This window comes from Silurus meridionalis, chromosome 12, assembly GCF_014805685.1.
Source record: "Silurus meridionalis isolate SWU-2019-XX chromosome 12, ASM1480568v1, whole genome shotgun sequence".
Taxonomy (NCBI): domain Eukaryota; kingdom Metazoa; phylum Chordata; class Actinopteri; order Siluriformes; family Siluridae; genus Silurus; species Silurus meridionalis.
This window is the reverse complement of record NC_060895.1, coordinates 6,651,000-6,766,997: the sequence shown is the minus strand read 5'-3', so window position 1 is coordinate 6,766,997 and position 115,998 is coordinate 6,651,000. Positions and strand designations below refer to the sequence as shown.

The 115,998-nt window shown below is 39.0% G+C and overlaps 6 protein-coding genes across 11 annotated transcripts in view; 2 read left to right on the top strand and 4 right to left on the bottom strand.

Moving 5' to 3' along the window:
• Positions 1–2,039: 2,039 nt before the first annotated feature.
• Positions 2,040–7,870, top strand: tubd1 (tubulin, delta 1). The gene is made up of 8 exons (XM_046863025.1): positions 2,040–2,320; positions 3,555–3,702; positions 3,976–4,192; positions 4,275–4,506; positions 6,976–7,140; positions 7,232–7,360; positions 7,444–7,627; positions 7,718–7,870. Exons 1-8 carry the CDS (start codon positions 2,170–2,172, stop codon positions 7,818–7,820), a joined length of 1,329 nt encoding a protein of 442 aa, XP_046718981.1. The 5' UTR covers positions 2,040–2,169; the 3' UTR covers positions 7,821–7,870.
• Positions 7,871–8,976: 1,106 nt separating this feature from the next.
• vmp1 (vacuole membrane protein 1) lies at positions 8,977–33,932 on the bottom strand. 2 transcript variants are annotated; one of them, XM_046863026.1, is made up of 12 exons: positions 33,802–33,932; positions 32,989–33,079; positions 31,631–31,763; positions 27,741–27,831; positions 25,618–25,728; positions 21,546–21,713; positions 18,911–19,042; positions 17,768–17,848; positions 13,589–13,705; positions 13,022–13,083; positions 10,243–10,345; positions 8,977–9,887 (listed from the first exon to the last, which is right to left on the bottom strand). In XM_046863026.1, the coding sequence occupies exons 2-12, from the start codon at positions 33,065–33,067 to the stop codon at positions 9,744–9,746; spliced, it is 1,221 nt and encodes a 406-aa protein (XP_046718982.1). In that variant the 5' UTR covers positions 33,068–33,079; positions 33,802–33,932; the 3' UTR covers positions 8,977–9,743. The 2 variants fall into 2 exon arrangements, with proteins under 2 accessions (XP_046718982.1, XP_046718983.1); XM_046863027.1 differs by lacking the exon at positions 33,802–33,932 and adding an exon at positions 33,178–33,653.
• Positions 33,933–34,120: 188 nt separating this feature from the next.
• cltcb (clathrin, heavy chain b (Hc)) lies at positions 34,121–56,365 on the bottom strand. The gene is given in 34 exon segments (XM_046862610.1): positions 34,121–35,382; positions 37,164–37,239; positions 39,557–39,778; positions 40,618–40,788; positions 40,899–41,009; positions 41,136–41,267; positions 41,361–41,510; positions 41,638–41,805; positions 41,920–42,027; positions 42,200–42,364; positions 42,476–42,633; positions 43,052–43,201; positions 43,204–43,243; positions 43,354–43,537; positions 43,628–43,773; positions 43,877–43,999; positions 44,112–44,346; positions 44,448–44,590; positions 44,696–44,821; positions 44,919–45,082; positions 45,182–45,362; positions 46,432–46,596; positions 46,723–46,860; positions 46,983–47,105; positions 47,293–47,445; positions 47,545–47,745; positions 47,844–48,041; positions 52,095–52,268; positions 52,523–52,636; positions 52,736–52,897; positions 53,109–53,377; positions 54,295–54,297; positions 54,773–54,980; positions 55,816–56,365. Coding segments are annotated over 34 exon segments (5,034 nt in total). The 5' UTR covers positions 55,858–56,365; the 3' UTR covers positions 34,121–35,251.
• A 1,442-nt stretch (positions 56,366–57,807) lies between these two features.
• Positions 57,808–86,087, bottom strand: dhx40 (DEAH (Asp-Glu-Ala-His) box polypeptide 40). Its single transcript, XM_046863291.1, is given in 18 exon segments — positions 57,808–58,007; positions 58,520–58,748; positions 58,832–58,979; positions 58,981–58,994; positions 62,732–62,840; positions 62,930–63,044; positions 63,149–63,306; positions 64,010–64,090; positions 64,183–64,365; positions 64,466–64,552; positions 64,708–64,807; positions 65,693–65,824; positions 69,771–69,837; positions 69,933–70,160; positions 70,309–70,428; positions 70,529–70,674; positions 79,411–79,592; positions 85,946–86,087. Coding segments are annotated over 18 exon segments (2,241 nt in total). The 5' UTR covers positions 85,969–86,087; the 3' UTR covers positions 57,808–57,888.
• Positions 86,088–90,059: 3,972 nt separating this feature from the next.
• On the bottom strand, positions 90,060–101,057 carry LOC124395039. Of its 4 annotated transcripts, XM_046863594.1 has the most exons (12): positions 97,432–98,156; positions 95,957–96,048; positions 95,624–95,774; positions 95,146–95,478; positions 94,467–94,556; positions 93,307–93,354; positions 92,934–93,200; positions 92,413–92,439; positions 92,115–92,162; positions 91,972–92,034; positions 91,129–91,185; positions 90,060–90,331 (listed from the first exon to the last, which is right to left on the bottom strand). In XM_046863594.1, exons 3-12 carry the CDS (start codon positions 95,679–95,681, stop codon positions 90,276–90,278), a joined length of 1,047 nt encoding a protein of 348 aa, XP_046719550.1. In that variant the 5' UTR covers positions 95,682–95,774; positions 95,957–96,048; positions 97,432–98,156; the 3' UTR covers positions 90,060–90,275. The 4 variants fall into 4 exon arrangements, with proteins under 4 accessions (XP_046719550.1, XP_046719549.1, XP_046719552.1 ...); XM_046863593.1 differs by lacking the exon at positions 97,432–98,156 and adding an exon at positions 101,009–101,057 and having other exon boundaries at positions 95,624–96,340; XM_046863596.1 differs by lacking the exon at positions 97,432–98,156 and having other exon boundaries at positions 91,972–92,031; positions 95,624–96,666.
• Positions 101,058–110,131: 9,074 nt separating this feature from the next.
• The window catches only part of LOC124394079 (integrin alpha-E-like), an 11,416-nt gene continuing 5,549 nt past the window's right edge, over positions 110,132–115,998 (top strand). For both annotated transcript variants that reach the window (XR_006927425.1, XM_046862127.1), the window contains exons 1-8: positions 110,132–110,193; positions 110,324–110,426; positions 110,544–110,613; positions 112,453–112,531; positions 112,655–112,711; positions 112,844–112,959; positions 115,115–115,266; positions 115,348–115,501. Coding sequence is in view for 1 of the 2 variants with exons in the window: in XM_046862127.1 (XP_046718083.1) it covers positions 110,166–110,193; positions 110,324–110,426; positions 110,544–110,613; positions 112,453–112,531; positions 112,655–112,711; positions 112,844–112,959; positions 115,115–115,266; positions 115,348–115,501 (759 nt within the window). In the remaining variant the exon portion in view is untranslated. The remainder of the gene's footprint in view (positions 110,194–110,323; positions 110,427–110,543; positions 110,614–112,452; positions 112,532–112,654; positions 112,712–112,843; positions 112,960–115,114; positions 115,267–115,347; positions 115,502–115,998) is intronic.

The window sequence follows — 115,998 nt, the reverse complement described above, 5'->3', positions numbered from 1 at the left end:
CTGATTGGCATTCCCAAATTGTTTCATCACTGCACATCTTTATGCCTGATATTATGTTCTTTTGACTTTTTGGGAAATCCCCAAAGCCTGATTCAAAATCGAGTATAAAACCTTTTAAAAAAAAAGTGGAAGTATTTATAACCACAAAAGCAGAAATTAATCTGGATAGGGATGTTCAAAAAGCACATATGACCATGATGGTCAGGCGATGATGGACTGTGCTTTTCATACCTGGGCCTTCAGTGGTGTCCTACCTGAATCAGTCCACCTGTTAATACCATGACAATTGAAACCATCGATATTGTTGAGAGACGCAGTATAACAGAGTGTTGCATCACAGACAGGTAGTGTAGTGAGAATGAATACAAAACAAGAAATCCAAAAATCATAATTCAGCAAGTCGCCTTTCACTGCAGCCACAGCTGAGCTGCCCGCATACATCATCTCTAGCAGAAGCAACATTAAATTAATACAATTTCCCCAGCTTGCATTTTTACCATGCATTACTGAATTTTTGGTTGGTCTTTCCTCACGATATCCAGCGTTTCTTGAAAAGTCTGTCTTGTTAATGTCCTGGTAAGTGAATCTGCAGCCATTTCTTGAAATAAGAAGAAACAACTATTAAATCCACACAAATATATTTGAGCTTGTGCAGTTTGCTACAGATGCAGTTTGCTAGTTATTATAACGTTATTGTACCCCTGCAAGATGGCCCAAGTGCTGTACACTCAAATTTTGTTTGGTGAAAACAATAGCTACAAGCATTGCTTACTCTGAAACCTCGATACAGATTCTTTGACCCCAGCAACACATGATGTGACGACTGAAATCTGATTGGATTAAAACTCCAACATATACAGACACTCAGCTGCACAAGTAGAGAAAAGCTATGAAATGAAGTGTATAAAATATTGGGAATAATTTAATATATAATCATGGATAAAATGTGTTAAAAAAAAAAAACTGGCCCTGACAGCACACCACTGCATTATAATTACAAAGGAAAATAATTTTGTTTACACCAGGAACATATGAATGATTATTAGGGCTAGGTGATTTGCCAAAACATTTTTGTATCATGAAAGTTGTTTCGAAAATTTGTAGATATTATATGTATTTCTCAATGATTTTGTATTTGCTCTAGAATAATTAAACCAAAAACTTGGTTTTAGCTTGCCGGTTTGGCTTGTTCACATGTCAGAAAGTAACCATGAAGTGAATTATCAGCTAATGCAAATTATGTCTGGGTCATTAGCAGCTACTTAAACTCAGGGGTTTTCCAAAATACTGAGAGGTAACATTTTTGGTTATTTTTGGAAATGCAACCCTAATGTAAATTTTCACCTCCTTTTGTTCTTATACTGTTCTCACATTGCAACAGAATGATTCATTAAAATATGTTTGTTCAGGGATGATAGGCCGAGCAGATTTTGAGCAGATGAATAAGAGGCTCGTGGTCCACAGACTTCAATGAATTGCTGCTTGAGATGGGGAAAGAGCAGTGCAGCGGAATAAAGTGCAAACCCGAAACGATATGAAATGAATTATACTGGGAATAATTTAATATATATTCATGAACAGAAATAGATTAAAATGTAAATCAGTAATTCTAATAAAGCTTAGACCAGCATAGAAGGCCTTGCTGGGCCCACTACTGACTTTTGGAAATTTAATGTATGTATGTACAGTCAGGTGTTTTCTGGTTCTATTAAAAACAGTTTAGTAATTAAATTAAAAGACTAACTCAGACATATCTCAGGTTTTTCCGACGGAGTCAGATGATTTGGCTTAGCTAACCGACTCTTTCAGCTCTCAAACGGTTCTCTGCCATTTTGTTTCAACCCGGACAAATTTGGCGACAATTTGTTTAAAGATTTCCCTCCGAATATATAATAATAACATAGATATGATCATGTATTTTAGTGCGACGGTAATTACGTTGTTCGCATCCATAAAAAACAACAACAAATAGAATAATAATGAAACGACTCATATATGTCTTTACACAACGTTCGTGTAAAGGAGTCGACTCAATGAGCCGAATCTTTCGCGACGCCACGTGATTAGTTGCTAACAATGTCATGTCCTCTGTCTGGGGGTAGTTTGTAGTCAAGCAATAAGATGTAGCTGGTTTTCTGGAGTGGTCGAGGTCGTTCTCTAGCTCCTAACATGTCGGTTGTGACAGTGCAGTTAGGTCAGTGCGGAAATCAGATCGGACCGGAAGTGCTCAGTACTGTGTATGAGGACTCCACTGGAGCACATGCAAGAACCTACAAAGAGTGCAGCTATGAGAGGTTCTTCAGGGAGGATGCAGAAGGAGGTAAATTGAACTGCTAATGTGTCAGATGAACTTATTTTAGAGGTTTAACACGTCTGAACGCGTGTGACCGAAATTATTCGGACACCCCCTCATCATACCTCTATGTACCTTTCTTTATAAAACTAGAATCACAGAATGCTATAATCTGTTAGTATGCTGTAGCATTGTAGATGTTCCCTTTACTTGGAGGACCAAACCTGTTCCAGCCAAACAATATCCATGTCCATGAAGCAGGTCTGGTCAAGAGGAAGATCTCGGGCCTCAAGCATGCAAAAAAAACGTTTGGGATGAAATGACTGCATGCCAGACCTCCTCACCTTTCTTCATTACATCCCATTTTTATATGTATAGCACTTGTAACATTGGGAATTGTCCCAAAGCAGCTTTACAGAATGAAACAATTGACAAATATATCTTTTACATTTATAAATCAGTCCATATAAGTTTATTCCTCAAGTTTATATAAACCCATTCCGAGGTTGCACCAGCTCCAGTCGTGTCCCACCTCATGAAGATGATAGACCTTCAAAGAAGAAAATGCCGACCCGGCAAACATCACGAGAAGTACCAGCGCCATTTGGATCCCACTTCATGTAGAGTTTGGACATTGGTCCTCTTTGAAGGTTTAAAGGCTCTGGAATGGAGGAGCCAGTGTTGGATCTATGATGATCTCAAATGTTGAGCTATTTTATCAGTTGCTCAGTAGCTCCTGGTTCCAGAACATCAAATGACTGTATAAGAATGTGAAAATGTATGTAAATGAAAATGACTGTCAAATGAATATAAGGTTTTCTTTTGAGTCCGGTTCCTTTTAAGGTTTCTTCCTAAAACCAAGGGAGTTTTTCCTTGCCACAGTCACCCCCATGCTGCTCATCAGGGATAAACACACACCATTCACCTTAATTCTTAAATTCTGTTTTGAGACAATGTTCATTGTGAAAATCGCTACAGAAATAAACTTGGAAGTTTAGCCCTAATAAGCAAGAGTTGACCGTGGCAAGAAAATCTCCCTCAGATGGTAAGAGGAAGGAACCTTGAGAGGAACCAGACTCCAAAGGGATCCCATCCTCCTGAGTGACACTGAATGTCCATTGTCTATATCTTTCCCACTACTGCAATCATGTGCTTTCGGGGCAGAAATGTGTAGCTGCAACCCTCCTATATCTGTTGAATTACATTTGAGGATTGGAGGTTATTATAACATTCTGGTGTGTGTTGTGCTTTTTTTTTGTAGCGCTGGTGGCACGCGCAGTTCTTATTGACATGGAGCCCAAAGTAATTGCCCAAACCATAGCAAAGGCATCAGGTTCAGGAAAATGGAGATATGGGGAAAAAAGTCACTTCTGCCAGAAACAGGGCTCTGGAAACAACTGGGCAAATGGGTAAGAGGATTGTAGTGTGTAATATTTTAATTTGTGTATAGTGTCTTACTGTATACTATTCTGTTTATGACAATTCACTGATTTGCATTGGCACATTGCCATTAAAGTTAACGATCTGATCGATTATAAAAAAGTGTGCATCAGATACAAGTTGGCATAAAAAAATAAACATTTTTATTGGTAAAAACAAATTCATTTATATATAATAAATAGATATGCTAATTATTTGTACCATATTGAAATGCATCACATCACGTCATTACTGTTCGGTAGGTACTATGTTCATGGCCCTCAACACAAGGATGTCGTGGAAGATCTGGTGAGGCGGGAGGTAGAACGCTGTGATCGGCTTGCAGGAATATTCGCCATGATGAGTGTGGCAGGAGGTACTGGTTCTGGAGTGGGCACCTATGTCACCCAGTGTCTACGAGACACTTATCCACATTCGTTTATTCTTAATCACCTGACATGGCCCTATGGAACAGGAGAGGTAACCCTGGTCACACGTTCTTATTAAATTGTCTACATTTTTTTGTTTCATTAGTTCTCAGAATGTTCTCGTTTTCCGACAGGTGATCGTGCAGAACTACAATTCGGTTCTCACCCTGTCCCGACTCTACACGCTCTCCGACGCTCTCGTGGTGCACGAGAATGACACGGTTCACAAAATCTGCAGCCAGCTGATGAACATCAAGCACATCTCTGTGTCCGACCTTAACAAGGTGATCGCTCATCAACTGGGTAGCATGCTGCAGCCTGCATACACCACTGACTCGCCTGCTCACTACAGCAGAAACCCAATAGGTAATACAGTTCAACATGCTGGTCTGTGTTTTATATATGGGCGTTCAAGTTAAACCGGGACTTGCAATTGTAAAGGTTTAAAAATGAATCTTAGTGTGGCGGTACTACACGCAGTAGTGAGAGGCTAGTGTGTCTTATTACCGATAGGTGGCGCACACCGTTAATCAAGATGGCAGAAAACAGTGTTACTGTACGCATGAAACAGCGTGTGGTGGTGAATTTAGTTGTGAACGAAGACGTAAAACCCGTGAATATCTATAGATACTCACAGAAAAAGGCTGTATGTCCATTGGTGATGTTTCCTGATGACCAAGTGAAGAAGGTTGTCCTAGGATGGGTCAGGCGCACTGACAAATCTGTCCATGCTGAATCTTTCCAGGCATCAGTTAAACACTAGGATTAGTGTATAAATGTAGCAGGGGAGTAAGTTGACAAATTAACGCAGTTTTCATTTAAAATTTGTCCTTTTACTTTATAAACACAAAAGTCCCGGTCTGACGTAAACGCCCTGTGTAAGTGTGTAAATATATATACATATATATCTATTAGGGCTGTTAATTTAAACACGTTACCCCAAATAAATTTTAACGGCATTCGTTTTATTAGAGCGTGCCATGTGCATTTCCGTTTGAAATGTTTTATTGGAAATTAAAAAAAAATATAAAAGATTTGAAATTAAAACTTTCAATGCGACACATTTATTTACGACGTCCTCTCTTTACTCGGACATTCAAAATTATTCTTCAGTGGCGTTTATTTATTTATTTTGATCACCAAACATTTGCAGCAAGTTTTAAATCCTGCACCAAAAACCAGCCATAATGCGCACATCCGGCAATCAAAGCAGTCCGTGTGGAAACATAGCACGTTATAATAATTAATAGTAATAATAAACATACATTTGCATAAAGGATCAATATTTGTCCATGTTGATTTAGAGTATTAAAAACTTGAAACGTATTAATTTCTGATACATTTAGAGCAGATAAAAATGTCAAAATGCGATTAATCATGATTAAATATTTTATCAATTGACAGCCCTAAAATATATCATTTATTTACTTACTAGATGGTAATTTGTTGTTTTCTGTACAAACCGCATTTTTTAAGTCACTGTTCCGTACAATTTCAGTACAGTTTGGGGGAATGCAAAACCTAAAATAACCTGTAGTTTTTAATTTGTTATTAATGCAATTTTCTACTATTAACATTCGTGAACATCAACAGTTTACATTTATAAAACTTTTAAATCAAATGCCTGCTTTGTTAAATAATGTATAAAATATTTGTTCATTAAAAAAAATAATACAAGAAAAAAATCATATTTAATAATTTATTTTATTAATAATTTATTTATAAAAATAAAATATATAAAAAATAAATAAAATAAATCAAATGAATGCAATACACTGATTGAATGGATTGAATTAAGTAATTACATAAATTGGCACACATTAAATAAATGAAATAATTAAATTAAATATTTACATTTGTTAGAGCCCATTTTTGGTGTGTGTGTGTGTGTGTGTTCTACTTAACTGTTTTACTTCATTCAGCACACTTTAACAACATGCTTAAAACATTCCTTCATTTATTCACTCCCTCGATATGTGGAATTTTAACGGTGTTCTCCTTTTACGAGAAACTCTTGAAGCTGTACATAAAAAGATATGCTACAGATCGTATTTCCGGTACGGCGTGACTGGTTACAGTCACACTGCGCTAACTTGATTTTCTTTTATACCCCTGGCATTGTTGTGTATCTTTTCAAGTTTAACAATATTACAACGTTACATGTCTTGACCCTACTGAAAGCCCTGTACTGCAACTGTGTAAAATATATATAAAATGGAAAAAAAAAATTCCACCATAAAGAAATAGCACAATAAAAAACCTTTAAAATGTATTTCCTGCATTAACAGGATTAACATAATACAGGGTCAAATACGCAGGAAATGTTATTAACACGGTATACTGAGATTTTCCTCTGTGTGCCCTTTTTACACCGAAGTACTTATTTGGACTTGCTTTTATTTGCAGCATGTTTGAAATTATATTTGATGAATTATTTATTTCAATTTAAATATTGCTAGAAGCCATATTTAGGGGAAATATTAGGGGGAAAAAAATTTATGGAATTCAACTAGTTTTTCCTTGGAAAGAGTTTCTTAGAGTTCTTTCGAAATATTTTGTACATGAAACCTGGGTTAGTTGTGTAAAAAAAAAAAAAAAAAAAACACCTCTCAAACAACTAATACTCAATGTCCTGTTTCTCAAGAATCTCTTTTGCGATTGCACAATTTTCTACACCCTCTGCTGTTACTCGCCCAGTGAAAACAGCCTTGTGACTTACACAGACAAAGGCATAGCCAAAAGAAACGTGTCCATATACAACACAACAGAACAATACAAGCAACAGACTGCAGCTCGTAGGTGTGGTGTCATGTGATGTGTTCGTGTTTGTTCCAGGTGAAATGCTGAGCTCCCTGGTGTGTCATCCTGAATACAAACTGCTCAGCATGTTGAACATACCTCACATGGCTCAGACATCTCTGGAGTACAGTGCCTACACCTGGCCCGGACTGCTCAAGCATTTAAGACAAATGCTTATCGCCAATGCCAGGATGGAGGAAGGTGAACACTCGCAATGTACACACACACACACACACACGGTCACTGGAAAAGGTTTTTTAACGACGATCAGATAAAATGACTATACGTTTAGGTATCGATTGGAAAGTGTGTGTGCCGTCGAATAGAGCAGAGGGCGGAAGAAACCCGCACGTGGGCTTCAACAGATCCCTCTCTAACCTTCTAATACTCAGGGGGAAAGAGGTTTCCTCTGCGGATGGAGGCAAGTACGCGAGATATATAAGGTTGTAAGAAAAGACTAATTATGGTGCTTTTAATTATGGGATTTCTTTTTTTAACGATCAGGAGCTTTTAAAGAGTCTGGACTGTACGTGCCGTGGCTTCCAGCAGATGGCACTTTCCATACATGGCACTCCCCTGTGCCATTCAGTGGCTATGAGAAATTGGCCACTTTAATCAGCAATAACCAGTCACTTTTAAATCCTCTGGATAATATAGTTCAGAAGGCCTGGAACATGTTCGCATCGAGGTACCAAGAACCCAAATGATCATATAATAGAGGTCATTTTATTTTACTTTTCTTTGGAAACTTATTTTTATATATTTTTTTCCTGAACAGGGCGTATATTCATCAATACACCAAATTCGGGATTTCAGAAGATGATTTTCTTGAAAGTTTTACCATGTTGGAACAGATTCTTTCCAGCTACACCCACCTCTGAAACGACCTCAGGACTTTGAATAACTTTTACATAAAAATGTTTGTTTTCTACAAGACGTATCAAGATTTAAATAAAAATCACCAGGAAGAAAATATGAAGCACAAAGACTTTTATTCAGCATGTTGCCCTATTTCTTTTAATCACATTTAATCATCAACATTTAAATGGAATATTCGTTTTCATTGGTTCAAGGTGCGTCAGTTACCACAAACCAATCCCCCCCCCAACCCACAAGTAAAAATGCAAATGAGCTTTATTTTACATATATGCAAATTCAATTACTCATTTGTTTAAGGGCTTCAATTTGTGCTACACTCATTGCAAAAAAAAAAAAGCATGAATCGAATTTCAGGGGTGTAGAAAAACCGGACTATAAAACAGCAAATCTGAAACTCTCACTTCTCTAAAATTGAAAGATCATTTCACAAACCCGAGTTGAAAAAAATCTCACTTCAGTTTCCTGGTTACAATTTTTTTTTCTCTCCCATTTTCTTGGGAAATCCAAACTCCAACCGTCTTTTTTTTTTTTGTATTAAAAGGCAGAAGTGAACAGAAGTTGGTATTGCAAAACAGAAGCTCTTTCATTTCCTCTGAGGTGACAAACCCAAAATTTCAGTCAGCCTACAGACTGTTGTCGCCTTACAGACTTCAGAGCCAACACCAGTCTGATAAGCTATCTGACATGACGGGACTGTGAGAACACGCTGCTCCTGATAAGATTTATAAAAAAGAAAGAAAAAAAAAAAAGGAACCTCGACGTTTCGACTTCCCCACAAGCCTACTGGCAAATTCAAACCCGTCCCACGTCATTTTATTGTTCGGTTTAAAAAAAAAAAAAAAAAAAAGACCTCCCCTTCTGGAGATTTCTTCTCACTCCAATTGGCTGAACACTTGGGTCAAATTACATTGAAGAACCTACAAAAGATACAACAATTTCTGAAATGTTAAACATTAAACCTCAATCAGGAATCACTTTATAAATGACACTTACCTCTGTGGATGGAAATTTAAAAAATCCTCTCCGATTTGGAAGTGGCAAAAAGAACTAATAGCTCCATGAATTCATTTTAGAACATGTATAAAGGGGAAAGGATTCATTTTTGGATTTTGGTCTCCAACAGAATTAAACCAGGGTGTAAAAAAAAAAAAAAAGAGGTTTTAGCTTCACAGAGAATTTATTAAGACAGAAAAACAAAAAACCCCCATAATCGAGGCAGTTCAAGTTAAATGCCTATATGGATGGTACATGAGGTTAGGTCAGTTATGTTGATCAGATTTAAATAACATGTTTTGTCACATTATGGCAGAAAGTCTATTCTGACTTCCATAAACTATGTTAAAACATTATTTACACGATGTGCAGGCATTTAAGAAATCATACAGCTTTTTCTTTTTTTTTTTTTTAATCCTGTTCAGTATTGCTGTCCTTGGAAAGGAAACTGAAAAATGCCTTCAGAAAATAAAGACAGACAACTGCCTCTGAAAACACACTCATTGCATCACCAGTCTCACCCAAAAAAAAGAACCCCCACGCATACTGTTAAAGAAAAAAAATAATTCTACGTGATCAGAACTGGATTCAGTTCGATGGAAGCATGACCCTGCGATGTTGCGTAAGGTTTTACCGTCCACAGTCTGTGTTAATCTCCTGGATCGCTGTAGAGGTTAAAAAAACCACCAAGTTCTAACAGCTGATGTTAATAGGCAAACGCTACAGACAAATTGGGGATTGAGAACAGGGGGGAGGGGAGGGAGGGGACTGGTTGAGGGGAGGGGGTACAACATAATGGTACACAGAGAAGCACATGTCAAATTAGTGCTCGTTCCATCTTTTTTTTTTTTTTTTTTTTCCCTCCAGGTTAAATATCCCCCCCAAAAAATAATAAAATAAATGGGAGCCTGAGATGATTTACTGTGAGTCTATCACTTGGTTTTCTCTTCAGAGTGCCTCTTCTGCTGCTGCCGCTTGGCATAGCTCTGTGCCATGGAATTTATGATGGACAAAATGAAGTAGCAGACCATGACGAGTACCAGTTTCTCAAAGACCCAGGAGAGCCAGTTCTCACCCTGCACACACACACATGAAACCAAACACACATTTACTAATGAGAATGCTGTTTAAAAAAAAAAAAATCCACTATCAACACAAAGCTGTAAATGTACATTAAGCTCGGATTTCCTCAAGTTTTATATAAAACTAAATTTTATTTTATATATATATAATATATTTTTCCTATTTATTTCCCAATCCAAATCCACAGGCTTGTTTGAGAAACAGGCTAAAACTCAAGCAGGTTTCCCAACAGAAGTTAAATATTGAATGCTGAATGAACTGGAATCAAAATACAATGTGGAACCTGCATTAAAAAAAAAAAAAAAAATCTTCCCGAAACAACAAAAGAGAAACACGTGTGCTTCTTACCGCAGGTGTTCCATCCCCAGCTGGGTGATGAAGCTTAGCTCGCTGCACTTCCAGATATTCACGGAAAGGCTTCTGTAAGGAAACACCGAACCCGGGTATGGCCCTGTGAACACAAGCACACATTAGGCCAATTTCTGACTTACCATCTTCCAGGATCCACTACAGCTGCTGAAGCAAGTCCACTAAACATCTCCGACTGTTCTCTGTGTGCTCCCTGTGAGGTGGCAGAGCACACTGAAGGGAAAGATCTCTGAACACATGCTTATATTACCGAGGTTCCTGTTAGAACTGGTCTGGGGCTATTAATCAGGAAGTGAGTCGACATTGTGTCATCAGTGACATGCAGGAAGAACCGCCCAGGTTCGAAGTAGTGACTGTCAGTGACACGTATCTAATACGCTACACAGCTCAAACACTCGCAAAACAAAAAGGATCATTTTGTATCTTCATTGTTTAGATTTGAGGCTGGATTAATAAACATATCCATATAAATACTTAGTCTAATCCACACTGAACAATAAGTTTCCATGTAATGAATTCAATCCCAAATCTGATCGAAGTGGGCTGTGATTTTTCTATGATAAATATTTAATCACAATTGTGAATGGCAGAACAACACAGGATGCTTCTGAGTCACAGGAAGTGCTGGGGGGGAAAAACAAAAAAAAAAAGCTTAACGGCCATTCTAATTTTGACTGGTGTGGTTGATGCTACAACCTACTTCTTGCTTTCTTGCTTATCTTTCTCTTTAAATTGCACGTAGGTCTCAGAATTGCACTGTTTCACATTAACTCATCAGAATAACTGCTCTATAGGAGGTGTTACGTGCTCGGCAGGTGATGATTCAGACTACAGCTCAGAATGTAACCAAAACCACGACAGAACTAGATTGCATGCAAAAAAAAAAAACTTTAGACACGGAAGAGTTTGGTAATGAACTCCCTTTTTTTTTTTTTTTTGCAGAAACTTGTCCTCAGAAATTGTATAAATGAAGACCCGATTATTCGAAGGACAAACGAGCTACTCTTTAATCATCAGTCGGACCAACCCTAGAGTACAGATTAAACTAAATTAGGTGAAATCAGCTAAATGACTCAGCAGGGCTTTTTACTAACCGTTACGACATTGTGTACTTTATTTAGACAAGAATCCGACTAATTAGGGATAGCTGCGAAGCTCTGAGAGAAGATATTACACACATATGTACAACTTTGTTCCAAGTAATTCACCACTTTATGAAAAAAGCAGCTCTTCTGTTATGATAAGGGTTCGTCGTTCATGTGTTGGCCGGCTGCTCCTCGCCCGAGCGCCACGAGGACGAGTCACTAAGCGATCGCGCCACCCTACGCGTTTATGGGGCTTTTTTCCCCCCTACCCAACTGACCACTTGTTCGAAACAAAACGACAAAGATAAATGAGTCGAACATTTTTTTCCTCCGGATCAACACAGAATTATTCGCCACGAAATTGTGGATTTGAAGCCTAAACATGTGACCTTGATTAAAGAGGGAAGTCGAAGTCAGCAAAACAAAAAAGGAAGAATTTGGGTGAATTGTGAATTTTTTTTGGTGTCATTTCAGTTAAATTGTTTATGTAGTTTATTTTTTTACAGCTTTTATTCAGGTACTGGGAGCATAGAACACATCCAGGAATATTTTCTGTTCGTTTTGGGGAATTTACGAGATCTGAAGGAAATTGAACTGAAGTTAAGCTGTGAGAAAATATCTTGGTGTAGAAATTACATATGGAATGTGGAAGGACATTTGAGACCATACAAAGAAATTGCATGTAATCAAGCACAAGCAATACAACTCAGAACACACACACACACACACACACAATTGTGAAAATGTAAACTTTTTAAACCCAATACCTTACATTTGGAAGAACACACACTGCTACACTCAATTTACAGAGACACATGAATATGTAGAAAATGTATATTAAAACATATAAGGAAAATATAGTTAAGGTTTTGATCTACTTTTTCTGGTTCTAGGTCTCTCTCTCTCACACACACACACACACACACACACACACACACACACACACACACACACACACACAATAATGTATAAGGTGTGTGTGGTGGGGGGACTTTTCATTTCAGATGTGGTGTGAAATATTCATTCAGGATTTTTGCCTGTTTTCCCCCCACTTTCAATAATTAATAACCAACACAATAATTCAATAATATAGGTTTACAGTAATACAGTGTAATGTGTAGTGTATTTATATTGCGTAGCCCCAACTACAGCTACAGACAAAGAGACCTGACTTTGAGATCAACTGAAAAATATTTGACGTCTTTGTAAATTGTGTAGAACTTTTTCACAACTAAGTCAAGCTGAACTGTTAAAATTGTTTTTTTTTTCATTTATTTTTATTTCGCATGGTCACATGTTCTGACTGGAAGATTGTACCAAGATGCCTCCAAGTTATTCCTTCCATTTCCCACTTTACAGCAATAGATTATTTTCTTTTTCTTATTCATTCATTTTTATGCTCATTCTGGAAGGACTTCATATTAAACAGTATTGTGGACTATTACACCAGTTATAATAAATAACACTTTATTCTTTTCATTTTGATTAATCTTGTTCCCCTACTTCATTAAAGGATTGAATTAAACCTTTTTAACCATTTGCAAGTGGTTTTCTGCTTTTGTTTGAATTTTTTTTAAAAGCCTAATTTTGGGAACTCCGACATGATTCAAATGCACGGATTCCCATGATTTAATGGTTTTTTCCAACAGAAACATGAATGCGTTATTACTCACCCGATCAGGGAGACCATCTGCTCCACTATGTGCTTGCTGAACGTTATGATTACAAAGAGTTTCTATGGAGAGACGAGATGTACAGAGCATTTCAGACAGTGAATCAAGAGCATGAGTGATAATGCTTTGGGGGTCAAACTAGCATGAGGAGGAAAGGAAACGGTTCAAGCTCTCTTTGTCTTCAGGAGATGCTGAAACACACTCCCAGAAGGAGAAATGAGATCACTGCCTGACACAAGCTCACTGCTGCTTTGATGACTCGCTCGGCACTTCCAGGGAGCGGCCATTTTCTCGCCCCTTCTCATGGTTTAACTCCAGTGTTTTCGGTGATTAAGCAGAAATCTGACATTCTGCTTTAACAACCACACTTGAGTCACAAAATGGAAATGAGAAAAGTCCAACCTTTTATGGCCAGCTGTGACTTCAGTCATTATTAATGCTTAAATGAATGCTGTTGTTCTAAAAACAATGAGCCAACTACATGTACAGTCATATCTGCGATGAGGCAACAAGTCCAGATCTCTAAAAAGAAAAAAATCTGAAAAACAAAGTATTGATTCATTATACCTGAATGTGCATCTTGATAACCGCTTTTCCGATTAGCGTCGCTCCAAAAAAGGTCCAAAACGGGATCAGAAAATGGCCGCATGTAATCCCAGCAAGGTCAAACAAAGGGTTTGGGATCTAAATGGTAAAAGAAAAAAGAAAGAGATTTAGAGATGCTACCATTCAGTTTATCAGGATCAGTATTTTTGGCCAAAAGCAGAAATAAATGGTGGCTATCAAAAAAAAAATAAAAAAAAAAAAAATAAAAATAAAAAGGGAAAAATTATCTTGCAAAATAGACACAAAAAAATATAGATTTAAATCTATCGAACTGATTTGTATTTTATACACACACACAGACACACAGACACAGACACACACACACACACACACACACACAGTATTTTATGTATTATATTCGCAATGTAAATGATTTCAGTGTGAAAGCCATTTGGTCAGTCATGTTTTAATCTATTTTTCAATTCTTTTTTTTTTTTTAATTATATTCTTACAAATTTTCTAAGCTTTAAAATAATAATAATAAAAAAAAAAAATTTTTAACAGAAACAAATGAAAAATGGGAATGGATAAATCAAATCTGCCAAAATCAGAATAAAAAAAAATAAAAATTGTGGCATCTCAAATCTGATTATTTTTGTACATTTTTATTTAATAAATGTTTCAATAAACTGTACATTTTACATTGTCATTTACTAACCAACCAAAGGCACTACAAGATGACACACAGTATTTACCGGCTTCACCGACTCTACACGACTTGGAAAAACACCATAAACTGTTGTTAAACTCTAAAGCATCAGTGTATTCAGAATGTAGTTTAGTGTAAAAAATTGAATTAAATAAAATCAGGCAAAAACAAATTAAATGCAAAAAAGCATGAATTAAATGGAGATAAACAGCTTTACTGCATTTCTTTTTATTTCTATAGTCACCCCTGAGCAATAATCTTTTACATGCTGATCCTGAATAGAAAAAAAAAAGCATATAATATATAACTAAAATATTATGTATATATTTATTTATGGATTCTGGGTATTTTTATGTGTATCTTCTCAATCATATTTTTGGAAATCTGCACCTGGTGATTTCTGTGGTTTTTTTTTCCTCCCAACAATCATTTACCTCTTATTGCCATAAACCAGAGATTAAAAATATTTTTTCGATTTTTCTTCAATTAATTTAGATCTAATAATTAAATCAAATCATTTTTGAACGTTTCTCAGTTCACTGAACATTTACAATAAATGTTTTCCCCCCACAATACACTCATTCCCTGATAGTTTGATTTTCTAAATTACCTATATTTCATAAAGTGTGTATGAAAATGCTCTGACTGGCAGGATATAAAGATGTACAACAATAATTTGTACAATATAAATACAAATAAAACGAAAGAATGGGAAAGCAGTCGTCTAAATTTAGCTTCGGTCACCAATTTTACAACCGTCTGCGTTTCAATGTAAATGTAAAAATCCCCAGAAATTATAACATACACAATAAATTATCTCTATTTATACACCACTATACTTATTTAAATTATTTTGTTCCATACATGAAAATTATACTCACATTCCCAACACACACACACACACACACACACACTCTTACACTTTTCCTGTAGTGTGTTCCTAAGAGGGAAAAGCACATCTAAGAATGTGTTGCGATTTAAATATAATAACGATACGAATTTATTTCGTTAGAAATAATTACAAATAATTATAAATTAGAAAGATTTGTACTTTTATAAAAAAATAAAATATGAATAAATAAAATATGAATAAATACAAGCATACTGCAGTTTTCTAAATCCCCTATTACTACAAAAAATAAATTTAAAAAGAATATAAAATAAATATGTATTATGATTAAAATTATTATTAGTATTATCAATATTATTAATTTATTAAATTTACAGACTAAGCAGACACTGGTGTCTTTTAGCTTTTAGCTACTATTAAAAAGCTTTTGCTATTTAAAAATGTATTAAACACAAATATCCTGCTACATTCAAGCTTTTAAAATTTTTTATTATCAGATCTACGGTTTCTTAAGGAACTACTGCATATTTTTTCCTAATGTAATTTGTGAAATGATTTTAAATTACTAATTTTACAGAGAAATCACACCATCTTATCTCCTCTGTACCTGTGTCTTTGCATTGCGTTATTTTGTGACGTCACTGTGAAGCGCTACGTTGCCGATGACGGAGAGGGAAAGACGCTGCGTGATGCATTGTGGGATTTAGAGTAAATCGGTGCATTACGCTGATACGGCTCTAACGTGAACATTACAGGCAATCTGGCTCTTCTCTTCGTTCTTTCTGGGAAAATAATGCAGCAGGCTACAGTTTGGTATCTGTGTCTTCTACAATATTTCGATCATTTTATCTGTAGCATCTAATAATCCTTTTAAGACCAAAAACATTTATTCTAAGAGACAATGTTCTAGAGAAACAAGGCTTTTCTGAAAAAGCTGCTGTGCAAGGAAGTATTTTGCTTACACAGCTGATAAAGTATATTCATCCAGAACATCCGCATTCTCTGGAAACCATGTGCACATATACAGTACACACTCGCTGGCCAGTTTAATAAGAACACCTGCAACCCTGCTTATTCAGCCAAGTCATTAGGCTTCACTCGCCTAATCTTTCACAAATCTTCACCTGTCTGCCTCTGTGAGCTTTTGCCCACTGTTCGCTCTGTTCTCGGTCGACAGAAGCGGAAGTTGGTGTGGTTTGCTGAAAGTGTAGCACATCCGCCTCAAGGACTGACATTCTGAAATGCTTTTTTCGCTCACCACGGTTGTAAAGAGTGGTTTTTTCAGAGTTCCCCGTCACCTCAGAATCTTTCTGTTCTTTCATCTTTTTCTGCTTGCAGAACTGCTGCTCAATGGAGGTTTTTTTCTTTGCACCATTCTGGGGTAGTCCAGAAACTTGATTAAAAAAAATGCTCATACCAGCACCAACATGCTATGCCATGTTAAAATCGAAGAAAACAGAAATCCCCTAATTTTTACATCTACTCAATGCAATGTTTGCTATGTGTATATAGCCCCCTTCAAAAGTATTGGAACGACACATTTTTTGTTGTTTTGAGATAAAAAGACGTTTGTAGGATATATAAATATATATATATAAATATATATATATATATATATATATATATATATATATATATATATATATATATAGAGAGAGAGAGAGAGAGAGAGAGAGAGAGAGAGAGAGAGAGAGAGAGAGAGAGAGAGAGATTATGAATATTTAGATAGATGGAACAATGGAAACTAACATAACAGCTTTGCATAAATATATAATTTCAGGATTGTGTCAAAAAAAAAAAAAAGTGTGGCAAAAACCCTCATCTTTGTGATTAGAATATGTTTTTAAAAATTATTTCTATTACATAAAAAAATTTACCTCTAGAGTTGTTTTAACAAAATAGCTGACTTGCTTTTTGGGTGAGCAAAAGTACTGGAACAGAACAACTCAATCATTAACCCTTAATATTTGGTTGCATGTCTTTGCTTATAAATGCATCAAGCTGGCAACCAACGGACACTAAACCAAACTGTTTCTCCCTTCAGTTTCCTCTCCAGGTGGTAAAATACTATTCAATTGGGTTATGGTTTGGGTTAAGGATTGACTTGGTCTATTAATCTAAAACATTCCACTTCCTTCCCCTAATGAAGTCCTTTCTTGGGTCATTGTCTTGATGTAATGTGAAATTCCTTGATACTGTAAATTGCCCTGTGAACTTCTGAATGAAAACTTTGTCGCATATTAGTGAGCTCATTCAAGAAGCAACCGTGCAAGCCCAAGCCATGACAATAGTCGATGTTAATCTTGGTACCAGAACATTTCTGGCTCATCTCTGAGGCAACCTGTGGAGGTTGTCCATAAGGAAGACTGTCTTTTGGGGAGTTTCACAGCTTTTACAATCTTTCTGTCAACTGCTGTTGTTTTTCTTAGCCAAACTGTTCGTCGTCTGGTTGTTACACCAGTCGTTTCCTTCCTACTCAGGACATTCCACGTTGCTGTATCATTCATGTATCTTTTGATCGCCAACCCTCCAGTGTATCGCAAAAACAAAACAATTGGCCTTATTGTTTTAATACTGTGAGAGGGTACTGCACTGTATTTATACACACACACAAAGTTTACAGGTTAAAGAAAGCACTTACTGAGGCACAGGCCAGGATACCGAAGAAGCCTACTTTCTGAACCATGTTTTGTACAGCAAGTTTTGCTCTTGATGCAAAGTCCTAAAAAAAACAAAGAAATATATAGAATATAAAAAAACCAACATACTTTGCATTATTGTTACAGTGCATTAAATACTGAAAAAGCTAATTTCCTCCTAGTTTGTGAGACTGAAATATGGCTTGCTAAAAGCTATATATTCAGTAGTCATTTGGACCTGACAAGCTTTATATCATTAGTATGAAAGCTATATAAAGTAGATTCCGGAGAGAAAATATGATGCCAGAGTGTTGAGCAATGAGATCACTTCAGGCAAGACTGCAAAAAAAAAAAAAAAAAAAAAAAAAGGCGCATTCAGAGTACAGTGTGTTGAAACAGATGACTGAATGAAACTGTTTATTTTAGACTCTCATAGCCGGCTCAGTGGAAGAAAAAAGAAAAAAAAAAAAGGGGAGAAATATTTTTGCTGAAGCAGCATCTGCTGAAAGGTACCAAACTGAATCCTGCTTTAAACATTTAACCAATTAAAATACTGCCGGTGAAAGAAACAGTCCACGTGAGGTCCACTCAGACACTAACGGCATGTAATTAAAAGGAAGCTCTCATTATGAGTCACCCGCAGCTCAAAGGGTTTACTGGAAGTCAAGGGAGGGGTTTTCAAAGAAGTGGTCACATGACCAGGAGCAGTAAACCACAACACTGAGGTAGTCACCGAGATCTATCAGAAACCTGACAGGATCCAATAACCTGGTGTCTAGAGGGGGGATTAGCACCTTCAAATCCAGGAACAAAATACAAAAATACAAAGAACACAGGGTGCTGTGGAATGCCGTATGAACACCTTAATTCCATGCTTGAAGGTGGACAAGGTGTTCCTGAGTTCATTGCCGTTTGCTGTACACTGCATTACAATCGAAAAAGTTAATCTGACTCATATAGAGACTTGTTTGATGATGCAAAAAATAAAAAAAAAAAAAATAAAAATCATACACCTATAGCAGTTGAACTGCTTGAAGAAATGTAAAATATGTCACTACTAACAAAGTTCATGATCGTGCAATACATTGTAGAGTATGTCTGTTTCTGTGGCAATGTGTGTGTGTCATCCTGAACACATTCCTCACCTGTGCGCTCTCTGCTTGTTCCAGCATCTCTTCAAATTCCTCATAGTCCTCATCATCCGGTTCAGCCCCAGAAAGACGGGCCGCTCGTGCCATGAAATACGGAGGAAGTTCTCCAATAGCAGTACCGGCTCCCTGTGTATTACAATACAATACATATAAAACAATATGTTTAGAAAAAGAAAAAACTTTTTTGTGCCATGTTCCAAAGCAATGACTCATTCGAAACAGGTCTGAAAATAAAAATAAAAAACCCAACAACTAAAAAAACAAATTCTGACATGAACACTCACTCATTGTTTAACTATTTAGTATAAGGCTAGTTAAGTCTGCAAAAAAATACTAAAAAAAAAAAAAAATGCTAAAAGAAAAAAAATTCTACAATTATTTTAACAATTCAGAACGTGATGCAGTTTGGCTTCATCAATTTCCAAAGTGTGCAGTTATTTAAAAAAATAAAATAAAAATAATATATAAAATTATCCAAAATACCCATCTTAAAAACATTTAACATCACAATATCAACACAATATTTATTGAGCACAAAATATTATATTGCTAATTTATATAATGTATTAAGGTGTAATAATACACGTATTCCTGCCGAAATGTTTCGGTACAGGGCTTTCGGTTCGGTGCACACGTGTACCGAATGCAATCCTTTTCATGTGTGGAACATAGATACAATTTCCCTCAGGAGCGTATTAAGTGGCGGACCACAAGTTTGGTAAGTGTCTGGCTTGCACTTTTAGTGCATATTTTTTTATTATTATAATTAAACTTGAAAACATACACAATGCCAAAAAATAAAAAATAAAAATACATAAAGAAAAAAAACTAGAGTTAGCACTGTGGCTACTCGCTATGTGCCGGAAATGAGATTTGTTTCGCGAATGCATAAAAATGATAAAGAATCAGTAGTGTTAGCATTAGCCGCTAACCTAGCACTTCAGATTCTTTAGCTTTTTATGCCCAGCTTCAAGAATTTCTCTTGAAAGTGAGATGTATCGAGAAAGTGAATGAATGAAGGATGAAAGGAGGTGCTAAAATAAGTAGAACAGTTAAGTTGATCATATATTTATATAAATTTTTTTAATATTAAAATGTGAATCCCACACACATTTGTATTACCCAAATGTCGACTAACAAATGCAAACTATTTAAACTCTCCCCCTTTTTTTTTTATTTTACTAAATCAATTTAAATTCTGCTAATTTAATTAACTACTCAGTTTATTCAATACAACAAAATGTGTAGTTAGCTAATTGTATTTATTGTGTTTCATTTTTTTTAATAACATATTTTATCTATTATTTAACCAAGTAGGCATTATATTTAAAATTGTTTTAAAAATGTCAACTGTTGTTCACGAATGTTAACAATAATAAACTGTGTTAATTAAAAAAACGACCAGCAATTTTATGCTTTGCATTTTTTTCCCCTCAAACCGTACCAAAATTGTACCGAACCATGATAAAAAAAATCATGTACATACACACACACACACACACACACACACACACACACACACACACGTTTATTATATTTTATACATTTTTATATTTATATATTAAAGTTATACTTTATAGTCAAAATTGAAATATAGAACATAACACAAAAACAACCCACATGGCAGTGTACAGGTTTTACACCTTATTAAAGACTCATTGATGCAGAAGTTGTAACTTTACTTTACAAAAAAATTATTTTTAAATGTCACTATTTTGAACAAACTCTAAAGCACCTTCCAGACGCCATAAAACTCTGAAGCCCCCTCCCTCGATACATGCACACATTTCTCAAGAGCCAGTCTTCATGTTGAGTTTTTCATCCTTTTTCTAAGGGAGGGGAAACTAACATTCTTCATCTGGGTGAATCCAACATATGGCAAATCAATCAACTAGCTTGTAATAGACAGTTCTACCAATTACCCTTCTCTGTTTGAGAGAGAGAACATTTGTCTCGCTCAATATACACAGTTTAGAGCTGAGTGGCATTGAGGAATAGGCAGTTTTAATGTGGTGCTCTATTATATAATATATATTTAAAAAAAGAAGAAGCAGAAACCCCTTTTTTATGTTTTTACTTCTTGTATTGATGAAACTGAAATTCCCTTTACATGAACCAACTGCCTTCACCTCCTCGTCTCTTAACTGGCACCCTAGTCATCAGTCAAATACTGGATTGAGTTTAAGGTTTTATTAATTGTTGGTAATTCTTTAACAGCGTGGTGGCAAGCTATAGCTCTGACCTCCTTTGTGTCCTTGCTTCTAGAAAAGCTCGAAGACCCTCTTTAGACCTTCTCCAGACGCTTTGAACTATTCAGGAATTCGGAGGGTTTAAGATGACCAGTCTTTTACTGGTGCAGATTATGGTTTAGTTTTTATACCAGCACTCTGGCAATTGACAATTTTTCTGTCTGAGGTAAATAATGATCTGATGTAATAATGGACTTCTCATGAATTCCTCTGCAATGTTGTGCTTAATTCCTTTATTTATTCATTTTCTCATGTCCAAAGGTGTTTCGATTGCTAAGGCTAATTTTTAGGGGGCTTTTCCAGTCATGATGTGAAAGATTTGATGGGTGCGAAGAGTAATGTGAAAAATGGAATGGTGATTAAATGTGATTAACACTCACCCACATGCAGGCCTCCAGCCGGACCTTAGACATAATGGTCCAGAGGGACACGCTGTCTTGCACACCATCCTCCTCTGGACACATAATCTGAGTCGGGTATGGCGGCTCGGGGAAGTTCACAGAACCGCACTCGTACGCGGCCAGCGTGACAGAAGCTATGTGTGGGCCCTGCACAGATAAAGATCATGCCTGTAAGCCTTTTCCTGTTCTTTCCTCTGTAAAAAAAATAAAAAGATAAACGTGCACATCTACTTGAGATGAAAGCATGAGACCTTTTTTTTTTTCAGATGTGAAGATAGTGTGTGTGTGTGTGTGTGTGTGTGTGTGTGTGTGTGTGTGTGTGTGTGTGTGTTGGGGGTTCTTGGGTATAAATCACAAGCGCATTAATCAGGGTCGAGCACCAATCATAACAACTGGCTTTTATGATACATCACCGGCACCTCTCAAACACAACACTTCCCATACTGTCTTTTATTAAACTCACGAGTCACGCTATGTACTTAGTATAGCCTTAACACTCACAGACAAGGGGGGAGAGTCAAAAGGTAATGCATTGCTCACAAAAGTATCCGACCAGTAGACTAAACATAATCAACCGAGACAAAAAGAAAAAAAAAGAAAAGAGAGACTGAAGTTTGTGATGTCCAGCATAGTGTGTGGGAATCTTAGTGGGGGAACGTTTCAAATACAAAGCACCACGGCTCAAACACATTGCAAACCCCTGACACATCGGTCACTCATCCGACCCCACTGAGAGGAGACCCCCCTCCACCCACACCCCCCACCAAGGGTCCGGTTACCGTTTTATAAGCTCAAGGCAACAATTTTAAATCTCAGTTGGTTTCTGGACGTTTCTTAACAAAATCCTATGTTTACTTAATGACCTAAATATTAGTAACCAAGTCTAATTTAACAGTCTTTGAGATTTATTTATGACCCGATCAAAGTTCCGACCGGCGCAAAGTCTCCTGCAGTTCGCAAGTGTCAATGGGATTAAAGCGGAAAAAAACTAACTTGCGTAAAACCTTTAAAAAAAAAAAAAAAGTTAGAGAAGGGAATAGAAAGTGTTTTTGAGGAACTGTGACCAACCGTTAAGAAAATCCATTATTCAGAAATGTTACAACCATCGACACAAAGACACTACTGAAGAGAAAAACCTGAGATGAAGAAAAAAAATCCAACACAATCCAAACTTTAAATAATCCTTAAAAGCAAATGAAATAAACAATTCAGACTGGATATAACAGTAGCCTGGATGCCTGGAACAAGCACATTTAATGTCCAAGCTATTAGTTTATTTAATTCATAGCTGCCTGACAGAAACGACTTGATTTAAACAGAACAAGAAGAAGAAGACGAAGAAGAAGAAGAAAGGGGGGGGGTACCACAATGAGTACCCCTTATATACTTCCACAGAAATCATTTTTTATTTGTGTGTATATTTTAACTTCATACTGTAGTTCATTCTTGACAATCATTAGTGGCCAATCAGACATTTTTCTCACAAAATATGTCTTTTTATAGTGAGTTCTTATTTATAATGTTCTCTCATGATATTAGAAAAAGGCTAGTCCAAGAAAAAGCTCAGTTACTGTTAGTTTTGACAATCTGGTGGTTCTACACCCTTTGAGATATATATGGATAGTCATCCATGTCCAGCTCAGTCAAATATGTCCAACATGACTGTATTCAATGTCTAGATTTGAAAGGATTGATGGACAAATATATACGACTAGAGGTTTTATTTCAAATAATTTGCTGTTACAGCATTCTTTCCATTCTGCCTGCCATTTGTCTAATATATAGTGGTTGACTGAAGGCTTGAGGTCAGAGTGTAGCTTCACGGCGGTAACACGTACGGTAACTTAATACATACACTACTTCTTCCACACTGGTCAAAGAAAGCTGATTGTGGACTGCTGCTTTACCCTATGGACGCTTGTAGGCAATCGTTACAAAATCAGGAACCGGTATGTAAAATGATGATTATTCAACACAAGTATGATATTATTCACGCCCCACTTGTATAATGTCGATATCGGGGAAATATGTGCAATAACTTCAGTGGAAAAAAACAATAAATCGGCATCATTGTTCGCTGCTGCTACGCATTTCATTTGACTCCAAATATATCTTAATATGTAAATTTGATTGAAATTTCTTATTTTTATTTTAATCTTTACTTTATTTTACTGCGAACAACTGCAGTTTCACTATGGGATCACTCAAGTATAAAAATTTGGTGCAAGGCGGTTTTAGAACTCACTCTCTATTGCTCTCTCTGCAAGCAAAACATGTCGGTGACTCAACTAGATCGAAGCAAGATTCGAACTGATGTAAAGACAGACCTCGACCTTCTCGATCGTTCCGCCGAAATTTTCTTTGATCAAACCGCTTTGATAGAAAAGGATAAGGAGCGTAAGTCGTTTCTTAGCCTGTGTTTAATACAGAAAACAAACGTACATTTCATTAGCTGTGAATTTTTGATTCGGCCAAGTCGATTCAGGAAACAGTACGATGTAGTGAGATGCTGTTAATGACTGGTCTTAATTGTCAAAAAATAAAAAATAAAATAAAAAGAGAAAAAGAGCAGCCATCTTGGAACTAGGCAGTACCCTAGAGCTTTTATTTCTGACCTGTTTTGCCGTTCTAGATATTCGAATCACATTATAATTGGTTTAGAAAAGCAGATCTGTAACACCTCAGCAGGTTAAACCTACACACACTAATATTTGATTGTGTAGCAGAATAATCCGTGTTAAACCAAACACCTATTAATAAATCTATTAAAGCAGAGGTGTCTGGTTTTATCTTAAAAAAAAAAAAAAAACAAGCGTGAGGTAATGTTTTCATTCCAACTCCTAATTCCACCTGTTTCATTAGTCATTCGTGGTCTGCGTCTTATCGGGTGTGGCTCTGCTTGGATGGAATAAAAAGTCAGAGTCAAGCTGGGAGGAAAAAAACAAACAAAAAAAACAACAACCTCGGAAACCCCTTATATTAGAAGGCGTGGATGCCTTTGGAAGAGCTTAAGTCTTTCAGTGAAACTGACTTTGGAAAAGGGAACGTCGTCGTAAAAAAAGGCATGCTCTCGTTCCTCAGACATTCGCCTCAAGATGCCTGCGAAGCTGAGGAATGCCTGCAGTCAGCACCGGCGCGGCTGTTGAGTCAGTGGAGCCACAGATCAAGTCACAAGTTGAAGATGAGCTCATTGTGCAGTCATGATGCAGAAGAGCCTGATCAGGTGACACCGGGAGAGTTAAAATAGCTCGCTTTCCCAGACAAAAGAAGCATTAGGTCACTTTACTCTACCAAGTGAACAAGTGTTTGTGTTCAATGTGCAATAAGACAGTACATTTGGGTCATCCCCCCCCCCCGAAACACGTCCACCCTGGAGTGAGAAAGCAAACATTTCCGACCAGCTCCTAGTAACTAGGCCAAGGATCCAAGCAGACACCGTGGATTCAGAAGAAAGGAAAGCACTGTGTTCGTGTCTGGAGGCCTAGACGAAAAAAAAAAGAACACTCTCCACTCTGGCAGTTTCACGTCCCCGTTTGTCAAAGTTCGGCACGAACGCTCGCCACATGCGAGTCGTTACACTGTTGTGATGACTTCATCGGTGCTGACCAGAAATCAACGGCCCTGACCAACCTCTGATGAGTCTGAGTCAGTGCTGATGAGCACGTCATTCCATCAGACGGACAAACCGTGAGAAGCAGTTTCAGAAACTAGTTCATCATCCAGTCATTTCATCGGTACGTGGGTGCGAAACAATCCGAATAAAATGAGAGGACAATTTCACATATACAGACACTGATTGTCTGCATGCGCTTAAAAAACAATACTAAACTAACAGGGAGCAGCATTTTAGCTCTATTTTTGGAAGAGCTGACAGTTGATATGGGGAACTTCTTTATTTGACTGTGACGCATCAGTTAGCTTGCCCTCTGGCTACAATTCATCGGAAAATGCAGACCGATTTGTTGGTTTGTTTTAGCCATATCGCCAAAATTAAATAGATATCACAACAAATCTCGACAGTTTCAAATCTGTATATTTCTTTTACTCTTACCAGGTAAAGAAGGAAAGTGTGAAGGCCAGTGCCAAGGCCTACTGAAGACAAAATTCCCAAGCCTACCCAGTAGGCACACCACAGGATCTTCGTCTCCATGTACTGTACATACTGCAGGGGGCAACAAAAAAAAAGAAGAAAAAAAAAAAAGAAAAAAAAAAAATTCATTTCCGTTCATATCATTTTAGCAAACAATTCCAAAGACATGGAACAAAGTCTACAGAACAAAACTACAACAAATTGAGTGTCACTTGCATTTTATATAAATTTTAAAATATATATTAAATATATATATATATAAAAAAACATTCAAGCATTAATACAATGTAGAAACATGTGCGGAACATGTGGTGTGCACAAAGTGGAATCTTTTCCTGCATCAGCATGTCCTGAAATCGTTTATTCCTCTTTTTTATATACAATAATTTGCCTATTTTGTTCTGATTGGTTAAAGAATGACGTATTTTCCGTGTATATATATATATTTTTTTCCACTTAATGTTCTGTGAGGAAAAGTTCATTCTTGTGATCAGTTTGACACAGTAATTCCCTCACCACCATTTCTTTTTCTACCCCCTCTGGATTTTCAAATGAATAAAGTAATGCAGCTCATCATATTGGTAGGAACCTGCATAGCTTTCCATCCTGAACATTTCTCTCGGACTTTTCATAGGAGTCTCCTTACAAAAGAGAAATGACAAATGTTTTATGTCGCTGTAAATTATTAACTCCTTCTTGCAAATTTCAAAGTAAAATATCTTTCATTTACTCCATGACTCTCAGTCTGTCGGTTGCTACTTATGAGAATCGGGGTCACTTTATTTGTGTTTAATTGTGCAGTTTGGTTACAACGTGATATGTTTAACACACACGTGGCAGGCAATTTAATGCAAAAAAATACGCAAATCTGGTGGACTCTATTGTAATCTATAATACAGAAGCCAGAAACAACAGCTGAGTGTAGTAAGTGTATTAAACGCACAAGTGGGGGGAAAACGGACTGAAAATATCCGAATTTTATAGGATTTCAAATTGAACTCAATCGATGGTTGTGCCTTTCTGCTTAAATATGCTTAAAAACGTAATTACCCCATTATTAACGGAAAATCAGCGTTTCAGTATCAGCATCTTTCCACTGATATTTCATCTCTGTACTTATTTACGTAAAAGTGCGCGCTATTACGTACGTATTACATCTTTACACGCCAGTCATTACCCACAAACGTATTGAACTGCTGAATTTGGAAGACTAAGCTACTTGAATGAAGAAGATAAGAGTATTACTTATGAATAAATTATTATCGAGCGGTTCATCAGATATGACGATGCTCTGATTAAAGGAGCGCAGAGACGCATCATACTGCCATGGGTTAATTGTGTACTTTTACTTTTGTCACCAGAGTGAAAAGCAGGTACTGCTGCAATTTATATGACAGTGTAAAGAAATATTAATAGAAGAATTTTTTTCATTGCATTTGAAATTTGAATCACTAAAATAGTTTTCATGATAATCCCGAAACTGTGGTGAAATATTATTTTTTTGTTTTATAATTTTTATTAGTAAATTCAGGCTAAGGGTTATTATATATATATATATATATATATACACACACACACACACACACACACACACACACACACACACACACACAGTACAGACCAAAAGTTTGAACACACCTTCTCATTCAAAGAGTTTTCTTTATTTTCATGACTATGAAAATTGTAGAGTCACACTGAAGGCATCAAAACTATGAATTAACACATGTGGAATTATATACATAACAAAAAAGTGTGAAACAACTGAAAATATATCATATTGTAGGTTCTTCAAAGTAGCCACCTTTTGCTTAGATTACTGCTTTGCACACTCTTGGCATTCTCTTGATGCCTACTTTGAAGAACCTACAATATGACATATTTTCAGTTCACTTTTTTGTTATGTATATAATTCCATATAAAACCCTTAGCCTGAATTTACTAATAAAAAAATTAAAACAAGGCAAACATTTTTTTTATACAAAATAAATGTAAAAAAATGTATTGAACACATGCAAAATAAAGAAATTAAAAAATAATTATAATACATTTTAAAAACGCACTCCCTGATATATGGAATCTCTCACCGTTTGATGCGCTCCTTCTATTGAGTAGGCCACTGTGAAGACTGAAAAAAGCACTAGGACCAAAAACACTGAATATCTTCTGTACCACAGCCTGTAAAGTAACAAATCAAATATTTTATACAAGATTATACTTTTGACATGTACACACAATCTAAACCAGACATGCTGAAACTTCCCAGCCACAGTTTTATTTGCACATCTCTTTAAAGTCCCCATAAGTTTGTATAATCCACCATTAATATATCATTTTCTAAGCAGAAAAAAAAAAAAAAAAAAACCACAGATAAGACAAAGTACAGCAATACAGTCTTTTTTTTTTTTTTTTTTTTTGAATCGTCGTCTCATGTACAAACACGGTCTTAAAATTTAAACGTTTTTAAATTAGAAGCCATAAAATTTTGTTTTGGCGGCTAATAAAAAAAAAAAAAACGTATTCCCCCTATTCAAATATTTCAGTCTAAAAAAAAAAAAAGAAAAAAGAAAAAGTGAAATCATTTGAAGCAGTTCAGTGGCATTCCTTATTAAGATATTTTGACTATTATTAAATAAGCAATTATGTCAAACACAAATTTATTTGATTAAATATTTATTTCCCCTTATTATTTCTCATGATAAATTTTTTTGTCAATAAAAAAAAAAAAAAAAAAAAAAAAAGCACTACATTCTCACACCTTTTTCAAACTCTTGCGCAATTCCACATTCATACACAGATTCCATCTTTTGAATTTGAATTAGGGGGCGATTTGTTTTCGTGTTAAAAATAAAAAGAAGCTCCTACACAACCTATTTAAAGTTAGCCAGGTCATTTCAAGATTTATATTTTTAGTATTTTCCACCCCGCCCACACCCTACAGTCCGAATAGCCCCTGCAAAAAGGCTTTGGCACCCGTTTATATAAAAGCCATTGAGCTATATTATATTATAGTGTACATTTTCAGGCTCTCGAATCGAACTGGGCAAAAGGAAATGATACACTTCCTATCACAGCTACCTGACTGCAATATCAGCTGCAAAACAAGTCACAGATTATTTAAAAGCATGCGTATACATATGGGACTGTCTCTATATCAACAACTAGCACGAGGACTTGGAACAGTCAAAAAGCCATATATAAATATTCCAAAAATTATATAAATATATATAAAGTAGGACTTGATGCTTCCTTTGTGTAAAAAAAAAGCCTTAGTATTATAAATGTATATGCCTTACATATAAAAAGAAGTAATAACAAATTCAGACATTTGACCTTGCTGTGACCTTGAAGCTGTCCGGATCGCTCTAAAATTCGAACGAGGTCATTTATACCGGTTACAATGATAAACGTATATAAATCAGTCGACCGCTTGTTTTTGAGATAGCGATTATCTTGTATAGTGAAGGACATCATGTGTCCGCTACCCAGCGACAGCGGAATGTATCCGTGCTAATTCCCCTAATCGAGTTCAATTGGAAACCAGCTTGCTGTTGCTGAGGATGGCTCCACATGCACAGCTGAAAAATAGGCACTCTTTTTTTCCACAGATTGCTTTAGATCGAGCAGCTTGGACACCACGGAGACGTTCTTCGACAATGATTTAAGAACTACAGCAGATTCGCATCGAAGTCTCCATCAATGAACAGTTTATAACGGATGGACATTCGGTGCCAACCATATTTTTTTATTGCCACGGTCTCTTTAGGTATAAATGTATAGGGAGTTATTTCAAATTGATATTCGTAATGTTTTTTGTTTGTTTTCCCCCTCAGTAAAGCAGATTTGTGACAATATCCATTACAAAAAGCACCATACAAATAAAACTGAATAGAAATGTATAATATATGATACAGTGTAATATATTAGACGTTCACTTCGGTGCTCCTCCATGAAGAAGTCTAAGAACTGAAGACATTATGTTTTGCGGTTCCCCACTAATCATTTTTCTCCCTCAAACGTTATTAAAGAAGTAAAATCATTTTCCTATAATGAAATTTAGCCTTATGTACTCTTTGTATAAAAGCAGGTGTGAATATATGTTGACCCAAAAACATCTGTCTTTCAAGGATGATAGATAGATGGTAGATATTGAATGACATACACTCCTTTAACCCCTTATAGCCATGTAGTTTTATTCTACTATGAAAAAATCGAAATGATCAGGAAGTATATGCTGAATATCAGGAAGCTTTAATATGCAAAATTCTGCTCTGTTTCTAGGTCTCCATTGAAACATAAGCAAATTTAGCGATTTTGATGAGGTTCACTGTTTTTGAACAAAAGCTGAGACTTTCCTCAGGTCCTATCGCTTCTTCTGAAGCGTGCGCTCAGATGAGAAGCTAATGGAATTTTTGGGGTTTTGTTATTAATAATAAAAATAAAAAAATAAAAAGTGATACCAAGAATACTATTTTTCAGAAATGAATAGAAATATAAAGATTAATAATATAAAGATTCGATTTTCAATCAAGTTGTTATAAAAAATTTATAATAATTTCTAAGGAATTTTATTACAATTATTAAAAAAAAAGGAAACATTTAAAAAGTAAAAAAAATAATAATGCTTTTCCTTTTTAATGAAGTGCTTTCAGACTTCCTGATCCCACTGTACATCATAAATGGTGCCAGCTGTGTATCTTAGTAAGAGCCGTTTATTAACAGTGTGACGTATTCATAGAATTGTTCCCACAATAGCACAATTAAAAATATATCATAAGCACATGTTTATTATTTATGCTCATAGGCACAAATAAATATTAAATATAATAACTTAATATAAAATATTACAAAAGTACAGCTAATATATTTGTTATCTATGAAAGCATTTCTACTTTAAAAAGACAGAAATAAAGAAAAAAAAGAATAGAAAAGAAAAGAAATAATCAGAAGTCTGAGAATGCGCCACTGATTTTTTTTTTTTAGAGACTTTATCACCCTTTTGTCCTTGGGTTTTTTTTTTCAGATAAATCCCTCATACGCATTGTTTTTTTTCATCAGTAAAACGTTCTGCCATGTCCCACCTATTACTGGCATAGAAGCTTTTTGTAACAGAAATGAGCTGTAAAACGAATATTTTGAAATATAAATAATGCCAAAATGAGCACGTATTAGCATTAAAAACCAGGGTTGCCTGCAACTCTTGCACTGTGCTGTGCGTTTATTTTTATGAGCAGCTCAGTAGTCCTAGGTTAATCCCACACTGACTTCTAGTGATGTTGGAAAGGATCAGTGGTGGTTACTATACACCATTCCTGTGCTTGAGATCAGGCACGATTTCCATTTCGGCTTCAGGAATACCGAAGCACTTGCTTTTGAATGGTAGCAAAAGTACAAATACTGACCTATGAGAACTACATTTGAATCATTCGTGCAATTCGGGTTCCAATCTCCTGCACAGAGAGCGTTTTTTTATTATTATTGCAGACACCCAGTGAGACTCGTCCTCAAAGCCTCAAAGTCTCGGGAGAACCGGAAAGGAACAGCCCACCCAACCAAATACAGATACTTAACAATGGACTCAAGTACAGTCTATTTACTAACCAAGACCTCACTATGCATTAGTGGCAGTTGTCTTGTTTTATGTGCTCTTAGTTTTCAGTGATATGAGGAAGTGATTTTGGTTGAAGCTGGGTCTCATAAAGGGGGATATTAAGTTCCACCTAATGTTGGAAGGAGCTCTGGTGAACGCCACTGATCTACAGAGAGCTAGTTTAATCAGTATTGGGGACATCATGCTGTGCATTGTGTTTGGGCCAAATCCTGGAATCATCAAAAGTATTCAATTGAAATAAAACTCTTTGTTGGGAAGGAGCTCTTACATTTGACCCATTGAGAGAAACATGGAGGCAAATGAGAGTCATGGACATTATGCTGTAACCCTGAACAAAGATCAGGAGAATGTGATGAAGGGGCTTACTTCCATGTCCACTCCTTCAAAGTGATGAGTGTCTCTAAGAAGGAATACTGCAGCGTCTGGAAGGGCTTTCTCCACAGCACCAGAGAGAGACGCTCTTCTCGCTCCTGCTGCCGTCTTTCTCTGGCCGACACGTCTGTATGCAACACATCACACGTCACTGAGCGCATTTCCGACTAACAAATAGAATTAAATCAGCAACCTCATAGAGCAGGATTTCCCGCCCGGGGGTTTGTGGTGGTATTGCGGGGGAGGATTGTGAGACTGCGATGGAAAGGTCAATGACGCATTAAGTTTTATATGTAAGTGTGAAACGAATCAGATCCATTTATACGACAGCCGTCTTTATCAAAACCACAATTAAAAAGGGAGAAACTCTAGAGAAGTAAATTGAAGGACTCTTGGTTCACGTAATGAGATAGCAGTTCGCAGCAGCGCGACGGAAACGGCATTCTTAGCCAAGACCAAATCCACCGTGGCTGAAGGCGGTTTCGTTTTGTTTTAAGAATTCCTTGAAATATCTCAAATTGGACTGAGCCTTCGCCAGGAAAAGTAGCACAAGCAATGCGAGGTATGTTCTGCAATTAGAGCGAGGAATATTTAAAATTCGGACTTGCATGTGACTACGGCCGAACCCCCTCGCAAGTGTGTGACTTGCTGACTCTGTTTGAGGTCACTTGGTCACGTTGGTTGGCTCTCATCATCTCCGGGAGTAATTGAGGCAAATAATATTATAAACATATACACATACACACGGATCAGGAATAACATTATGACCCCCTGCCTAATATTGTGTTGTTCCCCCTTTTTGCTGTGTAAAAACAGTCCAGACCCATTGAACATTAACAGCATTAACTTCATCAGCAATTTAAACTACAGCGGCTCGTCTGCTGGATCGGATCACAAGGGCCAGTCCTGTCGCTGGTTCACCGCTGTTCCTTCCTTGGACCATTTGGACAGATACTGACCACGGCAGACCAGGAAACCCCTCACGAGGGCTGCCGTTTTTTTGGAGATGCTCCTACCTACACGATTTGTCGCTTTTATCAAATTCGTGCAAACCTGTACACTTGCCCATTTTTTCTGCTTCGAACACACCGATCGAAGACAAAATGCTGCCTGACGTATCCCACTCGCTAACAGGTGCCATGATGAAGAGATAACCAGTGTTATTCCTTTCGCCCGTCAATGTTACGCCTGATTCAGCAGTATTTACACGAACAACACACATCCACTTTATCTAGTCAATGGGCTGGTATCTACAGTTGACCCTTGGCCGGTAAAACTGGAATTTCTTTTTCACGTGGCACGGGTTGGACAAAGACTGCCGGAAGGACGAAGGTCCTTCCCGATAGACTGACCTTTAAAATTCCCATTACGGCTCTCTTTGGATCCGAGTCGCCTCTGCGGAAATTCGCAATCTGCAGCATTCTCAGCCATGGCTTCAACCGCCTTAGGGAGAAGGAGAAAAACAAAATTAGACAAAATATCCAAGTTTTATGCATAATGTTTCTTGTGTTGGTTTTCTTCTGCAGGTCTGATCTCCTCACACTATTAGATCAAGGCAGGAAGGAATGGGATAGATAAGGTTTCACAAGATCCAGCAGTCCACAGCTGAGAAGGGCGAAGGGCAAAGTGCACTCACACTAGACACTCAGTCAAGTGTGTTAGTGTTTAACCAGAGAATTGAAGGCCAGTAAGAAGCGTTTAAAGGCCTGGTCGTGTTTTAAAGGCGATGTTCTTGTATATAGCGGGATATATAAGTGGACTTCCCCTCAAACACTCATATACAGCAGGGTGCACTTTGGGGTCCTCTTTAAGACTCAGATTAGCATGCTAGCTCGCCGGCTTCCTGTTTCCTGCGTCCAGCCGGCTGTCACATGGTGGGTCAAGTTAATCGGACAGTTTTAGGATTAAACATATAAAACACAAGTCTCGAATCTTTATCGATAACGAGTCACAGTGAAATAAATCCACCATGTGACACAGCACATCGGCGCGGCTAGCACGCTAGCATTCGAGTCGGCTTTCTTGTTATTTACTACGCAGGTTTTCTTTTTTTTTTTTTTTTAGAAAACAAATAATCGTCTCATAAATAAACACGGATTGAGTCGGACAGCATTAATAAGCCATATATTGTTCGATTTCGATCACAAAAACGTTAATAATAATACCTTTTAGCTTTATTAACTCTGCCCAGGCAACTGATTCCTCCTGCCAATGTGGATGAACGACACAAACACCGGTAGCTCACTTCCGGGAAATGAATAACCCAGGACTTTTTTTTTTTTTAACAAAATAAAAGCCAATCATTCTAATTTATTAAATATGATTAACCCTACAAAAAAAAAAAAATTATATTATTCCTTTTATTGTATTTTTTTTGTAAAGATTTTTCTCCCTATCCCTGATTTATTTCAAGTTTATTTGCTGATTAATATAAATTTTCATTTATCACAGCCAAACTTTGTAAAACAAGACCAAGTCAAAGGATTCAGTGATTTTTCAACTTTAATGTGAGCAAGTTTACAATCAAAGCCACCAAAAAAAAAAAAAAAAAAGGTTCACAATCCTGTAAATGTAATAGCTGCTCGTTCCGAGTGCAGAAAGCCTCCGGAACGTACAGGACCAGTGTGGAATCCAACCCGGATCGGTTCTTCTGTACACTCCAAACAAAGCTAGAACGTAAGAGCTAGAACATCACAACACCAGGCATACACAAACCTCAAATACAGGGAAGATGCATGGTGAGTACACACACACACACACACACACACACACACACACACAGACAGAGGTCAGAAGAATCATCATCATCTATTTTTTCCACCCCTTGCTCATTTTTATGGAAATCACACAAGAGCACTGTATAGAACACAACAGGAGATTCGCCTGTTACACACGGAGTGAATGAAAGGAGGCCGATGCTGACACACTCGATGAGTACGGCTTCGTGTTAAGGGATTAAAATTGCTTTTTCTATAATCATAATGTCTGTATGCACATAAAATTCCATACAGCTACATACCTGTGTAGAATATCTGATTATTACTTAGTGTTGCTAAATGGATGCATATGCTTCAAATATTTATTTTTTTTTACTTATTTTTTTCCCCCAGAATATACAATAATGAAGTGCATTATACAGACAGTGTAAGCGTTCACATACAGCACATCAAAATTAGGAGATTCTACATTAGTTTCTTTTTTTTTCCCTCTCATGACAGAGTGCAAATCAGCTGCTTCACAACATTGTGTTAATAAGGTTAATTGCTGTTCTCAAAATTTCACGTACATACGTCACCAATTCCCCCACTTAAAAAAAAAAAAAAAAGAAAGAAAATAATAATCAATATAAGGACACGATCTGTTATATAAGTAGGCTTGAATATGGAATGTAACATAAAAAGGAATTACTTTCTTTAATAACTCAAATAAAAAGGAAGTCCTTCAATGCATTTTTTAGAAAGAATCGTTTAAAATGCACAAGTCTGATTCTGCAACACTTCTGTGAATAAAGCACAATGAGCGGAGGGGGAGAGGAGGAACTGAAGGACAGACGAACGATGAGAATTGCAGGCGAGGTGCGGGGTTGGGAAAAGGAGGAGGAGGAGGAGGGCGGCTCTACATGCCGTAGCCGAAGCCGGGCTGCGCTGGCTGACCGTAGCCAGCAGGGGCAGTGTAGCCATAGCCGTAAGGCTGCTGAGGAGGAACGGGGACGCTTGGGCCTGCGGTGAGCATCAGCTGGGGTGTGCCTGTAACACAAGTTTAACACAAAAAAAAAAAAGATCAGATCAACAGTCAAAATAATACAAAAAAGATGTTTCCCTAAACATTTCCTTCTCATATTAGGAGCTGGTTCTGTGTTCCCGGTTCCCTTAAGTAGATTTGTTTCTTCTTCTAAAGGCGTACATAGAACTGGGGTGCATTCATACAAGACGAACTAGCGCTAAAAACATAAATCTGTTGAATGTCACAGCTTGATATTAGTTGCTTTTATAGGTTTTAAAAGTGTTCTGATCATAATAGAAAGGGAAAACTAACATGATGCTCAGTTATACAATACACATTCCTGGATGCCCAATAAAACGGGCTGAACAAATGACCCCTCAAATGATAATCATACATGTGTATATGTTTATTATATTATAATCATAATATTAGGACACTAAAACCTTATTACCTGTAAAGTGCATAACACTCTTCATCATGGCATGATTAGGCATCAATTTGTCATAACGTTATGCCCGAAACGTATAATAAAACACAGACATATGATAGAAATTATTTGAGGTGTCATTTGTTCAGCCTGTTTTATTGGGCATACAGGAATGTAATTGTATAACTGAGCACAACATGTACATACACACGCATACAAAAATCGCGAATTCAATTTAACTACAATATTAACGCAATTGATGTGGCGCGCATTTCTGTGACCATAAAAAACAAAAGGCATATAAAAGAAGTGAAATTCATACCTTCAACGCAAATTCATATCTTTTCTTTACTTAGATATAAAACATTTTTTATAGAACCGATGCACCAAGTTTCAGATCTGGCCCTAAAATCCGGCATGATGCGTACATCCGGCAATTAAAACCGTCCGTGTGGAAACATAGCAAAAGTTTTATTTGGTGTCCGGATGACTTCTTTTAAAACGTTTAAAAGTACATTGTGTCTTCATGTTCCATGTTGAGTTTAGTTTCACTAATAATACATACATTTGTCTATGCTTATGTCCATTATAGTATTAAAAACTTGACAAGTATTCATTTAAGGTACATTTAGAACATTAAAAATGTGCGATTCAGATGCGATTAATCCCGAGTTAACTCCTGACAATCATGCAATTCAATATATATGCATCTGCTTCCGTAGTTCTCTGATGAGAAAGCATCAGGATTGCTGCCTCAGTGAGAGGAAAATTTAATAAATAAATAAATAAATGAATAAATAAATAAATAGCATTTAGACTTGTTGCACCACATGTAATAGGTGAAATGTAACCTGGTATAAATGTGAACTGCACTGTATTTTGTTCGTGTTTAGTCTCTTTGTATTTGATATTGTGGAAAGATTGCCCATGTTCCCATCCCATGTTCAGGTAAACTGATACACCTTGGAAAAAATAGCTCCTGTGCAATGCAGTAGGTGGTAAAGGGGGAAATAAACCAAACAACTAATGTGAGCCACAGTCTCTCACATTCTGAACATTGCTTTCTACCAAGCAGCATTATACCAGGGCTGTCCAATCTTTTCCACAAACAAGCGAGTCCACACCGAATTCTGCGTGTTTAAATCTAATGGTTTTCATTTTTAAAATGACTATGGCCCGAGATTGGTTGGAATAAAAACCTGCACCCACACTGGCACTTTGTGGAAAAGATTAGACACCCCTGTATTAGACCATTGACATCATATATTTAAAAAAAAAAAATGTCATGTTAAAAAACAAAAAAACAATGAAGTTAAAAAGAAAAGGTCAGTTCGACAGGAACACCATCTTGTGGTGATGTAAAAAGTGAAGTCATACCATAAACAATGGGTTGTGCCTCCGTGGCCTGCTCCTCCTCTTTCCTCAAAGACTCGGATGCGTCCAGCTTATCGACCTGAATGAGAGACGGGGACAGAAAAAAGATAACTAAGAAACAGGCTGCCACCCAGTGGCAACAAATATGAAAAACAACTCTGGCCTTTCTAGTCACAAAACAACATGACTGATGGATGGGACCATTCACAGCAGATGCTTCCGGCCAAGCTTAAACCGTGGCGGATGCGTTTTAAGCAGAGTGCAAGAGCACAAACCAAGCTCGTTCTACAACAGTCCAGAGCTGCTGCTGAGCATGGATCCTATTTAAAGAATCGTTTCAATTCCAACACCATGACATGAAATGCCGTATAGATTAGGCTTAGAATAGTTCTATAGAAAGAAAAAGGAAAAAAAAAAACATCTGACTTTGGCTCAATAGAGTTTGATGGTCCCCCCCAATCAGCCACTGTGCGATTCATTTTTAATAAACGGTGCATATGTAGAAAACAGAACCCTGTCACCTAAATCGAGCTTAAAGTGGCTGAGAATAGGTGAGGTAAAGTCAATTTGATATTCACACACATTTGGTGTATAGAAACAGGTGCTCCAAAAAGACAGTCCTGTAATTATAATAAATTGGAGTCTTCATAAAGTGGGAAAAAAAAAAAGGAAACTTAGAACTCTTAAATAAATAAGGAATGATCGTATCTTCGCTCATGACAAAAAAAAAAAAAAAAAGAATTGGTTACATAGGAAACACTTAATCTGAGTCCTTGACAGTTACAGCGCAATCGTCAAGGGTTGCCGCTGCTTAGGATGAGTGCATGCTGGGTTCATGGTGGGTTCAGTTCTCTACATACAACTGGTGTGGACACTACGGTCGGTGGAAATGTTGTCGAGCAGGCTTGAAAAAAGGTCAGCAAAAGTCAAAAGGTTTCACTCGAGAAAGGGGGAAGAACACATGCCAGAGGAGTAGCTGTTATTTTGTTTAGTTGACAGAGTATGTGCATGAAAAGAGAAGCAAAGTAGAAGAGTGAAGACAGAGTGACAGGAGTGAGATGGATTCATACAGCCATTCACGGCTTCCAAACGCAGGCACAGCCAACAGCCATGGTCCCTAAAGGGTCTCGAAAGGGTGCCATCAACAATGTAAAAAACACATGCTTGTAAGATCTCGGACGCGGCATACGCTAGTGAAGGACCACACTTTCTCGTTACTGTAAGATTCCGGATTTCGGAGCGGTCGCATAGTAAGGACTAAAAGAATCTCGAAAATGTGGTCACTTCTTTCAGGGTTTCCTCACCCCTAAATCACCTGCGTTACAGTCTACACCCGGATTAGTGGAGGAATTTGAAGCCCGGCCGATTCGAAAAGGGAACGGGGCTTTTAACCTCGATGTATAGAAAACACCGTGACACACTGGCGTCATTTTGTTTGAGCAGGCTAAATGGCGGCTGCATGAGGAGCCAATAATTGACTGCACTTCGGTATTATTAATGATGGCTCTTGGGCTACAGGTCAGAAAGGTGCTCGCTACTGCAGCATCTGCTCGACACATGGTCAGTACTCTAGAGGAAACTTGGAGGAAAGTCTAGTCAAAAGGTGTGTTTTAAAAGCAGCAGAGTGATATGGGAGGGGGAAGAAAATAAAACTCATGCAGTTTCCCAAAAAGTTTCAGTCCTCCAAAACTACACAGGTTAAAAGGGAATAAGAGGCAGCCTTCACCTTTTCCTTAATTGCATCAACCTGAAAGGGAATTTAAGAGTAGCAGCTTAAGAAAATAAAGCAGACTCAACAGACCAGCATTGAAAATGCAAGAAGAGAACAATTGCAGAAATGAGCAGTAGTGTCACCCAAGATATACAGAAAGAAGGAAGAGGGGAATAATCACAGAAAATATGAAAAAATGTAAAAAATTTAATACATAACTACAAATTTCAAGGTCGAATATGTATCACTCCAGATGTCAATTACACTGGGGCCTTAAACGTCCCCCCCCCCCCCCCCTTTTTTTAATAGAGCTTTTGTATGGTGCGTTTACAGCGACTTCCTATAATTTGCCGCATTTCGCTTTTCTTTTAATAGCTGTGCTGTAATACGGAGGGACTTCCTGTCCTTCCCCAAACACACACCACGAAAAAACTAACTGGTTTTCATGAACAGAGTGAGGAGATGTAATCATAATGATATTATTAGTAAATGAAACAAATGACATCCAACATGGTGAGCTTTTTCTCTTTTTTTTTTTTTTTTTTTACATTAAACCCGATCAAACACGTTACTTTCTCCATGTTTGACCCCCAGCTCGAGTGCCTTTCGATCACATGGTCAGTGCTCTCACACTAACCCAGTGTGGTTATGCGAGACTACAGAGCTGCAGAGTGTGGTGGCTCACCTTACTGAGGTACTCCCTCATGACCTGGATGAAGTAGGGCATGGAGAAGTCCATGATGTTGTGCCTCCAGGCCGTCTCCAGCACCACGTCAGGCCGCAGGAGGTCATAGCACGTGAAGAGGCAGGCGGCGAAGCACTCCTTCTTCTCCTCCTGCAAGAACCACTGCAGCAGCTCCTCAGCCAGCTCTGTATCCTTCGACTCTGATGCGTACTGCATGGCGTCCTGTGGTGCACACGTGCGCAGAGCTCAATCAGGTTTACGCCACACAATCAATCCCTGACATTAAACGAGTGCCAGTTTACCCTCTAGGAGCTTTCTTTTCCTCCCATAATTCCTAACACGAGTATAACCTGATGCTACACTGAACATACTGCTTTAGATCATTTTGAATCAGGGGAGATTATGGAAATGTACAGAGAGGTAAATAGGAGGTGCCATTTACAGAAAAAACTGGTGTGATATCATTTTGCACTTCAGTGAAATCGTTGTGTTGCCTCCCAGAAAACAGACCACTGAAATTGTATTCTATTGGCTTCTGTTTCCGGGGTTTACTGGGCTGACGCACACCTACGGTGAATTCTCTTGAAATATTCTTGCAGCTTTTGTTAAGTTTGCAGTTTCAGAGCACTTAAGTGCTGAGGAGGCACATGACTAAATACAGCACCCGCAAGAAAAAAAACATTTGTAAATATTACATTATATTCTTGCTAGATCTAAAAAAAATAATAAAAAATAACACTGGCCTTATAACTGCTGTTCACAGCTGTGAAATATGCTTTTGATGATTGAAAATAAGACTATGTATAAACCACTTGATTACTACATGAAAAATAAATTTAGAATGCATCAAATTATTGCAAAATGATACCGAAATCTATTTTTCTATTGTGCATATGCTTAGACTAAAAGATTTTTCTGCTTGAACATGCAGAAAAGACCGTGGGAACATTTGACTGAGGATTTCACAGCTACCTGGCCTGTGACTGCGAAATCAGTTCTTAAATACCCCCGAGCTGAGCAGGGTGACCCAAAATGTAAACGACTGTGCAGGAAATATGCACCTTGTAGAGTTTATCCTTCTTGCAGAGCTCCACACTTTGCTTCCAGCGGTTGTTGCCTTTGAAAAGGTAGGCAGCAATTCTCCTGAACTCGATGAGCTCATGCTTCTCCAGGCTCTGGGCCAGAGAGATGTTATCAAAGTTGTCATAGGCATCGATGGATGTACGCAGAGCCTGTGTGTGACACCCAAAAAAACAAAGCTTAAGGATAGCCTCTATATAAACATAATAATTACTGGTTAGGTACAGAAAGCGATTAACTCAATATGCTCTAGACCTCCTACCTGGTAGTCCTCCTCGATTATGAAAAGATTGTTGAGTGCTTCGTTGACTGATTTATTGTTGTGGTTCTGTACAGATCGCAGGTACGGTTTAACCAGAGACAGCTGTTTAACCTAAAAAGAATAAATAAATAAATAAAATGGGTGAATAGGACACATGAACAATTCGGGCTTATATATCTTTTTATATACATATTTACACACACACACACACACACACACACACACACACACACACACCTTAAAGAAGAAGTTGACAGCGCGTGTGTGATCCAGCCTTGGGGACAGTACGATGAGCAGGTCATTCAGTAACAGAGGCTTGAACTCCAGATAAAACTGAACGGCTTTGTAGTACAGTTCCACATTAGCCACCTGAAAAAACACAATATATGAGATGCTGTTAAACTGCATTAAGAGAATTTAATTACATCCCCCCACACAAACAAACGGAAGCAACTGCAGTACCTTAGTAACAATGTCTTTGAACTGGCTCTCCTTCCAGGCATCTGAAGGGTGGTTCATCATGGTGATGATCGCATTATCGTATTCCTCATACTTGTCATAAAGGAAGACCAGCTCAGCCCACAGATGAGCCTGTTCTGCTGCCCTCAGGACCTAAAGCATGAAACACCACAACACTATAAAGTAGTACAAACAATATGTATCGGAATGTATCAGGTTTAATAGTGCAGACAATATAAATAAACCCGCTATACTTATTCAACAGTCGAAGCTATTTCACCTTGGGAATATTGACTCTGGACCAAAAGAGTTCCAAGTGCTCCCTCATCTTCTGTGGCTTGAACTTGGAATAGAGGATGGCCAGCTCAGTGAACATGCCCATGTGAGCCCGCTCAAGCCCCAGAGCCGCCTCCAACATGGTGATCAGCTCCTCGAAATAGCCACGGTCCTGAAAGTAAAATGAAACGCACACACCGATAAAACACTCCTGCTGCAAAACCGGTAAAGGAGCCCTAATGTACTATAAACATGTAGACCATGAGAAAATATGGATATTGGTCACCTGGTAATAGTTAATAAGCTCCTCAAGTTCATCAGCATGGACCACAATATGCAGGCCGCACATCTGTGCCAGACGGAATTCCTTCCCATCTACGCATGCAAAACAGACCTGGGAAGAAAAAAAACAACATCTCACACACTGTGAACTAAAAACTAAACAATAGATGACGAAAGCCTTCATTAAAATAAACCTATAAAGCGCCTGCTGAGGAAAATAACCAGTTATTACACTTAACCACAGCAATTAGGTGAGAACATTTTGGGAGCGTGTGCGTGCTCACCTCTTTCCAGGTTCTTGTGCTGTTGGCCTTGCGTGCTCCGTCCACAGCAGCTTGATACTCTCCTAGGTGGACCAGAGTGGAAGCCAGGCGGCCAAAGTTGGACACATTGTTGTACAGCAGCTTAGCTGCCTCGTACATCTTCTCATCGTAGCACCGATCACCAACCTGAAGGACAAAAAGAAAATCAGAACACGTATCTGGTACCTAATTGTAGCATAAGCTAGCAGCATTGAAGGACAGCATCTTTGTTTGTACAAGCTACAATAATAAATTTACTTGTTGAATGTGGGCGTTGTTTGGGCCGTTGATGAACTCTTCCAGTTCAGCCAGGCGGTTGGTTTTAGCCAATGCAAAGATCAGCTCGGTCTCTACGTATGACTCACGGGCCTTCTTACGCGCCATCAGCAAGAACTTCACCAAATCCTCCCAGTTCCCTGTGAAAAAGCGGCAAATCCTCATTATATAAAACATTTTGCCTGCAAACCAGTATTACATTTTTTGGAAGATGATTAAAACATTTCCAGTAGAAATCACACTGCCCTGAGGTTAAACTAATGATTCATACTTTATTTCCCTTTTATCACAGTTTGATAGAAAAAGGAAATGAGGATTAATGAGAAGTTCAGAGTTCTATAGCGAGAGGAAGACGTGTATAATAATGCAAAACACTAAACCTAAACTAAACTAGAGGCTTACAGCATTAACAAAATATGAATTCTGTTTATAAATTTGCTTGTACTCTAGATATTGTATTTCAACTGTATAAAACATTTGCATATAAATTGGTCAAATGTATGTTTTTTTTGCACACAGTACTCAGCCTGTGAATAAGATATATTTGTCTGTATTTACCGCTTTGGGCTGCAGCATGTCCCACTTCCATGTATGCTGATGGGTCATCGGCCTTGATGTAGGAATCAATAGCTTCCTTTACCAGACCCTTCTGCAGCTGAGCTTTAGCCAACTGGCTCCACACTGCAGGTTCATTGCAGCGTTCAGCAACTCATAGGCCCGGTCCAGGTTGCCAATGTGCTCAATCAGGACCTGCCACAGAAAAATGACCGAAACTCAATCTGACATCCAAAAACTGCTTTTAGAGCATTTGGGCAAAAATTATAATAATAATAAAATAAAAAAGGCTCCTTGTGACCGACCTGCACTGCAGATGTGTTGACATCAAACTTCCTGAAGATGGCAAAAGCCTCTTCAAAAAGCTCGTTGCTGATGGCGATGTTGGCAATGTCAGGGGCATCGTAGTTATCCAGGCGGTTGATGTACTCCATTACGCGGGTGCGGTCGGCTTTGATGGCAGTCAGGATCAGGAGGTTTTGCAGGTTCCTGAGCAGCAACGGAGTAAATATTAAAACCAACAAAAAAAATGAGATTGAGCAGGTTGGCAAGACATTTGTTGTCCAACTGCGAACTAACCTGTGCTCACTGAAAACAGAGTTATCCAAAACGATCTTCTCAAGAAGTTCAATCAGCTCATTAGGCAGATCAGCAGTCATGAAGGCTTTGACTGTAACAGACACCTCTTCTGGGTCCTGGGTCTCTGAGAGTGCAGTCTGCACCACCTGTAAGAATAAATGAGGTTAAGATGAGTATAAAAATGTCCTTAGCAATTTAAGAAGACATAAGAGAGCAACTTAAATCTCCAGTAACAAGTCACTTGTGTACCTGGTCAATCAGTGGCCTTCTGAAAGGGTTGCTCTCCAGGAGAACGCTGGCCCACAGCTCAGGATCCTTACGACGCACCAAATACCTAGACAGACTCTTGAAGAGGGAGTTCTCGTTGCATACCTGTGAATGGGACAAAAAATGATGTCTAAATGTAGAAAATCAGCTCAGAGACACATTTCACAAATCAACAAATAAATCTAAAAGCGGTCAGGTTCAGGCACAGTTTCCTTACATTAATAAGCTCTTGGTCACACTGTCCTCTCTCGTAAGCCACACAAGCCAGATGAGGGTCCCTCTTTTCGCAGTACTTGCCCACCACGCGGCTGTCGTAGTACGGGTTCTCTCTCAGGAATCGCTCAGGGTTATTGTTGCTGTCAATGTAGATCTTAGCCAGGGCATTGTGCGTGGCAGGTTCTTCACATCCCTCATGAATACGGGCTTCCAGCCAGGGCAACAGCAGCTTAAGTCTGGCATCAAAAAATAAATAAATTGTGTACCAGGTCAGAACACATTTGTATTGTACACTAGATTTGTACAAATAAAAGAACAGATATGAGGAATGACATACCTGTTCCTCTTTTCCACCTCAGCAACCAGCTCATCGGTGGAAAACTGTCCTCGGACCACCAGGATCAGGTTCTTAATGACATCCTCTGAACAATCCACATCCAACAGCCCACCAATCACCACAGGTAAGCGGCTGGGGTTCACCTGATCCGCAAATACAGATGTTTACAAGTTACTTTAAAGCCTTGAAATGCGCAAATGTGGATTCTAACGTTTCTGGTGAACCTTGGAGACTGGAATGGACTTTACCTTCTGCACGTAAATCTCAATGTACTTCTGCAGATTGTTGCGGTACAGATAAAGGACCAGGTCGTGGACAAAATCAAAGCGATCACACACAATGATGAGAGGCAGCTGATCAGTCAGTTTCGCTTCCTACATACGACGGTAAAATGAAGAGGAAATTAGATGCAAAAAAAATAAATAAAATTTATGAACAAAACAAAACAATTAGAACATTCTGGTTCCATACCTTAAGAAAATTCTTCACACGCTCGGCATCGTAGCAGTTACTCTCCCGGCAGATTCTCTCCACCTCTTTGATTTGTCCAGTTTTACAGGCTGCCTGAATGTACTTGAAATGCACCTCTGGGTCCTGACTGAAGTTCACAATGGAGCCAAGAAAATAGAACAGACCTGCAAAGCACACACACGTCCAGGCATATTAACAACTCGAATATCTATTTTAACTGGGGTTTGATCGCCATCTTCAGTTTCTTAGAAATAAAAACTCACCTTCAAAGCTCTTAAAAGACTCAAAGAGCTCGGTGAGAGACTGGGTGGTGAGCTGCTCATGATATTTGGAGGCCACCTGGACGCATATCTGCAGGTTCTGGCGGATGTTGGCCGAAAGCATGGCTCTCAGACACTCCAGAGAGTCCTCCACTGACAGCGAGCCAAAAAAGTTCACCAGCCACTGCAGACAAAACATGTTCGACTTGCTTAATACAAACTGCATGTGTGAAAATATACCAAAGTCCTCTGTAACAAATGCAAAAAGTAACATTTAGTGGAATGAGTCAGAACAGATATCCTGAGACTACAAGCCTCAATTCAAGGACAAACAAAGCAGCTGCTTGATTATGCAGCTTTCACTTGCATCTTGAAACTGTTTGATAATTTCCCAGTTCTAAAACTTCAAATCTCTGTTGTAATTTTAAAAGTAGCACTGTTTGCTTTGCGTATGTAAAACATGGCATGTTTTCCCGCTCTACCGGGTTCATTTGGGCTGATCGAAACTGAGAAATTGCACTCGGCTTTTAGTGTTTTTAGTTGCAGTGAAAAACGATGAGTTCACATTGTAGGAAGTGCACCAAGAATGGCAAATTGGGTGCAGTCCTTCTTCAGACACAAACTACTACCCTGCACAAAACCATACACGGAGCAAAATAACCTTTAACTGTACTTATTCATATAATTATTAAAATCACATATTTAGCACTAGCCATTTCTGCCATATACTGGGATTTTCCAAACGCTGGCTGCGCTCCATAATTATACATGACTCATAAATGAAAAGATTTTTATGAGAATCTTTGCAATTCTATACTCGGTTACAAGCCAACATTTTTCTGTAGTATGGTTTGCATAATTATGAACCTATAGAGCAAACAATGACCAAAGAATCAATTTTACTGTGACTTGTACACCGTAACCGAATAGGTGTGAAAGTATTTTCAGTGTATTAAGTTTAGTGCTGGCTTCTTCTTAATCTACAGTCACAGATCATATCACATTAAACACTACATCTCAATAAGCTTGTGCTTAATGTGCTTCAGATTATTCTGAACTGGAAGGTCTGTGCTTTATGATGTATTGTGCATACACCTGGGCACTTTACAGGACTGAATATTCTTTTTTTGATCATACTTATGGCATATCAGTTCAGTCTCCTGCATAGTGATTGTTTTTATTCATTTCCTGAGACAAATGATGTTTCGTGATTGAAGGTTGATCAAAGAGTACATCGCAAACTCTGTGTCTACCTCGGGGTTCAGCAGGTGGGTGTGCACCACAGCGCGTTTGATGTCATACAGGTCAGTGTAGTGTTCCAGAGCTCTCTGAAGCAATCCGGCTTTCTCACACAGCTGGGCCACATGGGCTCGGTCGTAATGGGTGAACATTTGGTTTCCCAGAATAGCGTCAGCCACCTTAGAACAAACCAAAACAAACAAACGCATCGGTATTTACACAGCTCAAATGAAGGGAAAGGAGAAGACGATCAAATGTCCAGGTCGATGTAAATGAGAAGGAAACGGGTGAAGGTGAAAAATGACCTGCGGCGCATGCATCAAGTTCATCTCCAGCAGCCGCGTCTGCAGTGGGCCTTCAGTGGGTCGGTTGTTCTTTAGAGCGTCCAGCAGGAAGGAAGTGCACTGCTGGATCAGGTTATACTCCATGAACACATCCACGATCTGAGAAGGAGGATAGAGCATGCATCAATTTAGTACAAAATTATATATTATATATAAATTCCCTATTCCCCAAGAAAATATAAAAAACAAAAAAAAATACTATATTGAAAAAAAAGGGACACCTGGGTAATATCCGCCAGTGGTTCCTCATCCTGCACCAGCATCTGGGAGAACTGCAGGCCCTGCTCCGGACTGATCCGCATCACATTTCGAAGAAGAAAGATCCAGTCTGGAGTGTAGCCGACCTGCAAAATGGAAAAGAGGATGGGAAACAGAAAGGAACTCAAGATCACAAGCTGCATTATTCTCATTTAAAACTATAAAGTGAATTATTAAATGGATTATGTTGAGCATCTCTCAAATTTAAATTGTTACCTTTTTTTATTTTAAAACAAATTTAAAAAATTTGAATTTTGCCTGCTATCAACTCACCTTCTTTGCATACAGTACAATTTTCTGGAACTGGCCAGTCTCGGCAAAACACTGAATGACTTTGCTAGGGACATTTGCTCTCAGATAGACACTGAGAGCGAGAGTTGGGTCCACAGATTTCACCAAATCACCCAGTTCTTCGGAGCACTCGAGCTGAAACCAAAATAAATGCAGTTTTCAGAATTAGCTTAACAGGAGTCAAACATTTTACTGCAAAGCCAAAAAAATAAAAAAGATCTTAAGGCCTCTTACCTTATCTTCCTTCAGCCACTTTTCCAGCAGCTGCTTGCGGCCCTGCTGCAATACAGGCCTGCAGAGCTCCAGAGACTCAAACTTGTTCAGCTGACCCTGATCCAGTAGGATGCCGAAGTACTGGAGCAGCGGGGAGGTCTGGCCCGGCTGGGCGGGAACACTCTGGAAACGCCGAATGGTGTCTGGGGTCCGCAAAATGCCCTGGGAAGCAACAAAAAGGTTAACATTCCAGGCAAAGGTAAAACAAAATAAATAAATAAATAAATAAATAAATAAAAGATGCAAAAACATTGTGATACCTTTGGTGCATTGGCGGCTACTTTGGCAGCCTCGGAATAGTTGCCCCCTGCGAACAAAGTGTTGAACTTGCGTGCAAAGAGCTCCTCAGCGCCAGCCAAGTTGTTACGTACAGCCATGCGCAGTGCCAGATCGGGGTTCTGCAAGACGTTGGTGATGTAGGGGATGATGTTCTCCTCCTCCACGCACACTGAAAGCACCTAAAGAAACACACAGGTAGGGATTATATAATGCGAGTAACCTGCTACAGGAAGCAGTGGGGATGATGACCCACATGCGCATATAAATAAACAGAGATTTAGGGCACCTTTACTTATCTCACATAACTTTAAATAGTGATCCTGGTTACTTTTTTTGGTTCCTTTTTTTTATTATTATTTGTAAACGCATTCATAATTGTACACACAACTAAACTCTTCTACCAAAACAAAACTTGACAAATTGAATAGAGAATAAGAGAAAATCACATGGTACAGTAATCCCCCGTTTATCGCAGGGGTTATGTTCCAAAGCCGCCTGCGGTAAACGAAAAACCGCGGTAAACGGACGCCAGCCCCCAAAAATGCTTTTGTTTTTATTGCTTAAGCCGTAAATCATTCTCCCACACACTTTAAACACATACAGGACACATTTACAGGAATACAGTAATTATATTTTTCTTAATAAATTTCATAATTTCAACATAAAACACAAAGGTTTTTTGGTCTACGTGCTATCCGGGAAAATCAGCCAAACACATTAGTTATGTGGCAAACGCAATTCCGCCAGATATTTTTCTATAAGTATATTCTATAACTTCTTAATGTTTATCCACAAAAATAAAAATACACACAAGTGATTCTGGTTACATTTGAAGGAAAGGAAATTCCCAGTGATGGCTTCGATCCCCCCCCCCCCACACCGTTTAAATTATCGCGAAATGGCAGAAGTTGCTGCACAAATTACTTTATTGCCATTGTTAATGATTACTCTGAATGGAAATGACTATTAGTGCTTCCTTTTACTTCTGTTAAACAGTTCAAGTAAGCTTCACATTTTGTTAACTTTGTACAACTTACTTAAAAGCAAAAAATAAATAAAAATGTATACCATACAAACAAACAACAAAAGTTTAACAAAAATAAATAAATAAATTTATTGCAAAAAAAAAAAAAAAAAAAAAAAAAAAGAATTCACAGACATTCGAGAGTGAAGGAAAAAAAAAAAAAAAAACATGTCTGGCTGGCTTCACTGGCTTCTCAGAGGAAGCATGTGTTCACCTTTATATCTCCCAGCAGGGAGCTTTTGTTTGATAGGGTAAAGCTAGTGAGTGAGAGGGAATTGGCAGGTGACCAAAAGGAGAAAGTGGGGGGAGGGGCGGGGGGGCACATGATCTCATAAGATGACTGTTCATCTTATTGTCATTTTAAAGTAATAGTTATTATATTCACAAAATACCACAAAATATTTAGTTATCAACTAAAAAGCCTGGTTATTGACCAAAATGTTAAAAGCTAAACTGACTACCTCTTAGTAAAGACACAGAAACTGGAACTTGGGGCTGAACTGAAGACCCTGTAACCCTGCTTTACCCCAAACAAGGTTTTTTTAATTAAAGATAAATGCACCTAAACATTCATTCACAAGTTGCTTTTACCTTAACAGCCCAAAAACGTAATTGACCCACCACATACCAAGTGCATTTAATCAGGTCACCAGGTTTCACCAAACATTACAATAGTTTACACTTCCAGAATGCTTGTATGATCTGACCACAGAACATTACACCTGCACCAAGGCTTTGCAAAACGTATTTGATGTATTGTGTACTTTGCTCATGATGAGCTTTTTTTTTTTTGGCGAACCTGTGTTTTATTAAAATGCCACCCTTCGACTTTGTCTCCCTCACAGTCATCCTCGGTGTGCACGAGGACGGTGTGGTCATGCGACCACTTTCTAGCAACGTTCGAGATTTTTTAACCTCCATTATGGCTTTGATTGTGCTTAATGTTTAACTGTTTAGGTAGCTATATCTGTTGAAAGACATCAGGTCAACGTTTGTTGGCCGTTTTCTGCTGAATCTTTGCTTTGGCGAAGAAAGACAGACATTTTTATTTGTGCAACGTCATACTCGCAAACCAGAAATTGAGAGATGGGAGGAAAAAAAATTTAAGTTTTCATCTTGTCAAAAGCAAGAGAACTCGGTAGACAGGTTTATTTTAAAAACAGACGAGGAAACATAGAAATGTATATTACATATTCTATTGTGGCTTTTTGAGGCAATTCCTGTGTTTCGGCTAAAGAAAATGCAAGCAGTTTTCTAGAGTTTAAACTGAATTAGTATAATGTTTCCTCATATACAATAATTTCATTTTAATAATGGCATTATGTTTTCAGATTGTCCATCCATCTGAGATTCTTGGTTTGAAATAATTAGAGGGGTAAAAAGATAAAATATTCATTTAAACCTGCAGATAAACTGAAAATTTTGGAATTGTTCCAAACAAGGTCAAGGTCAAAGCATTTGTAAATTAGGTTTCAATGTAAGCATTAAAACTTGTCAAATGCCTTGACCATGAACTTTGAGAAAGAAAAAAGATATTTCTCAGATAAACAATTTTTTAAAATAAGTTTCCTTTAAGTCCTTGTATAGCAGTACATATTTACTGTCCACTAAGAATAACTCAACATGCATCCACTATTGTCTAAATAACAGGCAACAAAAGTGAGTACACCCTGAGTGAACATGTCAAATCTGTGTCCAAAGTGTCAATATTGTGTGTGAGCACCACTGTTATCCAGCACTGCCTTAATACTCCTGGGCATAAAATTCACCAGAGCTGCACAGGTTCTTGCTGGGCTCCTCTTTCACTCCTCCCTAATGACATCACAAAGCTGCTGGACGTTAAACACATGGTGCTTCTTCACCTTCTGCTTGATGATGCTCCACAGGTGCTCAATAGGGTTCAGGTCTGAAGACATACTTGGCCACTCCATCACCTTCACCTTCAGCAAGGCAGTTGTCATCTTGGCGGTGTGTTCAAGGTCGTTATTATGTTAGAAAACCAATGTTTAGGGCAGTTTCTGAAATGAGGGGATCATGCTCTGCTTCAGAATGTTGGAATCCATGTTTCCATTAAATAAACCGCAGCTCCCCAGTACCAGCAGCACTCATGAAGCCCAAGACCAAGATGCTACCACCACCATGATTGACTTGTCAAGACACAGTTTTTTTTGATGTTCCTGACCAGGGCATCACCACACATGCAGAACATGTGTGTTTCTTGCAGCAGCTTCTGCACCTGACACAGCACGAGGAGTGAACGTTTCTGATGGACCCTTGTGAGGTCTGTATGACCTGGTCACTGTACTGTAACTCGGTTTCAGGGTGTTACTGATCTTCTTTATAGCCTGGGCATCTTTGTGTAGAGCAACAATTCTAATTCTGAAATCTACAGAGTCTTTACCATGATGTGCCATGTTTAAAATCCAGTGGTCAGTATTGAGAGAATTGTACTCAAAGCACCAAATTCTACCTGTTTTATAAGACACGTAGACAAAAACATGAACATGATGAATAGGACAATACTCACTTTTGTCACCAGTTATCTAGACAATAATGGCCCCTTGAGATGTTGCTGAAATGTGAGGGCTGTACTCACTTTTTGTTTTTATTTATATTTATATATATATTTATATATATATTATATATATATATTTTTTTTTTTTTTATAATCACATATAAAATATATAAATAACTGCAGTGGCTCAACACATGGAGAAGCATGAGGCAGGAAGAACCAAGAGTTAAGAGGATTAGAGATCACCACCACATCCCACTGTTCACATAATGCTGTAGCCTGTCGTGCACCGGCAGCCGCAACTGTAGCTCTTGGTATCAGTGGATTCCAAGGTCGTACAATGAAGGCTCGTGGACAGAGACGGAAGTATAACAGACATGCAGGCTTTAAACAGGTCTCGAAGCTTGGTGCTGTTGGGAATAGGCTAGCACAAAAGTAGATTTAATAAGAAGACATGGCTACAATGAAGCGTGGTCATCTTTCTTCTCGCTCACTGCATATTTCATGGCTCGGAAGCCTGTGCTAGAAAATTATTCATCACCTGGACGCATCAGGTTACAGTAAACAGCAGGAGCACAATCCTGAGACTACCGTTGAAGTCCTCGGAGCAGATTACTCATCCAATTCAAAAGGCCTAATGGGATAAATTCGAGTTTTTTTTTAACAATCCAGAAAAAGAGAAAGCCACAGTACCTGTCCCTTCCTGTTGACGCCAATAATGCCGGATGTAGCCTCGTGAGGAGCGGTGACGAAGATGGTTTCCCCGCTGATCCTATTCATGTAGATGCAGGTGCCAGTTTCAAGGTCATACAGGTGGATGTACCCATATTTGGTGATGAGAAAAACCACATCCTGCTTGGGACTGATCTACAGGAGCGAAAAGAAAGGGGGGGGGAGAAAAACTTAAATGACATCCGTGGTCTCTTGACAGCACGGAACAGAAAACACACATCATTCAACTGGTTATTGAAATATGCTCTGTAATTTGCTAAATATAGACTCTGGTTACAAAATCTGTTCTTTCAACATCCTGCAACGACATCTTTCAACGACATGTGATAAAATCAGAATGATGCAACTTTATATAGAGAAATACTTTATATGAAGAAAAGGAATTTTACCTGCATAGCAACAGGGAAGTCGTTTTGGGCTTCTGGTGGGAAGAAAACGTCTACGGCTTTCTTCGGGAAAGGCTGGTTGCCAGTTGGAGGGGTTCCGACTTCAATAATGTGCAGCTGGAGATTGAAAAAAAAAAATATTTTTTTAAATAATTAATTCATTGGATAGCAGACAAAATACATATTTGAATCATTTTAAGAAATAAAGTTTAAGACCTTTCCTCCTGCTTGGCCACGAACAGCAAAGCAAAACAGCGTGGATTCTTCAGCATTTCCTTCCATTTTGAACTGAGCAAAGCCTGCGGCGTGGCCCTCGATAGGCTGGGACACCTTCCTGTCCACAGAATACAGCTGCATCGCTCCAACAACACGGTTTTGCTGCAAAAATCAAACAAAAAAATGTCAATTCTTTACAAGGTTTATTAAAAACAAAGTACTGAAATTGCTGCATAACTATCATCAATTTGGTTTTAGTGTAGCATCTCGAAAAGTCTGTAAAAGTAAACAGTCTCGGTGACCTAATTATTTCCAGATTTCCTCGCCACACCCTCATTTTAAACAGACTTGAAGTGCTTGAAACGGGGCCTACTTGTGCAGAAATCCCAATGAGAAGAAGCCACTTCTGTTTGGCGTCGGTGCGATAGTTGATGATTTGGCAGCCTGCTAAGCTGGAATGCCGGTCGAACACTTTAACAGGTTGCGAATCTCCTTCCATGCTCCAGTGGTAGACGGCGTTGTCCGTTACGAGCGCTACGGTGTTCAGGGAGATCCACTTCCAGAACGTCACGTCGTCGGTCATGGTGTGAGCCTTCATCTTGCTCTTCATTTCGATGTTGAAAATCTGGAGGGTTTTCGCCGCTGAAACGCAGAAAACAGAGGAGACGTGAACGCTTCGGAGGCGTAGCCGAAGACTACGCTATTTTTATAATTATGTTTAGCACACAACACAGACAAACAATGTGTCTTTAAAATGTCAAAGACGTGTCAAAGTGCAGACGGCGTAACTTAGGACAAACAGCTGCAGTGCAAAGAAGACCTCAAGCCCCAACACCGCAAAAACATTAATTCACACACACACATTTTATATATATGTATGTATACATATAAATCTTTACTCTGCATTTACTCCAATTCTCGTTTCTACTGTAATGTTTTAAATTAAGTGATTACCTGATTCAGAAAATTTCGCTGACATTAATATATTAAATCGAACTGTTTTGTCTCTTTAAATTTGTATTTGCCTTTGTGGTTTTATAAATAGTATAAAAAACAAATAGCATCCATTCATTATCAAAAGCCTTGAAATTGTGAGAAATTTTTGAAATCTGTTGCCTCTACAGGAATTACAGCACCGAGTGATTCTCAGGCAGAACAAAAGCTATGATTTCACCTTTCTGTTCTCTCGCACTTAGCCTACACAAGCACCTCATTAACAGCTGAAAATATCCCTGTTTAATATTTGTATTGCAAGCACAATGGCAAAATCAGTACAAGACTGGAGCGACTAATGACAAAATGGGACCTCATTATCACTGAGTAACGTGCAGTGTTTCAGCACTTACGTTAAGGTCCCCCGTCCCCCGCAAAATCTCAATCTATGGTTCCCTACACCTGAATCGAGATTCTGCACTTATTCATTTGTCCAGTCCTGAAAAAGATTTCACATTGCGGTTTGTGAAACCTGCAATCCCGCCCCCAGTGCACTAGCTACTGAAAAGCTCACACATTTCACAAAAAAAAACTGCACAATTCAGTATAGATGAAATTTAACTCACCGTCTGCAAACATAAGAAAGCAGTAAGGAACAAAAGAAGAATAAAAACAAGCAAAAAACAGACAAAAGCATTTATGACAGCAAGACATTTCCAATGAGTACTTTATGACTACTATTAAAACATCAAATTACTGCAACAGGCAGGCAAGTGTCAGGGAGCGGACTTTATCCAAAATAAAACGGGCATAGCAGTGAACATGAACAAAATTGTGTGTGTGTGTGTGTGTGTGTGTGTGTGTGTGTGTGTGTGTGTGTGTGTGGTGGTGGTGGGGGGTATATTTTATATATATATATATATATACATATATGTGTATATATACACATTATGCAACTTGGAGACACAAACTACAAGAATGTAATAAAGTTGGGCAACCAAAAATAAAAAATAAAAAAGGGGGTGGGGGGGTGGGCAGGGGGGTCCATGTTGCAAATGACAAATTTTTATATAACGAGCAGAATGTCACTGCAGTGTGGCTTACCTTTAAGGGCGATCACTTTGCTGGCCGGGTTCATGATTGCGCTATCTGCAGAGATGGGCCTGCGGATGGGCGAGTTGGGGTCGCTCATGTCGATGATGACCACCTGCGCTTGCTCTCCGACCTTTTCTCGCACACAGATGAACTTGTCCGACTCCATAGTGAGGGTGCTGAAGCCGATGTTCGCTGGGTTGATGCCCAGGTTTTGGAGCTGATGATGGAGGAAAGGGGAGAGAAGGAAGAAAAAAAAAAAGACAAGGGGGAGACATAAGGCGTCAAGATTGAGAGTCGATTGAAGCAGGAGCAGTGGTATGTACAGGAAATCCTGCAGACATTCTGCAACACTCAGCAGAATCCTGGAAAAATTTTTGCTGTTTTGCAGAGAAGTGGCATAAAATGAGGATTGGGATAGTGACAAATCCATGCGGTGGAAGTGATTTTTGAGACCTGATTTTGTTTTATTCTGATCCTTGGTGTTCAGAATAAATGGGTTAAAAATGGCCTTCTGCCATGAAGACAGCAACACACCCTTACTTCGTTGGTTTTGCGATTAAATATATCTATCCATCAAAGGTTGTATCTATTAAAATATTAAGTCATAAATGCCAAGGATTGTTGTCCAACACAAAAAAAATGACAAACCGCTTGATAATTACGAGGTGATTTTTCACTGACAGCGGTGTTCAAGATGCCTGGGCCGCTGGCTAATAGTCTCTCAAGCTAGCTAGTCAATAATTCAGCTAGTCACCTGAGCGAGCGCCGTGTCACATGTAATCTAATACACCAACTTTATACATAGCATTTAGACATTGTTTTTTCTAACATTTTTAGAATCAATCGGAGAATAAATCGCCGAGAATGAGGTTGAGAGGTTTATAAACCCATAGGAGGTCATTCATTTGGCTCAAGCTAGCACTAGGCGTACTCGGTATGCTCGCTAACTCAAATCGACGAGTTCATTCGAAGTTTGCTCAAATCCCCAATCCTTATTTTGAACTATAAATATACACGTTTGTAATAAATATATATATTTTTCTGTGCCTTACCTGCAGGTGCTCTTGAAAGCGAATAGGCAAAATCTGAGCCATGGTTAGTTTTCTGCTCTCCCGGCCAGATAGCTAAGCTAGCTTCTCAGTGCGACCTCCTCCACGGACACCGCAATCAAATACAACTAGGCTTATAAAAAAGGGGAAAAATAACGCGCCGGATAGAGGAAACACAAGCACTAATGAAGGATGTTTCGAGGTGTTATGCGAATGGCGCCGGTCCTGTCCCAGGAATGGCTGATTCTCCTTTTTCCTCCTCCGCTGCTCGAGACGGAAACCAGCGGACCCAGAGAGCTGAAGTCCTCAAACCCGCAATGGCGGCGGAAACGCAGGAAGAGCCTCAACACGGAAGCGTCAAGACGACGAAGGACAATCAACCATTTTGTACACCTAAAAGCAGGACCCGATAGTTTTCGAAGTAGCCACGTAAAGAGTTTGGACCAGCGATCCTTTTGCACCAGGGTTTCGAGCGCCGAGTGCGGTGTAAAGCCCTCAATTAAATGGCTAATTTTATTTTTTGCCACATCATTCAGCGGATTACTGTCACGTCACTTCCGGGCTGTTTCGCAAACGCACTAGCATACATCACAGTACTGGAGAACCGCGCGAGACGGCAGAGCTGCAGAGCACTGTATCATACTATTAAGTGGGGAAGTATGCGAGTATGGGCGTAGACATGAATTGATATAAAATCCCAGGTATAAATCGTGGCTAGATAGATGGATGGATCTATATATATATAGATCCATCTATATATCTATCTCAATCTCTCTATCTATCTCTATCTCTCTCTCTCTCTATCTATCAATATATATATATATATATATATATATATATATATATATATATCTCCATCCATCTATCTAGCCACGATTTATACCTGGGATTTTATATCAATTCATGTCTAATATCGACCAGGGCAGAACATTATGACCACCTGCCTAATATTGTCAGGCATTAATCGGATCAGACCACACTGGCCAGATGTATCAGTGAGCCTTGGCCACACATGGCCCTGTCACCGGTTCACCACTGTTCCTTGCTTGGACCACTTTTGAACAAAATGTTCACTTGCTGTCTAATAAATATCACCCACTAACAGGTGCCATGATGAAGAGATAATCCATGTTATTCACTTTACCTGTCAAAATGTTATAAGTTCATCATTTTATGGCTGGTTAATGTATATACCTACACACATGATCTATAGAACATATTTGACAAAAACTAAATTTGAGTAAGATGTGTGTAAGGTACAATATATGTAGGGAACTACAGGATATAGAAATTTAAATATATATATATATATATATATATATATATATATATATATATATATATACATACCTTTACTCTGCATTTTTGCCCATTTTCTTTTCTACGTGGATGTTTTAAAATAAGTGATTACAAAAGTTATTCACTGTGTATATACATACGATATATAGATATGTTGAAGATAATCTAGGATGTTGTATGGTTATTCTATGATGATAATTATCAAAAGAGGATTCAGGATGCACAGAGTGGAACAGAAACTCAGTCATAGTGTGTGTGTGTGTGTGTGTGTGTGTGTAGATATACACTTTATTTCACTTAAACTAGTGTCAGTGTGACAATATTATAGCACCATCCTTCAGTAACTTTTAGAAATGTTTAATAATTCAGAAATTAATCATTAATAATTCATTCAAATTTAGTGTCCGCTTTATCCTGGTTACAAGATAAACATGCATCCAGAACAGGAACACTGAATCCAAGGCATCAGAATGGAAAGTCGTTCTCTCTCTCTCTCTCTCTCTCTCTCTCACACACACACAACACATATAGGAGCAATTTGGTGCAGCCAATCCACCTGCTTGCATATTTTTTTGGAGTTGGTCATTTTATTATTTATGAAATGAAATAATATACTTGTATACAAGTAGTATTTATAATCATTTATATTTATTGCAAAAATCTATATATTTTGAATCTCACAGTGATCTTTTTAAGAAAAAAAAAAAATATATATATATATATATATATATATATTGTAAATCCATTTTCTTTTCTAAAAATATGAACATTCGCCTTTCAGGATTGTTTTGTCTGGAGTCGATTTTGTTTTCTTTGTAAATATCGAGCACGGGCCTCTGTGATGGAGCTTTCATCGTTTCTCTTCTCGACCTTTTTCAGAGCATCCTCAAAGCCATCTGTGAAATGAATCAGCACACAGCAGCGCATGGTTAACAGAAAGTAACTGTACACTACTTGTCTTGCACTTATATATGAAACTATGTAAGAATTAGTTAACATTATAAGGCCAAAAGTATGTGAACAGCTGAAAATTGCACCCACATATGCTTTCTCAATTTGCCACAAAGTTGAAAGCACACAATTGTGTAGGATGTCTTTGTACTCTTTGTAACTAGGAGGCCTAAACATGCAAAAGCATGGAGATTCCGTTTTACACCAAGTGAACTTAAGATCTTCCACTCCATCTTAGCAAATCATGGCTTTATCGAGTGTCCTGCACTAAGCCTTGATCTCAAATCCTCTGAAAACCTTTCAGAACCACATGCCTACATCAGTTCCTGAGCTCACTAACGTAATGCTCCTGTAGCTTGAGAGCCTTCCCAAAGGAGTAGAGGTTATCATACACATATAGGTGTGATCGTCAGGTGTCCACAAACATTTGGCCCTATATTGTTTCTGCATAGCATACCTGCTTGTTTTTGTGCTGCTCTTTTCTTTTCCCACCGTTCCATTTCCTCATCGGTTACTTCCTCCCTAGCGACGCTGCTCAAATCATAAACGTCGATTTCGTGCAGCTTTGGCAGCAGGTCCTTTACCCAGTCATATCGGATTGGGCAAATAGTTCTCACGTAAACCCGTGATGTGACCAAGACATCGTGGAAAATGATCCAGTCTAGCTGTGTCTCCTGCCCAAAAAGCTGAAAAAGACATAAATGCACTATTTTCTTGATCAAACAGAATAATTTACAGCTTTTGAAGTCGGTTTAGTGAAATTTCTTACACATGATGATGGATGAATATGAACTGTAGAGCCGTGGCCATCCATAGTACAGAAAGCCTTTCCAACAGATCTCCTTGCCACATTTGTGAAATAACCCTGGCAGAGACACTGCCTCAGAAGTTCACTGTTGTTGCCTGTGAATGTCTCGTGGAAAATCCTTTTGCTAAAAAAAAAAAGAAAGAAAAAAGAAAGAAAGAAACCATGAAATCCTGTGCCAATGTATAAACTAAGCATACCTTCTGAAGAAATTACATTATTGAGGAGCCTGACTGAGAGTGAAATCAAGGCGTAGATTGACTTTCACACTTCACACAACAGAAAACAATCACAAAGCAATTAGCATTTGCTGAAGGATGTGAGAAAGGATGAGGCTGACGTCAGACTTCAAAAAAAAAAAATCTCCACTTCTGCATGGAATATAAAACCCTAACAAAGTGAAACACACATTGAAATTACAGAACTCGACAAACCACAGCGCAAACAGTATCAGTGCTACAGTGAGGAAAATAAGTATTTGAACACCCTGCTATTTTGCAAGTTCTCCCACTTAGAAATCATGGAGGGGTCTGAAATTGTCATCGTAGGTGCATGTCCACTGTAAGAGACATAATCTAATAAAAAAAATCCAGAAATCACAATATATGATTTTTAAATTATTTATTTGTATGATACAGCTGCATATAAGTATTTGAACACCTGTCTATCAGCTAGAATTGCATAAAGAATCCAACTACTAACATGGCCAAGACCAAAGAGCTGTCCAAAGACACTAGAGACAAAATTGTACACCTCCATAAGGCTGGAAAGGGCTATGGGGAAATTGCCAAGCAACTTGGTGAAAAAGGTCCACTGTTGGAGCAATTATTAGAAAATGGAAGAAGCTAAACATGACTGTCAATCTCCCTCGGACTGGGGCTCCATGCAAGATCTCACCTTGTGGGGTCTCAATGATCCTAAGGAAGGTGAGAAATCAGCCCAGAACTACACGGGAGGAGCTGGTTGATGACCTGAAAAGAGCTGGGACCACCGTTTCCAAGGTTACTGTTGGTAATACACTAAGACGTCATGGTTTGAAATCATGCATGGCACGGAAGGTTCCCCTGCTTAAACCAGCACGTGTCCAGGCACGTCTTAAGTTTGCCAATGACCATTTGGATGATCCAGAGGAGTCATGGGAGAAAGTCATGTGGTCAGATGAGACCAAAATAGAACTTTTGGGTCATAATTCCACTAAACGTGTTTGGAGGAAGAAGAATGATGAGTACCATCCCAAGAACACTATCCCTACTGTGAAGCATGGGGGTGGGAGCATCATGCTTTGGGGGTGTTTTTCTGCACATGGGACAGGGCGACTGCACTGTATTAAGGAGAGGATGACCGGGGCCATGTATTGCGAGATTTTGGGGAACAACCTCCTTCCCTCAGTTAGAGCATTGAAGATGGGTCGAGGCTGGGTCTTAGAACATGACAATGACCCCAAGCACACAGCCAGGATAACCAAGGAGTGGCTCTGTAAGAAGCATATCAAGGTTCTGGCGTGGCCTAGCCAGTCTCCAGACCTAAACCCAGTAGAGAATCTTTGGAGGGAGCTCAAACTCAGTGTTTCTCAGCGACAGGCCAGAAACCTGACTGATCTAGACAAGATCTGTGTGGAGGAATGGGCCAAAATCCCTCCTGCAGTGTGTGCAAACCTGGTGAAAAACTACAGGAAACGTTTGACCTCTGTAATTGCAAACAAATGCTACTGTACCAAATATTAACATTGACTTTCTCAGGTGTTCAAATACTTATTTGCAGCTATATCATACAAATAAATAGTTAAAAAAATCATACATTGTGATTTCTGGATTTCTTTTTGTAGATTATGTCTCTCACAGTGGACATGCAGCTACTATGACAATTTCAGACCCCTCCATGATTTCTAAGTGGGAGAACTTGCAAAATAGCAGGGTGTTCAAATACTTATTTTCCTCACTGTAAATAAATATGAAAAAGTAACCTTAAGAAGCTTCGAGTCAGCTTGTATTTTTAGATATCTCATCCTACAATTCGTCAATGCAGAAAGGCAGACCTTCACATACTTTCACATTATGCTGACTTTATTTAGACTTATTAATCTCTAATAAATCAGTACTATATCAGGTTGAAAAACAGTCAAAAAATTTTTACTCTTTTCCCAATGACATCTTGTCCTGACTTTTTTTATTTCTTTGATAACACAGCATTTAGACAATTATTGAAAATTGCACTTATATCACCAACTTTTTAACACATTTATAGATACAGTGCCTGTGAAAAGTTTGTAAATAAACAGGCTTTTATCATTTTTAAGAGACACATACATCTTTTTGTTTATATGTAACAAACTATGTAATTTAACTGTAAAAAAAAAAGTACATTGACCAAACAAATATCTAAATGTATGCATGTAGAACTTGATATTCATCGGAAAAATCCTTCCAGAGGAGTTCAATAGGATTTAGTTGTGGTGACTGGGCAGGCCATTCCATGATAGATTTGACTCCAGCTGACTGTTTGCTCTCTAAACAATGCTAACAGAGCTTGGACGTATGCTTTGGGTCATTTTCTTGTTGTATGGTGAAGTTGGTTCCGATTATCCGCAGTCCAGACGGAAATGCATGGTGTTGAACTATGGAATGGTAGCCATGGTTGTTCAGTATTACTACCACTGCTGAATAAGTCTAAAACTACCCAAACTATTCAGCTTCCACCTCCAAGCTGGACTGTAGATTAGAGGCAGTCTGCCACTTTTCTCTACAAGTTCTTCTGTTAGAGCCAAAAATGACCAATTTGGAATTATGTGTATAAACGACACCAGTCACAGACTCAACTCAAGGCTGGAATGGGCTACAAGAACATCAGTTGCCTTTGCCATGTTTTGGGTCATTGTCATGCTGGAAGACCCATCAAACGACCCATCTTCAGTGTTCTGGCTGAGGCCAGAAGGTTCTCATCCAAGATTCTAAAGTGCATGGCCTCATTCATGTGGGTGTTGGTGAAGTCTTTCTGTACCCTTAGCAAATAAGAGCACCAAAGCAGAATGTTTCCTCCTCCATGTTTGACAGTGGGGATGGTGCTCTTGGGGTCATATTCTGCATTTCTCTGCCTCCAAACACAGTTACTCGAGTTGATGCCAAAGAGCTCAATTTTGGTCTCATCTGCCCACATCACTTTCTACCAAGCCTTTTCTGAATCATTCAGGAGTTCATTGGCAAACTTCAGACGGGCCTGTTCATTTGCATTCTTGAGCAGAGAGACCTTGGTGTGTTACTAATGTTTTTTTTGGTGACTGTGGTCCCAGCTCCCTTGAGATCATTAACAAGCTCCTTCAGTGTAATTCTGAGAAATTACATATTTCTCAGAATCATCCTTATCCCATAAGGTGAGATTTTGCATGGAGCTCCAGAGCGAGGTCGATTGACTTATCTTGTTTTTCTTCTTTTTTCGAATTATCGTGCCAACAGTGGTCTCTTTCTCACGAAGCTTCTTGCTGATGGTCTTGTAGCCCATTCCAGCCTTGTGCAGGTCTACAATCTTGTCCCTGACGTCCTTTAAATGAATATGCATATGTCTTAAAAACCATAAAAGACTAGCTGTATCCAAACTTTTGAAAGGCTCTGTACATTTAACAAGTTACTTCCTGTTGTTCACTTACATTATAGCAGCTACAAACACTACCCTCCCCTACCCCATAACCCCTCTCTCTTTAAGTTTTCAGCTTTTTGTGCAATAGAATTATTGCACAATTGTGACATCCTTCCACATATCACAAAAAAACTATTTCACACATTTTCGAATCATCTACCATGTAAGTCCCAACAAGTGTATGTTCCTACAACAGAAACAATATAGTTTTTTTTTTTCCCATTAACAGAATACCTGTTTCAGACGGAGAAGTATTTCCCTGAGTTGAGTTTCGACACTAAAGGCTGACTTGAGAGCCCGCCAATGGATCCAGTGGTCTTTACTCCATTTAGATGGATTTTCGCTGTAAACAGAGAGGCAGAGATGGTGGTGATCAATAATCCCGCACTTTACAAGTTGCGATCAACACATGGTCAGAGAAAAGCAACCTACCTGGCTCGACATTTCTCAAAGATGCAGAGCAGCATAAGGAAATCATTACAGCTACCTGCACTAGCTGCTAGCTCGCTGTGCATTAGATCAGCCTGCTTTAGTTTTTCCGGGTGACCTTTATAGATAAAGCATCAAATTTAGTGAACTTTCATTTATTAAAAAAAAACAAAAAAACAAAAAAAGAAGAACAGTTGTCTTTCCTGGTGCTGAAATTGCTACCTGGTCGGATGAAGATGTTTTCCACTGACAGCATGGCTGCCACGGGAAGCATGACCTCTTCACAGCCAACAGCAGCAGATCTGAGCAGAGCACGAGTGAGGCCGGGAGGAAGAGGAAACTCTATCATCAGCCTTCCCAGACTGGTCACATTACCCTTCCTTTATAAATCATAACAGAGTGACACACACACAATTAGGCTGCTTGCACACTCTGCATATTTATTTTCCCCTTGGAATCTTAAGCACCTTCTGGCTCATGTAAAATACACACAGTTACTATAATGTTCATGCCAGTCCCGGCTACAGTCAGCTACATAATTATAATAGTGTACGATCTAAATTTGTTGTATCATCAGTTATAATAATGAAATAAATATGGCTGAGATTGTTTGCCTTCACTGCTGCTGTAGTGTCCTGCCACAGTGAGGTCGGATGTTACTTCACATACTGGTAGACGTCCCAAAAAATAGGCAAGTTATGCTGCAACTTTGGAATTTTGACAATGAGACAAGTCCGATTTACTATATATATTCAAAAACAATGTTTTTCCACATTTTTTTTTACCAGTTTTCATTTAGTCAGAAGGTAAAAAAAACGCTCACTCAGCGCTTTTCTGCAACGTGATGAATGACAATCACCCCCACCTTCCCCACCATCACTGGCCCCTTCCAACCACCGTTTCAATAATCCAGAGTAGGCGCATGATATATTTGTTACATTTCTTACACACAATTATGAGATTACTCTAATGTTGAGCGCATAACAATAACTAATAGCACACGCATCCCAACCAAGGTGTAACCTGTTTCTTCAAGCATGCCACCTACGAAGCACCAGTAAGAAGCTTAAGAACGAAACCAACCTGTCAATTGCATCAAACTGGTAAAGCTTCTTCAATGCGTCCAGGATAAACCTCTCTTCCGGATGGTCTAGGTAGGGAAACCTGCACACGGAGTGACAGAGAAACACTGTAAACATTCCCTGCAGACGATTACAAGCTTCATTAAAACCTTAAAAGCCCAAAGCAAATACAACCTTATGACATCATGAACTCCGAGACACTTGAGGGTGAGGATAACAGAAGTGAGACTAGTTCTTTGTATCTCTGGAACTGTATATTCAGGCATACATTTCTCCCAAAATTCCTTATTGTAGATTCTGAAGCACTTTCCTGGTGCAGTCCTACCAGATCTGCCTGCTCGTTGCTGGGCCTCACTTCTACACAATAAAAACAAAAAACACCAAATAGTTTGTTTTTCTTCAAATCCGTTACACAAAACAGCAATAGAACTCAATGTGCTTGAGTCTGGAACATTACTTTGATATTGGCACCACATCAAGGATGTCCAGGCCAACTCGTGAGTTATGATTCAACTGTTTCACGAATCCACTATCCACAATATACCTTAAAAATAATACAAAAAATAACAGTAGCATGTTAGACAGAATTCACACGATTACTTTCCCAATCCGATTTTCATATATGCACGCACTGCAATATTATAACACCTTTCTGGAGATCGCACATCTCACGTTTTACCCTGTTTTACACTGATTCACCTGACTCCGTTAATTGTGAGCGATGTTGCTGCAATGTTGGTTGCCACTACGCACTTCCTCACACCCGCAGGAGCAGGCTGAAATATCTGCCTTTGCTGATCTGTAAGCACAAAAAACAACCAAGCACATGGAATTATAATTTCAATGACTGTGGCCATGACTACATACAGGCATTGCTTTACATGCTACATGATACAATGCTCATACGTAGAACATGTTCGACACAATAATGAAATCATAGATCTGACAGTTTGATACAGAAATCCTATGTGGAAACAAGATGGTTGCTGTGCATATTCTGTTTTCAGTGCACATTCAGCATCTCAGATTGTTTTGGGTGTCATAAAGTAATAATTGCTAGACGCTTGATAGAACATAGACTGTAAGAAAAATGTGTAAAAAAAAAATAATAATAAAAAAAAGGAGCCCAACAACCTATTTTACATACTAAAACTTATTGATCTCCTTGTTGTTCGAGTTTGGATTCCAGTTTGAATTATACGTTTTAAAGACTAAGACAAATTTATATTCCAGAAGAGCTAACATGATATTCCACAGGATATAATGGAAGAATACTGGATAAGCATGTTTTGTTTCTGACCATCCCTTTATTAGATGTCAGGTGTAAAAGGCATGCAATATAATACTGTATGTGAACAGTACTGCTCAGCTGTGTGTATAGTTAAGTAGAACCACAGGCAAGAGAGATCAAGTTTCTGTTGGGTGAAATTTCACTGGTGGGATTGTCACACACTTGAGGATAAACTGTGTCCTATAGTAAACACTGTTTTATGTTAACATTCAGTGCATTCAAAGCATGAAACGGTGAAATAGACTGGAAAGTGTGTCCGAATCCAATGCAATCCAAACCCACTTTAATGTGCTGTCCACGTATTGTTCAGAATTAGATCTGTGCATGTTTAAAACGTTACGCTCTTAAAAAAAACACATTAAAGATAAACAGGGACGAGCAGATGGAGAATACCTGTCGGCATGGATCCATACAAAGGCAGAATAAGAAGGCCTTCGACTGTTTTATCATTCACATCATAACGATAGTCTATGGACTCTGCCTTTTCAAACAGCATGTCACAGGCTTTCTCGATCTCAGACTGACCTGAAAGAACAATAAAGTCAACCAAAAACATAATGTCTGTAATAAAAACAAATGCAATCGTCAATGAGGACATTCTTAGAACTTATTAAAAAATAATTTGTGAAATTGATCTACAAACCCGGCAAAAAAAAAAAACCCACTAAAAATTGCAAAGCATTAAGCTTTAATGGTCTTAAAAACAAATCAAGAAATTTAAAGATTAAACTTACAGTTAAAATAACTGCCCTGACCCACCTGGACAATGCCGACACTTATGCCAGGATGTTGTTTGTTGATATAAGCTTAGCTTTTAAGACAGTTAGCCCCTCCAAGCTAATCTTGAAGCTGAAATAGCTTGACATCAGCACACATCTCTGCAACTTGGCCTTCCTTAAGAACAGACCACAGTCTGTCCGACTAAACTCAGTCACCTCCTTGAGTCTCACCCTGAGCACTGGGGTTATTGTCTCTCTTTCTCTACTCTCTTTTTACCTATGACTGCATACCTGCCTATGCCTCAGACAGCATCATTAATTTTGGTAGGCCTGATCAGAGGTAACAAGATGACGGTACAGGGTGGAGATCCGGCACCTAGTAGCATGGTGTGAGGACAATAACCTGGAACTCAACAACAAAAAGACAAAAGAAATCGCTGTGGCTTATAGACGAGCCGTCAATCACACTCACGCTCCCATTCACATCAACGAAGCTGCTGTTGAGCGTGTAACCAGCTTTAAGTTTCTTGGAGTCCACATCTCTGAGGATTTCACCTAGTCTCTTAACTCTTCTATCATGATCAGGAAGGCACAACGGCCCCTGTTTTTTTCTTAAAAAGTCCCGCCTGTGCTACAGGATACTGGAGAACGTTTACCGCTGTGCCATTGAGAGCATCCTCACTAACTGTATCTCAGTGTGGTACAGCAGCTGCACTGCTTTGGACCGTAAAGCCCTTCAGAGGGGGGGGTGAAAACTGCCCAACGTGTCATCTCCCACATGGGAGAACATTTACAGTAAACGTTGTCTTCATAGAAGTTGGTGCATCATCAAAGATACCTCTCACCCCAACCATGGACCATTCACCATTCTCCCATCTGGCAGACGCTTCAGGTGCATCAGAGCCGCACAAACAGACTGAAGAATAGCTTCTTTGTACTGAACAGCTGACTCAATACTGCATTGTCACTTTCTGTGTATTTCGTACTGCTTAACCACTACACATTTCACTGTATATTCTACCCATATTTATACTGTATATACTGCATCATACATACTGTACATTCATACTTGTACATAACTTATGTAATTTGAGTATATTATCTTTTGACATGTTTGTCTATGCATAATCTCTGCACAGTGTATTGTATATTACTATATACACCATATATTATTACTTACTGCACTCTTCTGTACATTAATCACCCTCATCCCTGTATATATGGACCTCATACCTTAATTATCTACTGTTATATATTGCAAATAAGCCACTTATGCACTTCTTGTTTGATGCTAACTGCATTTCATTGGCTCTGTATATGTACCTTACACAATGACAAAGTTGAATCTAATCTAATCTGATCTTGAATCTAACAGGTTGGGCCACCCTTGGTGGCAACGAGTGCATTTAAGCATTTGGGACAACTGGTCTTTCATATCACTGTGGAGAAATTTTGGCCCAATCTTTGCAGAATTGTTTAAATTCAGCCACATTAGGGTTTTTTTCGAGCATAAACGGACTGTTTAAGTTTATGCCACAGCATCTCAATCGGATTTCAGTACGGACTTTGACTCCAAAACCTTAATTTTGGTTAATTTGAGTGGACTTGCTGGTGTGTTTCAGACCTGCTGAGTTTGAACTTAAGATCATGAGCTGATGAACCAGACGTTCTCCTTAAGGGATTTCTGGTAGAGTGCAGAATTTACGATCCCATCAATTGCAATTGCAATGCAAGTCGTCCAAGACCTAAAGGTGCAAGGCAAACCTCAGACCACTCAGACTACCACCATGTCTGACTGTTGGTATAATGCTCTTTTTATCTGTGTTAGTTTTACACCAGATCTAATAGGATGCACACTTTCCAAAAAAGTTGAACTTTTGTCTTTTTAGTCCACAGAATATTTTCCCATAAATCTTGGGGGTAATCAAGACGTTTTTTTGGAAAATGTGAGATGTCCCTTTGTTTTCTTTTAGGTCAGCAGTAGCTTTCACTTTGTAACTCTCCCAGTTTCTCCATTCAAGGTTTCAAGTGTTCTCCATTTATGGGTAATGGCTCTTAGTGTAGTTTTCTGAAGTCCAAAACCTTAGAAATAGGATTGTAATCCTTTCTAGACTTATACATGCCAATTACTTTGTTTCTCATCTGTTCTTGAATGACTTTACTTCAGCGGTCCCCAACCTTTTTTGCGCCACGGACCGGTTTAATGTCAGACAATATTTGCACTGATTGTCCTTTAAGGTGTGGCCGATAAATACAACAAAATAAAATGATTCGACCGGGATAAAAAATGGTATTTTCTTAATATAATAATAAACATGAATCCACCGTGTTGTTTTTTTGTTTATTTTGCTCGCTTGGGGGTTTTGATTTAGCGGTAATGTATTATGTGTTAGCGGCCGGAGCAGCCCCTTTAAGAAGGTAGTGGATGTAGGTAAGACATGTGACCGAGGCATCATGACATACATCAAAAGTCAGTCATAGACAGATGTGGTGGAGAGAATCCGGTAATTTCCCCCCCCCAAAAAAAACATCATTCAGAATCAGATAATAATAAATCTTTTAGCATGCTTTACTTCAATCCTCTTTTGCACAATACTGTATAATCAGAGTATACTGTAGGTTTACTGGTCTGTGATTAAAGGGTATCTGCAAGAGTGAAAGGAAAAGTTTATAGGACTGTGGTAGGACCTGCAGTGTTGTATGGTTTAAAGACAGTGGCATTGAGTAAAAGGATGGAGCTGGAGCTGGAGGTAGGAAAGCTGAAGATGTTGAGATTTTCATTGGGAGTGACGACGATAGACAAGATTAGTTTATTAGAGGGACGGCCTTTTGGAGACAAAGTGAGAGAGGCTCGATTGAGATGGTTTGGACATGTAGGGAAGACATGCAGGTAGTTGGGTTGAAAGAGGCAGATGCAGAGGACAGGGGGGTGTGGAGAGGGATGATTAGCTGTGGCGACCCCTAATAGGAGCAGCCAAAAGAAGAAGAAGAAGACAGTAGGTTTATTGGTGGGCCCTATTTTATTTTTTTGTTATGCGTATTTGTCCCACACTGTCTTTTGTTGTCTGTCTGCACTGTTTTTTTGTCTGTACTAGGTTTCACTCGATGCACTTTATGTAGCTTTTATGTTGTGTGATGTAGCTCTATGTTGTTTAATGTGGCACGGTTTTCACTGTTTACTGTTTCAGCTATATAGATACGGTAGAAATATATGGTAGAAATGACAATAAAAGCTTCTTGACTTGACTTCTTGACTTTCTCAAGTAATTTCTTGATCCAACAGATCTGGCAGTAATCAGGCCTGAGAGTAGGAAGTAAAATTTTACACAGCTTTCCAAAGAAAAAAGTGATTAATCAAAGTTCAATTTTGATTTAAAAAGTACATTTTCATGTAGGGCCAGGTAGGTGTGTACAGCGTTTTATTTCCCTTACTAAATAAAATCATCATTTAAAACCTGCATTTTGTTGCATGTATTTACTTGAAATATCGCTGGGTAATATTTACATTTACTTGATCTCATTTAAGTGTGACAAATATGCAAACAAACTTTTTGACAACACTATACGTGTTTCCAGATTTTCCCCAAACAATTCACTGTATTAAAAGTAAATTAGCAAAGGCCTCATGAGTGCATTTGTTTCATTCTTGCTCATTTTTCCAATCAATGATATATTGTAAAGAACATGAAAAGCCTCATATTTTTCCTAAAAACATACAACTAAAATATGAAATATCTAAAACCCATGTTTACCAGTCAGGAAGACTAGAATATCACCAGCCGCTTCATTAGTATGAACTTCTAAAGCCACCTTCACCACCTTGAGAAACAAACGATAAACCATGAAGCACTTCATTTATCTTAGCAGAAATCTTATTTTTAAGCTTTCAAGGAAAAAAAAAGTCTCTAACTTACTGCTTTCACATACGCAGAACCATCTTTTTCCTTTGGTCCAATCAAATTGCAGAACAGTTCTTTCACAGGGTAGGTTCTTCCCGGAATCACAAATACAGGAGAACCATTTAAAAATCCACTCAGCTTATCTGTTTCCAGAGTGGCAGACATCACTACCACTTTCAGAGGAAGCGTGCGGCCATGTGAGCCTCGAGACGGAGTCTTCTTCAGTAATCCCAATAAAATATCCTGTGAGGAAACAATGGTGTGAGGACTATAAACACACACGGCAGGGCACATGCTGGGCAGAGTTTTATAGAAGTCGAGTTAACTGGGAAAGAAAATATGATAAAGTTGGGAAAAAAAATAACGAGCATTTATGAATGAATGATGATACCGTGTTGAGGCTTCTCTCATGAACTTCATCGAGGATCACAACACTGTACTGCGTTAAACTTGAGTCTGTAAGGATTTCCCTCAGCATACAGCCATCTGTCATGTACTTAATCAAAGTGTCCTAAGTGCAAAAAAAAGCGCAATCAATTTAAAATAAAGAAGTGTACAAGCTACAGACTCATATATATGTTTTAAGCTCTTAGAACCCTTTTGTTACTTACCTTTGTAGTGCAGTCATCAAATCGAACCTGATAACCAACCTGGTGCCCTAAACTGACCTCCATCTCCTGAGAAACTCTTTGAGCGACGGTGATGGCAGCCACTCTTCTCGGCTGTGTGACACCGATTTTCCCATTTTGACAGAAACCTACAAATAGATTTCAAGAAATATATTTATTTACCGAATTTTCCGAACTATAAGCCGCTACTTTTTTCCCACGCTTTAAACCCCGCGGCTTAAAGAACGAAGCGGCTAATATATGGATTTTTCCGGGTTTTTCCTGGTTTCACAAGCTTCAAGCCAAAAAAAACAGCGACATAACATCAGACCAATGAAATTGCCGAACGGGTTCAGGTGAATCCTAAATATGGATGAGGTTCCTCTGATGTTTGACCTGACACTCACTCGGACTGTCTACAGGAAATGCGATTCATTCGTCACGCTGAAAACAACCAGGCATGAACGCACTTCACCTGTGTTCTGAGCTGCACGGCATCGAGAGAAAAACTTCACCGATGGTGATTTTTAAACGCACAACGATGCCAAAAGATAAACTCCCGAGAGAAATTGTTGTGAAAGAAAGGAGGAAGACAGTAAACAATGACTTTCTTGGTAGGCTACTGTTTAGATACAAGCCATGTAACAGGCACTGTCTTTCGTTAAGCCTGTGTAAAGATAATTAGTTTCAATGTAGACACCTGCGGCTTATTTATGTTCAAAATAAAGATCTTTGTAAAATTCAGCTTATATATGGGTGCGCTTAATAGTCCGGAAATGACGGAAATCAAATATTTTCTTAACATTCGTATTGGAGGGCAAAAGTCTTCTTTTATACCATATATAATGCAAAATGAAATAAAGAGACATTTAATATATAGAAGATTATGAAGATTTTAATCGCATTCCTCAACAATTCACAAAGAAGTATTCTTAATTATTAAGTGCTGACTATAATTCTTATTATATTACAATTAGTGTCTGTCGAAAGTTTGAAAAATCTTGTTTTTGAGAGACAAATAAATGTTCCTTTTAGTTTATAAGCAACAAACTTGGTCATTTAATTGGTATTAAATCTAATCAAACTGTCCAATTAGACAATAACAATAGATCTTTTGATTGAAATACATGTACCTATGTCAACCCAGCCATTAGGAATTCACAAGCCGGTGCATGCTTAGTGCCGGTCCCAAGCCCGGATAAATGGGGAGGGTTGCTTTAGGAAGGGCATCCAGCATAAAAACATGTGCCAAATCAAATATGCGAATATCACGAATCAGAATTTCATACCGGATCAGTTGAGGCCCGGGTTAACTGCCACAGCTATCGTTAGCCAACACGGTGTACGGGTGGAAATTGGGCTACTGTTGGCCAAAGGAGTAGAAGGAGAAGAGGAAGGCGTCTACAGAGACGCCAGGGAAAGGAGAAGTGTAGGAGAGTGGAGGTTCGGGTTGGTACTTTAAATGTTGGCACTATGACTGGTAAAGGGAGAGAGTTAGCTGATATGATGAAGAGGAGAACGGTAGATATGTTCAGGAGACCAAGTGGAAAAGGAGTAAAGCCAGGAACATTGGAGGTGGGTTTAAACTGTTCTTTCATGGTGTGGATAGAAAGAGAAATGGTGTAGGGGTGATTCTGAAGAAAGAGTACAGTAAGAGTGTAGTGAAGGTGAAAAGATTTTGATAGGATGATGAACGTGAAGCTGGACGTTGAAGGGGTAATGAGAAATGTAATCAGTGCCTATGCTTCACAAGTGGGTTGTGAGATGGAGGAGAAGGAAGAATTCTGGGGTGAGTTAGATGAAGTGGTAGAAGGTGTACCTAGGAATGAATGATTGGTAATTGGGGAAAACTTTAATGAGCATGTAGGTGAAGGGAACAGAAATGATGAGGAGGTGATGGATAGGTATGGCCTTAAGGAGAGGAATGTGGAAGGGCAGATGGTGGTAGATTTTGCTAAAAGGATGGAAATTGCACACAGGTGGACTATGTTCTATGTAGGAGATGCAACCTGAAGGAGATTGGAGACTGTAAGGTGTTGGCAGGAGACAGTGTAGCTAGACAGCATCAGGTGCTGGTCTGTAGGATGGTTTTAGAGGTGAAGAAGAATAGGAGGAGAGTGAGGACTGAAAAAAGAATAGGATGGTGGAAACTAAAGGAGGAAGACTGTAGTATGAGATGCAGAAAAGAGGTCAGACAGGGGCTCGGTGGTGGTAAAGAGGTGCTGAATCAATGGGCAACTACTGCAGAAGTGATAAGTGAGAAAGCTATATAGGTACTTAGTGTGACATCTGGAAATAGAAAGGAAGACAAAGAGATGTATTGGTGGAATGAGGAAGTGCAGGGTCAGTCACAACATGAAGTTATGGGAAAGAGTAGTGGAAGCCAGGCTGAGAGAAGAGGTGACCATCTGTGAGCAACAGTATGGTTTCATGCCGAGGAAGAGCACCACAGACGCATTACTTGCTTTAAGAATGTTGTTGGAGAAGTATAGAGAAGGTCAGAAGGAGTTGCATTGTGTGTTTGTGGATTTAGAGAAAGCGTATGACAGGGTGCCGAGAGAGGAATTTTGGTATTGTATGAGAAAGTCAGGTGTGTCAGAGAAGTATGTGAGGGTGATGCAGGATATGTATGAGGACAGTGTGACAGCAGTGAAATGTGCAGTAGAAACGACAGTCTGGTTCAAGGTAGAGGTTGGACTGCATCAAGGATCGGCTCTGAGCCCTTCCTGTTTGCAGTGGTGATGGACAGGTTGACAGGGTGAGGTCAGACAGGAGTGTCCCTGGACTACTATGTCTGCAGATGATAATGTGATTTGTGGTGAGAGTAGGGAGCAGGTTGAAAAGAGACTGGAGAGGTGGAGACATGCGCTTTAGAGAAGTGGAATAAAAGTCAGTAGGAGTAAGACAGTACATGTGTGTGAATGAAAGAGGGAGGGCAGTGGAGGAGTGTGGTTGCAGGGATAAGGGGTGGAGAAGGTGGAGGAGTTCAGGTCCCTGGGGACAACAGTGCTAAGTAACAGAGAGTGTGTTAGAGAAGTGAAGAAATTAGTGCAGGCAGAGTGGAGTGAGTGAAGAGGAGTGGCAAGAGTGATTTGTGATTGAAGGGTATCTGCAAGAGTGAAAGAGAAGGTCAAGAGTCAAGTCAAGAAGCTTTTATTGTCATTTCAACCATATATAGCTGATGCAGTACACAGTGAAATAAAAAAACCTTCCTCCTGAACCCTGGTGCTACATAAAACAACATAGAGCTTTATCACATGAAACACAGGGCTAAGGACTAGTAAGTGTCCTCACCACATAAAGTCAATCATGTGCAACTTGGTGCAAACAGTGCAAAGACAGCACAAGACAGTGCAAGACAAATACACAAAACACAAAATAGCGCCGCCAGTAAACCTGTTGTATATTGCACACTGCGGTGTGTAAAAGAGTAAAGTGAACATAGTAATTAAACAAAAATGTAAACAAATGTGTTCTTTCGTTTGGTCAAGGTTCAGAGACAGGTTCTTCGCTCCACACCAGGCTGTTAACCGTCACACCTGCTCTCTGTATGCTGACTCATCGTCATCGGCGAACTTGATGATGTGATTCGAGCTGTGCATTGCTACACAGTTGTAGATCAGCAGAGTGAACAGCAGTGGACTGAGCACACAGCCCTGAGGTGCCCCAGTGCTCAGTGTGGTAGTGCTGGTTTATAGGACTGTGGTAAGACTGTGGTGAGACCTGCGATGTTGTATGGTTTAGAGACAGTGGCATTGAGTAAAAGACAGGGGGTGGAGCTGGAGGTAGCCGAGCTGAAGATGAGGTTTTTGTTGGGAGTGCCGAGGATGGACAGGATTAGAAATGAGTTTATTAGAGGGACAGCGCATGTAGGACGTTTTAAAGACAAGGTGAGGGAAGCCAGATTGAGATGGTTTGGACATGTGCAGAGAAGGGACATGGGGTATATCGGTAGGAGAATGCTGAGGATGGAGCCGCCAGGTGGGAGAAAAAGAGTAAGGCCAAGAAGGAGGTTTATGGATGTGGTGAGGGAAAACATGCAGGTAGTTGGTTTGAAAGAGGCAGATGTAGAGGACAGGGGAGTTTGGAGACAGATGATCCACTGTGGTGACCCCTAATAGGAGCAGATGAAAGAAGAAAAAGAAGACGACATGTAGCTATGTCATATTCCATTTCACAAATTTCTGTTTATACTTGGAGAACATGCTAACTCATTAAATACATGTAGGTTGATGCCTTTTTCCCCACACTATACCTGTCCCTCACTCATCTGAGAAAAAAAGACACATGCATTCAAATTCGATTCGTAGGTGTCAGTTCAGCATTACACACAATCATTCCTCAGCATCTAATCAGGAAGCTAAACCTCAACACCTCCCACTACAACTGGATCCTGGGCCTTTTGACTGAGAGACATTAGGCAGTCTGGATTGAGAACACCACCTCCAGCACTACCACACTGCATACTGCCCCCCTCAGGGCTGTGTGCTCAGTCTCTTGCTGTTCTTGCTGCTGAGTCATGACTGTGTAGAAATGCACAGCTTGAATCACATCAAGTTCGCTGATGGCTGTGGTCGGTCTCACCGGCAAGAACATCGAGTCAGCATACAGCGAGGAAGGGCAGAGGTTAATGGACTGGTGTAAAGCCAACAATCTGTCTCTGAAGGTGAAAAAAAAACCCAACAAAAAATGGTTTGTTGACACTCCCTTCTGAATATAACGACTCCTCCATGGATATCTACGAGAACACCAAATTAATCACAAGAGGAAGTCTTTCAGCTGAAAATTGGGAGAAACTAACTGGCCAGGAGAAAAGATTGTGTAAAGCTGAGGGAGGATTTTTTTTTTTATAAAAGTGTAACATCTGTACATTTATATCTATATTGTTTTTGGTCATTGTAAATCTTCATACTGTTAAATTACCTAGTTTGTTGCATATAAACAAAAGGAACATGCATGTCTCTCAAAAAACATTAGCGTCTTTTTACTTGTCACATATACATTACAGCATAGTGACATTCTTTCTTCACATATCACAGCGATGTTAGGAAACTGGGGTCAGAACACAGGGTCAGCCATGATAAAATGTCCCTGGAGCACAGAGAGGACTAAGGGCCTTGTTCAAGGGTCCAAGAGTGGCAGCTTGGTGATTTTAGGTCTTGGACTTCCGACATTCCCAGAGCCTTAACCACTGAGCTACCACTTCCCCTAACCACCCCTAAAAGACTGTGTTTCCAAATTTTTTACAGGCTCTGGGTCTTTTGGCACAAAATTAAAGTTTTTTTTGTGTATACTAATATCATAATAACAAATCTTTTAAAAAACGAACAAGTTACAATAAACTGTAAATCCAGTCTATTATTTATCTGTCCTCTGTGGACACCTAACCATCACAGCCGTATGTACTTTTCTAAACATCCTATTCCCACTTGAAGCAATAATACCAGTGGTGGATGAAGTACGCAAACCGTGTACTTGAGTAAAAGTAGAGATACACTCGGTCAAATATTACTCCAGTAAAAGTGCTCCCTTACACTTACACTTGAGTAAAACTACAAAAGTAATTGCCTTCAAACATACTTAAGTATCCAAAGTACTTTGATTCATTATGGCTATAATGTTCCTATTACCATTTTTGTCACAAGACTCTTTGCTTAATCAACTCAGTTTATGTGAAAAGACTCTGTTACTCTCAGCCCACCGATAGAATGATAGTAATAAGTCAAACACTGATTGATATCTATTACAATTATCATGAGCCCAAAACCTTTTCAACTATTAAAAAAATAAAAATAAAAATAAAAAAATCACACAAATAAGGCCACGGGTGCTGTGGCGAGTTAGTCAGGAGTTTCTTCCATCATTTCTTTCCACCATTCCTTTTAAAATGTTCTGCATCTGTTGAACTATAAAAAAAAAAAACACTCTATAACATACAGTAGGTTTACTTTGTGTTTTGTGTATCTCTCCCACACCGTCTTATGTTGTCTGTTTGCACTAGCTTGCGCACAACGCACTTTATGTGGCGAGAACAACTTACTTTAGTACTAAACTCTGTGTTCTTGTAGCTCTATGCTGTTTTATGTAACACCAGGGTTCTGGAGAAACGTTGTCTCATTTCACTGTCAGCCATATATGGTTGAAATGACAATAAAAGCTTCTTGACTCTTGAAGCAGAAGTTGAAAAAGGAACGAATGATTTCGCAAAATAAAGTTGAGTAAAAAAAGTACGATATTTGACTTTGAAATGTAGTGAAGTTCAAGTATACCAAAATGGAAATACTTATTAAGTACAGATTCGTGAAAAAGCTACGCAAGTGCAGTAACGAATTACATTTTCTTTGTTACTCTCCACCACTGAACAATACCATTCTGATGCAAAAGTGAGTGGGTGAGGATGTCTGGGGTGCATCTGGTGGCAAAGTGGTATGGAGGAAGATACATTTATTTGGTCTCGGGCATACTTAAAAATACATTTTCAAGAAAAGCTAGACATTGTGAGGAGAGGTCGGCCAACCCTGAAGCTAGCTAGCTTGTCTCAGCCCGGGAAAGGGTTTGTTTGCCACTTCCAGACCAGTGAATACGAGCGGTACCACTGGCTTACAGCCTCTGAGAAGCAGTGCACATTATGAGTATGTATCTCTGGTGAGTAGATTGTATTTTATTTACATTTTTATGTTTTTGTCATTTAATTAAACAAATATTGATTCTGAACTGCTCCAGATGATGTTCGTGGCACAGTTGTGGTTGTAGTGTAGAGGTTTGGAGTCTTAACTGGGTTTCTTGCTTTACTAAAATGGTATTCACCCTCCATATGTAAAATGCCTCTCTCTCTGTAATGCCACGCTTTGTTATATTGCTTGTTTGTATTGTATTGATGGTTTCTATAATTGCGACGTAATAGTGGTAGTATTAAGAGGTGGATTGAGTCGGGTAAGTCCCAAATGAAGGCCTGGGTACCAAATGCTTGGCCCACCACTGATGTATAGTACCAGTCAAATGTTAAGACACACCTTTTCCTTCAGTGGTCTTTCTTAATTTTTTATTATATTCAAAATTAAACATTAATAAGATGCAGATGACACCACCGTGGTCAGCCAGATCAGCAACAACAGGGCCTACAGGGAAGAGATCAGAAGCCTGACAGCATGGTGTGCCATCAACAACCTGACCCTCAACGCCATGAAGACTGAATAGCACATCGTGGACTTTCCGGATTCTAACAGCAGGAGACATTTCCCAGTCTACATCAATGGAATTGTGGTAGAGAGGGTCTCCAGCTTTAGGTTCTTGGGAGTTCACATCTCTGAGGATTTGCCCTGGCACCAGAACACTTTAGCTCTATTTAGGAAGGCGCAACAAAGCCTGTACTTCTTGAGGAGTCTTAAGAATCTGTCCCCGGGGAAGTTTTTACCGCTGCATCATCGAGAGCATCCTGACCAACTCATCACTGTATGGAACGGAACCTCCACTGTGTATGAACTTAAAGCCCTGCAAAGGGTGGTCAAAATTGCCCAACGATCACTGGCACCCAACTACCTGCCATTGAGCACCTTCACCAAAGCATATGTCTGTGCAGAGCTCACATCATCAGAGACTCTTTACAGTCCACAACAAGCAGGTTCAGGGACAGCTTTTTTTTCCATCCACCATCACACTACTAAACTCTACACTACACTGTTAGATCACTGTATAAAACCTCTGTACAATTATAAATACAATGTACATATTACATATTGTATTCTTTATACCATTCTCTAAACATATTGTGCCTAATATACATCTGCACTTTTTTATGTGTATCTATATATACACACCGTACTGTACCCCTTCCTAATATTTCACATCCATATATTATATTTTTTATATTTTTATATATATATATATATATATATATATATATATATATATATATATATAACTGCATTTTATTGCTGTATACCTGTACTATGAAATGACAATAAAGTTGTATCTATCTATCTATCCATCCATCCATCCATCCATCCATCCATCCATCCAATAATTAAGATATCCAACCTATGAAAGAACATGTATGGCATTATGTAGTAAACAAAAACGTGTTAATAAACCCAGAATCTGTTCGATATTTTAGATTCTTCAAATGGGAAAGTACAAGTTTCCTCTGATCTAATGTCCATTTCTTGTATTTCTTGGCCCAAGCAAGTCCCTTCTGCTTGCTGTCCCTCCGAAGTAATGTTTCCTTCGACACAATCCGACCATTAAGCCTGACTCATGCAGGACGGTGGATGTTGAAATATTTCTGCCACGTGAACTTCAAGTAACATTTATTTAATGCAGCGGTTTCTGAAGCTGGTAATTCTAATAAACATATCCTCTGCAGCAGAGGTAGCTCTCAGTGTTTCTTTCCTTGCACGGACATCATGAGAGCCTGTTTTATCATAACGTTTCATGGTTTTGGAGTCTGGGGATACATTTAATGTTCTGAAGACCTTTTTGGTAAACTGACCTTGTTTATGCACTGCCTATTTTCTTTACTTAACTGAGTGTTTCTTGGCATAATATGGATTTGTACAGTTGTTATAGTAGCACAAGTAGTTCTAGTGACTCTTTACACACTCTTTCCTCTGCACAAGACACGTGAAGGTCTAAAGTACATTAGGAAGGCAAGAAATGTCTTGAACTGAATTTGAACTCTGTGAATTGTAAACCACTCCTGCTGTCTACCCCATGAATCTGATAAGAGAATGCCATGAGTGTGCCAAGCTTTTCACACAGTGTGGACAATGTTGAAAATATAGGGGGGAAAGCTAGAAAATGTGCGCATAATTTTGATTGGTCCAACATATATTTAGTATATTTTCTTTTATTTTAGAAACAGAAGTGCACTTGGTGCTGCAGCTTACCGGCTTTGTACAGGTACTGCGGCAGCTGCGTGGTTTTCCCGCTTCCGGTTTCACCAGTTACAACCAGGAACTGGTTTTCCTTCACAGCTTCTATTAGTTTGTGTCTGTGCTGATAAATGGGAAGGTGTTTGGGCTCGGAGTGTTCTGTCCATTTGGACTCCTTCTCCTTTGACATGCTGTATCTAAGACAAGCAAATGATCATGTGTTCATATGCTCCAGGAACTACAGGAAATTAAACACCAAAAAACCGTGGTCCTCTTTAGTACTGATTGTGGTTTGACAAGAATTATGGGTAATATTTACTAAAATATATATATAAAAAGCCGCACTGAATACATTAATAAACACCGCTTTTACAAATGCTGTTCTCTTTCCGGCATCATGTACGCATTCGTACTACATCATCAACATCGGGCTGGTGCGTCGACACGATCCACGCCACTGCCATCTACTGGACTGGAGGAATGGACCAAACAGAAGAGAAAATAAAACCTGCATACGGTGTGCAACTAAACAACTGAACATTATTATGGTTTTCTGGTCAATCATTCATCAATGGCTTTTTAATGGTTACATGAAACATTGAAATAAATTAGAGGTTGCTAATATTACAAGCATACAGCTGTATAGCTTATAGGTTGAATAACTGTATTATCTCATAAGTTATATAACATCAGTTAACAGGCCAGCCATTTATCAACGCTTTATTTAATTTGCAATTAATTATTAAAATAAAGATTCGTTTGACAATGATCCTGGCATGGATGTTAGCATCAGATGGGCTTGTTTGAAAATGTAATAAAATGTTCATCTCCTTCAAACAAATCAGAGATGCCCAAATTGGTGCCTGTGTGCCAAAGCTGGCTCATGGAGACCTTTGAATTACGCTAAAACTGACCTTTATTTTATTATTTAACAATTTTTTGTTTTTATTTTTATGGATACTAAATAACAAATAACACACGGACACTGCAGTATGGGACTTACACGAGACAATAACACTTTACCGAACACAGCATCGGGACGCTGTGCTCATTGTGGTGGGAGATTTTAACAGTGCCAACCTCAAGCATGCACTACTGAACTTTCAGCAGCACATCACCTGCCCCACCAGGGGCAAAAGGACACTGGACCACTGCTACACACCATTTAAGAACAGCTACAAGGCACAATCACGTCCACCGTTTGGGAAATCAGGCCATACCACCATCTTCCTCATGCCTGTTTACAAACAAAGGCTGAAACAGGAAGCTCCGGTTCAGAGAGAGGTCGCGCGTTGGACTGACCAATCGGTGGCAGCTCTGCAGGACGCTTTGGATGATGCATACTGGGACATGTTCAGGCGCAGCTCTGATGACATCAACATGGTTACGGAAGCGGTTGTGGGATTTATTTGGGAAACTAGTGGATAATACGGTGCAGAAAACCACTATCAGAACGTTTTCCAACCAGAAGCCATGGGTGGATAAAACCATCTGCGACGCTTTGAGATCCCGCTCTGCTGCCTACAACACGGGGCTCACCAACGGGAACATGGACGAGTACATGGGCGCTGCATCTTACAGTGTTCGCAGAGCGGTGATGGATGCAAAGAGGCTCTAGGAGCCTGTGGCAGGGATTAAGAACAATCACAGACTACAACACACATTATCTTCTAGAATGGGGAATGCGGACGCTTCTCTGGCAGATGAGCTAAACATCTTTTATGCTCACTTTGAGGCTGCAACTAACCACGCTAGCGGCGCTAGCGGCACAAACAGCATGCAGGCTGAGAGAGCCGGAGCGTGATGTTAGGAGGGCATTCAAGGAGGGCATTCAAGAGAATGAATACCAGGAAGGCAGCAGGACCAGATGGCATCACAGGTCAGGTTCTGAAAGCCTGCGCTGACCAGCTAGCACCGGTGTTCACTGAAATATTCAACCTCTTACTGGAACAGTCTGTTGTCCCCTCATGTTTCAAACAGTCCACCATTGTTCCTGTCCCGAAGAAACCCCAGCCCGCCTGCCTCAACGACTACCGCCCTGTAGCCTTGACCTCAGTAGTGATGAAGTGCTTTGAGAGACTGGTCAGCGACTTCATCACTGCATCACTACCAGACACACTGGACCCTCTACAGTTCGCGTACCACCCAAACCGTTCTACTGAGGATGCCACTGCTCATCTCCTCCACACTACGTTGAGCCACCTGGACTACAGAAAAGGGAATAAAACAAAGAGGCTGTTTGTGGACTACAGTTCAGCGTTTAACACCATAATTCCCTCCACACTCACCTCTAAGTTGCCTCGAGAGGCTTGTTATATATAAGAGATTTCCTGGAAGCTTGGGAAGACCTGCCAGACGGATCTCAGTGGGTCCTGCACACAGTAGAGAAAGGCTACTCGATTCAGTTCGGGTCCCCTCCTCCCCGGTTCAACGGGTTGTGTCCGTGGTGGGACACAAGCAGGCTCTGGTCCTGGAACAGGAAGTGCGCACCCTCCTAAGGAAAGGGGCCATCAAGGTGGATCCTCCCTTAGTCAGAGAGTCAGGTTACTACAGCCAGTACTTCGTTGTTCCGAAGAAGGATGGCGGAATGTAGCCGAACCTAGATCTGTGCTCCTTGAACCACTCACTTGTGGGGCTCAGGTTCAGGATGCTCACTCTCAGGGAGATTGTGTCTCAGATCAAGTCAGAGGACTGGTTTGTCACAATAGATCTAAGGGACGCCTATTTCCACATAGCTATCCTTTCTACTCACAGGAGGTTCCTGAGGTTTGCTTTCCGGGGAGAAACTTACCAATATCGGGTCCTCCTGTTTGGCCTAGCACTCCCACCCCGCACCTTCACCAAGTGCATGAATGTGGCTTTAGCCCTGCTATGGCTTCAGGGCATCCACATTTTAAACTATATAATTGATTGGTTGGTATAAGCTCGATCGGAGCTTCAGGCAGTCCGGCATCAAGATAACGTTCTCGCCCACATGAAGGAATTGGGGTTAAGACTAAACGCAAAGAAGAGTGTGCTTTCTCCAGTAAAGAAAACTACCTTCTTGGGCGTAGTGTGGGACTTGACCATGTTGCGTGCACAATTGTCTCCTGCCCGGATCGAAGTCATCCTCACTGCAGTCAAAAGAGTAAAAGCAGGCCAGTCACTGACTGAGAGGCAGTTCAAGAGGCTGCTCGGTCTCATGGCGGCAGCATCCAGTGTGATCCCATTTGGCCTCCTCCATTTAAGACCCCTCCAGTGGTGGCTCAGAGACAGAGGGTTCTCGCGAAAGGGCAATTCATTCCATACTATCAAGGTCTCGTGGCCAGCCCTGCGGGCTTTAGAAGTATGGAGAGAACCTATTTTCCTCTTTCAAGGCCCCGTCCTGGGAGCTGCTTGTCGTCGTGTAATGCTAACAATGTCTGCATCCCTCACGGGGTAGGGAGCGGTCATGAGTGGCTGCTCTGCCCAAGGTCTGTGAGACAAGTCACATTTTTCATGGCACATAAACTGCCTAGAGATAATGGCTGTGTTCTTGACACTGGAACACTTCCACCAAGACCTGAAAGGTCCATATGGACAACATGTCGGTGGTCTCGTACATCAACCACCAGGGGGGTCTTCAGTCTCGCCCCGTTCAGCCTGGCGTGGCAGATCCTCATATGGTCCCAGGGAAAACTCCTCTCATTTAAAGCAGTTTACATCCTGGGCCGGTTAAACTGGAGAGCAGATGCCCTTTCGAGGTAAGGGCCGAGGCCCGAGGAATGAAGGCTCCACCCCGAGGTGGTAGAGCAGATATGGCAGAGATATTACAGAGCCCATGTGGATCTGTTTGCGAGGCATTCCCAAAGCAGCTCTCGTTCCCCAGGGAACCTAGTGAGGATCTTCTGTCAATTGGTATATTTAACTGCATCACGAGGCTAAGCTCTACCACTGAAGTCATCATCTTTCCGAGGCTAGCAAAGAAAATAGAAAAATAAATATTGCAAGAAAGTCCTTTTGTAACTTTTGTACCTCATTACTAAGATGTAATTAAAATGAAATTGAAAATATGGAAGGAAATAAAGTATTACACAACACGTATACAGTATTTTTTTATATGGACAATCAGCTCTGTGTACTGGTCAGCCCTGCTCTGTAATTTACTGTGGTATTATTATTGTGCTGTGTTAGGTCTTAGTTTTTACTTATCTAACTCTGTCATATTATGTAGCACATTACATTCACATTTACTGCATTTGGCAGACACCCTTATCCAGAGCGACATGTATCTAACACTAATACAATTGAGCGGATAAAAGTTAAGGGCCTTTAGTGGCAGCTTGTCAACTGAGACCAACATCTTAACCACTGATACTATTTCCAGCACTTTAGTCCTGGAGGAACATTGTTTAGTTTCATTGTGTACTATGGTGTAACAGTACACGTATTCATACCGAAATCTTTCAGTTCAGGGCTCTCTGTTTGGTACACATGTACACGTGTGTACTGAAGTCAATCGTTTTACCTTGCGGAACATAGTTAAAATCTGAGTTCCCACAGGTAGGTGGTAAGTGGGGGCCGAGAGTTTGTTTATTTTACACCTCGCACTTTGAGTGCATTTTTTATTATTATAATTAAACTTGAAAACATACACAATGCCAGCAGCATAAAAAAGAAACTACCGTTAGCGCAGTGTCACTGTGGCCACTCAGTCCATATTATCCAAATAGGGTCTAACAAATAAACTATTTGTTAAATAAACAAGTAAATGACTTAATAATTTTATTTAAATAATTTATTTAATTTTATTTAAACAATTTAATTTGTGCCAATTTAATTTATTACTCAATTTAATCAATGTAATAAAAAGTGCATTGCATTCATTTGATTTATTCTATTTTTATAAAATATTCTAAAATATTATTATATATTGTTTAAATGTTGATGAACACAAATGTTAATAACAAAAACTACTTTAATTAAAAAACAACAAGCAATTTTGTCTTGTGTTTCTTCCCCCTAACTGTACTTCCCCCAAACCGTAAATTTTTACCCCTATTGCGTACTGTACATTTACACCTTGTATATGGTGGACATTCAAACACTTGACCTTTCCTTAAAAAAGTATGTGCTGTTATCTACTCCAACAAGGCTAGTTATTTTTTTTTAGATGAAGAGATTGTGGCAAGCAAAATTACTATTTCCGCTCAAGTTTATTATGTCCCCAAGGGTTTTAATCCACTTATCCTACAGCAATTTGATTACAATGCTTACAATATTTTCATCCTTTTTTATCTGGATAGAGTTGTATTTAACGTTGGGGAACACCCACTAACTAAGTCAGCTCATGTTATTACTTATATTAGATAAACTGTTGTTCCCTTATCAGCCTGACTATTTTACTTCATGAAACAAAAAGACAATAAAATGCAGCTTGTCATACTACTAATACCTGAAAAAAGTCTTGAAAACTTTTGCACTACACAGAAAGATCAGTTTCTTTCATTACTTAGTGGTGTGCCCATTGTGGCCTCATTCAAAAATGTATTGTGAATATTTCCCCTTTTTCCTCTTACAGCTAGATTCCGACTTTCTTTACATTTCCAGGCATTGGGCTGATGTTGGAACATCCTGTCTCTTATGCCAAAAATGCACAGTCAGCCACAGAAAGTTCCTGTCCATTTTAAAGTAAAACAGGGTCAGAGAAAACAGGCATAGCATATCCTTATCTAATGCCTACACAAGCTCAAAAGTAAGAGGGAATGAGCGAGTAAGCGATTTCTTAATTACATCTATTTGCCTACAAACTGTATTGCAGAAATGAAAGCTGTATAAAAATAAAACCAGGTCAAGGATATATAGAAAACATAATCAACGAAAAAGCTGAATAACGTGCCCTCTGTGAAGAAGATTCCATCTGAGTTTATCATGTGGATCAGGACTGGGTGTGGCTCGACAATCGTTAAGCACAAAACCAAGACCCCCCCAGAGTGTGGCTTACAAGAGGTGTTTTAAAAGCTCCTTAAAGAAGAATCTAAAAAAGTCCTCAGTACTGCTGCTTAAATGCTATAATAACATTATTTTAATATTAAGTATTTTACAGTATTATCAACAGTGTGTATGTACAAAACAATTAGTTTTGGAAAAAGCAGTTTGCGAGTAAAGTTAATCAAGAGGCAAGGGTTAAAAATGTAATTAAACATTAATCAAAACATTAATTATACATGTGTATGCAGAAAAGTGTCTATTGATCACCGCTTGGAATGGGGAGACTTTACCTCCACAATATTCTCCCAGAATGTAATATTTATTTTGTGAACCAGTTCTTCAAAAAAAACGCTTAATTCATCACTCAACAATCTCCATATTCAATTTAATTCAATTCATTTTTACTTGTATAGTGCTTTTAACAATGGACTCAGTCTCAAAGTAGTTTTACACAGATAAAGCAGTTATAAAGTTGTATAAAATTTTTTTTTCTTTTAGTGCCTATAAGTTTGATTTTTATACTTGTAAGTTTATACCTAATGAGCGAGCCAGTGGCAACTGTGGCAAGGAAAAACTCCCTGAGATGGCATGAGGAACAAACCTTGAGAGGAACCAGATTTCCATTTATTATAGTTCATCGTTGTTAAGGTGTGCGGCCAAATTCATCATCAAATCCATTTCTTGAATTGCTCAGTAACTTCATAGATCTTTAGACTGTTAAGGTGGAACCATCCCCAGCTGCATCAACTCCATCCAGAGGTAGGGCATCCATATCTGTGTGTAAGCGTTTTTTTTAATAGATAATCCAAGTATGATTTTTAACTTCAATTAAAAAAATTAAACGACTGTCACATATACACTAGAACTAACAACACCTAACCAGCTAAATTTGCCAATTCACATGATCTTAGCTACATGGCAAGTTTATTTTGTAGAGAAAAATGAACAAATCCCGTCACCAACCACGGTGTCTCTCTCCCCTAAATTTCTCACTTTGTGTGAAATTGTGTGCCTCTCTTCAGAAAGTGGAGGTGACAGTTTCCAAAGGTTGTTGCAGGTATATGCATTATAATCCACATTACAGTCAGTGGTTGATCCTCTAAATGAGATATTTTGTAGTTTATTTTTGTATTTCTGTTGATAATTATTTGCTCTCGGTCTTTTAAAAGTGTTAACAAATGATCCACATTCTTTTGTCATTGAATTGTCTCATCAAATTATTGTGCCAGATCAGCTCTAATATAAATAACTCCAAACTTGCTGCTGTTGGCACACTTATACAAAAAAAATACAAAAAACAACAACAATGCCTTCACAAAAAAAAAAAACAGACAGAGAGAGAAGAGAGCAGGAAGGCTGCTAAAGGCAGTTAAACATTGCACACATGGATTCAAAGCTCCAGCAAGCCCGCAGGTATACCATCATATAGAATATTTGGCAGTTTGTCACACTTTATTCTTGTAATTAAGTATACTTTCCATTATAATAACTTGAGTGTGCTGTCGTCTTCTTTAAGTGTATATTTGTAACAACTGGATAGTTTGTATTAACAAGCAGCGACCCCCTTAGTGCCCAGTTTTTGGTTTGGGCCACTGACCCTCAAAATGTCTGTACACGGCCCTGTACCTAACTATTTTTTAGTAGACGTGGGCAGTGCAGTTACTCTTCAGCACTCTAATAGAGGATCAACTTCATTCTTCTTAATTAAGATGTACTGTGTGTGGTCAAGTGTATTTTGAGAGATGAGGATTTATGAGCATTAAAAAGTTTCAAATACAGTAAAATCTTTTGTTTATTCAGTGGTACAGTAAAAGGTCATGAAACAGTGCCTACGCTTGCAAAAACCAATACTGATTTGTAAGATGTTGGAAACAGGTACTGCTTCTTTTTGGTGAGCCGACACAAATGACTGGACCCCACAGAAGTACCACAGCAGTGAAATCTCTTTATAGTATGCAGGGATGTACACATGTGCAATGGACAGACAATAGCCCAATTCCCTATCTATACACTGCACACTGCACCATGTTCCTAAGAAAAGTGTCTAGATAGCAACACGCCTGTGTTAACCAAGAAGTCTGGTGTGTCTGTTATGCCATGTGAACACCTCCCGGCAATCAGTTTAGCATTATGGAGCTCGCCTGCAATGTCATTTCAAATCATGTGCACTGTATATACTGTGATTGTATATTTGCAAGCAAGCTGACATTATTCATCACTTTAATCAAAGGAATGTAAGTATAAGTAGTTAAAGTAAGGTACCCATTGGAAATTCTCTGGTAAACAGCAGTCAACATTTGCACTCATAATATATGTATGAACTTTTTTTGGATTTATCAGAATAACTCATAAAATGAATCATGAGGAAACACATGGGGAGACATCAACATTAACCAAAAAGTCAAATCCTTGTATGCAGTCTTTTGGATGAATGTTTTAACAGACGACTAAACCAACTTGAAGCCAATGTTATGTCTCTGAGGCCCACTAGTGGCTGGAAGCAGTAAAAAAATAAATGCCACCATGTTAGTGAATAGAGACGAAACCAAAATGCTATTTTCAGTTTAATCACCACACAAAATGTTCTTGACCTTGTTCTCTGTAAAGAGATTTTTTCCTTATGATAAATTATAACTACTGCTCATTTCATAGTAGGTATTCGGAACTAACAAGCCATGGTTGATGATGTAATAGAAAGTTTTGGACATAAAAGTCAAGCCTTAATGAAGGTGCACAAACAATATATTCCTGAAGCTCTTGACATTTTCGTAGCAAAGGATTTACTTTGCAGTAATGGCTAATAATAGATAATCAACCAAAAATTTTGATTGTATGTATGACAGTAGATAACACGTAAAGTAGCTTGGTAAGGACTTCAGGTGTAAATCTCTTGAAGCCAGATTCTTTCCAGGACATGGTTAAATGCATGATTGATGAAGATGAGGGGAGTGCACAGAGTTAATAATGACTATCAAACTGCTTGAGTATTCATGAGTGTACTGCCCACTCCAGTCATTATTCATTTCTAGCAATGGTGGACGAAGCCATGTACTTCAGTTGAAATAAAGATACACTCTGTGAAATATTAACTCCAGTAAAAGTGCTCCCTTCAAATGTTTACTTGAGTAAAAGCGCAATAGTATTTGCCTTCAAATGTACTTAAGTATCCAAAATACAATGATTTATTATAGCTATAATGTTCCTATTATCATTATTGTCACAAAACTCTTGGCTTAATCAACTCAGTGAAAAAACGTATGTGTTCATAACTTGAACGCTCGACCCTGAGTGGTGGCTTTCTGCGTGATTGACCAGTTACATTTTTATCCACTCATAAATACAAAGGAATTTTTTTATCAATCGTCAATTGTCTTTATAAATTTCTTGTTAGCTGTCATTACCAAACCATGTCATAACTTCACTGATATCACTAAATGTAGTTAAGTAAAAAGTAAGATATTTAACTTTAAAATGTAGTAAAGTTAAAGTGTCCCCAAATGGAAATACTTCAGCAAAATACAGATACAAAAATAAACTACTCAAGTACAATAACAATTACATTTACTTCATTACTGTCCACCACTGCGAATAACGTTTTTAAAAATCTCATTACATTTGAACCCACCATGGGTTAGGATATATTAGGAAGCAAGTAATCAATCTGCTTTAAGTTTGTGTTGCAAGTAGGAAACAGGGAAGTTTAATGATTTGAGGAACTTTGAGGGCCAAATTTTGATAGCTGGACAACTGGACCAGAGCATCTTCAAAAAAGGCATGTTTTGTGTGAGTGGTCCTGATGTACAGTGGTTAGTACCTTCCAAAATCTACAAATCTACAATGCATTGCATTGAAAACACCTACCCAATTTACCCACCCACCTTTCTTTTGTTCCAGGGGGCATATGTTGCCAGGTTGCAAATTAAATTTCCTAACATATTTTTTTTTTCTCTGTCTAGTTGCACGGAAATTATAAAGCACCAAACTATGACTCCTCCAGGTGTGGGTGTATGCAGCCACCCAAACCAGTTACCTGAATGCCAAAAATGCCAACAATTCATTCTCAACATAGGAGTAATTGGTACTAAAGGAGGTGACAGGTCAATGCATGTGTAAATTTGAAACATGCTGTGTCTTGCTTTGGGGAATTGCTTAATCAGGTAGGCGCAGCTCACTTTGATTCACATTGGGTTTAAACAAAGGTTAATGACAGATTTCGCTGACTCATTTTTAAACAGTCCTTTCAACTTCTTTTTAACTTTTGGGTTAAACTAATTTGGCACCCTTTTGTTTGGGTTGTTGGGGAACCAGCAATGTTGAGCACTCCACTCCCATTAAATACAAGAATAATGAATTTGGGTAGTGGTTACTTTCTTAAGTGGTTAACTAAGCAAGACATTTAATTAATATTTTGAGTTAAAGACAAGATGTCAGTGGTTTATTTTCAGCATGTTTTGTGTTGGCCACAGGTTAAATTGCATCTTTAATCCAACCTTTTTTTTTTTTTAGATAACGACGCTGCTGTGCTGCCCTGCTAAACAAAATGAAATATAAAATCTTTCGATTTTTCATCAAGTAAAGTACATTCTCTTTCTATTAATGCTTTCAGCCGAAGGCCTTATAGATCTAATAACAAGCCTCAGAGAAAAGCCTTTTTATAGTTTTATAAATTCTGCATGTAGCATAACCTCGGCACATAATCATCAAAATCAAAAGAGGAGTTGAGAAGTTTGTTTATTTCCACAAGGTAAAGATCTTAAATGTATATAAATGATGTTCATTATAAGTAGTCATCAATAAAAGAAATCACGTTCCTGCATGACCTCAACCATCTTTACACATAATAGGACCAGAAATCAAATCCAGTGTATCAATAATTAACAGAATATTACAATATATTACATTTCACAGGCATATTTTTAGTGAAGATGACATTATATATTGGTCGCTGGAGTTTGGTCATATAATGGATTCTTGAACTGATATTCTGCTGTAAAGAAATGAGAAAGGAGAAACATATATTTTCTGGTGTAATATTTTGTGTAAAGCTCCATAACAATTCTAAATTCAACGTAAAATTTTAGAAAGAATGTAGAAATAATTTAGAAATTTGTGATATATACAATTCATACTGAGCTGTTAAAGAGCATAACATGTGGGTATATAACATCAATAATTGTATATTTTAGATTGAAGGATGTAGATTCCATTTGATTATTCTTATTTATGCATCAGCTTTGTTTGGATAGGCTCATATATATATATATATATATATATATATATATATATATATATATATATCAGAATAAATGTTCATAAATAATTTAATAACCTTATCAAAGTGTTGTATTATTGCAATATGGCATTTGTTCTATTCCACATAGTAAGGAAGTAACATGACAGACCGTGCAGTTGTGCAAAAAGAATTCACACAGGGGTGGTGTGACTCGACCCCGACGTGAATATATTTTTAGAATAAACGCAGAGTCTGAGGTGTGTTGTTCTGTTTATACCACAATGACTTGTGGAACAAACTGCTACAATGTTAATTTATCTACTGACTTACATGTTCACATATCTCCTAAAAAAAAACCCTCACCATGTTATTGGTTGTAATTGTATCTTTATTACACAACTTGTTTTTTTAAACCCCTTTACAAATCTTCAAATCACTGTGCTAACTTGACTCAAGTCCTACAAAAATAATGCAAACCTTCTGCCTGTCATATTCAAGAATGTAACCACATTGTATAATTCATATGAAACTCTTCAGTAGTGTCAGCGTACCTTTATCTTTGGTTCTCTTTCGAGGACGGCCAGACTTGTTAATCTCTGACTGATTGGCTAGATAACAAAAGAACAAGATGTATATTTGTACACAGTGGATTTAAAAATTCTGCACTCTAAATTTCAATGATGTAAACAAATTAAAATAAACAAGTAAAGAGAAAAACATTGTGAGATCTTTTTGCGACCTGTGAACCAACCGAATTGTAGTGACACACAAATAACCGTTAGCGATTATAACTGACCCCAAACCAGAGATCAATTGTTTCATCAGGATTTTTCTGATATAATCTCAATTTCATCTGAACGCTGAAGCTTACAAAGCATGCACGGAATCTAGGTATTGGAAGGTATCAATCAAGTTTAGCAAAGAATTTTTAAACCAATTGAAAGACTTACAGCAATAACAATAATAAAAAACTGGTTACTCTCTACATGTTTTGTATTATTTACATTATTTATGTCTAGGCTATGGTGTAGGGTGGCTAGAAGAAAGTCCTCAACATCTATCTATCTATCTGAAGATCAGTTTCACCCTCTAGTACAATTACAGCCCACAGCTCAAATGAAGATGGCTGTGCATCGGAGCAACATTTGCAACTTGGGAACTAGAATAAAATTGCTTAGTTCAATAGAAGACTCTAAAAAAAACAACAAATGCTCAAAATATTTTCAAACAAAACATTAGTTAAAGGGTTTTTAGGTTCAGCGTAGGTGAAGGTGGAAAAACTGAAAAGATGTATCTTGGTTTTATGTTTTTATCTTATTTAACAAGAGTGTTTCAATGTTTTAGTACATATCAAATGCTAAAGAAATATAAAAATCTGAGAAATGTCAACCTACCATAATATTGTCCTGAATTTGGCTGCTGGTTTGGCATTTTTCTTAATACTGTCGCTGCTTCTGCTGAAGAAGAGTTCCAGTCACCTTTTTGATTTTTACAAGCATTAAATCTTTTAATTTTCTGACAGTATGTAGTAAAATACCTTTTTTGGTTGGTTTTGACCTTGGATTTGGAGTGTGCTCATCATTGTCTTTAAAAAAAAAACAACCCAGACAAAATGTATTATGTAAAAAAAAAAAATTAAACATAGAGGTTAGTATTTGGGAACAAAAATATAAATATGTTCATGTCCAATGACATATTTTAGACCAATGTCAAATTATATTTATATAATATATTATAACACATTTCCATACTGTACTGTGTTATATACAGAGTAATTTTTTTTATCGAACCATGTTTCAGTAAAAATTTGCTTATTAAATTGGTAAAAAGCATACCATAGATACTTGTTCTGGCCTGCTGACCTGGAAAAAAAGATAAACAAAAGCCACTTAAATCTAATTCAAATAAATAAACCACTTGACCATCACCAATGCAGCATGTATTATTTCTAAACGTTATTTACTGGTCACTTGACTGTTAATTGATTGATAAAGTTTTTTATTTCAAATTTAGTGAATGAAATATGTCTTCCACCCGAAAACTATTCACTGACTTCCTGAACTTATCAAATTCAACTAATTAATGGAACATTACCTGATAATGAACAAAGCACATCTTTGCTAATAAGCTTCATTAGCTTGGTTCGTTATTCATCCTAATCCCAAGGCAGAGCTTTGTTCTCATTTAAGCTTTAAAATGTGATCAGCAAACTGTAGTTATTGACAATAATAAAGATAGTGCTTGAAATGTAAATGCTTCAGTGGTTTGTGTCTGGTAACAGTGCTCCTGAATAAAACCAAGTGCAGTAAAAATGATCATTTCTCATATGATATTTTGTAAGAAAACAATCCATTACCTTGCATAGCTATCTCCACATGGTGTACCGCAGAGTTCTCATTGTCAGTATCGTTGTGCTGATTGTAATAATTTCTTCTGTCAGAATTGACATAATCCTCATCTTGCTGATCACTAATTGTATCTTCATACTGGCCATCATGTTCTGCTCCCGGTGAGTTTTCATAATCCGCTTCATGTAGCTCACTCTCAATGTCTTCATACTCACCGTCACACTCATCAACCTTGGCGATCTCAATAGGCCCTTTATTTTCTGCCTCTCCTTGTTCTACAATACATATTTATGTATATAAGTCGGGTGGACAAAGGAAACCAGCTTGCTTTCATAAACCTGTACAGATGGTTGGATGACAACAAATTGTATGCACCTTTACCTTCTGAGTTGACGTAATAAGAATCAGATGATTTCTTTAGGCAACGTCCTGCTTACACAGAGAAAACATACGACTGTATTTTCCAGATAAATTACAGTACACACAAATTGTATTGCACGCACACACTTGTGTTTCTCTACAAAAATCGTGTTCTAAAATATATATTTTTAAATTATTTGTAATTTACAGCAATTTAAGGCTAATAGCTTTAGCAGCAAAGTGATTTAAATTCACAGTAAACAATCCAAACCTATTTCCATAAAGTGCTGTAATATCTTTGCAGATAATTACATATTAAACACTATATTACTGTATTTACTAGCAATACACTCGTGACTTTGATAGTTTGCGACTTTTGGAACCGGACTAAGAGTGACTCGCCAAAAATCTGATCGCGAGAAGCTGCGAGTGGCTCGAAAGTTTGGAGTAACATTTCAAGACAGAGTTTGTACTAATAAATTACACAAAAATGTTAAAGAAACGATCGTATTATTGTATTATTCATTTAACGTATTCAATAAAACATTCATGACAAGTAATTCACAATTTTTGTTAAGTTTACAGTACAGTACATCAAAAGGAGAGTCAAAACCTTGTGATCTTTTGTTACTCTGAGTCATAGAATCACAGAACGTAACCCCCGCGAGTATCAAGGTTGCACTAGGATTAATATAATTACAGTATAAAATAAGACATAATCCATTTGCTCATTTGTAGTTCAAGAAAAAGTTGAAGTTCAAAAAAAAAGGAAATTAAGGCTGATCAGATGAGAAAGAAGCAGCTGCAAGTGAGCAAAATGTTTTGTTCAAAACAATGCGGTGGAATTAAATACACAACGTTCTATTCAGTAGCTCAAAGCTTTAACCACTGTGCCACCACAAGGAGCTCTATTAGTTTGCACTGATTCAAGCACCGTTGTCACTGCACTCATGTTTGCAACGAGCATCAACTTTCTCACACCTTTTAATGACAGGAGATATTGCACTACGCATTGTTTTTTTTTTGTATTTTACTGTTGACCAGTGCTCTAATTTTCAAAATTAACAGCAAAATTTTGTAAAAAAAAAAAACAAAAAACCAAGAAAAAAAAAAAAACCAAGCATACCTTCATAAGAACATTCTTATGTAAAAACAATTAAATTAAAATGTCAACTGCTCACCTTTAAATATACAGACAAGACGCAATACAAACACGAGCAAAATAAATGAAACAATTCCAGCAGCGATGTAGTACCACGGGAAATTCAAACCTGGAATCACATAATGACCACAGTCTCAGTATAGTGACATAAGTCAACCTGAACATAGCTTAATCTACAATATGTGGCTAGAAGCAGTGGTTTTATTACAGTTTAAACAGAGGTGGAGCCTTATGACTGGTGTAAATGTGTTGAAACAGAAATAATAATTTTACGCATCCATAACATGAATGAGATGAATTATTTACTCAATTAATCCAATTTTCTCCAAAATGACTATATTTGGTATTTGGTTGGGATGAAAGCATGATCCCAAAAGGGCATTGAGCACATTTGAAATCATAATGCTTATTACTCTAAATTCAGGTCATATTTGACCCTATTATTATGCCATCACTGTGGCCTTTCAATATAACGCATGGCACAGTTTCATTGTCAAGCTATTAAAAATGTTCAGTAAATTCTTTACCTGGTCAGAAGCACTGTTGATCTATGAGCAAACTACTACTTAAAGCCTTAGCCCTGGCGCTTTTTGTTGAATGATGTCTAATTAGACTATAACTTATCCAACCGTTTTTTTTCCAATAACACATTTATTTCAATTATATTGTATAAAACACTATTTGTCTTTGAGTGTTACCTCCTTCATGTTCTTCTGCATTTTCTATTACCACTCTCTGGCACTCATGGGTCAGCTGACAGCAGTATATGCCCATGTCACTGGTCTGGAACTGATGAACAAGGATGGAGAAGTTTCCTCTGCTGAACAGTAAGGGGAATACAGTCATTCTCCCATCTTTAGGATCCTCAAAGGTGATATTTCCATGTGGCCTGATGTTTAGAAGCGTGGACGATTGGCTCCACCTGGCTTCTTCGGTTTTGTTACTTTTCGAAAGGCTACATGGCAGCAAGACCTCCGAGCCCAGACGAGCAGTGAGAGAAATGCTCCTACACGACACTGGACAATTTAATCCTGAACAACAATGGGGAATAACATGTGACGCATCAAAAACTTAATCAACCATTTTGCAAGTAGATGGACCAAGTAGAGATCATAGTATAGATAAGGTTTTATGATTATCTTTAATTCAGAATATTTAAAGGGAATTTTCACTCACCATTCGGCACAAGGGCGCTGAAAAATGTTAAAAGCTGAACAAAGTGTTTCACACGCATGTCTTGCCAGTTACCTACGCAAATTTACTATGAAACCTGTAACGTGGAGGACAGAAATAGTCCATCCTGTAGGTGGCTGTCCTCTGTCATTTCCTGAAAGACACCCACGTTTTAAACCTTGACGTGGACACTTGTTAATGTATAATATAAAACCTGTATGTATAGGTTATTTTAATTAATTTCCTCATGAATGATGTTTGTTATGGCGTGCAGTGCCCAAACAATGTTTCAACACCAATATTTCATCATATTCAAAGGAAAATCTTTTTGCTTACACTTGCTGAGGTCTGTGAAACAGTTGGAAGTGGTCGAGTTCACATTTACTGAGGCAGTGTTTCACTTTAGCTCCTATCCACTTTACCACATCCTGTTAGAAAGAAAGTTTGATACAGCTTGTACATTCAAGCAGAACATCAAACAAAAAAAACCTCCATTTCTATCATTGCCTGTGCTGTCTAAACTTGAATACTCATTTATTTAGATATTAAATTATACATAGTAACCATAATAAAAGAATAAATCTGCACTAATAATAAGGAAAATTATCAATCCTTGCAACTGTCAGCTCTGCCAAAATGATTAACCTTATCTTATGAAACTTGTGAATTTAGATCATGAAATGATAAAATGATAAATAAAGATCTCAGTGAAGTGCACACCTCTTTCACTTCAGCTTTGCAGCACTGAGTTGCATGAAAACCACACTGTCACATGGTCTATGCTTGTTTTTAAAAAGAAGCATCAAACCACTGTTTCCATCAAATCCTTTTAAATTTTTGTTATTTCTTACATTTGCAGCATTTAGCAGATGCCTTTATCCAGAGCGACACACAAAGGTGCTTTTATAGATTCCATCAATGAATAAATCAACACTGGTTCATTAGGTTGCAAACTTCCGATACCATCTGCCTTAAAGGAATTATATAATATATTTAGGAAATATATAAGGAAAAAGTGCTATTCAATTGTTTCAGGAAGAGGTAGGTCACCTGTGTATATATATATTCACGTTTTATATATATATATATATATATATATATATATATATATATATATATATATATATATATATATATATAAAACGTGAAAAAGTATAATAAAAAAGCCAGTGCAGCAAAATTTTATCATCAAATTGCTCCTCCTAGAGCATTTGTTTTAAACCTCATTTTACATAACACAGGTTAGTTACAATCAGGATAATGAACTGACAACAATCAAACACCAGCGCCCCCACGTGACTGTGTGAACATGAAAGTTTTAGTGGCTCATTTATGAATTATTATTTTAATAATAATAATAATAATAATAATAATAATAATAATAATTACTAAAAGTGTTTTAGAAAGGATTTCCATAACTGAGTTTAGTCTGGCTACTATGGAAGCATTGCTGTAGCAAAATTAAATATAAAATGCAATATTTCAAAAACAAAGTATTGCTGTATTTTAATGTACATATTCCATCACCATTAGCTTATGTGCAAAGTTTGGTGCAAAAGAAAAATGAAATTATATAATTTACATTTGCCATTTCCACCAGTAGTTTTAATATGTAAATTACAAACTAATTGTAACGCTTTATAAATTGCTAAATTAAAATGGATATGTACATATTTTCAAGAATCCACCTGCCACGCCCCCTTCAGTGGCTGTCATTGCCTCCGCAGGCTCCTTAGCTCTCAGCGTCAAGCATGCACACCTGGAGCTTGTTAATCACTCACTCCCAGCTCCAATATAAACTGCTCACTCACCCACACTTCCCGTCCGTTATTGCGTGTTCATGCCCGTCCACTTATGTTCCTGTGTGTTCGCGTATGCTCATCCCCGCTACGTATCGTTAGCCTCGGACACTCTCTCTCACTTCGCGTGGACTGCACCTCTTCCCAGGCGCACCAGGGATTATATCTTCCTTTTCCTCAGACTCTGGTCTCTGGATTATCCCTGCGAACGCAGGTATTTGTGTTTCTCCGCACGTCACGCTGTCGGCACCGCATTTCTCTGCTGCTGCCAGCGCTGCGCTTTTCCCAGCGCGATATTGTGGATTTCTTTATACGAACTGCTGTTTTCGTTCACAGGAATATACAGCTGTGCTACCTGTGTGTATATTTCCTGCCTTTTGTTGAAAAAAAAAAATGAAGGACATAATCGGATTACCACAGTGGTCCCGGCGCGATCAGAATTTTGGAGGCAGGATTCGTACCGCCGCAATGAAGCGACCACTAAGCTCCGCCCCCGGGAAAACCCGGAAATCCGCTGCGGTTTCGCGCGGCTCATGCTTGGCAGCACCACGCCCCCGTGTTGACGTCATGGATTTCCTGGCTCGCTTCTCCGGCGACAGAGCTGAATGGGGGGGATTTTTACGGAGCGTGAATCGGTATATGGAGGTGAATCCGTCCAGCTATCCGAGCAAAAATCGCGCTTCACATTTCTCTGCTGTCTGGAGAATCTCTCTCTCTTGCCAGCGAGTTGTGGAGCACGACTGGAGGCGAGTTCAGCTCATGCACCAGGTTCATTCAGCTTCTAACCAGGGAACTCGGGATACTCACGGCGGATCTCGATCACCTCTTCCCCGCTTCCGAGAGCACCGTTCCGCACCAGAGTTTCCTGGAGAGCTCCGCTCTGCCCCAGGACCTTCCGGAGATCTCCGCCCTGCTCCAGGCCCTTCAGGACGGCTCCGCTCCGCCCCAGGTCCTCCAAGGGATCTCCACTCTGCACCAGGTCCTCCAAGACTGGTCTGCTCCGCCTCAGGACCTCCTGGAGATCTCCGCCCTGCTCCAAGACCTCCAGAAAGGCCTGGCTCCGTTCCAGGTCCTCCAGGAGAGCTCAGCTCCATTCCAGGTCCATCAGGAGATCTCAGCTCCGTTCCAGGTCCTCCAGGAGAGCTCAGCTTCGTTCCAGGTGTCCACAGAGAGCTCCTCTCCGTTCCAGAGCGGCCCCGAGAGCTCCTCTCCTTTCCCGTGTCCCGAGGAGAGCTCCGTTTGGCCCCAGGACCTCCGTGAGTGCTTGGCTCCGCCCCAGGACCTCCCAGAGAGCTTGGCTCCATTCCAGAGCTTCGAGGAGAGCTTGGCTCTGTTCCAGGACCTCCAAGAGAGCTTGGCTCCGTCCCAGGATTTCCCGGAGATCTCCGCCTCTCTCCAGGCCCTCCAGGAGAGCTCCACTTCGCTCCAGGTCTCCACCACGAGCTCCTCTCTGTCCCAGAGCGACCCCGTGAGCTCCTCTCTGTCCCAGGGCGACCCCGTGAGCTCCTCTCCGCTCCCGGGTCTCCAGGCGAGCTCCTCTCCGCTCCAGGGTCTCCAGGCAAACTCCTCTCCGCTCCAGGGTCTCCAGGCGAGCTCCTCTCCACTCCAGGGTCTCCAGGCGAGCTCCTCTCCGCTCCTAGGCTTCCAGGCGGCTCCCTCTCCGCTCCTAGGATTCCAGGAGAGCTCCTCTTCGCTCCAGGTCCCTGATGAGAGCTTGGCTTCGCTCCAGGTTCCTGATGAGAGCTCGGCTCCGCTCCCGGTCCCTGACGTGAGCTCCTCTTCGCTCCCGATTCCTAAGCAGAGCTCGGTTCCGCGCCAACGCATCCCCGAGAACACCTCTTCATCCAATGGGATCCCGGAGCACACAACTCACCTCCAAGACTGCGAAGGGACGCCGAACCGCTGCCCCTGGCTTCATCCGAAGGCGACGGCTCGCCCCACAGTCTCCCTGACGGCGACTCCACCTCTCGGAGCGCCGCTTCACTCAAGGGATCCCCAGAGCTCTCAACTCAGCTCCGAGACTGCGAAAGGGACGTCGAACCGCTGCCCCTGGCCTCATCCGAGGGCGACGGCTCGCCCCACAGTCTCCCAAAGGGTGGCGGCTCTCCCCATGAGCACTCAGAAGGCGAGACTACGTCACAGACCTCCTCTTCACCCAAGGGGTCCCCAGAGCACTCACCTCAGCTCCGGGACTGCGAAAGGGATGTCGAACCGCTGCCCCTGGCTTCATCCGAAGGCGACGGCTCGCCCCACAGTCTCCCAAAAGGTGACGGCTCGCCCCATGAGCACTCAGAAGACCAAGGCATCTCGAGGTGGCGTCAACCCGCTCCAGGTCTCCGTGGTGGACGTTTCCCCGCATCCGGCCTCCGCCGAGGGCGTTGCTCCGCTCCAGAGCTCCGTGGAGGATGTCTCTCCGCCTCCTGTCTCCGCCGAGGGTGTCGCTCCGCTCCAGGTCTCCAGGAGGGTCGTCTCTCCGCCTCCTGTCTCTGCCGAGGTCGTCGCTCCGCACCAGGTCTCCGCTGAGGGCATCGCTTTGCTCCAGGTCCCCGCCGTGGGCATCACCCCCTTCCGGGTCTCAGCCGAAGGACTCTGCCCAGCTTCAGTTCATCGCCAGGTCCGTCTCTCAGTTCCAGGCCTCCGTGGTGGGCGTCTCTCCACTTCCTGTCTCCGCTGGGCGCGTCGCCCCACCTCAGGTCCTTACTGGGGGCGTCATTCTGCTCCTGGTCTCCATGAGGGCCGTCTCTCCGCCGTCTCTCCGCCCCGCTCCTGGTCTCCAAGTTGGGCTGTGCTCGGTTCCGGGACCCCGCTGGGGTCGTTGTCCCGTTCTGGCTCTCTGCAGGGGTGGTCTCTTTGCCTCAGGCCCTTCCTGGCTGTTCCTGGCTCCGTGCCAGTTCCGGCCGGGTCCCCTTCGACCCTGGAAGATTGGTGGGGCCCTCCTCTGAGTGCCCTGGCCCGCCCGGCGTTTGGTGGGTTGGGGGCGTCCGGTGCTGCCCCTTTGGGGGGGGTGGTGTCAGGAATCCACCTGCCACGCCCCCTTCAGTGGCTGTCATTGCCTCCGCAGGCTCCTTAGCTCTCAGCGTCAAGCATGCACACCTGGAGCTTGTTAATCACTCACTCCCAGCTCCAATATAAACTGCTCACTCACCCACACTCCCCGTCCGTTATTGCGTGTTCATGCCCGTCCACGTATGTTCCTGTGTGTTCGCGTATGCTCATCCCCGCTACGTATCGTTCGCCTCGGACACTCTCTCTCACTTCGCGTGGACTGCGCCTATTCCCAGGCACACAAGGGATTATATCTTCCTTTTCCCCAGACTCTGGTCTCTGGATTATCCCTGCGAACGCAGGTATTTGTGTTTCTCTGCACGTCACGCTGTCGGCACCGCATTTCTCTGCTGCTGCCAGCGCTGCGCTTTTCCCAGCGCGATATTGTGGATTTCTTTATACGAACTGCCGTTTTCGTTCACAGGAATATACAACTGCGCTACCTGTGTGTATATTTCCTGCCTTTTGTTGAATAAAACTGTTTGCTGTTACTACGGCTTCTGCCTCCGTTTCCTGCATGACACATTCTCAGTGAAGTGCACACTCCTCTTTCACTTCAGCTTTGCAGCACTGAGTTGCATGAAAACCCACACTGTCACATGGTCTATGCTTGTTTTTTAAAAGAAGCATCAAACCACTGTTTCCATCAAATCCTTTAAAGTTTTTGTTATTTCTTACATTTGCAGCATTTAGCAGATGCCTTTATCCAGAGCGACACACAAAGGTGCTTTTATAGATTCCATCAATGAATAAATCAACACTGGTTCATTAGGTTGCAAACTTCGGATACCATCTGCCTTAAAGGAATTATATAATATATTCAGGAAATATATAAGGAAAAAGTGCTATTCAATTGTTTCAGGAAGAGGTAGGTCACCTGTGTATGTGTGTATATATATATATATATATATATATATATATATATATATATATATATATATATATATGTATATATATATATATATATATATATATATATATATATATATATATATATATATACAGTGGAACCTCGGGTTATGAATTTAATTGCTCCGGTACTTTATTCAGAACCTGAAAAGTTCGTATCCCGATACAAATTTCCCCATAATAATGAACAGAAACTTGGTAATTCGTTCTGGACAACCAAAAATATTACTTAAATAAAAATAAAGCCAATATTCACTAATATTATTTACTTTTAACATGTTATATTAAAATCATACCACATAAAACATACAAAAGAGGAAAAGATCTTTACCGGTACTTTCCTTTGAGAAGACTCGCTGCAGGAGACGACGTTCGTAGAAGGGGAGGAGGGAGAGTTATTGTTTGAAGGAGAATCTTATTATATTATATTATTATATATTATTATATATTATATTATAGAATATTAAAGACAGTGTTATTAACACTAACGCTGAGACAATTGTTGCATTAGAGGAAAATGAGAGCTGTTTCTTTAAGGCTACTATCAGTTGGTATTGAAGTCCAGAGTGAAATTCATTATGGGTATTGTACTGGAAAAGACTGTAACCCTGCTAATCTATCTTCATAAAACAAGTAAAGTGGTTATGCATCGGCTAATGTTGTCCATCTCATCATTCCACGAGCATCAACTAACGAGTTGTTACGCTGCTGCCGGAAAAGTTCAAGCGGATAAGTAACACGATGCTCGCTAGGGACACAGGACGCTAACTGATGTGACGAGCTGCGTGGATAGAGCAAAACAACCAACTTGCCTGCGATTTTTGGTGAGCGATGTTCGTATCCCGATATATTGTTCGTAACCAGGGCAAAATTTTGATGAACTGCGATTCGTAACCTGAATTATACGTATGCGGGCGTTCGTAACCCGAGGTTCCACTGTATGTATATATATATATATATATATATATATATATATATATATATATATATATATATATATATATACAGAACAATTTATAAACAATTTAACAATTCTGAAATAATGTCATCTTCACTGCTCAACAGTTGAAGGAGTTTTTGTCCTGTCTATACCATGCTACCAAAACACCTTTTCAACAAAATAACTAAAGCATTTCAAAAAACCCATTATTTTGCAGAAAACACACTGATCAAAATTAGAGAACACTTTTAGATACCTCCCAGTTATTGGTGTTTATCTGGCACCTGGTGCTAAATTCTGCCAACCCCTATTTAACTGGCAGCCTACCTTTCAGTTTCACTGACTCTGCAAGATGGTGGGCCGTTCTAAAGTGACTGAAAGCCTCCGGCAGCAGGTTGTCCAGATGAAGGCCAAAGGGATGACCCTATAAGCCATAACTTGGTTACTTTGTTGATTACTTACACCAAAAAGTAATGTGTTACTGTTAAAAGTAACTTTTTAGTTACTTTTTTAAAGAACCTTCATTAACGTTTTCATTAATGCCCTTTTATGCGTTATGGTCTATACAAACACAAAACTGACTTAAACACAAAGTCATTTTTAAACACTATTTTATTTAAGTCAGACCTGCACAAACTGAATATATCACAATGATTTCTGAAATAAATAACAAAACAAGCTGAATAATATATTTAGAATCAAAAACTAAAGTGGCTTCTGCTGTTGAGCTCTTAAAAATGTTTCCTTTCACAGCTGAAGTATGAAAACTATCAACAATGTACAGTGGTCCCCCGGTTATTGAACGGCTCGGATATCGAACATTCCGGTTAGCGAACGGTCCAGTGAACGAACAAAGTTCCAGTTATCGAACGCCACCCACGCTGCCCAAGCCAGCGCGAGGGGAAGAGACTGCTTCCGCTTCAACCATCGCTGAGTAAGCATCTATCGCTGTTTGTGAACAATATTAGTGATATTTAACGGTAAGTACAGTAATCATTTTGTTTCTTACTCAACAAACTGGAGAAAGACTGAACCCAAAGTGTGTAAAGAAGTCAGTGGAGGAGGAAGTGTCATGGTTTGGGGCATGTGTTCTGCAGCAGGAGTTTGGCCTCCTATACAGCTACTTGGCAGAGTGAATGCAAATGTTTATCAGAACCTTTTCCAACAACATATGGCTCCTTCCCTGCATTCATCACCCAATCAGCCCGCAGTGCTCATGCAGGACAATGCTCCATGTCACACAGCAAAACTGGTAAAGCAGTTCCTTGAAACTGAAAACATTGAAATAATGACATGGCCTGCACAGAGTCCAGATCTCAACCCAATAGAGAAACTCTGGAAAATCCTTGGTGACAAAGTTATGGCCAAGAAACCCACTACAGTGTGGAGGAGACTGGAAGAAGAGTGGACCATAATCACACCAGAGCAGTGTGAGAGACTAGTGCTGTCCTGTGGGTGCTGAAGTCATTCAGAGCAGAAGCCTGTACACTTCCTACTAATTGCTGACAGTTGTAACCTTCAGAAGATTTTGTTGTAATCTTTTTCCATGCTACAGTCATTGTTGTTCTCTAATTTTAATCAGTGTGTTTTCTGCAAAATAATGTTTTTTTTTAAATGCCTTAGTTATTTTGTGTAAAAGGTGTTCTGGTAGCATGGTATAGACAGGACAAAAACTCCTTCAACTGTTGAGCAGTGAAGATGACATTATTTCAGAATTGTTCAATGTAAATGTTAAGATTTATACGTTTTCATAATGTCTTCATTTCTATATTCTTGTTTGTAATTTTATGACCTGATAAAATTTCCTTTTCCGTGTCAGAGCTTTGTAAAATGAAAATATAGAAGATATTTCTTCTGACACAAACAAGTGAAAACATTTTTTTTTATCACTAAACATTTGTTTTACTAAGTCTCAAATCAAGCACCAAAATCTGCTATGATGCCTGCACTCTTTTGACCACAGGTACCCAAACTTATCCACCTTCACTAACTCTTCTCCCTGCTACCGCACCACTCCACTGCCCTCCCTCTAATTCACACATGTACCCCTACTGACTTTTATTCCCCTTCTCTCCAGCGCATACCTCCACCTCTCCAGGCTCTTCTCAACCTGCTCCCTACTATCTCCACAATTCAACATCATAGTCCATGGAGACTCTGGTCTGACCTCGTCTGTCAACCTGTCTATCACCACTGCAAACAGGAAAGGGCTTAGAGCCGATCCTCGATGCAGTCAAACCTCCAACTTAAACCAGTCTGTCGTTTCTACTGCACACTTTACTGCTGTCACACTGTTCTCATACATGTCCTGCATCACCCTCACATACTTCTCTGACACACCTGACTTTCTCATACAATACCACAATTCCTTTCTCGGCACCCTGTCGTACGGTTTCTCTAAATCCACAAACACACAATGCTTCTGACCTTCTCTATACTTCTCCATTAACCTTCTCAAAGCAAATAATGCGTTTGTGGTGCTCTTCCTCAGCATACTGTTGCTCACAGATTGTCACCTCTTCTCTCAGCCTGGCTTCCACTTCTCTTTCCCATAGATTCATGGTGTGACTGATCAACTTTATTCCCCTGTAGTTACTGCAGGTCTGCACATCTCCCTAATTCTTAAAAAACGGTACCAGCACACTCCTTCTCCATTCCTCAGGCATCCTCTCACCTTCCAAAATCTTGTTAAACAATCTGGATAAAAACTCCACTGCCACTTTTCCTAAACATCTCCATGCTTCTACCGGTATGTTATCTGGACTTTCCACTCTTCATCCTCCTAATAGCTGCTCTCACTTCCTTCTTACTGATCCTATCCATTACCTCCTTTACCATCTCCACATCATCCAACCTCCTCTCTTTCTTTCATTTTCCTCATTCATCAGCTGCTCAAAATACTCCCTCCACCTTCTCAACACACTCTCCTCACTATTCAGAACATTTCCATCTGCATACTTTATTGCTCACACTTGTAGCACATCCTTCCTGGCTTGGTCCCTCTGCCTGGCCAATCAATATAAATCCTTTTCTCCTTCCTTAGTGTCCAACTTCTCATACAGCTCCTCATATGCCTTTTCCTTGGCTTTTGCCACATCCCTCTTTACCTACTGCCGCATCTCCTTGTACTCCTGCCTACTTTTCTCATCTCCTGCCATGACAAGGTGGACGCTTTACTCCTGAGTTATGACAAAGATGTCTCCTTGCCCCCCGACCCTCGCAGAGGGCACTGCTTTACTCCCGAGCACTGACAAAAACGCCGCTATGCTCCAAAGTCCCACCGAGGGCACCGCTATGCTCCAGAGTCCCGCCGGCGATGCGGCTTTGGCCTTGGTCTTCGCCGACATTGTGGTCTCTGCAGAGGTTGCGCCGCCTCAGACCTCGGCAGAGGCTGTCGCTTCACCTCAGACTTCCGAAGACGGCACTGCCCCACCTCATCACGTCGGCCAGAAAGCCGAGGTGTGTACCAGAGACCTACATCCGGAGGCAGCCACAAAGACGCCTTAGTGAATTCATAAGTAAATTAATGCATTCTCAACAGAAAATGTGAATTAATGGACATAAATGCTTTATTTATCACTTAAAATTAGTAATACAATTATGTTTTAAAATTTTATAAAATTTGTTAGTGAAAACATAGTTTTGTTATTCCTAATGTTCCTGAACTTTTAAGCAAATTTTAAGATAATCCGCAACTAGCTGTTAGTTAAGTTCCAAATGAGAACCCACTATATACAATCAACCCATCGGGTATATAGAGAATTAATGTGAATAATTTTTTTTCCGGGACTTTTATTTTGAAAATGCATGTATGGCGAAACTGCACGTGCTCTATTACCTCCATAAACGTGCGAAAAGGGGAAAACATTGTATCACAACTCATGCATGCTGTCATTAGAATCAGAATCAGAATCAGAAAGATCTTTATTGCCAAGTGTGTTTGCACTTTCAAGGGATTTTTTTTAGTCACAGAAGCTTCCAGTTGCACATTTTATTAATGATAAATAAGAATAAACTTAAAGTAATAAAAATTATAAAAAGATAAAGTGTTATTGCACATTTTTATAAAGAAAAATAAATAAGGAGTAATAATGCACAGAAGGTCAGAAGTGGTATTGCACATATTTTGTATTTATTGTACAATCAGGAGAGCATGTAAGTGTTCATGAGGTAGATGCCTGGGGGAAGAAACTTTTCTTGTGCCTCCTGTCCAGGTGTTGGTGCTCTGTAGCGTCAGACAGATGGCAAAAGTTCAAAAAGCATATGGCTGAGCCCTTTTTTTATTCTGGCAGGTTGAAGTTTCTCAGCTGGCGAAGCAAGTGCATCCTCTGTTGGGCCTTTTTAACAATGGAGTCGATGTGATTGTCCCACTTCAGGCCCTGACAGATGGTGGTGTCCAGGAACCTAAATTACTCCACTTTTGCCACAGTGCTGTTCATGATGGTGATTTGGCGGATTGTGGGGTGATTTCTCCTGAAATCATCAATCATCTCCACTGTTTTAAGCGGGTTAAGCTCCAGGTTGTTATGACTGCACCAGGCAGCCAGCTGCTCAACCTTGCTTTTATATTCAGATTAATCACCGTCTTTGATGAGGCTGATGACTGTAGCGTTGTCTGCAAACTGCAGGATCTTGACAGAAGGGTCTGTAGAGGTGCAGTCGTTGGTGTACAGGGAGAAGAGCGGTGGGGAGAGAACACATCCCTGGGAGGCACCAGTGCACTCACTATCCGTTTCCTATCTGTCAGAAATCTGCTGATCCACTCACAGGTAGAGCTAGGAACAGAGAGCTGAGCTAGTTTGGTCTGAAGGAGTGTTAGGATGATGGTATTAAAGACTGAACTGAAGTCCACAAACAGGATAAGTCCCCGATTTGTCCAGATGTTGTAGGATGAAGTGCAGTCCCATGTTTGCATCGTTCACAGAGCTGTTTGCTCGGTAAGCAAACTGCCGGGGGTCCAGCAAGGGTCCGGTGATGTCCTTCAGATAAGCCAACACCAGTGTCTCAATTGAGTTCATGACCACAGATGTTAGGGCAACAGGTCTGTAGTCATTAAGTCTAGTGATTTCTGGTTTCTGTGGAATGGGGATGAGGGCGGAACATTTGAAGCAGGCAGGCACTTCATACAGTTCCAGTGATCTATTAAAGATCTGTAAAAAGATGGATGGCAGCTGGTTTGCACAGGCTGGTCAAACAGGGTCTGGTCCTGGTGCTTTCCTTCTTTTTTATTTCCTGAAGACCTGACGCAAATCATCTTCACTGATCTGAAGCACAGGAGGGGGAGAGGGAGGCTGCTGGAGGTGTTGATGGTCAGGACGGGTATGAGGTGTGAGACCGGGAGTTTCAAATCTGCAGTAAAACTCATTGAGGTCATAAACCAGTTGTTGATTCCCTACAGAGCTGGGTGATGTTGTCATGTACCTTGTGATGCCTCTTAGGCCTTTCCACACTGAAGCAGAGTCTTTGGCTGAAAATTGATTTCCTAGCCCCTATTCACCAATCTAATCTCCTTTGTCAGTGTGTTCCTGGCCTGATTGTACAAGATTCTGTTCCCATTCCTGTAAGCATCCTGTTTGGCCTGGCAAAGCGGTATGAGTATTGTATGTTAAATGAGTCCTGGTATACATGCATATATCATCACAGAAGCTGATATAAGATGTTACAGAGTCTGTAAGCTCATCCAGATCAAATCAGATATGTTATCTGATCTGCCAGCTATAGCAACGCTGCATTCACACGCGCTTGCTGAGGAATGTAAACACTGACCAGAACGAAAGAGGGAAACCCTAGTGACAAGTAGAAAGGCTTACAGTTGATGAAGAGTGCTTTTAGTTTGATGTAAAAGCATGTCCCACTGCCTCAAGTTTTAAAAGTCCTTATTTGTCCAAGAGAGCAGGAGAAGTTCGTCTATCAAACAGTCTAACCTTGGAAGACATTTGACTGTAAGCAAGTTTACAAATTTCAAGCAAGATGGTTTAATTTAACGCAACATGTTTTAAAGTTAAAAGGAACACTATTATTTACAAGAATCATTATGTGATGTAAAGCTAGGAAATAAGAGTGGACGGCACTTTCTGAACTCATGTTTTTATATTTATATTTATATACTTTTTTTTGTTTTGTTTTACAAAAAGTAAAGAGTAATGACCAAGAAAAGCACACCTTGGGACTTTATTTGAGTGTTTGCGATCTGTCTAGTGGAGCATAGCTACGTTCTATAAGGGCACAATATACTGCTAACTGGAACTCACAACATATTAACATTTTAATACATAAGAATAAAAAATGTGGTTTACCTAATGAACGTATCCAGGCTGAACAACCACCATATAGAACACAAGCAGAAAAAAAACGATGATGATGATCAGGTGGTCAGGAATGTCTCTGTTCTCAGTCATGTTTGCATCACTGACTCCCTTTGTCTCCTCCTCTGTCTAACCCCATACTTCTTGTTGCCTTCTGCCTTGCTGGTTATTAGATTTGTAAACTAGCCTACGTCTGTGGTGTGTGAGAGCCAGAAAATGATACACCAGTGGTAGGTTGAAAAAGCCATACTTGTTTATAAATGAGACCACAGGCCACTTTCCACGCAAAGGCTGACCTGACGGGAGAATGTGCTCACCTGTAAGTAAACTCTGATAACATCAAATGTCAAAATCTGAAAATACAGCCAGTCTCTTATGTCCTCAATTTCAGTCCTAACTTCAGTCTTCAAATTTTATCTCAGGTGGGGGATACCACTAAATCATGCTGTAATTTTGGCAAGGTGTTAACAATCACTCTAATTGCTGCAAAAACATACAGTACAGTATAAATGCTCCGGTGACCCCTGTGCATAATTTTTGCATTATTGAACCCCTGGCACTGCTGGAGGATTAAGCCAATGGAAGAATAAGAAGAGAAAGATCCTTCATGGACCATGATGATTTCCTGGCCTATGATTACTGGCTAATAAGCTGATTTAGATTTGCTAGAGCTCTGTTGTTGGATCTATGCCACCCAAGGCCAAATACAGGTCCTCACCGCTCTGGGGTTAATGGCAGACATGGAAATGGATGAAATTATTTGCAGCAATGTCCGGTTTCCCAAATGTAATTAGCACGATTGACTGCACTCATATTGCAATAAGAGCTCTGTATGAAAATATATGAAATAATGTTGTTTTCGGGCCTCCTCTTCCCCTACAAGTGTGTGTATCTCAGTGCCTGTTGCATTTCTTTTTCTCTTTTCTCACCTTTATTAATATGGATCAGCATTCATAAGGTGATTTGCATTGACTGCAGTATTTATGGTTAAAAGTGGGCATGTACAGGGTGGGAAATGAGCCTGATTCATGTATGCACACTTGCAGATGATCTGTGATTTATAAAGTAAACACAGCTTACAGTGTTCTATGTTTTATAAGTCTGAATATTCTTTACTTTCGGGCGCATGTACACTTTTAGTAAGGAGTTTTAGTTTTTGTAAGTTTTAGTAAACACTTTTATAAATGAGACCCCTGGTTATTAAGTCCTGAACTTAATGGCAACACTGTGTCTAAGCTTTAAATGCCTTCCACTTTGGCTGAATTAAAGCACTTCTAGAAGTGGTCCAAAAATTCCTCCACAATAATAAGAAGATACAATTTGGTTGCAGTAGGAGTTGCTAACAATATCACAGCCTGTTGAAGGTGATGCAGGGGTTGCAACAATTGTTTGACCATTTTATTTAAGTTTTTTTTATGTTCGCCTTGTCACATGTTGCATTTTGGACAAGGATGTGAAACCATTTAGTATGACAAATATGTAAGAATATAAGAACTCAAACAAGCACTTTTTTCCTTGCACTGCAGTTACTTAACTGTCTCAGCAAGATGTTTGCAGCAGTGCTGTTTATAGCAGGTATAATTTTGAATTTGCATGATTTAGATTAGCATCGTATTTATTTTCATCCAAGTTAAAGGTTTCTGTTAGTAATCTTTGCTAGGTTTCAAACCTTCTTAATTTTCAGAATATATTTTTTAAATTGTAGGCATACACACAGCAGTAGGATTCAACATATTCCAGAAGCCAGAAAGCAAATTTACAAATGAAGATCCACTGTTTGGTCCAATTACTGTTCATTCAAAGGATGGGTCAGTATCTTTTACTTTATTTTGATATATGGTAAATCGCTAATGTAAGACACTGATTAGTAATAATGTAATATTTACCTGGGTATAGTTAAATGTTTGTGTTTGTATTTATTTTAGGGTTTTTGATCCTACTCCTACCTCTGGAGGCATTGCATCCAACTGGGGTGAACATAAAGATCAGCTTCTGGTATATTGTCTCATATTTTCAATTAGATAAAATAATTTATTGTTTGTTGTTTATTGACTTTATCAGCATCGTTACAGGTACCCTAAGAGGTTTGTCATAGGGGAACACTGAATTATTTTGCTGTTACTGTGAAATGTCAAAGCATATTTACTCAAGTTAAAATACAAGCTTAAAAGAAAGGAAGAATAAAATACTTCATAAAGGTATACAAAGTCCTTTTAAAATCCATAATCATTTAAAAGTCTACACATATATGGAATAGGTGATCTCCTGAATTGTTCCGTTCGGCATCTGGGGATTGTCAGTTTAGAAGAGTTCCTCATCTGGCGTCCAGTCAGCTGCTCCCTAAGCGGTGGTAGCCAATCTCTAAAGCTAGACTTATATAGCTTCCTAGCAAAATCAAGGCACAATTGGACTCGTCTCTCTGCTAGTGTACACAATCCAAGAAAGGAGAGGGCATCAGAATATCCTTCGTACCTTCGTCCCAGTATGATTTTACAAACACGTTTCTGCACTCTTTCCAACCTTTTAATTTGATCAGTGGTCAAGGAATTATGCCAAACTGGGACCGCATACTCTAACACTGGACGTACGTACCCAGTATAGATGGTAATACATGATAATTCACTGATATATTGTTTTTGAAATTAGAAGTTACTTTTGTTCAAACTGTAGGTCAGAACTGTAATTTCATTTCTGCTTGTCTGACAGCCTAGTTCTCCATAGTTTCCGCTGCTAAATGCATTAGTGACTATGACTTCTCTTTAAGGCAATGAGACGTTTTCCATCACAAATTAGCTTTGAAAGGAAAAGATACAAAATGGTGCAGCTGCTGATCTGGAGTCTGAAATAAACACAGTGTAGACTATAGATAAAACTGGTTAATATGATACTATTGATTAATATCAACTAGGCAGATGATGTAGGAAGCCTTTCTACCCTACTCCTTAGCTGTCAGATGTGTTGCCCTGGAAGATCTTTTCTGCTCAATTTTCTAATCACAGCATTTTTATTTCCTCTTTCTATCTGCTGATGACTTTACTAAATCAAAGATGGGTAAAGTCTGCTATTCCTTGTTTACCCACAAAAGCCAAAAACAAACCACATACCTTTACCCCCTTTTAACACCATGGTTTCAATTTCAATTAAAAAAAAAGTCTCTAGCACTGTTTAATTGGACTGTTTAACTCTCTTTTGGGGTACAAGTAAGACTTTTGTATTTTACTCTGAAAAAGAACATTTACCAAATTTGCTAAATTTATTTTACCCTGTACTACAGCCACCTCCAGTCTCTCATGGCTTTTTCTGACCAAACCAGATTCACAGTATATATACAAATTACTTTTAGTGTAACCAAACAGAAGAAACTTCCCTAACAACAATCTCCATGTATCTCCATTGTAATTCGGATTATCAGGTTTAAGACAACTTAATGTTACCAAATAAATGTAAAAACTATATCCTAATTATAATTTATTAGCCAGAAAATGTTTAGTAATGTATATCTGACAATCATTAACATGAATTTGCTCACTCGTTCATGCATTCATTTCTTTTTATTTATTTAGTTAGTCATTAATTTATATGAGTAACACAAAAGCCCTCAAACACATCTTAACTATTTATTTATTACACTGGCAGTTTGAATGTAAATGAAGAAAATCTAATGAATTTCCACATTTCATAAACCTTACATGAAACGTGTTGTCTTAAAATCTACTGTATGCTTGTAACTATCAAGAGAAGAGTAAAATGTATCCCAGTAAGTTGGGTATGTGTCTGCACTAAATCATACACAAGACTTCTTGAAAGACCCTCACCTCATAACATGCACTTCAGCTCCAGGAACAAAATGCCATGAAGAGCAACAGCAACAATAATAATAAATACCAAGCTAATCAACCTCCTTTTCATCAAGGTATGAACATCAGATAAATAATTTAAATGAAATAATGAACCCCCTACATATTGTACATTTATTTTATTTTATTTCAATACAATTTCAATATATTAAAACATTTTCAATATGGATTTTAATTAGACCCCGTAAGGAAAAAAAGATCTCCACAAAATGATGCTATTACTAATGAAGATGAAGGTATTTAGATCTTTGTCGATCAATCTATAAGAAAAACTGATATCAGGTATTTTTTACATGTGGTTTCTGACATAAATTACTACAGATTAGATTTTGATATATTTAATATTCTGTAAAACCCTTCTGCTACAGGGACAGAGATCGCTTTTGTGTTGGACGGCTCTGGTAGTATCGAGCAGGAGGATTTTGAAAGGGCCAAGGAATTTATTCATAATGTGATGAGAAATGTTTGGACAACATGTCTCAGTGTAAGTACTGCATCAAATTGACCAAGCACTAAAGTCATACATTAAAATTTAAGGTTAAGCAATTGTATTACACTAACACTTTTTGCTTTTTCAGCATTGCATTCCACATTTAGTTCCAATTTGCTCTTCTAAATCCCTCCACTCTTCTGGGAAAATGTTCCACCAGATTTTAGTGTGCTTGTGGACATTTGTGTTCATCAGCCACAAGGGTATTACGAAAGGCAGGTACTGATGTAGATGAGGAGGCCTAAGGTGCAGTCAGGGTTATATTCATCCCAAAGATGTTCATTAGTGTTGAGATCAGAGCTCTATAGCAGGCGGCTCAAGATCTTCCTCTCCAAACCATGTAAACCAGATCTTCATGGAGTTTACTGTGCACAGAGGCATTGCCATGCCGGAAACAGGTTTGGATTTTCAAGTTCAAAAGAAAAGCAACATTTTATTATACCTCATCCAAAGACAACCTATACAATTGTGTGCATCCAGATTTGTTTTAACAGTTGGAAGAGGAACCACATATGGCAGGAAAGGTCAGGTGACCCAATACTTTTGTCCATATAGTGTCTGTACTGAGCATAGCAAAGACTGCTCAGTGGTTTAGAATCAGGAACCCTGAATTGAGTTGCTATTACATTATCTGGCCACTAGTGCACATCAGAGCAGATTTCAAACTCATTTTTACATCCCGTGTGGGCGTGTAATTGGACCATCTCTGTAAAATAAAAACAAGTGTGAGGTCCCAAGCTGAACTCTTGGGACATTGTACCAGACACAGGCATCTCATCCCTTCACATCCCTTCATGGCTATAAGTCCCTATCTGGGACAATACTGTTAGATGCAGATGCCAATCATATTGTGCATTCCTGGCAAAGTAGGCCCTCTTAAAAAGGCTAACTGTGTATGGGCTCTGGGCTCATGCTGCCATGGCATTTGCTTACTGTCTCAAAAGACTATGATAGCCTTAGGAGAGCAGTCTTCAAAAATATTCTAATCGAGGGATTCACCCTCACTTAAATGTGAGCTGCATGGCATCAGTTATTGTCAACACACAGTGTTGATTATAATGCACTTCTCTTACAAAAATGTGTCATTGTATCCGAACATAATGCTGCCAACAAGTAAGCACTGTCTCAGTGAATTGATCTTGAAACTGGTAGGAAGTATTTGCATTCCAGATGAATGTTTATAACTCCAGCTAATATGTTCAATCGTGATGCTATGATTCAAAAAGCTTTTCGTTGCTCTGTGACTCTTGACCGTCCCCTCAACAGGGGAAGTTGACTAACTTCCACCAGTGACTAAAATGCTGGTCTATTTAAAACAAACATTAGAATATGTTTGTCTTCTAGAGTGGTAAGACAATGTAACTTTGCATACTGCAGGTTGACAAGAGTGGACTATTCATGTGGTTGCAGTAATTCATCCTATGTAAAGAATCAGAATAAAACCACTATCCTTATTCTGAATCCTTATTCTGAATCCTTATTCAGAATAGAAACCCTTGTTTTGTATAAAACAGTCTACTAATTTTGAAGCATCTTTGTGCATGAAGCAAAACACTTTCTGGGAACGATTTGTGACTTTGTTTGGATTTATGATCAATCAGGCCCTGAGCCACTGTCATGTGCATGTCACTGACAGCCCCTGGCCATTAACGTCACGCCTTCTTGGATTCCCTTTGTTGGACTGTCTCCTGTATAAGTTTTCATTTTCAAATGTATATCATGACCCACAAGTCCTGTCAATTTAATATTTACTTCTTCCCAGGAATGACAGGACCCACATTTCTGACTTGCCAAATAAATAAAGGATGAATTGGTGAACCCTTGCTTTCACTTTAGTCCTTTTTATCTGTTTATTGTCTTCTTCTCCTTTCTAATAAATGTTGCAGCCCAATAGACAGATCCTGTCACACATAATAAAGTGTGTAGGGTTACTATTACAGTTTCTGGCTACTAAAGCATTCAAAGAAGACTTCAAAATTATTTTCAAAAACAATGTGGTTTTAAGTTAAATCATAGGCCTTTATCAAAATTGCTCATGATATAATATAATATAATATAATATAATATAATATAATATAATATAATATAATATATAATGGATTATATTATATTATTGTAGTATTATTGTAAATGTAAATGTTCTCTTCAGTGCAAGTTCGCAGTTGTGCAATATGGGAGAGACATAAGGACAGAACTCTCTCTGAATGAAAATGATGAACGTCTTAAAGCTTTGCACAAAGTGAAAAACATAAAACAGATCCATGCAATCACCAAGACTGCTTCAGCTCTCTACTATGTTCTGTAAGTACCCAAACCCAAATATTTATCATGAGTTTCTATAGCTGACACCCCATTAGCATCCGTATCCTATTTTACCTGCAGCACAGACATTTTTGTTCCTCAAAGTGGATCCAAAGAGAACAACAAAAAAATTATAATTTTACTGTCTGATGGACAAATGGCAGGAGATAATAGAACCCTCACAGAGGTTTTAAACATGCCACAGATGAAGGGGATTGTTCGCTATGCAATAGGGGTAAGTGCACACTTTTATTTTGTTTGAAAGTTGAACATCTCAAAGGTAAAAAATGTTTTTCTTCCATTCATTTGACATTTTACATGCCACCCTGAAATAAAACAGTAAATAGAATGAAATGCAAACAATTTCATCATATTAACAACTTAAAATTTGAATAATCAAATAAAAATGAATAATAGGAATACTGTTAATCACCAGATGACTTAAAAAGCAAACAAAGGTAGAGATATAGATCACTGTTACCAAACCAGTTATACAGTCATATATATTCTGTGGTTTTACACATCTGTACATAACAATAATCATATGTTCCTTATCAGGTCTTAGAACTAGGTAAACTTCAGAAGAACAACACATGACATATTACACCGTCACTGTATATTTTTCCAAAAATAAAGCCAAAATAAAAAAACTATGTGTATAAATTAAGTACACTTGATTCGTATGATGTAGGAGATTGTAGAGCCACCTTTTGCAGCAATAACTTGAAGTAA

What these genes read in the sequence shown, in the direction of transcription:
- tubd1 (XM_046863025.1), top strand. Translation starts at nt 2,170, where the DNA reads ATGTCGGTTGTGACAGTGCAGTTAGGTCAGTGCGGAAATCAGATCGGA. An exon ending in CTACAGCAGAAACCCAATAG is followed by an intron (nt 4,507 to 6,975) that starts GTAATACAGTTC and finishes TGTTTGTTCCAG; the next exon opens with GTGAAATGCTGAGCTCCCTG. An exon ending in CAATGCCAGGATGGAGGAAG is followed by an intron (nt 7,141 to 7,231) that starts GTGAACACTCGC and finishes CTATACGTTTAG; the next exon opens with GTATCGATTGGAAAGTGTGT.
- vmp1 (XM_046863026.1), bottom strand. Translation starts at nt 33,067, where the DNA reads ATGGCTGAGAATGCTGCAGATTGCGAATTTCCGCAGAGGCGACTCGGA. An exon ending in GGCTGGAGGCCTGCATGTGG is followed by an intron (nt 19,043 to 21,545) that starts GTGAGTGTTAAT and finishes TGTAATACACAG; the next exon opens with GGAGCCGGTACTGCTATTGG. An exon ending in CAGATGGTCTCCCTGATCGG is followed by an intron (nt 10,346 to 13,021) that starts GTGAGTAATAAC and finishes TTGTGTTCACAG; the next exon opens with GGCCATACCCGGGTTCGGTG.
- LOC124395039 (XM_046863593.1), bottom strand. Translation starts at nt 95,681, where the DNA reads ATGCGTGTGAAACACTTTGTTCAGCTTTTAACATTTTTCAGCGCCCTT. An exon ending in CAGCGCCCTTGTGCCGAATG is followed by an intron (nt 95,479 to 95,623) that starts GTGAGTGAAAAT and finishes ATTGTTGTTCAG; the next exon opens with GATTAAATTGTCCAGTGTCG. An exon ending in GGCCAGAACAAGTATCTATG is followed by an intron (nt 92,163 to 92,412) that starts GTATGCTTTTTA and finishes TTTTTTTTAAAG; the next exon opens with ACAATGATGAGCACACTCCA.